The following is a 144,179-nucleotide window of genomic DNA, read 5'->3' as shown; positions in this document are numbered from 1 at the left end:
CTTAGATTATTTTTTGATGTACATATACTTATTTCTAAAATCTTATTAAACTTAATTTTATGCTTTATTTTGCTCCCCACAAACTGTATTTTATTTTCTTTGTACTTTCTCATTGCTCTTCTTGCATGTAATTCTTTCCTTTCAGGTCACCAAACAGCAATTGCCTGAGTTTCTCCATAACATCTCTATTTTGGTATCTTCTGCAGTATCTCTTAGCACTCTCACTACAGCCCAGATCAAATAAGCATATTCCACGTTCTTGGCAGGAAAGTGTTAAGCATTAGCTCCTAATAGCCCTACTCCTTTTTATCTATCCTTTAAGTTAAGTTGCCATATAGATTTGAAGTAGAAATACAAAGTCACTCAAGCCAGGATCTACTTTCCTGTATAGAGGAAAGTCAGTCTCCCAAACGTCATATCTAGAAACAAATTCCTTCCACTGACAGCTGTAGTTTATCCAAAAGGGCAGATAAATAATCCTTTGTAAAGGAGTAGTGGAGGTATCTTTTTATACATAACAGTAAGAGTAATTTTGACCAAGTTTCAAATGTTCAGATGCAAAGATAAGGGGACAGAGATAAAAGCAATCAATTATCAATACAAATGGCATGGATTGTTTACTAGCTATAGTAATGAGTACCAGGTCATAATAATGGAGCTTTGAATAAATTCAATGAGATTCTGTGAATCTTCTTGGCTAGGTATTCATGAAGATGACAAGGTCAGTTAGGACTTGAGGGAGATAATAGGGTACAAAACAAAATTGAAACACTCAGTTAGTACCCTTCCCCCCCCAACTCGTGCCAAAATCTATTGTCAGTTCCTAGGTGAACATGGATTTGTGTTTGGATCATGAACCACATACCTATATGATGTGTGTAAGCAACTGTTAAACAAGGTTTCACATTATGTGCCAGCTCCAATTATTGGGTAGTGGTTGCATAGAACGTTCCGTTATGGAGGATTCTCAGGTAGTAAGTGGTATCTGTGAGAAAATGTGCTGTAATCATCAGCAATATCTATTATGGGCATTGTGCTTGGAAGTGCTAGCTTGAGTTCTATACATGTTTCATTGTTGATATATGTCTAATTATTACTTCAATTATGTTTAGTTTTCTTCTGATAATTTTTTGGGGGGATTTCTAAATTTGTTATTATAAAATTTGCTTCTGAAAAGATTGATGTATAATAGCCATCTGGCCCCTGTATTGTTTGCCCAGTTGGAGTTATTACAAAATTGTACCCTGACAGGTTTCATAGCAGTGAACAGATATCCCACATGAACTGCGGGGAAACAGAGATGTTGATCTAAGAAAGGATAAAAATGTGCAATGCATAATTTGCCATTGTTTTCACTAGGGTAATGATGTTAGAGACATCAATTACCTTACAAAGGACTCTGTTAGTAAGGATGCTTTCAGTATAAACTAATATGAGTAACTACTGTTCACTTAAAAATCAGAAGGTTAATTATTGCTGATATGTGTTCAATAGCATAATAGTGTCAGGGCTTGAACCTCTTTAACTCTCTTGGAGTTTTTTTTTTTTTTCACGGCTATCAGATGGGTTCCACATCATCAACTCTCACCTCTACGTTAAAGTTAGGAAAAATGGGATAAGGTAAAGAATCAGTGATGTCTGCTCATTTTATCAGTAAAATAAAAGCTTTCTTTCACACATTACCTCTGACTTTCATATCTTTTTGTTTAGAAGTGTGTCATATGGCTAACCCTGGTTGCAAGGGAAGCTGGGAAAGCATATATTTAGCTTTTCTTGCCTCTATGGTGGGTGGGGCAAGGAAGAAGAAGGTTGGAGGTAAGTACTGAATTAGCCAACCAGTAGTCTCTGACACAATCCACCCCTTAGATTAGTGAGCATTCATGCATATCCTTCTTGATATATATATTAATAGAATCTACTCATCCCTCTTCCATAAGAAGTGACCCCCAATATCATTCATTTTAGAATCTAGCTTGAAGTGCATCATCTCTGAGCGATGTCCACTCCTCACTATCAGATCCAGATGTGGCTTTTCTCATCTAGTGACTATCAGCTAAAAGACAAGTTATCTGTTCCCTTCATCTAGTATACAATGGTGGTGAAGGAACAGGGTAACTACAATAACATCTCTATCTTCAAAAAGGAAAAATGGAAATTCCACACAAATTATTGATCTATAACACATATCAAATAGCAGAGACTTTGCCCAAGCAGTGGAGTAAACTTTTTATTAGACTATCTGCCTATCCTTTTCTGGGAAGATCCCTAGTATCCATCATGGCCATATCTAAAGTAGACTTTGCAGAAGACGCTCTTCCTGAGGAATGTACAACCTTCTTAGTTCATTTTTTATTTGTGAAGTTTCAAGGGCTTATAGGGTTAAATAGTCACAAGTTTTAGGTTTCTTGAGCAATAACATCCCCTCAGAAACCTAGTAACCTTGGGAGTGTTTATGCTTCTAGTTATGTCCATTTGGGGCAACTAAAGCCAAATATATGTATAGACGTAATATTTGTGAGAAATCCTATCTCCTAGGGCCTAAGTTTAGGGACTAGTCTAACGGGCAATGCCTTGTGAAGATATGAAAAAATTGGCTTGTACTGGAAAACACCATCCTAGAGAAAATCTTTGCTAAGGTATAGCTGTAGTGGTTGTTAAATATTGGAATGCTTTCATACTACTTGGTAAATGGCTGCTTCCCCACATCCCCGGTCTGTACTCTCAGATCCAGCTACTAAAAGATAAATGCTTGATATAGTATGGGGACCTTCCGGGATCCTCTTCTAGTCTTGTTGCCAACATTCATTTTGATTCCTCATTGCCTCCGCCTTACAAGGTATTAAATATTTTGTGTATCACCTCTGACTTATCCCCAGTTAGGGCAGCACAGAAGTATGTTCATTGGTATGGGGGATCCCGGGACCAAGCCAAACATTTTCTAAGGAAATGTCACATTTGGAGAATGCTAATCAAAGCCTTAAAAAGGACATCAAGTTGAAAGGGCAACTTGTAAGGACGTAATAAAAATAAAGAGAAGGTCAACAATAGGTTGGTTAGAGACAAAGCATGAATTGGTTGAAAGCAGATTCAGGAGATAATTATGCTAATGTAGACCAACCGCTGCGGCATTCCTCTCCTGTGTGTCTTGGCACAGTGCACTGCCCAGGGGCATGTCCTTAAAGCCATTGACCCATCCTGGATACAAGCCAAACAAGGAAGGGTCAGGAGCAGAAGCTCAATTAATCAGGTACCACCAGCATAAGCAGATAAGGGACCAAAGACCAGAAGGTCAACTAAGACAGGGGGGTGCAAGACCATGTCACAGATCTCAGAACACAGGCAGGTTCCAGAGTCTAGGAGGTTAGGAATTTGGCAGAAACAATGCTGGTAATAAGGGCTGAACTTGGATCCCAGGGCAGAAAGTGTTCCATTGTACTCTGTTACCGCCTGCTGAATGTGGATGAGTTGGGACCACAGATGCTGGGCATTGTCAGGAAGTCTCAAAGCCTTTTTGCAATTAAGGGCAGAACAGAGACGACAGCAAGAACTTATCTAGATTTTACTACTGAATTTTCTTTTTTTCTTTTTTATTTTTTTGTCCATTTGTTTATTTGTCATATTTCTTGAAAACATACCATTATTACTATTAATAATAACTGATATTTTTTGGAGGAGAGCTTACAACATCACAGGCACAGCTCTAAATGCTTTACATATAATAAATGTCTCATTTAACCTTCACAGCATTGATATGAGGTTGTTATTTTGGTCATCTCTATTTTATAGAGGGGATACAAGACTCTATCCACTTTCTTTACCAAACTTTCTACCAAGCTCATCCTTATCCATCCATCCATCTACACATCCATCCATCCATCCATCCATCCATTCATCCATCCATCCATCCGTCCATCCAACCATTCAACCATTTATTCATTCAACAAATTGATATGCAAATTGTTGTACTAGGTGCTAGGAATACAGTGATGGACAAGATTCAAAAGCTCACTTCTTTGAGAGTTTATAGTCTAGCAAGAGAATCAGACAGTTAAATCATCACTTGTGATAAAGTGTGACAGGTACAACAATAAAATGCAAGACACAATGTGAACTTACAGAAAGGACACTTAATGTTGTTTATCAAGGGGTAGAAAAGCTTTTGTGAATGATATTTAAAATGAAAAACAAATAGTCACTAAAAGTTCGGTAGGTAGGAGATAAATTATGTTCAAGAACTAGAAAAGCACACATTTCCTATTGGAACACAAAGTAGGAAGGACAAGAGAATGAGAGGTTAGGCAAGAAAGGAAGGCAGGATGCCAATCTATAAAGGGCATTGTAAAGGGCTTGGACTTTATCTTAATGGCACTGGGAAGACTTTGATGAGTGTTAAGTAGAAGAGTGACATGATTCATTCATTTTGCATTCCAGAAGTATCACTCTGGCTGCAGTGTGGAGGATGGATTAGATGGGACAAGACTGTAGGCAGAGTCATTTGGGATGGAGTCAGTCACAGTCTCCAGGTGAGAGATAACAGTGGCCTGAACAATGGCAGCGGCATTGGGATAGAGAAAAGTGAACGGGATGGAGAGATATCCAAAAAAGCAAGCTAGGCAGAACTTGCCACAGACCTTCCACATGGAATGTGTAATAGCGTATATATTGCTATTCTTCTGGAGTAGATATGACTTAAGATTTCATGCCATATTTTTAACATCTAATGGAATGACTGGGAGCTTATGGGAAACCTAAGGCAGACAAATGCACATTTTCATAGTTGGTAATACAGGACAGGAGAACCTCTCATTTTCATGAAATAGGCCCAATATTTATGGCAAAGGATGGGTTGTATTAGAGCGTTAGGGTGCTTAGTGTATACTTGAATTCTTTTCCTGCAATTATGAAGCCAAGTGTTAGCTCCACTGTGAGGCGTTGAAATATGGGGCTCTGTAGGGAAATTTAGGGGAGTTCTTCCTGACAGCAGTAATCAATTTTGAAAGAAGACTATAGTAAAAAACATTCTGTCTCACTACACTGAGATTCTCTTCTCCCTTTCAAGTTACTTTTTCTTTAAGGGAGGAAGGACTTGAAGCCAGATTCTAAAACAGCAAGCGACAGCAGCAACATGGAAGATCTGAACTCAGTCTGGTTGCCCATGTTAGGCTGTGACGTAAAACCAGAGAAGCCTCCTTTTTCATCCATTTCATAACTCAGAAGTACACAAATAGAAGCCCCTTTTTGGTTTTATATTGCTTCCCTATTGAATTTAACTTTTGTCCAATTGAAAAGACTCATATTTTACTGCCAGTCATCTCAGTAGCTATTCAGCGGCCCATCGAGAGCAGTTTGTTCTTGCCTGTGGAATATACTTTTATTATTGTTGTTTCATGCCATATTCTATAACCTGCTCTTATTTCTATGGTGTGGCTGGCCAAGGCCTAATCATCAATCTATCATCATTTCTGAGCTTCGACCCCTCACACCTTGTCTTGTAAAGGTTTACAACACACATTTAAATTGGCATCCAGATGAAGCCAGACATAGAAGTTCCTTCTTACCTTTACTGCATAGCTTTCTTATCATTTCCCAGAAGGGAGGCAGGGTGTTAGAGGCTCTTCGATGCACAGCAGCTTTGCTTAATCCATGGTTACAGAGTGCAGTGTTAAGGAATGGTGGAGCCGACAGAGTTCCTAGGATACCGCCATCATCTCCTGCCCAGATGATTGGAATACTGTTTTCTGATCTCTCCACCTTCCCTCCCGCCATCCTGCAACCTGCGGCCAGTGTGATTTTCTTAAACAGAACCTGATATTTTCTGCCCCTTGCTTTAGGTCCTGGGAGCTATTAGAGCCCTTCTACCTCCTACTAACTCCCCCTGGTTTACTATGGTCCATCCATCCAGTCTGATCTTTAAATTCTGTGGATTGGTTGTGCCTTTACTCCCACCCAGGACGTTTACATGCAATTCCCACTACCTGGACTAGTTATCCCATCCTCCTATCTGTTCTTCATCCTGCTATGTCTCATCAGTTTACCCTTCATTTGCTCTGGAAGCCTACTCTAATAATCTAGAAACTGGGTTTGATGCCCTCCTAGCCCCATTTCTCATAGTTTTCTTTATTTCTCTTATCATATAGCTTATCAATTCTCTTTTATAGTTGCCTGTTTGCATGTCTGTCTTCTCACATAGAATATAAGCCCCTTGAAAGTAGAGACTGCATTTTTCACCTTTAAATTATCAGTGCTTGGCACAGTGGCTACCATGTAGTAAGAGCTTGGTAAGTATTTGTTGACTCTTTAGGGTTGTAGGAAAGAAATATTCTGTTCCACAGAAGAAATCTCCCTCATTAACCAATGAAAGTACCTAATATTAATTAATTAATTAATTAATTAATGCTAACTCAATAAATACTTTCAGCAGCTATGAATATGCCAAGGACTATGTTGAGCACTGCCAATACAGAGATGAATAAGACATTTTTCTTTTCCTCAAGACATTCCAAGTCTGATTGGGGAAATAGAGAAGTAAACATATATAATATGATGTGATATATGCTGTAATAACTATATGCATACGTTGCCACGGACCATAGAAAAAGTAATACTTGAGTCTACCTGAGCATCTAAAGGTATGCCACTTAAACTGACTGTTGATAAGTTTGTAAATGAGTATCTGTCAGACAAGAGGAAAGAAGCAAATCCTGGAAGGAGGAACCAATATATGCAAAGGATCAAAACTTGACGAGAACGTTGGCATATTCAGTAAGCTGACTGGTCAGTAGACTGTCCAGTGGTGGTAACTTATGTGAACTTGTAGGGTAGAGAGGGGCTAAATCATCATATCTTTTGACACAATTAAAAAATTGGGGACTAATGATTGATTTTAAGTACGAGAGAGATGTGCTCAGAGTGATGCTTTAAAAAGATCACTCTAGCAGCAGTGTGGAAGATGGATTGGAGAAAGGTAATACTAGAGGCCAGTCAGACTTGTTGCAAAGACTTTAATTGTATTGGCGAAAAATACGACGGACCTGCTGTATGTAAGTTTCTAGCAGTATATCTGGATAGAAAGTGAAAGGGCTATAAGTGACTTAGGAGGCAGAACTTTATTGCCATGCCTTGAAATAGGCTGTCCCTTCTTCTTGGGTTATTGTTCTCTCCTTTCTTTAGCTAATTACTATTTATCTTTTATCATTCAATTCAAGGGTTACTTCTGGCAAGTTTTCTCTGACTTGCCCACCTCAGTCTGCCCTTCCTTTATGATCTCATTGAATATAGGATGTAGCCTCTGCAACATTAAATGGTAAGCAGTTCGGGAGGAAAGACAATGTCTGATGCAACCTGGCAAAAAGTTAGCAGAGTGTCTGGCACATAGTATACACTCAAGGAGTATTTACTACATAGATGAATGTATGCGTGACTAAATGACTACTCAGAAATGAGAATTTTAGGAAAAAGAGGAACTTAGTGTGACTCTTAGGTTTCTGCTTGGGCAACGAGAGAAATGGTGGGAATAATCACTAAGAGAGGGGTAAGATGGGGAGAAACAAGTTTGGAGAATAGTTTGGGGAGAGTGACAGCGATATATTTACTTGGGACAGGTTGGATTCAAGTGGCTTGTGAAAAGAACACCTGAAAGTTTTTCAGGAGAACTAAAAGTGATCTGGTGTGAGGTCAAGAGTTGTGAATCATTGATTTATAAGTAGGTGGTAATTGAAAACATGCAGTTTGGTCATGCAGGAACACTGTGTACGTTGAGAATAAAAAAGACTTAACAGAGAGACCTGAGGATCACTATCACAGTGATACTTATTAGAAGAGGTCAAGGAGACCGACAACAATGGTCAGACACTAACAAACAGAGAAGTTTGGAGAGAGTATTGCTATAGAAAACAAGAGAGAAATGAGTTCAGGAAATGGTCAACAATAGTAAGTATTTCCAAGAGGACAAGCATAATAATTGAAAATAACCAATTCATTTTTTGTAATTAGACAATTTGTAAAGTTATTTATTTTTTGTGAAGAGCAATTTTAATGGAATGTTGGGAGTGCTATCGAGTTTGTAGTGATTTGAGAAATGGAATCACTGGCGACAATGAGTATAACATATTCTTCTCAGAAGCTTAGTTGTAAAAAAAGAGAAATGGATGGGGTAGAGTATGGGGAAGAGTCAGAAGTGAGCTACACAGTTGAGGGAGCTTTTTTTCTCTTTCATGTGGAAAAAAGTAAACATGGTAAAATCTTAAGAATAAGCAGCAGTTTATGAGGGTGGCATAAATAATATAGATGGAGGAGACGTTTGTAAGAACAAGGTCCAGGAGCCCAAAATGAATGATTAGTGTCGGCTGGAAGAAAAAGTCACATCTTTCTGAGATTAGAGGGAAGAAAGGATGTGTACGTGTGTAAGTTTAAATTAAGTGGGGAACTCATTCACACCTGATATCTTCTATTGCTCTGGGAAGTAGGTAGGAGGACCATCTACAGAGGTAGGAGGACCATTTACAGAGAGTGAAGCAGATATAGGTGATAAAGAATATTCGTTGGTTGGTTTCTGTGGGAATTAAAGATAGAACTAAAGAGACTAATGAAAGAATTATTGCGTAGCTGCATGGACCTTGCTAAAATGGATGAAAGTATACCTTTAGTGTGTTAATTTGCACTGTTGCATGATTTATCCAGCATCATCCAATAGCTTGTGTCCACCTAAGATAAAGAAGGAAAGTAATTATAGTGCTCCAAGTTGGCACTAGCAGGGTGCACACATGAGTTCCTAACCTGGGGGCCGTGATACACAGTCCATGTACAACTACAGGAGTAGGTATCCTGTGGGCTCCTAAAAAGCTATGCAAATTTTGTATGTATATGTATAGACTTTTATGAGGAAAGAGTGGGTAGTTAGTTTTCATATAACTTTCAAAGTGATCTGTGATCAAAATTTTAAGATTAAAATATTAAGGGAGAAGTATAATAGTCGTGAATGAATGATCTTCAAGAGTTAATAAAAGAATGAGAATGTGATTCTTTCTCTCCGGTTACAATGTTTGTAAGGGAATTACTTACATTTTTTTATAAAAGATAATAATTTGAAAAAATACTAATAATAAGAATATATAAAGAACTCTCTACAATAAGGAAAACTCAATAATAAGGAAAAACAACCCAGTAAAAAATAGGCAAAACATCTGAACCTACAGTTCACTTGAAAAGATATATAGATGGCAAATAAACACATAAAAAGATGTTTAACAGCATTATCTCTTAGAGGCATGCAAATTCGAACCACAAAGAAATACCACTACATACTTATTAGAATGGCTCAAATTATTTTTAAAAAATTACTATAACAAATGTCAGTGATGGTGTGGAGAAACTGGAACTCTAATATATTGCTGGTGCAAATTCAAAGTGGTGCAGCCTCTTATAAAACAGTTTGGTAGTTTCTAATGAAATTAAACATATACTTAGCATACAACTCGTCCATACATCTTTTGGTATTTACCAAAGAGAAATGAAGATACACATCTATACAGAAACCTATGTGAGAATGTTTATAGTGGCTTTATTCATAATTATCAAAAACCTGAAACAACTCAAATATCCACCAGCTGGTGAATGGTTAAACAAATTGTGGTGTACCATACAATAAAATACTATAATAACTATTTTATTCAGCAATAAAAAAGGAATGAAGTACTAAAACATGGAACAAAATAGATAACTCTCAAAAACTTTGTGATAATTGAAAGAAGCCAGACTCAAAAGGCTACAGGTCTGTATAATTTCCCTTACATAACATTCTGAAAAAGGCAAAGCTAAAAGGACACACACTAGATCAGAGGTTGTCAGGGGCTGGGAGTAAGGAAGGGGGATTTTCTACAAAGGAAAACAAGGGGACGTTTTGGGGTAACAGGAATATTCTAAATTTTGATTTTTGTGTGGTTACAGGACTATATAAGTTTATCAAAATGCATAGAACTGCACACCTAAAAAGAATACATTTTATTGTTTGTAAATTATACCTTAATACATGTAGGAAAAAATAGAGCACAAAGCTTTACAAGAAAGTGCTCTTGAAGAAGCATGATGGCACGGTTGTGTAATTGGGTTTGGACTATTTTCTCCTCCGTGTCACCTTTCACATAGAATATATTCTCTTTGATCTAGCCACTTCCTCATTTACAGATGCAAAGTACAGAATCCTCCAAGGTTTTTACTAAGAGCTCTGGAAAGAGAATCTCCATGTGGTAACAGTGGGAGAAAGAATCCTACTGGCAAAATGAAAATCAGTGGAAAACATCTGGATCATTCCCTACTCACTTTTTTTTTTACCAACTTATATTCTACTAAAACTTTAAGTTGTATTAATAATGGACTCCATTTTCTGATAACATTGTACTCAAAGGCAAACTTTTGCCCCAGGGAGAGGTAATCAGTTTAGTTCTTACCATTCCTATTTCACCTTAGAGAACAATAATGGAGATGAATTTATTAGATCTTTGTCCACCAATTAAAGCATGTCTTGCTTAGAATGTATGTAAAGGAGGGGTGTTTGCTTAAAAATAATCATAGAATAGCTTTTATTTCCTGAGGTCCAAGCATAAATGGAACACAGCACTATGAAGCTTTGCCTAATCAAGTCACAGTATGAGGGAGCTGGACACTGGAGAGGAACAAACATGAGTGATGAGCAAGAGGAAGTGAATTGAGGATGGAAAAGTGCTAAGAATAAAACGATAACAACTTCTCATCATTGAATCTCTCACAATACCAAATACATATAGTAAGTGTTCTATATATATCTTTGGGTTTGAATGAATTGAATTGAATTGAGTAGAGTTGAATTGAATGGCCTCAACTCAAGAACAGAGAGAAGTCTCTGAGTCATGGCCACAGGAAGAGTAGATTTTGCTTATCATGGAAACTCAAGATTCCACCCCAAATATGTCTCTGGCACCAAAACATGACTCAAAAGATTGCCTTCTAAAAATGTTGTCCCTAGAATATTGTTGATGATAGTGATGGTGGGTGCCTCATGGACCAAAATGCTTCTTCTTATCCTCAAATATCTGCCATTTACACCAAAATGCTGCAAGGGCAGTATCTTGTTAATAGGTGACATACTCTTTAAAGAATTCCTAAATAAAATTGGTAAAAGGAAGATTGTAGTTAATTCACCTGAAATGACACATACAATAGTTTAACAATCACACCCCCGAGAAGCTACAGCCACTGTTAAATAGGATGTGACTCCTTCCAGCATAGTTCCCGATAGGAAAGTTACTCTTTCCACAAAAGAAGCAAAATGAAATGCTCTCCCACAACTGCTCTGTGCAATTACAGGACAAGAGTGCTGAGAAGAGGGGATGGAAAGGGAGAAGGAAAAAGGAGAATATAGGGAGAGATGTGGAGACAAAGCAATTGCCTGGGTAAAAAAATTGCTTGGTCAGAATTTTTCAAAATACATTGGAGAGAGAACAAACTTTAGAAATAGCATAGATAAAGAAGCAAATAGTCCAAGTGAAACTAAATTACTAAAACTTTAAAGCACTGCAGGTTGACAGAAAAATCAACTTGGATAGAACAATAGTTTGGATATAAGAAAGGGACAACCTAATACAGACTGCCAGGGAAAAGAGCAGTCCAGTTCTCACCATTGAGGAGCAGTAGAACACAGCCACAGCCAATAGAACAAAAGTCTATACTAAACTGGACTCAGAGCCAACTAGGGGTTTTCATCAATTTCTTGGAAAGGGAAAATTGGAGATTAAAATGAGAATTCCATTTTACCTGTAATTTGAGTTGGCTAAATATAATGTGTTTACATTATACATATGGTTAAACAAGTTGGAGTTTCTGTTCCATCAGAGTCATGGCAAATAAATGATAGCATGTTCAAATGAGTAATTTGAAGAATGCTCAATAAAGAAAGTGCTCTCAAAGGTATAGGGGAACCACAAGAAATAAAGAGCAGTTACCGGGAACTATTAAAGGTGGGGGAGGTACCATTACCATTTCTAGGCATAAAGGGGTAGAGAAAGAGAATAGATACTGGAACCCGAAGGAAAGAAATATGAAGTGAGGACCACTTAATAGGCCCTCTCATCTTCTGATGAGAACGTAGCCAATCACTTTGGCTTAATAGGGGGAGTGAGGAAAATAGCATGACTTCTTTCTCTTCTCTGTATCTGGTTTCTTGCCAATGCTCCCCATTGGGTGATCCCAACAGGAACCCAGAGAGATAAGAATCCACTGATGCAACTTTTATAAGTCAGCCTCCCAAGGCAAAGAGCAGAGTAGGGAAGAGTAGTGAGCAGATCTAGAGAGACAGGGAGATTACCATCAGCACAGAAAATCTGTTTGGCTTCTTGGCAGTTACACTTGTCCTTCAACCATTAAAAAACTTATGGCCCAAACAGGAGACAGAGAGTTGCTACTGTGTCATTGTTGGGGTGATATCGATTCCTTCATTCTTCTACCTGACGTTTAAAACATTAGCCACTGGTCATCATATAAAGTAGTAGAAAAAAAGAAAAAGTAAATAATCATGACATTTAGCTGCTTCAGTCCTTCTTTAGTAGCTGTTCATGAGGACTAATTTGGCAATCATCACTATCATCTCCTGCCACACATTTTAGTTTCCTCATACCTTCTTGCAGCACCTTGGCTGAGTGAGTGGTGACCTGAACCGTCATTCCCATAGTTTTGAGTCCTTAGGGATCTTATCTTTTTGGGAGAATGTGGGGAGGATATTGATTCAATTTTCCACTCATTAGTACTATTGGGCAAGGGAGTACTAAGAGGTGTCCCAGGAGACATCCTATGTTCCATATATGGTCCTCCTTGTACTCTGATACCAACAATCTGATGACAGAGGATCAATCATCCCTGCAGAACAGTGACCCTTCTCTGCCTGTTGGTGCAGCTGCATAAGAAAACTGAAATGGCTGAAGGGAAGAATCAGCTTCAATTTCAAGAGAATAAGATTAGTATCTTTTTTCAAGTGTTTCTCCTTTGGCATTAGGATCTCTAAATCCATTAAGCTTTTGCATGGTCAAAGCAGTGAATTTCATGGGTAATGGCCCATTGTTAGATTGCCCTTGCCTTAAAAAGTGTTATCTGGTTGGAGGCTGTGTTCTGAAGGATACTGTATTAGTTTCCTAGGGCTGCTGTAACAAAGTACCATAAACTGAGTAACTTCAACAACAGAAATTTATTGTCTTAGAGTACTGAAGGCCAAAAGTTCAAGATAAATATGTAAGCAGGGCCATAATCCCTTTGAAGCCTCTAGAATGGATCTGTTCTAAACCTTTCTTCTAGCTTCTGGTAGTTCATTGGCTTGTGGAAGCACAACTCCAATCTTCATATGGCATTCCATGTGTGTGAGTGTGTCTCCGTGTCCAAAATTCCCCTTTCTGTAAGGACACCAGTCATATTGCATTAAAGACCCACCTTACTCCATTGTGACCTCATTTAACTTAACTAATCAGATATGCAGTAACTCTATTTCCAAATAAGGTCACATTTTGAGGCGTTGAGGGTTGAGACTTCAGTATATGAATTTTGCAGGAACACAATTCAGCCCATAACAGGAACCATGGAAATCGATATGGCTGTTTCTCCTCCCACACAAAGTAGACAACAAAATGTACCACCTGAAGTTGTGCCCCCAGGAAGAACTACTGTCTTTCAGGAAAATGGAAGGACGCATCACAGTTCCTGCTCCATGAGGTTAGGGCACTTTAAATGACCACTTTTATTATCTTTATAAGGTCTTGAATTGAAGAATCCTGCCAGATACTATATTTAAACACCACGACTGAGTTGTCCACCAGACCAGGTAAGTAGCTCCCTATTGAATGCTGTTTAGAAGTCTTCTTTCTGTCTGTGTGTGTTCTGTGTTAAACGTGTTTCCAATGAAAGTCGAAAATCTTGCTGAAACAGTTCTTCATGGATGAAGACAGACTCAAATAAAAGGAAAACTTTGCTTTTGGTTAGGTCTAGTCTTTCTTCATTAGCATTGGTATTTTTTCTCATTGGGGATAATTCTACAAATAGTTCTTCAAAACCTTTATTCTTATGCTGCAGGTTCTATAATCATGTTTGACTTTAAATATTTTTTTTCTAAAACCAGCATATAGCCATATGTACACACACACAGACACACATACATACATATACACACACATAATGCAAATAGACATTTGCATGGTATATGATTTGAGTGGCAATAAGAGACTCTTTTTTTTTTGCTTCAGGGTCAATCTCCCTTTAGCCCACTTTGAATTCTAGAATTGTCCCTATGTACCAGGCCAAAATCCTTCCTGTTATGGTATTCTATTTAGAAATTCTTTGTTCTAATAACTTTTTTCTTTGGAGTAAGATGCTCTGGTGCAGTGAAAAGATGATAGGCTTGGGGATAAGAAATATAGACAATACCTCAAGTCCTACCCCTAATTGTCCACATAGACATGACAAACTGTATCTACTTGGTCCTCTAATACCTCATATGAAGGACAAAGATATTAGATAAAATCAGGGTTTCTGAAATTTGACTGATCAAAATAATCACATGGAGTGCTTGTCAAATGACAGTTTTCCAGACCCCACTCCAGCCTAATTACATTGAACTCTCTGGAGTAGGGACCAGTGAATTTTTCATACCCACTCTAACCCCTGCACTCAACTCCAGTTTCTTATGCACTGACAACTTGGGGAAATGGAAAATCAGGTTATTTCTAAAGCCCATTCCTGCTCCAATGATCTGTTGAAACCAAGTAAAAGCCACTGTAGCAATTAACCCATTAGCTCTCTTTATTCCTCACAGTTTTCCAGTTATCATCAAGTGGAATAGGGTTTTGAAGAATAAGGCCTAGGATGGATAACTTCTGATGAGCAGACAGTTTGGGGCAGCAGGAGGCACAGATGTCAGGTGTGGTAGGAAACTTGGATAACTTGAGGATAGAATGAGGGCCTCATGGATAAATTTGGGGATTAAAAAAAACTGTGAATGTGTATATTATCTATGAATATATATATATATACACACACACATATATATGAATCAAGAAGAAACAGACTAAGTGTGCAAATTACAGATACATTTATAGAGATTGCTAAAAATGGTAGTGTAGATCTATATTTATTGAAATGGAAAGATGCACAAGATGGATTCCTAAGTGAAAAATAGATATGTCTCATAGGTTTCATTTTTTTTAAATATTCTCTTTGCATTTGAAGATTATACATTCAAAGTATGGGTGAATTTCTCAGAATGGTGCAAGACTAGTTAATTTTTATGCTCTCTTACTTTCCTTTTTATATAAACTGAATTTTTTTTACAATGAGAATTAAATATTTTTCAATCATAAACAACCATAAACCTATTTCCATTCTGACAATAAAAGAGGGCAGGTTGCAGAGTGTGGGTGAGGACGGTGGTTGTAGCTGGACATGTGAACAAACCAAACAGAGCGGGTGTGAGGAGGAGTTGGATTAAAAGCAAGGAATCAGCCCAAGGCTGTAGAGGAAAGGGAGATGAAAGAGGCCAGGCAAGAATGGCTTAGCAGGGGGAAGCCTGCATTCTCCTAGCTTCTTATCACACTACTCTTGACACATTGGCCCAGGTCGCAGTCAGGTTGCAATCTTGCACTTTGTTCCTTCCTGGGGCTAGTAAGGAACCCATGGGTCAGTGTGGCATGGAGAATTGCTGTGCTCAGGCCATACTGGACTGTTTAAGATTTAACTCCTTTGCTGCTGATTGTCAGCCTGTAAACTTGCCTGGGGCAACTTGCTCTACAGACCAATGTATTTATTTCTGATGTGCAACTCAGGATTGCAGGGTTGACTAGCAGCGTGGAGGGAAGGCAAGGGGATGGAGGTTATTTATAGCAGAAGGTAAAAAAGGTTTCCTTTCTTTCCTTTACTACGAGTTATATTTCTCTGAAACTCTGCCCGTGTTGTGCAAAAATCAAAAGGGCAAGAGAATAAGTTCTTCAGAGCTCGTTAGAAAGTTCCAGGGCTCTGTTTTTAGAGCAAATCTGCCAGCTTCAGAGGAGGTTGCAACCACCCTCGGATTCTAAATCAGCTTGATGGCAGTGCAAATAGATGCAAATGAGGGTCAAATCAATTTCCATAATGAACAGCACAAGCAGAGCGGACGCTTCTCCACCTGACTCAAAATTACTAGAAAATCCAATGAGGGAGAGAAGGGAAACAAAGAAAGAAATGGAATGCAAACATCTTAGTGACTGGAAGACTGGTGTGCTTTGGATCTAGAGAATGAAAACTGTGAGGTCCAAGAATGATTCTGGACTTCATTCTGGAAGCTTGTCCAGGAATGGATGGATCCAGTACAGCTCTTTTGGTTGTGATCAGGCCTTTCGCCTTTTTTTGCCGTGAATCATTCTTCCTTGTTCCTAGGCTCCACTTAATACCACACCCTGGTTGCATTTTTTTTCCCTCCCTTTATAACAGCTTTGTTGAGATATAATTCACCTACCATAAAATTCACCCTTTTAAGCATACGTTTCAGTGGTGTTTAGTATATTCGCAGAGTTGTGCAACAGTCGCCACTATCTAATTTTGGAACACTTTCACCACTCCCAAAAGAAACTCCATTCTCATTAGCAGTCACTCCCCAGTCTCCCCTCCCCCAGCCTCTGGCAACCACTAATCTACTTTCTGTCTCTACGGATTTGCCTATTTTGGTGATTTCATATAAATAGAATCATACAATATGTGGCCTTTTGTGGCTAGCATCTTTCACGTGGCATAATGTTTCAAGGTTCATCTATGTTGTAGCATGTACTTCATTCCTTTTTATGGTAGGTTGGTCTTTTTAAGCAGAACCAACATGAGGGCTATAAACCTCAGTGTCTCTAAGGACTGCAGTGAGCTCCACTTATTTCATGGAAAACCACATGAATCTGGAGATAATAGTAACATGACCTAACCTTATTACTTTTCCATTATGTCTTGCCACTGCCGTTAGCTCTCCATCTCCCTGCATTTCAGAAATTAGCTTCATATCATTCAACTAATACTGGGTTGAGTGACTTACATTTATAATTAACAGGTATTTTTATGAGCCACAATGCAGAAGCATTCATTTCCAGACTATTTTGGTACTTCTGGCACAGCCTATGTCACTGCATATGGTTGACTTGCATCTATGAAAGAGACAAGAGTCGCTAGAACTATAATACATATGGGCCATTGACTGAACCATCTGAGAAATTTTTAATTGGTGTGAATATGGAATGTAATAATTTATATGGATCCATTACTTTTATATGCTTAAGTACGTGGAAGGAACTAATTGAATGGGTTTTATTTTCTGGAAGGCCTTGAATGTCTTTGGATAACCCCAAATTTCTTCATATGAAGCTATACTTCCATGCAAGTCATTATCTTTAAAATACATTTATCAAACGCCTCTTTTCTGCATGCCCATACTTTGAAGAAATGTGGTTTCCATCAGTAACCATGCTTAGCAAACCTTCTGCTTTTGACTACTCAGCCAATAGAACCTCACATTTAATCGGCAAATATACAGGCAGATGGTAGAATAAAAATTGAGGTTCTTGATGATTTCTCCGAGGAAGGGCTTAAATCTATTGGGGGACAGGGGAGTCAAATTTAACCTTAAGTTGTGTTTATGGCAGGGATTCAGCCGCGTCAGAGCAAGTTTGACAAATGAGTGGAAAGAGCATGCCAGAAATCTATTTTCTACCAAGTACTAACAAAGGAGGAGTCTCCTGGGAGAGAACTCATTTATTCGAAGGCTGATCTGGGATCCCAACATGGGATATGAGTCCTGCTGAGGTTGGTGTGGTATTCCATAGGGTACCCAAAGCTGTGAAATGGACTGAAAAATCTGGAGGAAGAATGCCATTATTTCATATTAACATAATACCACGGAGAGCTTGCCAAATTCATATGATTTTTTTTTCTAAGATAAAAGATGAGACATCAAAGAGATTTTGCTCTCATGTCAGGCCATATCTGGTTCTGTTCCCAGACACACAGGGTTCAGGTTCACTGTGCATAGAACTCGGGTGGGAAAGTTTGAGGAGTGCTAACTAGAGTGACTTTCTCTTCCAAAGGAAGAGAAAGGCAAATAAATTGGCTGTATCTGGTAATCTCTGTTATTGGGAAGGGAATAAGAGTAATAGAAGAACTCTTTCAGCCATTTAGATTTTACCCCTATCTACAATCCCAACCTCTACTTCATACACACAGTAAAAATACTATAAAATGTTGGGCCACTAGACAAAATAATTTTTGTGCCTATGTCACAAGTGTAACACAACAGATGGTGGCAAAGTGTTCTCTCCACTTTGGCACAGAACTCTGTGTTACTTTGGCACATCAAGAGCTGTTGTACTCTGGAAATACCCAGGACTCAGGTGGCAGGGTGATTTGTGGTGACAGCACCTAGAAGTGCCCATGTCCACCGTGGCAGTGCTTAGAGGGTAGAAGGGTGGTAGAGGGTCAGAATGTGGGATGACTACACCAGTGGGATTAATAAGTAAGAGTCACACAGCTTCCTGCGTGGATCTACTGTGGTCACACCCTTTCTTCACCAAAAGTCCCTATTTCCCCTTCCTATCCTCCCTATTGGTGAAGGCTGAGATGTCATGTTGACAGGCATATTGGAGATGCCCTGTGGAGATGCTCAGAATAGGTGGGTGAGATTATCAGGGACCTGGAAGTCTGCAATAGCAGGTTTGGGTGAAAGCCAGAAAAGTAATAATAATGATTGGAACCATAAAAATAATAGCTATTGAGTATACCATGTGTTAGGCTCTGTGTCAAGTGCTTTACATTCAATATCTCTTTCAGTCCTCACAATAACTCTTTGCATTAAATACATTCATTATGTCCATGATACAGTTGAGGAAACTGAAGCATCGTAAGTTAAATTTTCTTGTAAGGGATATTGTCAGAATTCAAATCCAAGTTTGTTTCTTACCCCTAGCTCAAACTCTTAACCTCTGTATCATATTACCTTTCAGGTTATTACTATAATAAGACCTCATTTTCAGACATTCATATATTGTGTCTATATGAGTATTTAGTGACAATAATATATTTCTTAGAGATGCCATTTAAAACATTTGGTTTAGATACATAAAGATACAACTATACATATGTGCCTTAATATACTGTGTTCATATAGATAAATAACTACAAAACTAAATGTGTGATCATTATAAAAGAGTAGATTAAGATGGGAATAAAGATTGGTATTGTAAAAGAAGCATTTTTACTAGCATTCAAGGTGCATTCAATGAAGAAAAGCAGGAAGGAAGAAGTGTTTACTGAACATCCTGGTACGCAGCAAGCATTAGGATAACACTGGATCCTCACATCAATCTTGTAAGATTGGTATCATTGTATTCATTCTACAGGTGAGAGAAAGGAGGCTCCAAGATATTAAGTAACTCACCTAAAATCTTAAGTTAAAATGAGATTCAAAATCATGTATGACTTTAAGCCCATCCACTGTGCCACTGAAGCCAATTTCCAACAAGATGTTAGAGAATGGAAGAAATCATTTTCTTAGTCCTCAAATATTGTTAAACATGAAAGATCTATTTGTTTAATTCTTTCAGCAAACACTTGTGGAGTACCTATTATGCTCCTGGTACTATACTAGATGTTGGGTGTTAAGTCTTAGCATTGACCGTGGGGGGAAATTTCATTGTCCAATGAAGGAGACAGAACTTATGCAGATCATTAGTTAATACGCAAGAAGTACAAGGTTCTATGGGAGAAAAGAGAGGGAGAAAGTTCATATACTTGGTAGATTTGGGAAAAAGTTTATAGAGGAGGTGACATTCTTGAGTAGGAGTTTGTCAGGCAGAGAACAAAGTGAAGGAAAGAGCAAAGACCATCCAGAATGTATAGAAAAGCTCAATTTGGTAAGGGAAGGATCATTCTTTTGAGTGGCACAAAGTCTGGTTTTGAGATAGATAGTGGAGAGAGAGAAATCTGGTCACTCGTTCTTGTGGCCTGGTTTTGAAGGATTTTTATATGCTCAGGTAGTAAATCTGGACTTTTTCCCGTGCCGGATGAGAAACCATTAAAGCTGTCACAGAAAGTGTGATCAAATTTTTGTATTAGGAAGATAACTACATAAGATGTGAGATTATATGTTGAAGTATAGAGAAAAAAGCATTAGGGAGAATTTTTAAAAGACTACATTGAAGATATCCTTGACTTCTATAACAATGCACCTGGATGGTCACCAATTCCTAGAAAGTTTTTTTTAAATAAGATGTCTGCTTTCTGTCCCACTGCCATTTTTACGGTCTTGCAGCTCATCCTCTCTTATTGGGAATGTTGCCCTAGTCTCAGCTCCCTTTTCCAAACCCCTGGTCTCCTGCAGTTTTAGTCAGGAACCACTGTGAATTCTAGACCTAGAGGATCCCCTAGCATACACGAAATCTCAATTCTTCATGTTCTATCATAATTTCATATCTTTCCCTAAGCAGAGGAAGGTATTTTTTTCAATGAAGTTGAACCTTACGGGAATGTTGAATACTTCTTCACTGGGTTGATCCAAATTGATTACAGATGGCAGATTCTGATGCCTCCACTCTTCAGGATAGGCTGTCAGGATCTGAGCTTGGGGCTCCAGGCTGGTCACCTGAGACTGCAGATATCATTGTCCATTTACCCTCATGATTCATACAAGTAGTGCCATTTTCTGTGTATACTATGATGTGAAAACATAATTGAGAGGAATTAGAAAGGCAAAATTGCTCCTGGGGGATGAGATTATAGAAAAGAACAATGCAGAGTTAGAGAAGCATACTTCATTTAACATTTCTCACACTAGACTGGAAACATTGCCAGAGATCTGAATTCTATTCTTGGTTCTCTTTATAGCTTTTTTTATGACCTAGGCCAAGTCAATTAACCTCTCCATTCCTCAGGTTGACCTAAGTAAACTTAGGATAATATATCCCTGCCTGCCTGGCTCCCAGTCATGTGAGGTTGAAAGAGTTAATGAGAGAAAGTTTAAAAAGTATTTAAAGCACTGTATATCAGAAAGTCTACAGTCTGTTGTGATAGGCAATCTATGAGTGAATGTGCTAGATAGTAGAGGTTTATGAAACCTGGATAAGAAAGATTATTGGGCACAGTTATCTCTTTTCCTTGAAAGCCCTCACCTTACAGGTCAATGAGTACCTATGTACTGGGTGATATTCAAGGTTAAAGGAAGCACATGCCTTACTATTACACTGTAAAAAATCAGTTAATTACAGGGCAACCTATTCCTAACAGCCCTGAAGGCACTGCCTGACCTTGTACCAGGCCTGTGAAAAGACCCTTCCCTACAAGGAAATACCTGGCCTTACAGTGCTATCCTATATTCAGGTATTTACAAGGGTGTCTAAAGGCAGCAGTTACGTTTCCTTTGAAAGTCACTACACCTCTATCTCTGATTTCTCACCTTTGCCCAGAAATGACAGTAGCAAATACAAGCTGGAGTTTACTTGAGCATTGCAATGACTAGACAAGGGGATGCCAGTGATGCAACAAGCACCATATTACCTCTGGTATATAGGTGAGGTTAGGTCCCAGCGTAACCTGCAGACGGAATGGGAAAACAGAGGGAGGGCCTATTTTCAATGTCACATTGAAATCACCTTGGCTACACTTTTAAAGAGTGGAGTAAAGGAATATCAACCGGCACAGGCTGATCGGTACACATGGTTTAGAGACTTATTTGTCAGTATCTGTTAAGATTAAACTTTCATGTACTCTCAGACCCAGCAATTTCACTTCTCAACCCTAATAGAAACAATCACACGTGTGTAAAGAACCATGGATATGGACAAACATTTTAGCACACTTTGTAATTAAAAAAAGGGAGAGAGGGATGCCTTAAATATGAGGAATGGCTAAATAAGCAATGGAGTATACATAATATGGAATATAATGAGACAATTTAAAAGAATGTGAGAGACATATGTCCAATCTACCAGCAAATCCTGTTTGTTTTTCCTCTGAAATATACTGTGAATCTGACCAGTTCTCACCAATTCCACGATAGGCATCCTCGCCCAAGGCACCATCCATCATGGTTCCTGTGAACTAGGACCTAGCAATAGCCTCTTTACTGACCTTCCAGCTTCCTCCATTGCCTTCTACAGTCTATTTTCCACTCAACAACCAGAGTGCTCCATTTAAAATACAAATGTGGTCATATCACTCCAATGGCTTCTCATCACACTTAGAACAACATCTAAGGTTCTCTTAGGACAACATCTGCTGGGCTATATGTGATCTGAACCCTTGCTACCTCTCCAGATCAATTTATTACCATTGTCTTTTCGCATACCTACATCACGCCACATAGTGGTGCTCAACAAAACATTGCTGATCAGTGAAAGATGAGCACTATATGCACAAAAATGGAATGATCAGCAAGACACACAGGCTATACTATGGCTAACCACACTGGCTATCAATTTAAATGCCTGGGTTCAAATCCCAGTTTCATCATACAGTTTTCAGCTGTGTGGTCTTGTGCAGGATAGTAAATTCTTTGCATCTTAAATTTCTTTTCTAAAAAATGGTTTTAATAATGTTATCTATCTCATAGTACTGTTGTGATGATTAAATAATCAATTCATGTAAAGCTCTTAGAGCCATGTCTTACTCACACTAAGTTTCAATTAACATTATTTCATAACTATTTGGAGCCCCTATGACTTTTTGTTTTTGCCTCTTTGTATTTTTACCACCTCACATGTTGTGGATGCTATTTCATATTGTGTGATCAGGAAGAACTTATGGATAAGATGATTTTAGTAGAGATCTGAAGGCAGTGAGGCTGCAGAGCATGCAGCTTTCTGGGGGAAGAATATTTAGGCAGAAGAAATAGTTGGAGGAAATGCCCTGAGGTGGGGGCACCCCTGAATGCTCTCTCTAAAACAGTACTCATGACACGTGAGGTAGTGAAAATATAAAGAGAGGGGAAATAAGACATAGGGGCTCCAAATAGTGGTGATACAATATTAATTCAGGCTTACTGTGAGTAAGATGCAGCTCTAAGTGCTTTATATATATCAATTATTTACTCTCACAGTAGTTCTATGAAGTGGGAGCATTCTTGAATGTTCCAGGTAGATCAAAAAGGCCAGAGACAAAGGAATGGAGAGGAAAAAGAGTAGGAGGAGAGTCAGAGATGTGACAAGATGGGGTGAGAGGTAAGAGAATACAGACCCTTGGGAGCTATGGTAACCACTTTGGATTATACTTGGAGTGAGCTGGGAAGCTGCTGGAAGACTTTCATTAAAGACTAACATGTTGAAAGGATCACCGGGTGGAAGCAGGGATATGTCAGTTAGGAGGGTAGTATAGCAATCTGGGTAAGAGATGATGGTGGCTTGCACATGAGTAGAGGGCATATATTTTGATGATAGAACTGGCAGATTTGGCTGAGAAATTAGAAGTAGTGTGTGAGAGAAAGAGGGGAGTCAAAGATCACACCACGGCTTCTGGCTGCGCAATAATAGAATTGGTTTGTTGCTCCCCATATTTACTGAATGATTATGGAAGAAGCAGTTTGGTAGCCTGGGACAGCAGGAGGTTCAATCAAGAATTTGGTTTTGATAGCCAATTGGAGATGTAAAATAGGCAGTTGGATATAAGAGACTCAAGTTCTGGGGAGAAGGCTGGGCCTATTGAAATCTCAACATTGGAATCTCTAGAACTCAGCTTAGTGCAAGACCTATAATGGCTCTGTTGTCACCGGCATATTTATGTTGGGGTGTGTGTGGGGGGCTCTTTCTTGTTTCTTACTCTTCTCTAAGTTTCAGTTCCCAAATTTTTCTGTTTGATCTGATTCTTACCACCTATTAAGGATCTGAAGGAAAGAAAAATGATAAGAAATTTTGGGTTTTCTTTAGTTTTCATTCAAAATGGTACTGCTTTTGGAAGAAAACAGTATAGGAGTTGGGTGACCACAGAGAGAAAGATCTTCTAAATTGAGAATTGAGCCAGCTCTGATGGCCTAGTGGTTAAAATTTGGTACTTTCACCACTACAGTGGCCCGAGGTTTGTTTCTGGGTCATGGAACCACACCACCTATCTGTTTGTTGCCATGCTGTGGCAGCAGCTCACATAAAAGAACTGGAAGGACTTACAGCTAGGATATACAACTGTGCACTGGAGCTTTGGGGAAGAACAAAAAAAAGAGGAAGATTGGCAACAGATGTTAGCTCAGGGTAAATCTTTTCCTGAAAAAAAAACACGCACAAAAAATAGCATAAACTGAGAATTAACAGTGATCAGAAATATTTGGTATGAGAAGTAAACAAGGAATGGTTCATACTGTTTTATAATGACGACCCCAGTAAAATGTGCTTAAGCCATTCTTGAATAGAAGCTACAATGCAAAAATATATTAGATAAAATAATATGAAAAGTATTAGTTCCAATATTTCAAAGATACATTAGTTACAGTAGTAATATTATTCTTCTTCACTACCATAATTCTCAATAGCTCTTCTTGTTAACTTCCATTATTTCTGAATACCAGATAGCATGTAGGGTACTTTTCTTGGTGCTTAACATACCTTATTTGATCCTTACACTTTGTTATGATATTATTGATATCTCTGTTATTCAAATGAGGGAATTGAAAACATGTAGTTATTTTAACATGAGTAGTCCTGGAACAGAAGTTCCCAAAGTTATTTCACAGAATATCAAGTACTATGAAAAGAAAATGGTGGCCCTAGAAGATGGGGAAGTGTTAGATTAAATAAACATAAGCATGCTTTTTAGCAGGACTTCTCATGTCATTAATATGCTAATATTATATTGTAAATATCTAAAAAGAGCTATTGCATGTAGCATTTCTCATTTACTTGAGTATAGAACCAATTTTTTCCCTGGAGTTTCTTACAGTTTAATACTAGGAAGAACACATTTGGGGACACATCTCTTTAGGTCAACTTAACCCTGAGTAATGATGTATGTCCATAACTCCATTTTTCTGTGGTATTTTTCCCAAAATCTTCTTTCCTGGGCCTTCTATGTCATATTGCTATCAGCATTTGATACTATCTTGTATTTCCGATTTCTCACTACGTGCTGGACTTGGATGTACATTTTGATTGATGCACAGTTGTATGTCATGCAAACATGGTTTCACTTTGAACGTGATTTCAATTTGATGGATGCCTAGGGTGTTTGTCGTATGAGTAGGGCCTGGCCACACAGGATTTTCCTTTGTCCAACTGCAGCTACAAGCCATGACAGCAATACTATGGTCATCGCTTAGGCACTGGATGCTTTGTGCCACTCTTGGTCTCTGTCAACCTATCTCTGCTCTCCTCAGCGCCTCTCAGTTTGGTCCACAGCTGTCCCCAATCATGGATTTGGCCACACTCTAATTGATTTTGCACCAACATAGACAGAGAGTGCTTACTACTCCAAATACTTCCTATATCTGCTGAGGCTTAGTATGATCCCATTGCCCTGGCAATGGAAGCTTGGAGATCCTTGCAGAGTGTGAGGCTTCTCTACCTGGCCATGGAGTCACAGGCCTTTGTTCCTACTGGGACTAGTCTTTATGTGATCAGATAACATTTGTGCCTTGGTCTCATTATTGAGTTTCCACATTACTGACCATTCAAAACTGTCAGTTCTGCTTAAGGGACCCCATTTGGCTCTTGCTGATGTCCTTGGAAATTAAATATTTAACTGTTAACTTTAGTCCATGATCTGAAGATCAGCTGTCCATGGACAGATGCCTCAGACAATGATTTGCTTAGACTTCTGGGCATCTCTCAACCAAGAATCTCTCTAGCTGTGCTTTGCCTGCTATTGCTACACTGACACATTGATGACGACAGCAGAAGCTTTCATGTTATGAATGGTGACTGTGTGCAGGCCAAGGTTTTTATAAATATTATTTTATTTAACAGCCTTATGAGATAAGTATATTTATCCTCATTTTTCAGACAAGGAAATAAACTTGCCAAAGATAATGTCCCTACCATTAGGCAGGGACAAGAGTCAAACCCAGGTTTTCATCCTGATGTCTGTGCTTGCAAGACAACACTACCTTCCCATATGCATTTAGGACACTCAATCACTATGCTTTACCTGAATTTCCTTATGTTTTCCTTAATCTAAATTTAAATAGTACTCACTACAGAAAGCAAAGTTACTTTGTATCAGACTTAATTAATTAATTCCTGTATTCATTTGCTAATTAATCAAACATTTACTGAGGGCTGAGCGTTAGACACCATGCTGGGTGAGGGCAATGAGAAATCTAAAAACCACTTAATTTCTGATGTCAAAGGGCTCCTGGTTTTAAGGAGACAGAAACATAAACAAGTATGCAGAGAGTATAAAGGCTACTATCACAAGCAGTGAGATGTTTAACACTATTAATTCTTTAACTCAGTAGAATGATCAGTAGGACAGTGCAAGCACCATTACCTTGATGTCTCTAAACCTAACGTGTCTAACAAAAAGTAGTGCACATGCTTATTATAAGTATATTCTAGTAACACCACAGCGAGGTGTTTAGCAAAATACCACTTCTCTAGATATATAGGTAATGGTGCTCCCTTTTGTGAGTCATTTAGAATTCTCTAGATGTATGAAGAATTGATGATAGCTCAGAAGTGGAAGAATCAGTTTGCTCAAAGGGATCACAGGTAGGATATCTCCTTGCAAATTATTTATGCACCAGGCTAGACCCTCCACTAGGAAACAGGAGCTAAGTGGGAAGGCCTTAGGTGTCTGCAAGGTTTGAACTAGCAAATGTTGTCAATTAATGCATTGACATTTTTCCTTGAAAGGATATAAGACATAAGTAGTTCTACATGTGGGTGCTGGAGAGGCAAGATGGCGTCCGTGGGCAACATGGCTGACAGCCAGGCTGGGAAGGGAGAACCAGAGTGACAGCTGTGCCAGACACTTTCAAGAATGTAATTAGGTTAGGAATAGGGAATTTGGGGTGTGAATGTTCTTCACCGTATTTCCTAGGATGTATAGAATCAGAAAAATATACTTGATAAGATAAACTATATAATGAACTCTATAACATGCATTGGATCTTGTTATTTTTCCATAAAGTATCTGTTCAAAATGTCAGCCTGTTTCAGCTATTCTAAGGAGAAATAAGGAGAGGGATTTGCATCTAGGTTTGGACTGGAAAGAAAGAGAAGAGCTTCTTTGCTGGGATGGAAATGTGTAAAAAAGAGGGAAAAGTCAATGGGAGAGAGATAAATTTATGGTGTGGGAGGGAAGTGGGAGAAGAGGGATTACCGAGAATGATTTCAGAACATTCATCTACACAAAAATCAAGAGTTTCAGTAAGAAATATTAGGTCCCTGGAATTCTTTGGTAGACAAAGAATAAGGAAACAAACCCTGTTTTGACTGTGCTACATCGTCAATCCTATCAGACAGTCTAGGATCCAAAGGTCTCTGAAAGAAGAGACATTGTTAACAGGGACAACGATTAAGGGTGATCATTTATTTGCTATCTGCCTTGTCAAACAGGATTATACTGGCCTTTCAGAAATCTTAGAATTCTCTTCTCTCCACCCTGCCTGCCCCTCATCCCTTTCTGACAGCTCATTATTGGCATCCTAAGAGGGTATGTTTAGCATTCTAAATCTTGACTTGGTAGGACTGTTGAAATTTGGTGGGAGAATAATACTAAGTTTTAGTTAGGAGATAAATTGGTAGTTACACCTGTTTATCAAGGATCTTTGTATTATTCTTATCATTCTGGTCATTGCTAAAAGAAAAAGGTAAATGTGTTTGATCATTTATCCATTCAAACTTCTTTATTAAGAACCAACTATAAACAAATAAGACCAGGAAGAAAACGATTTTAATATAAGAGTCCTATGTTTTGATAAGTTTAAGTGCAGGAAGCTCCAGAAGCACAGAATAGAGACAACTTACCCAATACTGGTGGTGAAGGGTGGCTTCTTAGAAAAGATGACATTGACGCGGAAGCTTAAAGAAAGACTTGACATGGGTATTAGGCACAGACCATGGGCTGTCACTGAACTAGCAAGATTTGGAGGAAACAAAGATGAGTCCCTGCTCTAAAGTAGCTTCTCTCTCTTTAAAGACACCAGCAATTCTAGAAATTAGCATAACCATGAGATAGTAAATGATTATTAGCTGTGATATGCAATAGAGATAAGTTTATAGGAGGTCAGAGGAGGGAAAAGATCTCCACGGTTATCAGTATGGCCAATTTATAAATGACTTAATTTGGACACCCACTCTAATACCTTGCCATCTGCTTTAAAAGAATTTCCTTCCATTATGTAAAACACCTGATCATGGGGTGGTGCCTATATCCATGGATGCTTTTTCTTTTAGGAAAGCCTCATGTGCACCATTTCAAGTTGAGCTCCAAAGTCAGATTACATTAGATGTTCATGCTGTTTGCCACTTGGCAATTCTAATCTATCAACAGCTGTCTGGGTAGAGCACTTTTGTGCATAGGGCCCTTGGAAGAAGTCAGAGCTAAAGAAACTCACCAGCTCCTTCAGAGACAAAAACTCACAAGGCACATATCTAACAGTCCAATCTTTATGGCTGAGCAGGAGACCCACAGAATAATTTCAGACTTTTTCTTGGCATGTGGAATCTGTTACTCCTGAAACTTGAAAATGTATGTATTTTCCCCAAATGAGATGTAATTCCGTTGAGTTAATTATCATACAATTATAGCAATGGAAAAGAAAACCCTAATCAAACGTGAACAGCTTGTCTAACTATTAACCAGGCCATGGTGAACCATTACTCAGCTCTGACTTGCATGATCCATCATAGACTTTTGGCCCTCTGTGAACTAATGCTTAAATGAGTCCACAGTCATTTAAAACTGAGATGCCTGGCCGCCTGGGATCCTGTGATTGTCTTTAAATTGTTTAGTCATTATATTTCACTGGCGTGAAGTTATGGCAACTTTCCTCCTTCCTCCCATCTTCTCTGTGTGATAGGAAGAAGTGGGCAGGACATGACATGAAAGGCATAGCTTCCAGGACTCTGACCTACAAAAGCGGTGACTCATTTTAAAACATTTCTACTTATATTCTCTTAAGCCACTAAAAAATATTAGAAATAAAATGCCTCTGGATAAGTTTCCTTTCTAGGAAGATCCAGAGTCCAAAGCATCAAATTCAGGGTATCTTTTAATATTAATCCAACTTGATCTGTCTTCAGGCCAATTCAACTATTGCCATTATTCCAGCAGTAAAATGTAAAAAGACTCAGGTGTGGCATAATAAACTTTCAGTTTCACAGTCTTAAATACAAGAGGTCAGTTTGTATTGATACAGGGGTATGAAAGTAGGGTTTGTTCTGGTTGAAAAGGGCCAGATTGTTAGAACTGGGAAGAAATTCAGGAAGCATAAAGCCAGTCAGAGGGTTTGATACCACCTTTGGGGTTAGGTAATGAGACTGTGGGTTCAGGGATTCAGTTTAGCCCCAGGCACACTAGAAGCTAGGCATAGTACCCAGTGACAGACAACTATTTGTTCATCCTGACCCGTATCACACTGGGCATGCCTTGGTATCAGCCACAGGGGCCTCCAAGCCATCAGCTGCTCTGGAAAGGCGGGAACTGGCATTCCCTGTGGGACTGTGTGGTGTCAGGTACACAGTCAACATAAAGGCTGATTGAATGTAGAGCAGATTCATCTGTCTTGGGCTTTGACAGAGTGGAGTGTTTAGAAATGGAGGCAAGTAGCTGACTTGAATTCTGCAAACACAGACTTAACTACAGCAAATGTGCTCCTCTATTGACAAAGAGATCTACATAACATTTTGGTTTTCTATTGTTTCCTTGTAACTAGGGTCTGGGCAAAGCGGGGAGGAGGGAGGTGTGGAGAAAAGACAGGGGGGAGGTGAATCCCTGCTGATGTGGTGTTGAAGCTACCACAGCAACCACCAATGGCAACCACCCTAACGGCCCTATCTGTAAACAAACAGGCTGTTCCCATGAAAATTTCAGTCTTATAAGATCAAAATCAACAATCATATTGTGTCTTCCTTTTCTCCACTCCAGCCTTCTGCTAATGAGAAGAGAAAGGCAAATATCTCGGGAATACGAATCCAGTTGGGGTGAATATTCCAGGATGCTTTGAATGTCAAGGCTTGTCTTCCAAACTTACCTTGCTTCCTGTAAGTTTTGAAAAACTGAGAATTAGCTTTGGAAGAGATCCCCAGTAGAGGTTTGCACGGAAAGAAGATGCCAGTGAGAATGAAGCATATAAAAAAGGGCCCAGACCAAGGCTAGGCTGAAGTCTAATAAGAAGGTACAGAATAGGAAATGCATTAACAATTTCTGAAGGCCTGTGGTCCCTGTAGCAAAGAAGAGGGAGAGGGAGGAAAAGGAAGGAGAAGAAAAGCAAAGAACTCCAGAAGAAAGTGAGAAAATACTGGCTAAGGGGAGCAGTCTCAGCTTGGGGAGAAGGAGTAAGAGTGCTCAAGAATTCGAGAGTTGTGGTCAAGAACATTCTACAGAAGCTCTGTGGCATCAGAGCTCAGGCTGATTTCTCTCTTCTTTATATAGAATCTATTGAAGGTGATGGATCCATTTCCTGCATGTACCTCGTGGGGAATAGAGATTTCTCCACAGGGAAATAGGTTGGCTTGGTAGAGGTCCAATAGCTACTTTCTGCTTAGGAAATGAAATGACAGCAATGTATGAGGAGTTAATGACCAAAAGGGTCATGTGAATATTTCATCTTTAACACGAAATAGGACTGGGATGGATACAGAATTGGCAGAGGCTGCGTCTCTGTGTTCTGGAGGTTCATCACCGCCTTGTTTCCAACCACTGTGACCTTGACGTTTCTTGTCTCTGAATGAAAGAGGGCCAAAGTCAGCTTATCTGGATTATGTGCCCAAAAGATGTGAGACACCATGGATTACAGGAGCTTCGGGTGACTTCTAAGCATTTTTGTGGCCATTTAATGGCAATTCTTTTCCCAATAGAACCATTGATCAGAATTGAGGAAACTATCCTGGATGATCTGCTTCTTTAGGGTGTGGGGGCCAGCCCAGTGGCATAGTGGTTAAGTTTGCACACTCTGCTTTGGCATCCTGGGGTTTGCAGGTTTGGATCTTGGGCATGGACCTATACATGGTTCATCAAGCCACGCTGTGGGGCCGTCCCACATACAAAAATGGAGGAACGTTGGCACTGATGTATCTTCCTCAAGCAAAACAAGGAAGATTGGCAACAGATGTTAGCTCAGGGCCAATCTTCCTCACCAAAAAAGAAAGAAAGAAACAAACAAACAAAAAAAGAGGGTGTGATGCCCCTATCCTAGCAGCTAAACAAGATTTTGAAGAATAGAAGAATCAGATTCTGAAAGAGAACAATAACATTCTTGGAATTATTCACACATCCAAAGCAGATTTTGGATGTTTGCTGCCCATTAGATTTCTGCAATGTTATTTTGTCACAAACTTTAGCAAAAGTTTTGCCCTCTGACATTTTGAATAAATAGTAACAGAAAGTTCTCTTTAACACAGGCAGGTAATATCTCTTCCAGTCACCATCTGTTTGCTGTATGGCTCTCAGCAGTACCATGGGGGAGTCCATCTAAATTCCTGTTTTCCAGAATGTCCCCCAGAACTCTGAATGAGGTCTGATGATTGGGTTCAACCTTTTCCTTGTCCTGAATAAGCAGTTTGTCCGCTCCTTCTTTTCTCCTCTAACAATAGATAATATTGCCACTGAATAATTCAACTGCTTCATTTAGGTTGTGTTAATTTACAAGATATAATTCTTTATATGAAAAGAGTAATAACAACAGCTACCATGTGTTGAGTACACACTGTGCCAGGCAATGTATTTTGCTTTTATATGTCCTCTTATTTAATCTTCGTGGAAACTGTGCAAGGTAATTATTTTTGTATCCATTTTACAGATGAAGAAACCTGGGATCTTTCTCTGAGATTACGCAGCTAGTAAGTGGCAGAGCAGAAATTCAAATACAAAGAGACTCTGACTCTAGAACCCACAGGCAGAACCATCAAGGTATATAGCTTCCTTAAGACAGTTGATAAAAGTCTGTGATAGCAGTTACCAAATAAATGCTTAAAGAATTGAATTGAATTCAAAATTGAATAGAAAGCCATCCCCTTTTAGATCTTATCCTCAAGATAATATGCCTCTGACATTTTATGTATCTGCCTTTTAGTCTTGCAGCCAACCTGAGAGGTGGATCCTAAAGCTGGGCAGACCTGTGTTCCCATCCTAATTCCCCCGCCTCTAGCTGTGTGGCCTTGGACTGGTTATTCAACTTTTCTGAACCTCCATTCACTCATTTATAAAATTGAGATAATATTTTTTTTATAGAGTTGCAGAAAGAATTATGTGATATAAACAATGAATGCTCAGCAAGGTGGCATAAATTAGATGTATGAAATAACCTTCCTTTTTGTAACACCCATATGTCATTATCCACTTCTTTAACTAAGCAGCTGAAAGCTTCCTTTCCTGGAGAATAAGATCAAATTCTTCACTTTTTGGTCCTTAAATCCAATTATTTCCATTTAAGCCCACAGAATCACATTATATTTATGTAATATTTCTACCTTCTCATGTGATATCTCATAAATAACGGAGAAGTCCCTAATTTTCTCTTTTTATATTTTGATTCGTGACTGGGAACTGTCAACATCTCAATAAATAACCACTATCTTCTGCAAGTGACAGAAGCTTTTTTGAAAGTTAACACACTATATTGGTTGCTGATGCCTCCTTTCTATCAATAGACTCTTGGTACTGATCAAGGGCACTAGTGCCAATTGTGGGCCATTACAGACGAATTTGGATTTCATTGAAATCTGTAGAGCAGAGCTAATGGGATATATTGTCATCCTGTAGATAGCACAAGAGCTACTGTGGTTTACTTAATTTGAAGGGACATTTCATAATTCTGGCTAAATGGGAATCACAAGTCAGATGAAATTTAGGAGAAAATTATAGTGATCTTGCTCTCTAGAAGCTTTGAAAGAATAAGTTATTCTTGCAATCGGTAATGGCCAATGATAAAGTTTCTTTAGTTCAAGAAAGAAAGCTACTATTTCAGGAGTTGAGAGTTTCTGGGGCCCAATGACAGAAATGATCAATTCTTCACAAACTATAAAGGCTTATGATTTAAAAGCATGAAAAATATTAGTGTTCAATGAAGCAGTGTGAAATTAAAATATTTTTAGAAATATTTTAGGAGGACGTAATGGGTATGCTGGAAAAATGGCTGCACTCAATGTTAGGGTTCTAACATCAAATTTAGAGGAGAAAAATATTAAAATCAGGAATTGGGTAATTATCCTGTGCCAGGAACTATGTTAAACACATTATACATTATGCCATGGAATTCTTACCACAACCTCGTAGATACTGTCTAAATTTTAAATCTGTGGTTCAGAAAGATTAAATAATTTGCCTTAATGCATATAGCTAGCACACTGAGCGATTTGGACTTGAAGTAAGGATTTGTCAGAAAAGTGTATTCTCTTCCTATAATGTAAATCTTATTGCCTGCCTCATGGCTTGTAACCCTTCAGTATCACCCTACCGCCTGTTAGCCTCATTCTGATGAGACTGGGACTTCTACTCATTCATGGAGGATATAAATTAGGCGACCTTTGGTATCATACCAGGGATCAGTATTACTCAAGAAACAGCTAGGGTAGAATCTAAGATCAGTAGAATGTGAGTGGGGGAGATATTTGAGGAGCATATTTGAATTGGGGACAGCCCATAGGTCTACTTCTGTATACGCATAGGAATCGTGCTCTGCACTCTGGTTTGCCCAGCCATCTAAATGTATGGAAAAGGAGAGATTCATGCTGAGTATGAGCTAAGGTATGGTCTCAACAACAATCAGAAGGCAATAACCATTTATTGAGCAGCTGCTGTTTGTCAGGCACTGTACTAGATGATTGAGCTCTGATCCACTTAATCTCTACAATGTTTATTTTTAGGATAAAATGAGAAAAGTTTTGAAAGCCAGCACTTAGAAACATCAAACAAGTTGTGCAGAATCACGTATCTAGAAAATGACATATCTGAGGTCTAGGTCTGTCCAGTTCCAAGGGTTACACTCGTTCTGCTCTAACCTCCTCATTGGTTAATGACCAACATTTACCTGCTGTGTGCTGGGCCTGGTGCTAGGCACAGGGAATCACGGATAAATAAGGAACAAGGCCTACTCTTAGGGTTTTTCATGTTTTGGTCAATTCTCTCCTATTAAAAAGAAAGCTTCATAGTTCCTTGAACAAGACCGAGTCTTCTGTTTCCTCCTCCTCTGTTTTGCCCTGCACAATTTAAGTAAACAGTAGGCATTCAATGATACTAAATAATTGGCTTATGCATTTCAAGATCTGCTCATCCTACCACCTCCCACTTAAAGAGGTGAATCAAGGCCATTCCACCTTGAATCATCATCCCTCAACGCTTTGGAGAATTCAAACTTTGTAATTCCCTTGCGTTAGCACAATTAGCACAATTAGCGGGATTCTCTTCCACTATCAGAAGTGTGGTTAAGAATATAATGCCAGGGCCGGCCCCGTGGCTTAGCGGTTGGGTGCTCGCGCTCCGTTGCTGGCGGCCCGGGTTCGGATCCCGGGCGCGCACCGACACACCACTTCTCCGGCTATGCTGAGGCCGCGTCCCACATACAGCAACTAGAAGGATGTGCAGCTGTGACATACAACTATCTACTGGGGCTTTGGGGGGAAAAAAATAAATAAATAAAATATTTAAAAAAAAAAAAAAAAGAATATAATGCCAAGTGGGCATGAAGAGAAGCTGGAAACACCACCGGGAAACAATATGTAATAATCTCCCAGGTCTTTTCCCTCTTGGATGTCAGTACTTTTCTCTTACTGTCAGTGTCCTCTGTGCTTTTGCCCAGATCACAGAGGAAGGCAAAAAACAAAGCCCACTAATGGAAGTTGGAGGTGATGTCATCTCATTCAGCTTCTCTCTCTTCTCTGGGCTAGGGCATGGGGTAGGAACTCATGGGCTACCAATTTGCTAGCCTAGGCAACTGGAGATTTCAATCTCATCTTAGAGCCCTTCATCACAAGAGCGTTTAGAATTCCCAGGAGATGCCACATGCCTGCAATGATGTGCCTCACAGAGAAAAGTGAAATTTCTCCAAGTCTTGCTTTTCTTTTAGGGCTTGGCAAAGCACATGGTAGGTGCTCAATAAATATATATTGCGTGGATACCAACATGATTTTTAAAAGTGAATAAAGTTGGGGAAAGGGCTCTGTTCACTGACAACCAATCGTCCACAAGGCTATAGTTTTTACTAAATTGAACAATTACTTTGACATATGGGTACAAATAAACTAACAACGCTGGTCCATTCATTTATTTATCCATTCAGCAAGCAGTATTTTACAGAGGGAATTCTATGTAAATGGTATGGCTCTAGGCCAAGAAAACACAGTGGTGGATTCATAGACACAGTCTCAGCCCTAAAAGACTTGGCAAACTAGTGAGAGAAATAGTTTAAAATAAGAGACTAGACAAATACATATACCATATTATTTTATATTAAATTACAAAAAGAAATGGCTAAGGTTCTCAACTCAAAGTAGTAAAGGATATTTGTCTCCACCAGACTTTATGCTATTTGATATCGTCTTTCTTCTCCTCATCTGTTTAATATTCTCCAACTTCTTTTGTTTTACCCTCAAAACTCCTAACACATTGTCCTACGGTTAGTAGGTGTAATAAGTACACACTACCACAAATGGCAAATATTTGTTGAGCACTTTCTATGTGTCAGTCACTATAAAGGTGCTCCATCTATGTGTCACAATGAGCTATGAACTTAATAGAATAAGAGTTAACATTTATTGGGGACTTTTTATGGGTTAGTAGTCATGTTAGTCATGTAACATTTATTCATCTAACGTTCACAACATTCTTGTGTTAGTCAGGGTTCTCCAGAGAAACAGAAACAGGATAGATAGAGATAGAGATATATAAAAGAGGAGATTTATTGTAGGGATTGGTTCACATTATTATGGAGGCTGAGAAGTCCCAGGATTTGCTATCTGCAAGCTGGAGAACCAGAAAAGCCAATGGTGTAATTCAGTTCCAAGTTGAAAGGCTTGAGAATTGCTGGGCTGATGGCTTATGTCCTGTTGTGAGTCCAAAGGCCTGAGAACCAAGAGCAGCAATGCTCAAGGGCAGGAGAAAAATGCATGTCTCAGCTCAAACAGAAAGAGGGAGTTCACCTTTCCTTCCCCTTTTTGTTCTATTCAAGCCCTCAGTGGATTGGATGATGCCCACTCACATTGGTGAAAGTGATCTTCTTTACTCAGTCTACATATTCAAATGCTAATCTCTTCTGGAGACACCCCCACAGACACACTTAATGTTTTACCAGCTCTCTGGGCTTCCCTCACCCCAGTCAAGCTGACATGTAAAATTAAACATCACAATCCCTATGAGGTATTACTATTATTATAGGTTAAATAATTTTCCCAGGTTCATGCAACTGGCACATCTGGACTCAGATATGATCCCAGCTGGTCTTACTCCATGGTGTGCACTCATAACTACTGTGCTAGTGGGTTCATAGCAACATAGTCTAAAAATACATTAGAACATATCAGAATGCATTGCATCTATAAAAGAAATTATTATTTATATTCAGTTATAAATACACATTTATAGATATGTAATAGGTATATGTGTACAGAGTCACGATATAAGATTCGTTTCTTATGTGCATCATGCTCAAGAAAGCTTCAAAAGCTCTGCTACTAAACCATAGGAACCCCTAACATCAGTGTATGGAAATCCACTCTTCATCCTGGAAGTGTCTGCTATTTGAAATGGGCTTTTGGGAGAAAGCAATACAACTTTAAAAGTAGATGCGTTGGGGCTGGGAGGTAGAGGAAACAGTGAGAGGTTGGTAAAAGGGTATAAACTCTCAGTTTTAAGATGAATGAGGTCTGAGGATCTAATGTATAACATAGTGACGATAGTTGCTAACACTATATTTTATAACTGAAGTTAGCTAAGTGAGTAGAACTTAAATGTTCTCACACACACAGTAAAGGGTAAATATGTGTGGTGAGGGATGTGTTAACTCAATGGGAGTAATCCTTTCACAATATACATGTATATCAAATCATCACATTGTACACTTTAAATATGTTACAATTTTATTTGTCGGTTATACCCAAGTAAAGCTCGAAAAAAAAAGTGGATATATTTTCTGTGGTTCATAAGTTTTCGAATTGGAGACCACTGAGTTCACCTCCCAAGGCTGTTGCCAAGGATGTTGGAGATTCTGGATGAGTCCTTTGTTTCCCCAATGAAAACGGCAATAGTCAGATTTTCTTTGATTTTCTTTGCAGGTTTATTGTGAAGATTACATGAGATATCGAATTTAAATTGCTCAACATATCACTGATGCTTATCAAACATCCCGAGTGCCTTCTCTTTCCCCAACACTCCTGCAATTCATACTCTATAGGCCTTGGACCCAGCTCAAAGAAATTCCTAAAGATTCTATGAGTTGGCTGTGAGACCCCCAGCTCTTTGGCATACATCATTTCCAACCATTTGCCTAGGCTATGATGACTGAGAAGAAGGAGGCCATCTATTCTTTTAGGGAATAAGTAATGGAGCAACCACTCAAGGTAGCCAGGAGCCAGGATCTGCACATATTACTCCCCAGGTCTTACTCAAAGAATAAGACAACGAATAGGAAAGATCTTGGGTGTAAGTGGAGCTGGGCTTCTCCAGGTCTCTTCACACCAGTAATGTTTTAGAAGGTGAAGCTGCTATGACAAGTCACATGTTGGAAGATTGATAGAGATTCGTTGAGCTAAGGGCTCTTTAAAAATTAGAAGATTGTAGAAACTCGCTCCTAGGCTACAACCCCGTGAGAACTCTGGAACCTGTATTTTTCCAGTTCTGCAAGGACTCTTGCTCTGAGATGAAAAAACAGATGCTCCTTGCAGCTGGTTTCACCTATTAGCTCTTTAATCTATCCGAGAAGAGAGCTCTGCTTCCGTAATAGCAATGTGTTCAATCTGGGTAGACGTGCAAGATGCCGGCCTGACAGCATTAAATTGCGGAGGAAATGCCAGATACCAATTCTCTTTCTTTACTTCAATGAATTTTCTCTCCTCCTTGCCCCTGCTCCAAGCTCCTACCACTCTTGCCCTCACCCCACCCCCTACCATCACCACCTTTGTAGTTGAAGATGGAGATGGAGATGTGTCTCCAACTACTTAGTTTCAATCAATCCCCAGATTTCTTTAGATATTGAAAGACTCTTTTCATGTTTTTTTCTTTAGCAGCATTTGCTTTTATTTGCCTCACTGTTCCAATAATTGGGAAATGGAATCTTCGCTGAGAAGGGGTAAGTGAATGGGACCTAATAGTTCCAATTCAGCCAGAGCTATCGGAGATGTATGAGGGTTACAACCCATGTCAGAGTGAGACACTTGCTTTTATGAAGAGCAGATATTTGAACAATTGCAGCTAAATGCAGTCGTCTTAACCCCTGTACCCATAAACAGTGATTGTCTTTAAAAGAAAAAAAATGAAAGACTCTTAGATGTGAGGTTGACTAGGTTGAATTGTATTTTCACACTGGGTTTTCAGATGTGTGTATGTATATATATATAATTTTATATATCTTATCTTTTTTTTAGTTTTCTTCCTAGTTTACTCCCAAAACTTACCATTACTAACCTTCAATCTTAACTCATTTCTTTTACTTTACATCTGCTTCCTGATGCCAGGTTAAGAAAACAAACATTCACCTTCAGCCATAGGCATCCACAGAAGCAAATACCAACTAAAACATGACCAAAAGTCAATTGAAGGAGAAATAGAACAGATTGGAATTCCTCGTGGCCCCCCTCCTGGTTTCTTTCAGGCCCCGGGCAAGTGAGCATGTGCTAATTTGCATGGTTGACTAAATGGCATGCTTAGACCCTGTATTTGCATCTCTGCTTGGGTTCAAAAGTGGGTCTCTGAGCGAGTTTCCCTTAGCTCCTCTGTTATTTCCTACTCAAAAGTTAAACCCCTTTGGGAGTGCTGCTCACCAGGGTACATCTTAGTGCAGAGAAGCAATAATTGGTTGGGACCCATTCTTCCTTTAATGTGGGGTACAGCCAGCTGGTACTGATGTGATGGGATAAGGTAGGCAGAGGAAGGGATGGGGAAGAGACGGAGATGATCTCCAAGGCAATCATACGGAAGGCGTGCAGTGATTTACCCCACTCTGCTCTTTCCAAGGGAAGAAAGTCACTATACTTAAGGGCCTTCACAGTTTTTTCTCCTCCTCCCATCTCCCCAGTCCTGAATGGAGAAGGACAGATTAAAAGCAAGCTAAACAGCCCTATGTAAACCATATGTTTCTTTGTGCCTCAGTTTCCTTGCCTATGAGATGGGAATCAGATACTTCCTTGGTCTAATACCCTGGATTATAAGAAAGGTTAGAGTGGTATTTTGAGATTATTTAAGGTCCAGGAAAGAAAAGTAAATTTTGTCTTGTGTACTGTGCTGAGAAAGCTTCTGAAGCAGATCGGAGGGTCCTTGGGAAGAATGCAGAGATCAGTCCATAATAACCGCCATGGGGATGTGGGGGCACATGTGCCTCCCTTAGTTCCTTAGATCTAGCTCCCCTCCGCCATTTCATTGATGAAGAAACTAAAACCCAGAGACTTGAAGCAACTTGTTAAGTCAGACTGTCAAAGTTAAGTGTTCTGAAAAGGTAAGGCCACTATACATTTATGCAAGTAATGAGGATTTTATTAGGGTGCTATTTTAGTCTTTGTTTGGGAGAAAATTGAGCTGAGTAAATAATACTTTGCTGAGTGTATTAGTTGGCTGGCAGGTGTCAGAAAACTAACTCTAGCAAGCTATTGCCGAGAGGGTCCATGATAACGTATACAATCACGGCAAAGTTGAACAACCCCACAAGGGCAGTGGGAGGGATCTAGCAGAGCCTCAGAAACTATGGGAATCAGGGATGTGAATGTTGTAGACCATCCTTCCAAGTCTCACAGCTCTATCTGTCTGCATGCAACTTTGTTATTCTTTTTTTCACCACATGTTATATTTCTGGGGAGGCATATGGAAAAACAAGACTCACATTTTTTGCTTTGGCCACAAGAGGGAGACTGTATCACCCTCTCTCAGCTCTGAAATTTAAAATGTCTCAGGAAAATGCAGGGATTGGTCCAGGCTGGGGAAGAAGGTGAGACTATATAAAAACATGGCAGCTTCAGGCAAGAGCACATAGATGGAGTAGGGAAGGATCGGATCTCAGAAAATGAGTTTTCCTGGGCAGAAAACTAATGTGATGGAGTCACTTAAAATACAAATTTAATCACGTAAATACAACTACAGGTCCACTCGATGCCACAGAGTTCTCTCTTACATTGTGAATTAAGAGGGATGAATCTGACGTTGCCACCATCAATCTCAGCTTTCGTACTGTGCTGAGATATATATTTTTCATAGGGTATGTCTTCTCAATCCGAGCAAACTACTTCCTCTGCTGCTCAACTGAAGAACAGAGAAAATGCTGGAGCAAAAGAGGCCTGCTTTGGACCTACTATAATGAAGATAGTGTGTAACTCACACACATGCTGCCTTCCTTTTTTTTTTCAAAGTCATGTGATTTGAATGATCATCATTTAATGATCTGACCTGAATCTCCAAAGAGGATGGGACTCTTCTGACGGTGCCGACTACAGCAGACTTTACAAAGCTGGGCTGCAAGTTCCAGGGGAGACATCTTCTTCTTCTCTTTTATTCCTGGGGTGTCACGGGCAGTGGTGTAAGTCCTCCTAGGATTGACAAGCTAATAAGTCACTTGTATTCTTCAGTACTCCTAGTAATGAAACAAACCAACTAACCAAACGCTGAATGGAAATACTAAAACCCACCCAAGACTCCTGGGTGGCTACAAGGGCAATTGAGGTGACATGAACAAAAAAGGCCCAAAGCTTCTCTGAAGGCACTTTTGATGTTTTAGCTAGGTATTACCGAGATTAGAAATACAAGGTATCATAATCACAAAGAAAGCATTTTGACCACCTCTAAAGTATAACACTTTATAAATCATGAAGTCATTGTTACTTTCCTGGAGAAAGGAGGCTTTCCAAATAAAGCAAACATCTCAGAACTTAATTATATTTTTCTCCCAGTAAATAACATTTTTTTTTTTTTGCCTACAGATATGGCTGAATGAAAATGAAAATTTTTTCATATTCATAATAGATTTTAAGTTAACGTAGATTTAACCAGGCCAAAGACCATAGAAGGGGGATAATATTTAGTTATAAATTTTTGCCAAAGATCTTGTTTCATCTTCTATTTGAAGTGGAGCTATGCACCCATAACATTGAAAGAAAACAAAACATCTACATTGTATAAAACTAGAAGCTCTTTTCTACAAGGAGATGAAAAGTACCAGTATGTTGTACAAATATTGCTCATTGAGAGGTTAACATTTAGATGGCACCTTGCATGTTCCCGACAGGATATTTACAGGGTATTTTAAAAACTCTGATGGCAATCCTGTGTGCTAGATTTTACCTACACGTTAGAGATATGAAAACTGAGATTGCATAATGTCATTTGACTTTTTCAAGGTGACGCAGATTGTAATGGCTCGGATTTGTCTGACTCTTTTAACCTATACATTTCCCCCTGCATCCCTCTGCCTGTATTTTGTTTGGGTAATGATGATTCAAGAATGAATGAAACATGTTCAGCCCCACTGGATGCTATTGTGACTTCAAGCTTCCAAGAGAGATTATTATAGTTGGGATTAAAAAAAAATCTGCTTTCAACTTCACATATTTATGAATGTGTCAATGAACACTTTAAGAATGTATCTATCAATATCAAATGTGGTTTTTAGCAGAAACCTTGAAAAAATTGCAGAATTACCCTCTGAAATATTGCTGCTATTATTTTTTAAAATTGCAAGAAAATGTTCTGCCATTTCAGACCATTTATCTCTGTTAACAAGACACTTTTTTAGTTGGATAGATAATATACACCCATCTGGTCTGCAGTTTCTTCATTTACTCTGGTAATAATAACTAAAAGCATCTCTCCATTGCTTTGGCAATGTCCAGGCCAATCTTTTGCCTTTCCTGCTGTTGATGTGGGATGCAAAAAACAGGAAGAAATTGGGATCTGGTTATAATACACAGACATGCCATTTAGAATGTTATTTGATGCTGAGGAGGGAACAGTGCCTAAGTGTTAATGAAATAAGAACTGTATTTAAAACATTCCTGGGCATTCAGGAGAGATCTAGAAAAATGCCACAGAATATTTTTGTGCTTTTAGTAGACGCCATCCCATTTTTTTTTTATCTTCTATTTCACAAAACTCTCCAATACAAGGTGTACACATTTGCAAATATGTGTGTAATTCAGATTTTTTGCCTCAGTTACGTGGGCAGATAAAAGAATTACAAAGAACTGGACCACATTTTCATTTGGCTTTAGCTGTGCTTACAGCACAATGAGAAGTGAAACATTGAGACAATTTTCTGAATAATTCAAGGCAAAGAAAAAGAATTTGCTTTAATCTCCTTGATGTTCAGTAAAGACTGTACTTCACTATCTGTCGAGTTGCTTGGTTTCTCCATTTTCTCTTCTGTATTCACAGAGTTGGCATGTTGGCATAGAGATTGCCTGGGAATTCTAGAAGGAAGTTTTTTAAATAAAGTGTAAGAAAGCATGAAGTTTGATCCTGAAACTGCAAGCTACAATTTCCTCTTTCTCTTTTGTTTCCATCTCTTCTTCTCCTTGTATTTTCTCTCTATCCCATAGTTTTCCCTTCTCATCATTATTCCTAAAGCTGCCTGACCCTCTGTTAATTGGTTTCATTGAATTCAGTCTATTAAAATACAGTTGAATTCAGAGAAATTTATGTTTTGTTTCAGTTTGACTGAATTGTTTTCTCTTTAAGGAGTTGTTTTTGCTTTGCAACAATACAGCTAAGTTGTGTGCTCATTCCAGGCCTTTCTTGGTAGGTAAACAGACCTGCCTTCTTCCTCTCACGAGCTGGTAGCAGAGTCTCTGCACCCCGGCTCCTACCCAGGCTGGAGGGGTGGGAGGTGGGGAACAAACAAGTGGTTATTTTGAAAATGATGCATAATTTTTTACATGCTGAATTCAAGAGGTTGTTAAAAAATCAAACAGGTCAACAAATTCAACTTGTAGGGGCTTTGTCATGAAGCAGTTTATTTAAGTAGATAAGGCTACTTAGTGCTATGAGTGCAAATGCCTGTAAAGGGTGTACTTTTTTTACTTATCTGAGCAGCAGTTTAAAATAATAACCACATGAAAATATATCATTCTTATTTCTCTCTCCAAAATGTTAATTTAACTCTTTTTAGATAATGAGCTAAAATATCTTTCTTTTTTTAAAAAAACCAGAGTTTTTTAAGATATAGATAACATACAATGAGCAACATACATTTAAAATGTGCAATATTATGTTTTGACATATGTATATGGCATCAGTCCTGAAATTCCAGAAAAATCTAGTTCATCCTTTCTTAAAGTTGGCTATGCTTGTTATGACAAGAAGAAGCTCTATTTATTTACATAAACTAAATTTTATGGTGAACCTAATACTAGAAAGGAGCAGATTAGAGATGATATATTAAGATGCTTTCATTTTACAGATGAGGACACTGAGGATCAAAGAAGTGAAGTCTCTTATTCAAGGTCGAAGATGATTTGTGATACAGCCCAGGCAAGTCTCTTGATTTTCAGTTCTGTAGCAGTTATATATACCCATCTGTCACCTTCACTCTTGACGGTAGGAAAAAATATATATATTTTCTATATTTATATAATATACATAGTTTATATATATGTATAGATATAAAAGGAAAAAAACTTCTCAATTTTGAGTTAAAGCTTGCTGGAATGCAAATTTTCTTACTAAATTTACTAGGAAGTAAATAAGAGAGAATCCCTCAAATCCGCCTTCAATTTGTGTGTGTGTGTGTTTTTAGAAGGATACATTCCAAAACACAAGGTCACGAGACACCCACACAGATATTGGCAGGAGCATAAAGAAAGATTTATCAGGTAGAACGTTAGCAATTTTTTTTTTTTTTTTTTTTGCTATTTAATAAACTTGTGCTGACTGAGTTAAAAATACAGAATTCCCTGTGAAGCAAACCGACACATGAACCACAGCATGCAGGCCCAGTGTTCCTAGTCATCTTTTTCATTCTTGTTCTGAGGTGTCACTGGATTCTTTGCCAGGTTTTACTGCTGACACTTCCTCTTGGGATAGGGACCCTGGGCTTGGGAGGTCACCTGAAGATTTAAAAGTCAAAATTGGGGCCTGGCCATGTTTAAACTATTAAGTAAGTTCTTTAAAAAAAAAAGCATAAAAAGGAGGAAGTAAATGTAGGCATGTTAAATATCCCCTTTCTGGCTGCAAATGAGCTGTCATGTCTGAACGTCAGGAATTTGAACAACTGGAAAACGTTATGTATATCTTTAGATGGCAATTTTCCATCTTTGACATCAAATCAGTAGGCATGAAGTCAGAGGATCAATATTTTTGAATGTTGTAAGCTATTCCTTTCTATATTGTGTTTTATAGCACACAAAATAATGTTTTTCTGTTTTTCCTTTAATTTCTGGCTTAAATCTTTATAGCAATTCCTTATAGCTAATATTGATACGATGTCAAAGCCCTGCATTTTTAAAGAAACACTGTGAATGCTTGGATATATTCAAACTAGAAAATAATGATTCAAAGTAGTTTGAGAAAGTATTTGAGGTAAGAAAAAACATATTTGGTGATATATACAAAATATGTTTTGTAATACCACTGGAGTCTGGCATCCCAAACCTCTCTGTTCCAGATCATCTTGTGAGTTTCCTGAATGCAGGGACCTTGTCTTTCTTCTTTAATGTTGTATCTATAGCACCTAGTACTTTACCTGAGTTGGGTCCTCAATGCTGTTAGTTAAGTGAATGAATAGTCAGATTAAATACTTTCTAGGCCACTCTTAGCCCAGTGGTGACTTAATTAAAAGACCAATCACGGGGCTGGCCCAGTGGCTCAAGCAGTTAAGTGCGCGCACTCCACTGCGGTGGCCTGGGGTTTGTCGGTTCGGATCCCAGGCATGCATTGACGCACCGCTTGGCAAGCCATGCTGTGGCGGCATCCCGTATAAAGTAGAGGAAGATGGGCATGGATGGCAGCCCAGGGCCAGTCTTCCTCAGGAAAAAAGAGGAGGATTGGCATTGGATGTTAGCTCAGGGTTGGTCTTCCTCACCAAAAAAAAAAAAAAAAAAAAAAAAAGACCAATCACTAGGGAGAAGGACATATTAACTCATTCTTGCCAGTGTTCTGTCTTCTCATTTGCTTATTACACAAATATTGATTGAACACCTTCTATGACCATGGAATGTTCTAGATACTGGGGTACAGCCATGCACAAGACAGACAAGATCCTACTGTCTTAAACTGGCATTTTACTGATGAAAGATGATAAAAAAATGTACAAATAATTCCAGACAGCACTAGATAAAAGTTAAAATGGAATGATGAGATGGGGAGATGGATGGGGAGTGTGAGTCAGGAGGATGGTTAGGGCAGCCTGCCTCAATATGTCACATGTGAGTTGACATCTGCAGGATGAGAAGAAGGCAGCCGTGTGAAGCTCTGTGGGGATTAGACCCCAGGCAGAGGGAACAGTAAGTGCAAAGGTTTGAGGTAGGAACAAGGTTAAAGTATTCAAGGAACAAAGGAAAGGTCCATGTAGCAGGAGTGGAGTGAGGATGGGCGGGTCTGTGAGGTCAGGCTGGACAGGAGGACGAAGAGCCAGACCGAGGCAGGCCTTGGGAGTCTGCTGCCCAATTGCTGAGGGTTCTTTCATTAAATACCAGAGCTTCTGATACTTTTTTAAAAACTCTACTTTATAAAGATAGGATTTTAAGTAAACAAATAAACAAACAATCTATTATTTTTAATGTTTCATGGGGAATTATGATGTTATGAGACGGATTAGAGAACAACAATGCCCCATACAACTAGGTGGGGAACTTAGGGCTTCTCTCAACGAGAAAGTGTTTGGTTTATAACAAGCATTGGCAAATGTTGTTAAAGAGTCAGATGGTACATATTTTAGAGTTTGAAGGCCAAGGGGCAAAATCCAGAATGTTATGTACGTTTTTACATGACTTGTGTGTGCACGTGTATGTGTTTTATAATTACAGATAACATGAAGTCTACCATTTTGACCATTTTTGAATGTACCATTCCTTACATAACTAGTTATAATGTAACCATTTAAAAATGTAAAAATCATTCCTAGCTCATGGGCCATGCAAAAACAGGCAATGGGTCAGAGTCATCCAGGGCCCATCATTTGCCAGCACCTGGTCTATGGAAACAAGAAATACTCTTTTCAAAAGAATAATTGACATTGACACACAAAAAATGACGTATTCCAAATCCAAATAACTTTTAGTTTAAACCATAATATGGAAATAAGTTAGAGGATCCTTTTTTATTGAACATAGATGCTATTGGTTTTGTATTTATCAATTTAAGAACTATTGTTTGATGAAGTTCACAGCATAAATATTGACAAATAGAGTTGATATCTGTGATGGTTAAATTTCATATGTCAGCTTGGCAAGGTTATGGTGCCCGTGGTTTGGTTTGGTGAAACACTCATCTAGATGTTGCTGTGGAGGTATTTTGCAGATGTGATTAACATCTACAATCAGAGGGAACAGCAAATAATGTGAGTAGGCCTCCTCTGATCAGTCAAAGGCCTTAAGAGCACAAACAAATTTCCTGGACAAGATGGAATTCTGCTTCAAGATGGTAACAAATTCCTGCCTGAGTTTCCAGACCTCCGGCCTGCCGTACAGATATCAGACATGCCAGCCCCTGCAGTTGTGTGAGCCAATTCCTTAAAATAAATCATATATAATACGTATATAATGAATATTATATATATATATCTCCTATTTGCTCTATTTGTCTGTTTCTCTGGAGAACCCTGGCTGATACAATGCCCTTAGTGTTTTTTTGAGTCTGAGAAGATGAAAAGTTACTGTGACTTTTGGAATAAGATCCTACTGTTTAGATTTTAGTTTCCAAGCTTTAAGCTTCATCATCAAAGACAACATAGACTTGGTCTATAGGTTGTAAAAGTCTTTGGTACTGAATTTAGAAAGCAGCCAAGAATTCGGCGAGTGACAACCTTAAGATGTTTTTCAAATCTTACCACCTGTCTTTGAAAAAGCCCTCCAGTCTATAAATAGAATGTACAATTGTTCAGCAACAGGATTCACTCTACACGCAAGTCTCTGTTTGTGTGTTTCCTCCCTTGGCCTTGTAAGAATCCAAATAAATTCTCCAAGTATAGTTTATAGGAGTTCCTACTCTCAATTAGTAGTAGAATGCCGTCAAGTGGCTGTATCTGTTACAGAGAGGACTCCTTTCCTCATTAACTCGTCGCTTCAGAGAGCTCAGTGCCTGGGGGAACTCTCGTCTTGTATCAGGGTTGCAGGCTGTGTGATTTTTTTTCCCCCAAGAACTGAGTGATTGTGCTATTGGGGAAATAGCATCGTCTGTGACAGATAACTTCTTTATTGGGGAAGATGAGTAACAGTGACTGCAGCACTGATATCATACTTAAAAACCTAAGGGGGGAGAAAGGTGATAGTGGGTATCGCCCAACACCTGTCTATAAAGCTGATGATTCATCACACCCACACAATTTTGTGGGAATAATACATTCATTGTGTCATGGCTGCCGAATCTTCCCTAGTTTAATAGCTGCTGGAGACCCATGGTGCAGAAGTTTCTGAATTAAGATGATTCAGTAGGTTCCAATTCATCCTAAATAAGAGGCTGTCTAGATAAATGAAGTTCATCAAATTGCAATGAATACCATATAACAACCTTGCTGGGACTGCATGCCCCTGGGACACGGACCGTGTCTAACTGTGTGCTCTGTAGCATCTCCTATGCTAGCACTTTGCAGACTGTGTTCAATAATAACAATATGACAGTGTGTTTGCCCTGAGTCATTTTATTTTTTATCAGCAAAGTTAATGCTTTAACTACATCAATTAAGTCACTTAAATTCAGCCAGTTAATGAAATGCCCTTATGGAATGCAGCCTTAGAATCATTTTTTAAAAGCAGCAACAAAATAAAACAAAAAAATTAGTATAAATTACATCTTATTCAATTTATTTAAAAAAAGACAATTCAGATTCAGGTTTTATTTTAATTAATGATCAATATTGATGAGGTTGCCTCAGCCATGCAGGATTCTCTTTGCCTAGTAACTTTTTTTCTAATACACTGGAGGACACCAGGCCAGTGACACAGTGTGGTGAGAGGAGCCGAATCGTTGGAAAGTTACCCTATGTGGTCGCTCTGGAATGCTTGGACACTGAGCTAGTGGGGCCAGCTTCCCCGTCCCCAACATTTTCCCCAGAGGCAAGGACTATGCTCAAGTTCACCTCTCATGGGCTGGGGCCTCCTTCCTACCGGTAGGGGAACTGCAAATTCTCATGGTGATAGAGACTCCAGGGGCAGACAGACCATGCTTATAAACAGCTGGTACCCACATCCAGACCATCTGGTGGCAGGAAGTCTGTGCATTCTCCACAGACAGGACTGCTTTCTCACACTTGCTTGTAAAAATAGGGAGTGGGAAGTGGGACATGGTCCCTTCCCTAGAGTGCAGATCCACATTGCATGCACAGCCATGTCTGGTCCTGGCCAAACTCTCTGTAGGATGAGGGGAGGATCAGGTAGACCCTTGTCTTCCCCTGTCTAGCTGATCCTTGGCTGATATAAAGTTTCCCCCCTCTCCAAAAAAGCCTACTTCTTAACCTCTATTGTGTGACATTGTGGAATTCATCATGAACTTCATTGGCAAGATGTGGCTGACCCAGATAGATGCACCTTGAACAACACACAACCTAAACTGGCTTTTTGAGCCCTCATTTCTAGGAATTGCTTCAGTCCCCATAGCCCAGCAATTTCATTTCTTTGAGATGAAATGTGCCCTTAGTGCCAGCGTGCGTCATCTCTTTGGTCTAGTGGTTTTCTACTGGGCACTGTGCTGCTTTGCCACTTAGGGCTGAGGGTAAAACTGGCCACCCAAAGCATTCCTTCTAAAAGCCTCCCTCACTGCACTTTCCCACCTATGTGGAGCACAGCTCTGCTGCAGTTTCCTCCTCAACTGGTTTCCCTGCTGTGATGGGCTGTGCAGGCTCCTTTTGTTTTGTGGTGAGACTCATGGACCCATGACCAAGACTGTGTTTTCTGTCTTGGCATGTCCAATAGGAAAATGGAATCTGGAAAAGAGAATGTATCCTTTTCAGAGCCTAGATCACAATGTTAAAATACATTTACATTTTACAAGTGTTTTTGTGTTGTGAAGAAAAAACAATGGATTAGGAATTTAAATATGAGATGTGAATCCCCTTCTATTATTTGGTAAATCACATCATCTTTCTGTCTGTCAGTTTTTAGATCGATGTAGTCTGTAGTGGGAAGCTGAGAGGGTGGAGACTTACTGCTAACCAACTTCTGGAAGGTTTGTAGAAGAAGCAAGTATGTTGCTGTATTGAGAGTACCTTGTAAAACTGAGAAGGGTTACAGTGGTATTTGTTAGTGGATGGTCTATTGGGTAGGAGAGAGAAAGAGTATTATCCCCATTACAGATACAGTGACTGAGGAGTAGAAGCTGAAGTGACTTGACCAAAGTCTTATGGCCAGTGAGTGACAGCTGGGACCAGAACTCAGAATTTCCACCTTCCGTTTCAATTCTTCTCTATACACTCCCTTTTCAATTCACTCAACGAGACTGAGGGTATGGTATGGCTCATGATTAGAAGAAAAAACAAAACCTGGAACTACTGAGATCCTCAAGTTCTGAGAATTACTCATCGATGCATTACTTCTCCCGCTGTAGGTAGCAATTAGACAAGTTCAGTTGTCTTCACTTAATCATTTGATTTTGGTGTTATCTGAGGTTAATAGAATCTTATCTCTGATGTCCCTCAGGATTTATGGGGATAAAGAATAAGGGACTCTTTCAATCCATGTTTCTGCATGGGGAGTAATACATTGTTTATGAACATTTTTTGCATGTCTGAACCTCAGATTTTTTTTGACATTAACACCTCTGTCCTTCTTATTAGGTGTTTTCGGAGACTCTGTCTAGTCTTTAAAATAGTTACAGTAGTACAAGAAACTTGGAACCTTGTGTGTGGCTCTACAAAGGGCATTTGCTTACAAAAATCACTGTCTGAAAGAGGTTGTCTCTACTGCAGGAGGTGGAGAGTCTGCCACTGAGTGGCTTTTATCTTCATTTCTGGCCCCAAGGTATCCATCCTCTGTACTTTGTAAATACCCAGTTAGATCAGTATTTTGTTGATCATGTTTTCTTTCGCCTAAGACCAGCCTGGGCCCAATATTGCTCATCCAGACAGATGGTTCTATCTGGTTTGCTTTTTCCTAGCTCTTACACCTCTTAGCATCTTCAGTCTAAAGTCATGCTGTCAAAACACAGAGCAGGAAGCTCTCTGAGGAAGGACTTTCTGTGAGTGGCAAGAGCAGGAAAGACTCAGTTCTGGCTTGTTCCTCTCTAACTTAAAGGACCAGGATCAGCTTGTATCTCATCTGGCTCAGCATGCCATATTCGTGTGGGCAATAAATCATGTGCATTACCTGAAAGGTAGGAACATGAAGGGTCCAATTCTTACCACACCCAAGTGTGACTGCCAGGAAATCAAAACCCGTTTCTTCTTTAGGGATAGCTAATAGTGTGATATTAAGCTCTTTCTTATATCAGACAAATCAGTTATGGATCTCTAACTTTCTTCTTCTACAAATGTAGCTAAGACAGGATATCAAGTGGATGGTGGTCATCAGCATTGATGCTCAAACACCATCGATTCTCTCTCTTCTCCCACTCCCGGTAGCAATCAGACAAGGTCACTTGCCTTCAGCTAATCATCTGGTCTTTGGTTACATAAAGTCAATAGAATGTAAGGAGACATGAGGTGAATGTGCTAATATAAATCTTTAGGCAGTGGTTGAGTGGGCATGGAAGACCAGATAGGAACAGGCAACGTTTTCGCCATGCAATAACCTCTAAGGAACAAGCAGGAAATAGTTATGATAGAAAGTGTGCATGAGTATTGAGAAAGGCTTTTTAGAGATTATTCAGCTTCTTAAACTGAAGAGGACAATACTCTCAATCGCTGGAAGAGCGAAGAGGCGTACAACATAGTTAGGAACCACCACAAGTTATTCACAAGATCCTCTCACCTCATGTACTTCTTGTTTTACCTAGTTTTGTGAACTAAGAATTCAGGAAGCAAAGAAGAAGCAGGGAAAGAAATAAAGATTTTTGTTGTTGTTGAGCTTCATGAGTTAAGGATAGGACTTCAAGATATTGCTGTCCGAGAGGTTGAGAATCTTTGTGCTATATACATTCGCACTGAGGCCAGGAAATAATTTGCTTTTTGGAGATCAGCATGGAACAAAGAAACACCGAAGCAAACCATGTAGACTAAGGCTAATGGACAAAAATGAGGCTCTGGTCAAAAAAAAAGCAGACACCATTGTAGACATTTCCAGCTAAGGGACTCTCTGATGCATATGGAGGTGTCAGAGACTGTAGGGCACCAATACTTTGTCGTGACTTTTTATTCATTCAGTACAAACCTCCAGACTTAGAAGGGAAGGTGCTATAGCAAAGTATTTAAAGAGGCAGGTTCAAGAGTTAAATTGTCTGGATTTGCACCCTGGTTGCTTGGCTTACTAGATGTATCAATCCACTATTGCCACAACAATGCTGAGTAACAAATTACTCCCAAACTCAGGCAAACTAGAAGTAGAATCTTTTACTCACTCAGGTATCTGTGAGACAGCTGGGGCTCAGCTGATCCAGGTGGGGCTCATCCAGTCTTGGCATCAGACCAGCAGCTCAGTTCAGGTATACTCCATTTATCTTTCATTCTTCTGAGACTGATAGGCTACTTGGGCATGTTCTTGTGATAGTGAAGACAGAAGTGCAAGAGTGCAAGTCCAACCACACGCAAGCGTATGTCACACTTTCTTTATGTCATATCTAATTACTCCACACTGACTGAAGCAAGTCACAAGACCAACTTCTAAATGAAACAGTAGTACACTCAACCCTCTATGTGGCCAAACCAAGTACCATAGCCCATCAATATCAGTGGGGCAGGGATGCACAATCTTCCAATAGATAGATGGGTTGGAAGGAAGGAGGTGAATACTTGAGAAACAATAATCAAATCTACCATACTGGCTCTGTGGCCTTGAGCATTTTGCTAAACCGGTCTTAGCCTCAGTTTACTCACCTGAAAAAGAGGAAAATAAAGCTACCCAGAACAAACGAATGTAAGAGTTAAATTGGATAATGTATTTAAAGTGTTTAGTGAAGTTCCTAGCCCATAGTAATCATCCAATAAATGTTATTTAGGTAATAGTTAATAATATAATAATATAGCTATTATCTATCTATCTATCATCATCACCATCTTTCAAAGATTATACTGTGTCATCTCCTTGCTAGACCCACACTTTGTCATTAATTTCTGAGTGTTGTAATACTCAGTTTTCTTAGTTATATGCAACAGAAATGAGTCTGTTGGATTGAATCAGAAAAAGAATTTAATGAAAGAAATATTGCAGAATTAAAGTCAGGAAATGGTCAGAAAACAGCAGGAAATTTCACTTTGAGGCCATCCATTACTCACAAGGATAGAGCTGTCACTGCCATTGAACCCTGGATGCCACCACTGTTTTGCTGTTGTTTCTGGCCTGGGGCACACGGAAGCTGAATTATCCTGCCCACTTACAATCCCCACTTGAATAGACTCCCCTGTGTTCCAGGTTTTAGCATCACTACTTCCTGGTAAAAGTCCCTAGCAGATGCGTCCTATTGGCTGGGCATAGGCTACAAGCCCATGAAAAAGGTCTGGGAAAGTGATTCTTGACTTTTGCGTTTTGACATTTCTAGCAGACATAAGTTGTCTCCCTTCAAGACCTGTTTCACAGGGAATCCTTCAAACATTGAAAAGGGTTTCAGATATGAGGCAGACCAAATTGTCAAAGGCCATCGAAACAATGGTCTCTAGTTCCCAAATACGGGTTTTGCCTCTGCATTATGACCTCTGGAAAGTTTACAAAAGGAAATCAGTGTTACCTGGTGAATAATGAACGGTCTCAACATAAAATTTCCTCCCATTTATTGTGCAGCTTTGTGTTTCTCTCCTCAGTACTCATGATAACTGTGGGTGATGTTCAGTTTTTCCTGTTTTTTCTATCAGGTGGTTTATCTTACTGAGTTCAAACAACTAATTTGGCATCATGCCTTTGAATTTCAATTTTAAGCTTTTAGCTCTACTTAGAGTGTACCAAGGTGTACATGTATATGTTAGTAGCACTTAGTAACAGAGCATATTTTCACCATGTGGAACCTGTGAGGCATTACTAATGGGAGGTGCCTAAACTGATAGGTATCTAACCGATATTGTCCATACTATTCTCGGTTGGCCACATAACAATAATTTTATGGGTCTAGTGCCCTGCAGTTATAGGTCAGCTTGATTCATCCAGAGAAGTACTCCTTTTCTGGGAGAGTAGAAAATGCATAACCTCAGATTGAATCTTGGTGCTTCAATTTGCTGTCTGTGTGTCCTTGGGAAATTTAGGTGACTTTTCTGAGCTTCAGTTTTTGTTTCCCAGGAATATACCAATTTTTACCTTGGAAGTTTCTTGCAAGCATTAAAGAAAATACATATTAACGTTGGATCACCTTTTTCTTATCCGTTCTGCTCTAACCAGGCTGGTTTTTTTCTTTTGCTTGAGCAAGACAAGTTTCTTCCTGTCTCAGCGTCTTTTTTTATGCTCTTTACCACTTATGCTTGCCACCTCTTGCCACTAACAACATCCATTTACTCATTTATGTGACAGATATTTACTGGCCTTCTCTGTGGTAGGTGCTACGGATGTATGAGTGTACAAGACAGATAAGAATGCTTTCCTTCTTAAAGCTTACAGTCTAGTTGGAAGAATAGTCTTAAATTAGCATGTTAGAGGCTGGTAAAGATTAAAGGGAAAAGTAAACCAGGGAAGGAATAGGGAGGGTTAGGGTTGGAGCTACAATTTAAATGAGATGGTCTGGTACAGAGTACTAGTTCTCTGTGTTCCCTGGTGTCTGGGAAGACTTTCCAGCCACTTGCAGTTAGATGGGGCCACTAGTTTGGGCCAATGGGTTAGTAGTAAAGTGATGTGGTCACCTCAATAGAGGGCATTTAAGAGAGGCTGTGCATTCTCCATGACCATTCTTCCTCTGCCACTGAGGCCATGGAGGCTGCCTGCCCCAGAAAATGAAATAAATAAAGATGGCAGAGTATTTATCAACCTGGCTCCCTCAGTGATTATGTATGGTACAGACCACCTGTCCCTCCAACTGTATATTTGTTGTGTTAAGCCAGTAATATTAATTCGTTAACTTGGTACTACCATATTACCTAGTTTATCCTGACTAATACAGTTGGTTAGACAAGAATTCACTGAAAAGATGACTTTTGACTTGCTAAATGAGGTGAGGGAGTAAAGTAGATATTTCATCTTCAGATGTCAGCTTAAAAATGATCCTTCCTCACGATTTGCTTAATGCTACAAAATCTTAAAATTCCACAAGTACAGGGATGCATTTGTTCTGTTTTGTTTTTAATTGAATTTCCAGCATAGTAGGACTTTAATATGTCTCTGAAAAATGAATAAATGAATGAACACATATAAAATTGAATGAATGAATCTCACAAAAAAATTGTTAGGACACAAAAAATAGTAACCATTAGTATTGTATTTAACATTTAATCTCCTTTTTTTGCCTTTCTTGTTTCTCTATATTGTCCTTCAAAAAAATGATAATAGATATTTATTTAATTAGGCTTTTTTTATTGCCAGTGTTATTAATTATAAGACATATTTGGACACAAGGGAAACAGGAGTTATATTGAAGGTGAGGGGCTACTGTATATGTCAGTTTTATGGCTATCAGGGCACAGTTGATGATAGCTAATAATGTCTAATATTTATTTACTGAAAGATGACTATAAGCCAGTAATGTACTAAACCTTCCCATGTATTAACTTATTTAATCCTCATAATGGCTCTAATGGTAGGTCACATTGTTTCCCCATTTTGTAGATAAAAAAAACAAAGCATTAGAGAGTTTGAGTAACATGCTCAAATTCCCACAGCTGGTAAGTGACAGATCCAGGACTTGAGCCCAGCTACTCTGTTCCCAGAGCTGTATCGTTAACAATTCCACCATAAAGCCTCCCTCTGGACCATCCTGCCTCTTGATGAGCTACTGGAAGTTGTAAGGTCCCCAGCAGACAGATTCATTGGTCTCAAACTTATGCTTTGCCATTCATATAACTCAACTCCTCTTAGTATGTCTGCCTCTCTCTGGGTCTATCTGCTTCTTTCACCATAAATTCATTTATTCTTCCTGTCTATAAATCTTTCTGAACTTTGCCACTTTGTTACACTCTCCTTTCTCACAAGCTCAGTGACCCTTCATGCCTTGATCCTACATCATGACTTCTCTCTGTAAATCCTTTCAGTTTCAATTCTTGTTACTGACTCTCTGATTTTTTCAGAACTCAATCAAGAGTCCATCAGACTCTTAGAAGTAACTCACATTTAGGCACCAGCCAGGTCACAATTTCTTGGGCATCTCATAGGTCACCTGTGTTGGAGCTAACAATCAATGGTGTAATCATCTGTGGCCAACGGAGTTAGGCATTATGGTAGAAACAATGCTGCATAAGGATTCCCAGAGTTAGTGCTTGATTGTAGTTATTTACTTAGAAAAGTTTATGGGCATGACAGGAATCCCAATTAGTATATGTACCGTTATTGTCTATGATGAGCTAGGCATCACACAAGACACTTAGACACGCAGAATAATATGATGCTTAAAGGTAGGCATTATCATCATGTCCATTCCAAAGAGGCAGATACTGAATCTCTAACTTACCCAAGGGTCTATGGCTAGAAAATAGCAGTGCAGATATTCAGACTCTCTTGACATTTTTACTACACTAAACCAGATGTGTCCTTCACACATGTTTATTTTATTTAAAAATCTCTGCTTCCTTCCTACCTAAAATAAATAGAGTGCTTGAAAGTTACCACTACTGTCAATATTAGAGACATATCAAATGCTGTCACTTAGCCAGAAAGCTGCTTTGGAGTAACTGTGTAATATTATACAACATGACAAGCTCTCATCCACAGTGGCAACATTAAAGCCAGGGGCCTGTGGCTTGTGCAAAACCCTAAAGCCATTAGCTGAAATCCTAGGACCAGAAGGCTGAAGAATTCACTACCGAACCCAATACAGTCTCAGCCCTGCAGAGCAGGGGCCAGTCTGCACGGGTAGGTTATTTTCATTCAAGGCAAAATGTGTGCTGACATTCAGCTTTCTGTTCTGGAGCTAGCTGGGCACGTTATCTTCTCAGTGTGGATTGGCTGAGGGAAGTGAGAAGCAAACAGCAAATTCTTGGCAGCCAAAGACAGGCAGGCAACAGAAAGGAAGGGATAAAAGCTGTCAGGGGACTGTGGAGGAGTCATTTGACTCTTGTGATGCTTTTGCCATTTTTCTTAAGTCACCAGCCTGCTGTTTGCAAGCTTGATATTTTCTTGATAAACTAAGGGTGAGAGGGAATCGTAAGGATGAAGAGACTGGAAGAGATCATCTACTTGCCTCTCTACCTTTATCCAGATTGTCACTGCCACAGCCAGGTTTTAAAGCAATCGAGATACTTCCAGGAACGAGAATGTCCAAGTTATAGAAAAACCCATTTAAATTGCATAAATGATTAAAAATCTAATTCATAATGCTACATAACTCTAAGATCCCAAGTTAGAGTAGACTTAAAGTAAGGCTTGCTAATCTACTTCCCTATGTTTGTTTTCTGTAGTGTTGCTTAGTCTGAAGGTCCGTTTTCTTTTTGTTCACAATATGACAGCCAATAGCGTCCAGGCTACATGTTTCCTGGTTCCGGAAGAGAGAATACTCCTCTCAGTAGTTCTCCTAGAAGAGCAAAGGAGATTCTCTTCCAAAAGCCCCTACCCAGATATTCTCTGGTCTCATTTGCTCCACTTGAGTCACATGCCTAGTCCCAATTCAATTAGTATGGACAAGAGGGTGGGCTTTTCTGATTAGCTTAAGTTAATTAAGAATCACCCGTGGAGCTGAAGATGAGGTTATCTCACTCAAGCTGTAGGCTAAAAGTGGAAGGAAGGGTATTTTTTCCGAAATCCTGTGCCCCACTGAGGGAGGAAATATATTCAGGGTAGCAGCAACAGATCTCATGGAGCCCTTCTCAAATCTCAGCTGGACGATTACAAGTCTCCTCACTGAGCTTCTTGCCTCTAGTCTTGTCTCCTTTGGTCCATCCTTGATACTGCTCCTGATGACAGCCAAGTGAAATTTAAGCAGCTCACATGGCATACAAAGTTCTTTATGAGCTGCTTCCTATCCACCATCTAGTTTCTTTTCTACCCCCTCTCCACAATTAACTGAGTGAAGCTCTCTAAACATTTTTTCCAACCTTCTCCATCTAACTAACTGTTCATCATTCTTCAAGGTTCAGCTCAAACATTTCCCACTAGAGGCCTTTCATGACCTTACTATTTTGGGCTAGTTTCGCCTACTCTGTGCTTTCATGGCAATCTGAGTTTACTCTCCATTGTAGAAACAACCTACTGCATTGATTTGCTTCTTTTTTCTTTCCCTTTCAAGAATGTGAACTCCCCAAAGGAAAGGTCCGTAGCTCTGTATCCTCAGGTCCTGGGACTCCACATGGCATAATGTAAGCAGTCAGTCACTTAATGCGTGTTTACTGAGTGACTGCGAATTGTTAGCAGGCTCTGCTAGGTGATGCGGCAAGAAACAACAGTGTCCATACTGGTCCATACTGGTCTATACTGTCTTACAGCCTATTCCTTAAAAGAAAAAATAAAGGAAGGAGTGTGAGGCATCTTCTGGCATCCAAGGAGGTGTATTGAAAAGAGCATGAGACTGCTATCTCTATGGGAACTCATTCTCTCTCTCTCTGAATTGCATTTTTATCACTTGTAAAATAAGGAGCACTACAATGCTTAACATTAAAAAACAACCTTAATTATATTTTCACTACATTCTACCCAATCTTTCTTCCTTTGTTTTCCTAAAAAATGGAGGGAGGAGGGAGTTGTTTTCACCCTGAGATGTTTCTAAGAATACCTGGGGCTGGGGGTGGGTGGGGGCGGGGGGGAGAGGAAGGCAGTAACCATGCCAACTCCTGTGAACATGGTTTCCATTTCTTTAAGCAGGTTAAGTGTTCAACAGTGAAAGCCCTTCCCTAGAGCACTGGTCGATTTTCTTGGGTGAGAATCGAAAAGCATATTTAATACCAACTACTGATGCCAAGGTTGAAAAAAAATTATATTATATTAAGTGGAAATTTAGTGAATTTAGTACGAGTCTAAATCTCGTCTTGTTCTTCTGCCAATGCTTTGTTTCAACTCATTGCCAAATAAACTTGCACTAATTCTTAACTAATATTTAATGTTGGAAAGCTCTTGGGACATAATTTGTACTAGTATCAATGATACATTAACCTAATTAATTAAAAACTAGCTTATAATTAAGAAAACAAATAAACAAAGGACATTTTTGTGAGGCAGTGCCCTGAATTTATTGTCATTTTTTTCTCCTTTTTTGCTCACTGGCTAATTCTCAGAATTCAATTATCTGTACTGGGTATCCCAGTCATTAGTATGAATTAACAACACTCCACTGTAATTCACTGTAATTCACCAGAGACAGAGTTTTGATAAATGGATAAAGGGTGTTAACTGAGATCTGTGGTGAAGCCAAATTGCAAGAAAGACTCGGTCCGTTTGGTAACTAGGCTTTCTTTTGGTTTCCCTATCCTGCGTTCCCTGCCATCTTATAAAATAAAAAGATAAAATAAATGAAATCCTTAAAAAAAAAGTTAAATATGAACCTAGGTTTTAATAAACTTAATATTAATAAAGAGTCTGCATGATTAGAGTAAGGGCTTCTAATCAATCCAGACAAATAAGATCACAGTCGTAATTGCATCGGCTGTTATTATTTCCTTTTCATTTACTTATATCAAATGGAAAATAAAGTCTTGAGATGTCTACAAATGGAAATTAAAATAATGGTTTTCAGTGATAATTTGATAGGAAGTAATTGGCCACCTGAAGAGAAAAACCCTCATCGTGGAAATAATTACAAATAATTGGTTACTATAAGATTGGACTATATTTGGTACACTCAGTACCATAAATACTCTTAACTAAAGATACTAACATGGAGGTTTAAGGGATGTTAGCAATCATGTAACTTGGAGACAGTAAAACAGTTTACAGACTGACTAGCCTCAGTCCAACTTTGGCCCACAGATATGATTTATTTGGCCAAGAAAATTATTTTGAAATATATTTTGATTAGCTGTTAACACTTACAGATGGAGATTTTACACAAAAATAGGGTTTATAGTTTTTCTTTTGAAAAAATTGAAATATCAGACAACACTGGGTTCTTATTGCCACAATGGCAACGATCCTGTGGAAATGGAACAGATACTAGAGCTGCCCACAGGCCCAGCTGACCCACCTCATGCAAGTAGACGCCAGCCCAGCCCTAGTAGATGTCTGAGTCTGTGACTCTGGTTCTAATTGACTCTGGTTCTAGTGACCTGTATTTATATAAAACTTTTGCATTTTATAGTACGTCCACACTTCTTAACTTGATCCTCACAATAACTTTATAGAATAAATACAGTTTATAGAAAAATAAAACTGAGGCTTTGTTTCAGTGGCTCACCCAAGGAGACAAGTCAGGAGCTGAAGAAGCCCGGACGTGAATCCAAGTCTTTTGACTTCTGGTCACCTAACCTTTCTACTGAGCCCTACTAACTCTTGTCTGAGATCAATCATGTAACTACTCATTTGAGTAACATGTGCACTCAAGTGAAGTAAACATCTTTTATTTGGAGCCTAAAGTACTAGCATTTGGCACCTTAGATGACAGAGTTTGTTTTACGTGAGAAATACTAAATGGTCAAGAAACAACATATGGTTCCAAATTCGGACCCACATATGGTTCTAAATTCAGACCCATAGGAAAATTTCTAGAAAGTTTCTTGGGATCATTTGTTTAGTTAGAAAAATAACCAATTTCAAATTTCTACTCCTAAACAGAGCCTATTAGGTTTTTCACCTGGTAGGATATATATCTTTTGATTACTACGTTCTTGACTTTCTCCAACTTATGACGTATTAATTCAAGTTGTTTTTCAGGGAGATCAGAATCTTGAACATGTTGAGTAGATAATGTTATAAGTAGAGTCTCCTATAAAGAAGAGTACGTGAAATATGACATAAATAGTATTTTGGAATCCTTAGAAACTTCTGAGAATATTCTCAGCAAACATTATTGAATAGAAGGAAACTTTGTGTTTAACCATTTACTTGTAGGTGGGTCTCCTGAAATCTTTTCAGCCTCTGGTGCTCCCATTTTTTTAGGAATTGCTTGGGCATTAGCTGTGTCATGCCTCAATAGAATTTATTTCCTGATCCAACTTCATGATTCAGAAACAACATCTCAACAACGATTTCTCCACTCTTTTATTCACTTTAGGGTCAGGCTGAATGTGCACCTCCACAGCAAAAATGGACATGAATAAGCAATTTAAAGAGAATATAGGTCGATGGCCAATAAACATATAAAAAAGTATTAAACCTTACTAGACTGAAAGAATTACGATATAAAACATGTAGTTTAAACATAATAACGATGAGATATTAATTGCCTACTAAATAGGCAAAGAATTTTAAAATTTTCATACCCATTGTACCCAAAAATTCTGGGAAACTGGTATCCTTGTACATTACTGGTATGAATGTAAATTAGTTCAACTTATCTAGAGGGAAAATAGTACTTGTATCAGAAACCTTGAAAATTTAAAAATAGTTTAAACTGGTGATATAATTACATGATTTTGAATTTATCAGTTGGAAATAATTAAGGGTGAACACAAATATTTGTTTACAAGCATGGCACTCATCACATTGTATTATATTGTTAAAATCTAATAATAATAATAATAACAATAATAAATTGGAAGCAAATTAAATTTCTAAGTATAGTGTATCTGATCAATTCTCAAATATGCATACACTTGAATTGCCGTGCAGTCAGTGATAAAATAGGAGAACATTTAAGGATATAGAAATGTGTCCCCAGCGTAAGTAAAGAAAAAAAGTTTTTGAAAAGTATTTAATGTATGATCCTATTTCTGGGATCCTTTTGTGTATACACAAACAACTAGATGTGAGAAATGTATGGAAGAATGCACTCTAAGGTGTTAACCATGCTTATCTGAGTGGTGGAAATATGGATGATTTTTCTTTCTTGTGTGTGCTTACGTATATTTTTAAAATTTGTTTCAAAGAATATATATACTTTTGCCATTAAAAATAGAATTGAACATTTTAAAAACAAGCTGGATATTATTTCTTGGCAAATTCAATAAATCCCATTTAAATGACACAGTCCCTTATTATGTTGATTCAAAAGTATCAAGGATTACTCAAATCTAAGCTTCTATCACATTTTGCTTGGACCACTGCAGTAGAGTTCTAATTTGCCATGTCATACAGTGGCTTGAAACTCTTCAATGGCTTTCCAGAGCATTCAGAATAAAATCCAAATTGTGTACACGACCCTATTAGAGCCGGTCCTTTGTCTGACTCTTTCATCTTATCTCACACTGTTCTCCTTCACTCCAATCACAATCACATTTTTTCTCCGACAAACTAAAAATCTTTCTGCCTTAGGGACATTGCACCTGCTCGTCCTCCTGCCTGGAATGTTCTCCCCCTTCTCTCCCTACTCCAGGCTCTTCACATGACTGGCTCTTTCTCACTTTCCACATCTCAGCTCAACTGTCACTTCCTGAATAAGGAGTAGTCATCTCCTGACAAAACTGCTCTGTGTCATCAGCCTGTTTACAGCCTTTAGACATCGTCTCACTACATCAACTTTTCTGGCTTAGTTATTGTTTCACAGTAGTTATTAAATACTGATTATTTCTATAACATTGGTTTATTTCCCCCAAAGTGCAAGCAGAGACCTGGTTGGTTTGTTCACTATTGCATCCCCAAGCAGGAGAAAGGTGTTTTGTGTGTTGAAATTGCTTAATAAAGAAAAGTTTGCCTCCGGGAAGAGCAGGTTTTCTGTGAAGCTACGCGTGCATAGTCTCAGAAAGAACAGAAACTGAAGGGTGGCTCCAGAGCCAACATGAGGATCTCAAGAGCTGAAGTTGGGGACATCCGCCATTTGCTCAGGAGGCAGTGTGATCAGTCATTCCTCTTCTCAGTTCCTCTCTAGTCTGTCATCTACTCTTTATGCAGCTTAGGTTCCTGACCATCTACTTTTTCTGTATATTTTCCTCTCCTCAGAACTTCTGCTGACTCATTGTTCATAATTTTGATAATACCTCACAGTTAGAGACTGTTATAAAGCAAAATGACCATAATAGCATTTTGGTACTTAGTTCATGTAACTTCAAAACACCTGTATTAACACCAGTATTAATTCCAATATTTTAATAAATCCAAGATATGATTGCTATCGACTTCCACCCAGTCCAACCCAACATAGATATAATGCAAGCCACATATATAATTATAAATTTTCTAGTAGCCACATTTAAAAAGTAAAAAGAAACATGTGGAATTGATATCAATACTATATATTATTTCAATGAATATTCCAAAATATTTTTTCAGAAGATAATCAATATAAATATTTTGAAGTATATTTTATTCTTTTATTTGTACTAAGTTTTTGAAATCCAGTATGTACACTTAGGGCAGATCTCAGTTTGGGCTAGCCACATTTCAAGTGTTCAATAGCCACATACAGCTGGAGGCTACTGTATTGAGCAATATGGTTCTATACTTTGTGTCAGATTTTGATCCATTTGAGAGAAGACTAAAGTTATTCAGGCCTTTTGGCTAGAGTAACCCCAGGGAAGACGATTGGGAAATTTGGCCCTTGTTAAGAAAAATAATAGTGTTCAAAGTGCTGGAGGGATGGAAGTGAGGAGATCCTAAGAAATGGATTTGGTCTTATGAGCATAAAGGAGCAGGGAAAAAGGTGCAACTGAGCAGTAGGGGAAGGGAGATGGTGAGGCTCTAGAGAAATAGCTAGAAATTGGGCCTGGGAGAACCTCCCCACCTTTTCCTTGTCCTCTTCTCTCCCAATCCCCTTACCTCACCCTCCTACTATTTTCCTTTCCAGATGGCACCTGCTACCACTCTAAGCTAAACCTATCAGAGCCTCCAGAAGTAACCATGAACCCAAATTGGTCCTAGTGTGTAGAAAATTATTAATAAACATATGAAAAGCTATGAAACATATGAAAACATATGCTCACCTTGGAAAGAAGAATTGAAAACATCAATAAAATACCTGGAAAGGATTTTAAACAAAGGAGGAAGATGGTTAGAACACTTTCAGAGTCCCACTTGGTTCCATTACTTTCTTTGTGTACTTCTAAAGTTTTAAATGATTCAGATTTCAGATGGTTTTTTAGTGGTGAAATAATGATATCAAGAAGAAAAAGACTAGTGTTTTGGTGTTTAAAAGTATCATGGTGCATTCAGTGTGGGCTAATAAAGCTGATATTACCACTACAAATCTCAGCCACACTGGCCTCTCCTTGTTTCAACTTTTTTTCCTCATCACTAAGGATAAATTCTCTCTGCATTTCTTCATTCACATTCTTTAATGAGAAAATTTTATTTGTCCCACTTTTTGTGTTTGGCCAAATCGCCACTTGATGGTCTGCTTTTGGATAGACGATTCTTGAGCCGGTAGTTCAATTAGCTGTGGCCAGGAGAGACAATGTGATCCCCAGGGAGCTGTGGACAGATAAGCATAGTAAATAATATTTTTTAGTATATATATGCACTGGGCAAGCTGGGGTGGGGGGTACAGCTGGCTCCCTGCTTGGTTTTCTTCAAGGCAGTCCAGAGTAGTAGAACAAAGCATGGACTAGGGAAGCAGACTTCCTGGGTCCAAATATTGATTCCATCAAGAACTAGCTTAATGTACTCAGGCAACTTACTCAGCCTCTCTGCACATCTCTCATCTATATCATAGAGATACAAATAGTATTAAACTCTTCATTGTTGTGCAGATTAACTGAGATAGTATATGAAAGTTATTTGAATAAAGCCTGGCATATAGTTAGTGCTGTATAGTATTATTTTTTTCTTCTCAAAGTATATGCAGAGCTAATCATACCCTTGGAACACTGTATTTCATCTTGTTAATCTTCATAACAGCTATGAACAATGGGTATTGTGATCCCCATTCCACCTATGAGGCAACCATGGTTAACGAAGGTTAAGCAATCAGCTTAAAACCACACAATTCGTAAGTGGCAAGGGTGGGACCTAAAACGAAGACTGACTGATTTCAAAGGCCAATTCCTCTGTTTTACTACAAGTAGTTCTATCCCAAGAAACCATATATAGTAAAAGAGCCGAGAGTCGAGAGTCGACATACTTAAGGGAATTTTGTTTCAAGGATATGTGGTCAGTTATTCCAGAAAACATCCTCAGGATCTTATTCAGTTTCCATAAGACCTCAACTCACATCCTGCGATCTATTCATTTATATGCTTAGGTTGCCAAAATGCAAGACGTACCACGGAGAACCTCTGCTCTATATGGTTGGGTCCCACTGCCATCAAGTCATCACTGATGTGTTGAAAATGTGTGTTCCAGTTTGCTTTGCAGAGAATTAACTGATGTCTCTTTGGGCCAAGATCAAGCACACTGTTCAAATAACACAGCTGTAGAACCCAATCAAAAGGACCAGGCTCCAGCCCCCCAGGGACTATAGTGATGGAAAGCCGGCAGCGTTCCAGCCCTTCTCTTTCTGCATTGTAGTCTTGAAATAGTTTGCATGACTGTGCAGCTTGACCAGAAATCTCTTGGATTTGCAAAACATTTCCTGACATGCTTTGATTTTTTAAAAAGAGGTCCAAGCTTTGAACTGTTCCGGCAAAGATAGACTTTGCTTTTGGAGCTTTGGGAAAAAACCACACCTGTGTAGAAAAGCGTGAATGTATCCCATTTAAGGGTAGAGCCATTATAAACGTTGGTGCTGTTAAATTCTGAAAATCAGGACTTGGAAGGGAATGCCTCCTCTGCTGATTGCACGGTAACCGGTGCAGCTATAATAGGCTCCAGACACTACTAGAATAGCAGATATCCGCGTGTGACTACAGAGGAATATATAAGAAAGAAAAAGACAGATGGTGTACTTAGGTGCACTTAAGTCTGATTGCATGAGTTGATAATGAATGTTTAAATATGGCACTCCCATAAAATCAGATACCTGTAGACAATACTGGAATAACTACAGACTTGCAAGGAAAAAAAAAAAGTGAAGTTGTGGATTCTAATTTTTGTTTTTGTCATTATTATGATTGTCTATTTACGTGTATGGGAATTTTCATACCTTTCTCAGAGCCTAATCATAAAACAAAAAACACAATCAGTAGCGTAGAAAACAGATTCTGAGAAATGCGAGGAAACTTAAAGATTATTTTAGAGCTAAGGAAGCTCACGGCCAGGTGAGATGGCAAAGTTCAGACAACTCTTAGTGACAGATTGAGGATGAAAAGCCTTGTCACATATCTCTTTACCCGATCATCATTCCACCACAAAGCACCATGCTTTCTCTCTAAGATGATATTAAACAATGCAAGAATCATAAACTAAACACAACCAACATTGTTCAAAGGGGGATAGTCTTCAACCCCCACAAACAACTTTGGTTTACATATTTTACTGTCCCCAAACCAGATTAAGTAGGATTTTTAAAAACCTTCATAAAAGTTAAGGCAAATATGCACCTAATTTTCCTGAGTGGCTCCAGTTTTAACATCTTTCCTATAAAACAAATAGCTATGTATCCAAATAGCTCTCCAGTTAGGCTATTAAAATTCCAAAGCATAAAAAGTCAAAGATCTTGCTTAGATCTGATACCAAATGGTGACTACGGGACCAGGCATTCTGGAGAAGGGTTCACCCTTCACGTGTGCATAGGGATGGCGAGGAGACCGAGGGAGGTAATCCTGATCTGAAGGGCACGCCCCACGTCAAAAGTAGGCATCGATCAGAAGCTGTAAGTAAATTGGACCTGGCACCTTAAGTGACTTAAATGTTTGAAGTTAAACCTTAAATCGAATCCTTATTCTTAGAGGAAGCAGGTGAGCCTCCCATCAAAGAGACTTGTAGCATAATCAAGATGAGTAATGCTGCCGACTTCTGAAAGGACTTCACCACCTGAGTAGGAAAGACAGTCCCTGGTGCAGGGAGCACTAAAAGTCCACCTGCCACTTATCACGAGCAGGAATCCGGGGTGTGAAAGAGGCACATACTTTAAAATCAGACAGTGTTGACATATATTGGAAACTCTTTGCATGGTAGTAGAAATGCTTTCCAATCACCATCTCAAAACAAGGTCCACATCAGGCTGCTAGAGATTTTGCTAGCACATAGAAGATTTTGAAAATGACTCTTCAAAATGCAAGGAAAAGGACAACTTCACATACAACTTTAAATTATTTTATGATTCTTAATTTATACATTATATAGTTATATGAATGCAATTATAATATTACTTATAAATCACACATGAATAGATATAGTTAATAAAGAAATGTGATACAAATGTCACCTCTCTATCTTCCGTAGAGTTTCTTTTTTTCAACCCATCAAAATGGCAAGATGACCATTAATTATAATTTGCAAGGGTGAGATAAATACTGTAAAACTTGTACACATTCACAACAGACTGCAACAGAGGAAGGGATGCCATAGGCATAATAGAAATTTCGAAAAATTCTGTAAGTTATAAAACATATGGAATCAGATTGATATAGAAATTATATCACAGAAAAGGGTAACTATGGAGCTAAGTGCAGTTCTTGCCAACGTGGACCAGGGGGATGCTCAGCTCAGAATCAAGGTGAAGAGAGAGCGTGTGTAGTCAGTGGGGTGATTGTGTGGGGAAGTGTTAAGTCTTGACTTAACACTTGACTTCCACTTGACTGTGGAAAGTTGGTTCTGTTATGCTCCTTCTACAGTATAACAGTGGTCCCTTGCAACATATGACTCTGAGCTAAAAAGAGGTATTCCTGATGAGGGTTCCTAGCTGTGTATCAAGCAGAGCTGGTAAGCCAATCAGGGTATGTTATGATTTTAGACCTTCATAATGGATCTGAAAGAATTAAAAAAATAATAATAAAGGACAAGGGAAAGACAGCTCCACCCAGTATTCAAAGTGTGAAAGGCACTGACGTGTTTCTCATCCAGAGTAAAGGCACGCTTTCTCTGGCAATTAGAGAGGCAGGGAGCAGACTTCATGCCTGCTCCTGATCAGTTCACTAACTATAAAGGAAGTCAGCTTGTGCATAAGTCCAGCCCACTAAATAAAGCATTCAGCCAGTTCTCTCATTCAGGGGAGAGAATAATAGAGAAAAATCACAAATAAACTCACTTTAAATGAGAAAGTTGACATAAGCTACAGGAAAAAAGTTTAGCAAATAGAATTCTAAAATTGAGATGAAATGGCTGATTTTTCTGGAAAAATATAAATGACCAAATTAATTCAAAAGGAGGGAAATAATCTTAACAGACTGAAAATCACAGAAAAAAATTGAAAAATTTTTAGTCAAGATTTCATTCTAACCCCTGACCCCTATCAAAGGCAATAAACCAAGTCAGTTTTACGTGAGAGTCATCAATATGTTATAAGCAAATAAGTCCTTTATTTACATAAAAATGATCCCAGATTTTAGGATAAAAGGCAGAGCTTCTCTCCTCATTCTATAGAGCTACCATAGTCCTTATATCCACACTAGAAAAAGGAAGATTTTTTTAAAAAGATAAAAGAAAACTACTGTCCAATCACATTTATAAATATATAGAAACAAATTCTAGATTGAAATTTAGCAAACTAGAACTCATAACTTATTAAAAGAATATTTCATAATTCAATATTATGTTACCAAAGAGTTATTTAAACAAAGGAAATGTCCATTATATAATAAGTTATAACCATTCTACCCCGGTAAGCTCTATAAATACCACTATTTTCTATGTTTGTCATTATATAAAGAAGTTTAAGACACCATACTTTAACCCAAAATGCTTTTACATAATCATATATAGAGCATAATTTCATTTATGTTAAAAAAAATCTATATTTGGCATGTGAATGTGTGTGCATGTGTGAGTGTGTTTAAAAATAGATAAGAAAACATCCGGAAGGATAAATACCAGTATAATAACAGTGGTTACTCTAAGGAGGGTCATTCTATTTTTGCTAAATATTATATCTCCTGCACATAGCATAGTATTGTCACATAGAAGGTTCTCTATTTGTTAAATCAGTGAATTAAATAAATCGAGTTGGGGAGAAATAAAACTTTAACTTTTTACCAAGATATCTATATTGTTTAAATATTTTTAAATGAACATGTATTTAATTGTATTAAAATGATATGTTAAAACTATATATGTGTATACACATCAACACACACATACAAACATATATTATTTCCCAATAGTCATTCACTAACAAATATTTGTTGAGAAAGTATTATGTACCAGGCACTGTTCTAGATGTTTGGTATTGATCAGCGAACAAAACCAACAAAATGGATTTCAAATCCAATTATTTATTTATTATAATTATGATTATTTAATCATTTATTAATCCACTGAAGAGATTGATCACTTAATCTATTTAAGGTACCGTGTGAGGAGAAATCTATTGAATCCTGTAAAAATAAAAGATCTCTTACTTATATTTTCTCATATGTATATAAGGGAAATTCACAGAAATCAGCTAGGAAAGTGAGTTATTATTGACATAAATTAGAAAAATGCCAAATTTTCTAACAAAGGGAAAATGGATCAAAGAACATTGAGTTTGAAATGAGGATGATCCAATTGTAAATGCTGTATTGTATGTGAGTGTACTTCTGAAGTGCAGGATTTAATGCCCTGAAAAGGGTACAGGAGGCTGTGCTAACATGCTGCCAGGAGGCTTCTTAGAAGCTTGGACAAAGTTAAGATGCACATTAAGTGAAGTAGAAATGCTATCACTTTCACGGCACACCATGGAAAAAGAGCTCAAAAAGCTCCAAGAAGTGGGCATGTTAGAGTGGATATAAGCCTGGAAAAGCTGCTGGGAGATTACGTTCTGTGGGAGAACCCAGAGAACATTTTGTTTACCAAATTAGTAAAGAGTTGACTGAGGAGGAGGGTATCAGCATCACTGAGAAACTCAGTGATCGTTTACCTCTGAGGGATAAGCTTGATATTGGAAGATGTTGTTACACAATTGACCCCTGACAGCATTGGGAGTAATAGGGTCTCAAATAAAAGAGGCCAGGTAGCAGTGCTTAATTCTCAGAAGCCAAGGGGGTTAATTTTCATAGTGAACAGACGTGTCAGAGTGGCAGCCAGCAGGACCTGACCTATAGAGAGCTATGAAGATTGTAAATAGAATAATAGCCAAGAACATATTGCGTGGTCTTTACTAACAAAAGAAATCAAGATTGGATGATCAGGAGACTGAGGATAGCCACCCAACAAAAGTCATGACTTTTTGCCCAGCTTTTAGATAGAAGCCAATTTTAACATCTGGATTATATTGACTGAAGGAGAGGTCAGATCATCAGGAGAAAAGAACCTAGAAAACTATGGCAAATATAGAGTAATGTTTCGCCAATACTTTCCAAAAGGATCTTCAGCCATTGACAACAGGGGAAGGGGAAAATCCAAATATTTCAAGAATAGAGGATCCAAGCTAAAATTGAAACCCGGGGATCCAGATTTCCTGGCTTTCCTGGTGAAGTTGAAGTATGTGGCAGCCAAGTAATGAATGGTGACCTGGCTCAGGTCTGGCTCATAGTGTGTCCAGTGGCTCCAAGTCCCTGGTCATTTCCCAGTCCCTGAAGGTATAATTGCAATACACATACTCAGCAGTTAATGCTCTGTATTGGTTCCTTTTCTTGTGGAATAAGAGCTATTTTAGTGAGGACAGCCAACTGAAGCCTCTGAGACTGAACCTGTCTCTCTTGCAGATAGCTGCAGGAAAAAAAAAAATCAGGAAAATGGCAGAAATTAGTGTCACCTAAAGACCTAAAGAATATGGGGTAGTGCATCCTAGCACATCTCCATCTAATCCACCAGTTTATACCTCATTAAAGTAGGATGAACTCGAAGATAATAGTAGGTTAGTGCCAACTCAATTGAGTAGTATCCCAATTGCAGATATAGTACCAGATGTGGTATATTTCCTAGAACAGATAAAAATAGCCTCAAGTGTGTGGTATTCAGCCATTGATCTGGTGAATGATTTTTACTTTCTCCCCACTCCTATCAAAAAGGTGGATCAAAAACAGTTTACGTTCACATAAAAGAGATAACAACACGTATTTACAGTCTTGCCACAAAGCTATGTGAAAAGCCTCCTGCATTCTGTCAAAATATAGACTGAAGAAAGCTGGACTGTCTTGACACACCTCAGAACATCACACTTGTCCATTATATAATGACATCATGCTAATTGATATGAATGAGCAAGAAGTGGCCAGTATATCAGAAGCTTCAGTAAGACACATGCCCTCAAGAAAATAGGAGATAACATGATGAAGATTCAGGAGACTGATGTCTCAGTGGATGTTTTAGGATTCCAGTGGTCTGGAACATGCAGGACTCATCTTTCAAACTAAATGACCGATAATTACATTTTCCTACCTGTGATGAAGGAAGCACAATATCTCACAGGTATGTTCAGTTTCCGGAGACAGCCAGTACCACACTTGAGGCTATTGCTCCTATCCATATCATGAATGACCCAAAAGGCGACATATTGAGGTGGGACCCAGGGCACAAAAGGTCTCTGTAACAGGTTTGGGTTCCGTGCAAGTGGCCCTGCCACTGGATCATACAACCTGGCTAACTCTGTGTCATAAATGGTATTAGTGCTGGTAAAAGACACTGTGGAGTTTATGGCAAGGTTCAGGGATGAGGATTTGGCTCATTCCAACCAGTAAACCACCCAGACCAGCCAAAATAGAGCAAAATTTAGAATGGGTAGTAGAGGAAAGAAATAATGATGTACTTCAGAGTCACTCAATAGCTTTTTTGAAAAAAAAATTTTTTTTGAATGTTAGAATCTTTCTGAATTTTAGTTTGCTTTCCAAGAAAATTGTATTAATTTTGAAACACAGTGCTAATGGAAAGAACACAATTTAGGGTCATAAACGTCAGACAGAATTCTGCATTCTCGAGGATTCAAGCTAACCTCTATGTCATGTTGTGCACTCAACTATATTTTGCAAGCAATCACATTATTTCATTTAAGCCTCAGTGAGTGACTGGGCATAGATACAATGATCCCAAAGGAGCAAATGTGGAATCCAAAGTTTCAGGAAGTTAAGTAAGCAGACAAATTCACAGAGTTGATATCATTTAAATGCTGATTCTTTTGTTCATATAGTTGTTCAACTTCCTTTCCTGCTGAGAATCCATTCTTGATGACTGGAGAATAAATTGTAGTCATCAATTCCCCATGTATATATTTGGGTTTGTATATTTCAAGCTCCACTAGAAATCACAGAAAAATAATTGCTTTATATTCATCTTTTTATTAACCAGAACTCATAGGCTCTGCTTCCTGATTGGTTTTTGGTAATTATGTATAAGGGGTTACTTTCATCAACAATAACAGCAGCAACAACAATAATAATCAAACTAAATGTTTTGAGTGTATTTTGTATACAAGGGACTATTCTAAGGAATTTTCACGTATAATTCATCTAATCCTCAAAATATCTGTCAGAATCAGGTACAAATATCATATCTATTTAATATTTGGGAAAATTGAAAACAGAGAGCTTAGAAAACCTTATTTGAATTCATACATCTAGAATGTGTTAGAAATAGGTTTTGAACTCATACTGTCCAGCTACTTGGACCATACTCACAACCACATGCCATACTGCAGAAATGACTGTCAAACTGTGTAAAATCTACATCTGGGCCAGCTCCGAATAAACCCTCAGTTCTCTTCAAGTGGTTGTATTTGGGCTACCAACTATTGGAAGACAAGGATTTGAAATGTTGTATATGGTGATTATGAAAAGAGCTTTCTACTTGACAATGAAACTAGAGTTTACTTTCTCTGCTTTTCAAATGGTATTGCCAACTTAGAGTCATGGGATCGGTATTATGTAGAAAAAAGGTCAAGAAATTTGCACCTTACGTCCAGTTTTGCCATCAATGGCTGTGGAACCACAAGCAAGTCATTTAACCTTATGTGACCAAGTTTTCTCCTGTGTAAATAGTTATCAATATTACTACTTCTCAGAACTGTTTTAATGATTAAATGAGCTAATGTTTCTAAAGCACTTAGTATAGTGTCCCTGTCCCTTACAACAAACAAACAAACAAGCAAACATAAAAAACAGGAGTGTTCTCAGGTTGTTGGTATATATATAATATAAATCTAATCTTAAATGACCAAAGACATCCATTGGGATTTCTGGCCTCAATAACATTTTAAACATCTCTGGGGCAGTTGTAATAGTCAGAAATATACATAAGGATTTAAATGTGGCGAGGGATTCCACTGTCTGCTTTTTATAATCCTATAGGGTTTCCCAGAATAACTTTTTTCCTTTTAATTCTATGGTGAATTAAACACCAAACTTTTTTTCATTCATTTCTTTCATGATTTTCATTTGGAGAAACACCAATCAGCTCCTCTCAGCACATGCAAATTTTGAAAGGGAGCTCCCAGGAGGACAATTCGAGTTGGGTATCAGAGGCGACCCATGTCTGAGCAATCAGAGAATCACATTCCGCTGGCTGGGGTGATTGGTCCAGGGATGGACATATGGACCAAGTCGGGCCAATCTGAGCCAATGGGACTCATTCTGGACTTCTCTTAAAACTATTGAGAAAGAAACACGCTGTTTCTACTGACGTTGCTGAGGGGATAGTATAAAAATATAACCTTGAGCTGCTGGCAGCCATCTTGCTATCATGAATGAAGACTGCCTGACAGTGGAACCAGCACAGAGGAAAGCATAGTTAAGAGAAGGATAAAGATTGAGTCCTGAGGATACCATTGATCTCTTGTGGATCCATCTGTGTCTTAAGCCAGGATATGACCAAAATTTTCAGTTACCAGGGCCAACAAATTATCATTTTTTTCCTAAACTAGTAAAACTGGTACTATATCATTTGCTACTAAATAATACAAAGATAGTTATTCTCTTGACTTCCAAGTGTCGGAACTGCCAAATGCATTTGAAATGCTCAGCACCACTGGCAACAAATATTCCAAGCCTTTTAGACTACTCAGCTATGCTTTTTATGCCTGTTTCAGTTGAGTGCTTGCTCTCAAGATCTGACCAGTGAGCGGCTTTGCCCAACTTCTGGTCTTGCCACTTTGTCTTTCCCTTAAGAATCTGCATATAGCATTTGAGCTCTTTATAACAAAATGGCAAGACTGTTTTGCATAAACACACTTGACTTCTTCCAACTCATTCCCAAATGAGTCCTCTCCATCAGTGCATAGAGATGCCCATGGCATATGGCTCCAGCTACACTATTACATTCACTCCCTACAGAGAGTCTCTGGGTCAGCTCCGGGAGACAGTAATTACTCCTTACATGGAAGTAGCTGTTTATCACTCAGGGGCTTTTGTAATTGATGTTTCTTACACCAGTGTTTCTTTCTTTTTAGAGATGCCTCAGAGTGCCACAGACTAACTTCTTTAGGTAACATTTGCTTTTTTGTTTATTTCATTTTTTAAGCAAATATCATCTTATGATGAATTTGGTCCATTATTACAAAGACCCTGAATTCATGTCAGGCTCATCACCTTAATAATGATAGATAAACTCGTAAAAAGAGTATTGAGCATTTTGAAGAAAAGAACTATGTATAATTATTTACAATTATGACATTATCTCCTGAAATTGCAAAGTAGCTCTTCCATATGAACATCAAAAAAATCCATATTGCGGGCAAAGCACTTACTTTCTTGGGCTTTGAAGACTCACCTTTTCATTTTTTAGGCAAAGTACCATGTTATCTCAAAGTATTAACACAAGGAAATATCATTGTTCCTACCTCTTTAGAATACTGCATTTAACATTCTACAGACTTGACGCACATAATAACCGTGCAAGCTGAAATTACCAGGGCAGCTTCTTAGTTGGTCTAATACGAGTGTAGAAGAGGAAGTGTTAAGCATGTGCTCATCTGATAGAGGACCTTATTTGAAGAACATTATGTCTAAATTGGAGAGAGCAGAGGGCAACAGAAATGATAAATGGAATAGAAGGGATTACTGAACGTATGAGAAGAGATTAAGAAAAATGGGGTTGTTTAGTCTTGAACGAAGATGAGTCTGAGGTGAAGCGATTGAGGAATTTGAGCTAGCTAAGGGCCACAATGCAATTAAGTTGGATCCATTTGAAGGTGTACCTTTAAGCAGAAATGTATGAAATGCGAATTAAAGGGCTCTTATTTTACAGAAAGTGTAGTGATAAGCAAAGAAAGGACTTGTAAGTACTAAGGCTGAAATAAAACTGTATTTTCATACTTAAGAAAATATTTGTACCGGTTAATTGAAGACTCACAAAAGCAAAGGAGAAAGACAATGGAAATAAGAATCCAAGGTCTTGGCATGTATTTTTACAGGCAAAAACACTTCTATTTATTATTTTCTACTTATATTATATTGCAGTCAAGATATTGGGGTTGAATTCTAACTTATTCACATGCTATCTAGTTGATTCTGTGCCTTGGTTTCCTCATCTATTAAAGAGATGGCAGAGTTAATATTTGCAGTATTTTATTAGATATTAAATAACTAAATAAAATTTGAAAATCTACTATTTAAAGTATAAAATGTTTATTATATATGTATATTCAAGCCTTCTTCCCATTGAAAATGTGGCCAAGCATAGTTTTGAGAAAGAATATATATTGTAGAAAACACTTTGTAAAGAATTCAAATAATTTATTTGTCCTCTCTATCTTATTCCAAAACAACCTGAGGTAGCAACCAAAAATACATAAAATAAACTAAAATATTCAAAGTAGATGCAAAGGGGTAAAAAAAAGTCAGGAACACAAAATGTAGTGAGGAATAAGGCTGAATCGTATAGCATGTGAACTTAATATGGATAGACTACAAACTTTTCTCTAAGATTTCTCTCAACCAAATGTAAAAAACAAACCAACCCCCTAGAGTTACACAACATAGTAAATTCAGAGTAAAAACAGACCAACTGATATGACAAAGAACAACTATTCTTGACACTATAGCCAAGGAAGTATGTTTTCTGAGTGCTCTTTGAGAGAGAACACTACCACCATAATAGACAAGTTCCTCAACAACATGTCTAACAATACACACCATAATGCTTCTCATAGGACTAATGATTTTAGTGCTCCGCAATGTAAACTGTTGGCATAAAATCAAAGCAGAATTCAGTAAATGCAATTCCAATGGATATTGTGTAAATTGGTCAAAATAACCAGTTCTTTTGTGAACTCATAAATAATAAATTTTATTCATTCATTCATTCAGTCATTCTGTTAATTCACATTGAGTATCTACCATTTGCCAACATTAAGTTAAATCTTTAATATATTCAGAAATAAAGCATAGTCCCTTAGTCACTTCTACTTCTGGATTTAACGGAATAGCTGGAATTAGGCTAACCCTCTCCCCAGAACCAACCATAAAATATGGATAAAATACAAACAAATAAACAGTTATTTGAAGATATAGAGAACAACCAAGGCAATCAGGATTTGAGAGACAAGATTTTGGAGAGATATTTCTAAGAGGCTGAAAAGCTAAATGAAAAACTAAGCAGTTTTGTAGAGCTTAGGAGACAAAAATAAAGTTCAGGGCAATGAACGAAGAGAAGCTGAGGTAAATAGTTCAAGTTTTCTTGAGAGCTTGAAAGAGCTATGCTCTGGGAGTAAGGGCAAATGATAATAAAGTGTCCTTGACTGATTAAGGTGATATGATCATATTCTAGTTCTTGGCCAGAAGAAAAATAAATCGTTTAAAAGATAACATCATCAGAATCTTTAAAATTGTTCATATGCAATACCTAACATTGAATTAAATAAATGCCATAAAAAACCAAATGACCAAAACCAGGAGAAGAAACACATAAAATAGAAAAAAGACCTTGGGTGAAACAGTTATTAGAATTATACAACAGAAACCTTAAGATAACCAAGTCCAATGTGTTAAAAATAGATAGAAAGAAGGATAATATTTATATTAAACTTAAATATATGAGAAGAAATCAAATGGAAATCTTAGTACTAAAAAAGAAAACAGTAGATATTACTAGATCAATAGGTTCTTTTAACAGAAGATTAAACACAATAGAAGATAGGATTAGAGAATGGGAAGACATAACAGTAGGAAATATTGTAGAAGCATGGAGAAGAAAATGCAAAATAGGAAAAAGAGCATACACACATCTAGAATACAATAAAGATATCTAATATACTTGTAACTTGACTCCCACAGTAGGGGAGAGAATGGGACAAAAATATTTTTCGACAGATACTGACATTTTTCAAAACGAACATGAGATATTAAGCCACAGATTTAAAGAGCTTAGAGCAACCAAAACAGGACAAATATAAAGAAATCTATATCTAAGCACATCATGGTAAAACTGTTAAAAATCGAGGACAAACAGAAAACCTGAAAGCTAGAGAACAAAAAACACATTATTTTCAAAGGATGAGCTATAGAGATAAGAAATATAGCTGACTTTAAACAGAAATAATGAAGCCAGAAGATAATGTAATGACTTTTAAACTGCTGAAAGAAAACAATTGCCAATCTAGAATTCAATTGCCACCAGAAATGTGCCTCAAAACTGAAGAGGAGGTGCTGGCCCACTGGCATGTGGTTAAGTTCACACACTCTGCTTCAGCAGCCCAGGGTTTGTGGATTCGGATCCTGCATGTGGACCTACACACTGCTCATCAAGCCATGCTATGGCAGCATCCCATATAGAAAATAGAGGAAGATTGGTACAAATGTTAGCTCAGGGACAATCTTCCTCACCAAAAAAAAGAAAAAAAAGATGAAGGTGAAATAAAGACATTTCAAATTGTATTAGCATTCTACTGCTGTCATAGCAAATTATCACAAATTTGGTGGCATAAACAATATGAATATATCACCATCTTACAGTTCTATAGATCAGAAGTCCAACATCAATCTTACTATACTATAATCAAAGTGTTGGCAAGGATGAATTTCTTTCCACTGACTCTAGAGGAAAATCCATTTCCTTTCCTTTTCAAGCTTCTAGAGGCCACCTATATTTCTCAGTCTGTGACACTTTTGCTCCATCTTCAAAATCAGCAATGGTGGGCCAAATCTTTTTCAAGCCCTCCATTTGGTTCCCTGAAGTTGGGAAAAGTTCTCCACTTCTAAAGATGCATATGATTAGACTGGACCCTCTGCATCATCTAGGATAATCTCCTTATCTCAAGATATATAACCTTAGCCACATTTGCAAGTTCCTTTTGTCATGACAAGTAACATCGTAACATATTCACAGGTTCTGAGGCTTAGGGTGTGAACATATTTGGTGGCCATTACTCTGTCTCCCACACAGCCAAACAAAAAGTTTGAAAATTTGTTGCCAGCAGACCTTCACTAAAATAAGTACTAAAGGGAGTTTTTTGGAAGAGGGAATGTGATTCTAATAATAAGCACGATAATGCAAGAAGAAGCAAAATCATCAAAAAGGATAAATACATGGATAAGCATAATTGTTTAAAATGATAATAACATCTTGAGGAATTTAAATGTGTATAGAGTCCGGTGATGTGTTGCAGCAAGCTTGCACTGGCTCGTAAGAACGTACTGCGAAATTTTCAGTAATTCTGAAAATTGGTTGTTAAAAATTAAATTGTATAACATTCAATAAAATAAATAATAGTAAAAACAAATATAATAAATACTCAAAGCTCATCACTTCCTAATTTTACCACATTTTATTTTATCTATGCTGCTGAGATTATTTATGTCTATTGTATGTGTATGATGGAAATACTACATAATGGTGTACTGAGACACATCTCTTTCTAACCCATATTCCGTGACATCACATTGTTACTTGAAGATGGCTGTCATGGAAATATTTACTCCATGAAAATTAGTGAATACTACAAATCAGAGGTTGATTTATTGTTTTGTTGATTGTCTAGAAAGTGACAAAAATGTTAATTACACAGATTAACTATTATACAATTTAGCAAAAGCTTTGTTCATGTCGATGTGTAAACTCTGACATTTGTTTTCATTGTCTCATTTTCATCATGCATGTTAATATAACTAAGATATAAACCCATTCATATCATTACTATACTTATTCATCAAATTCAACCATAGTTTGACTAAGAATACAAGAGTTTGAAAAAATTCAATGTAAGCATTTTGTGAGAATCAATTGGCTCTATGGAATTTATGGTAGAGATAACAGTATATTTTATTTTTATTTGTAAACTTAATACTGCACAGTCTTTTTATCAGGAAAAACATAATGAATTCATATACACATATATACATACATTTTCCCCAGATAACTGGTTGTTAAACATTTACCAGTACATACTGAAATAGGCCCAAAGGTGGAGTTAAAGTTTTATTACTTGCATTGTCTGAGAGACCTTAAAAATTATTAATTTAAAGTCAAGAATGCAAGTTGTAATTTCTAGGGTGGCCACTTAAAGAATAATAAATAACAACCTAATAGAATGGAAGAAGATAACCACAATAGACACTCCTATCCAGAAAGAGTAAGATATTTCACCCATTTTCCATTTAATTTAATTACTGATACATTTGGACTTAAAAGGATCATCTCATTATTTGTTATTTTTTATTTAGTTCATCTAATTTTATTCCTTTTTGTCTTTTCATTTTCTCTGTGTGGTTAGACTCAACAAAATTGTTAATGTTTCTATATATAGATTTGTAGCCTGACTTTTCACTACATGTTATATTGCATGCCATTAAATATTCTTTGAAACCTCATTTTTAATGGCTACATAAAAATCTCATTATATGTACTATTATTTATCTTCTCCTTCATTGGTTGATATTTGCTTTTTTATGAGCTATTATGAATATTGCTTTGAGGAACATTTTTTCCCACACATTTCTTTGGCAAATCTCTGATTATTCCCTAGGGTAGATTCCTAGGAATAGAATAAAAAGGTATGAATGGTTTTAAGCACTTCATACATATTGCTAATTGACTTTCAGAAAGGTTGTGCTAATTTACACTTCCTCTATTAGTTAAAGGATGTTCCTTTCTCACTACAATTTCTTGAACATTGAATATTATTATTAAAAATATCTTGGCCAGTTTTTAAAATTGAAAATACATATCCCATTACCATTTTGATTTGCATTTCTTTGATTATCATTAAAACTAAGTAGTTTTGCAGGTTTATTGACCATTTATATATCTTCTATAAATTGTTAGCTCATGTCTTTGCCTTAATTTCCAAATGCCTTCTTCCTTTTTAAAATATTCATGATGAGCAATTTATTCATGGAATTACATATAATAATATTAATCAATCCATTAAATATTTAGTGATAATTCCTAGCTTTTAGACCTGGGAGGAATACAAAAATATATGACATAAATAACACCATAAGGAGTACACAAGGTTAGTGATAGCTGTCGATTCTTCTGATAACCTAACTCAATTCCTAGTAGAGTATGTGACTGATAGCCAAATGCATATCATAGACAATAAATATGCATGTTAGGAAATGCTAGTAATTGGCAAGTCTTTTTGATAAAGTTGGCATATGCATCGAGCCTTGAAGAAAGAATAGCATGTAGATTGACAGAAGTAAGCTAAAAACGAATGGAATAAAGACAGAATATGTGTGTGAGTGAGTATAAAAAGTGGGATTTGGGGGCTAGTGCTTTTAGCAGGTGAATTGATGCCAACATTAATTGAGATAGTTGGTTGCATTAGACACAGATTTGATCTAGCATCTAATAGTTGGTATTCCCTTTCCAATCAACACTTATTTCAAGGTCCACTATTTTTGGTGAAAAACAACAATGATAACAAGGAAGAGAATGATGACGACAACAACAAGAGGGCAATTGTACCCACCAGAGGGGGAACCTTCTGCAAGTCATTTTAGTGTCAGCACTAAATAAGGAAGGCTGAGGAAGACTCTTCCTAGAACAGACACCACACACAATAAGACGCTCTAGAAACACATAAATCAAGTAAATGATTGGATGTACCTCTCCCCACTATAGAGAGAAAAGACAAAAGAGTCTTTAACTTAGGATTTTTACAGACTTCTCTTGGCATCATATTTTTTTAGATTACTTGACCAATTTAAACATTTTCCTCCCAACATTTCCTATTTCCTTTAAAACAGCCAACAAAATAATTATAAGCATTCAAATTATAAACAGAATAATTTTCAAAAGCAAATCATTTTGGAGCATCCTCTTACTTGATACCGGACTTGCCCTTCTGCTGTAAATAGCAAGAAAAATGGTCAAAATATCTGAAGCAGTGGAAAACAGGCGGTGTAGGACAAAGGGGAAAACAAATGATGTGAGCTCTATGATTACCTGAGATTTCTATGTGGAGGTGTTTTCTGGACTGTAGTACAGGGACGGGGCATCTAGCATCCAGCTAGCAGAGCACTGTAGTCTCACTAAATGGAGAAGACAGTATCAGAGGACCTGTTGAAAGTACTAAGTCAAAAGATCTCACTTCTCTCTAAACACCCACTAATGGTTTCCCACTTCAGGAAAAATTAACATCTATTAGGCACTAAATACTTCACTCCCCACCATTACCTCTGTCCCTGTTTCCTTCTCCCTGGTCACTCATCTTGAAGTGCCCCGAGTTTCTGAATCTCCAAGGTTCTCCTCAAACAAACCAGTCTCTTTTTTTTTACCATTTTGTTTTCCTATAACTTTCTCCCTAAACCCTCCCATCCACCTCCTTGCCGCCATATTCACATCGATTTTTTCCTTACTTCATTTGGTCTCCATTCAGTTCTCATTTGTACGGACAGACACTCCATGGCCAGCATACATAACATACTTCCCCCAGCTCATCATTCTCTGACGTACCCTTCACCTCTTGTTATGTATCTTCATAAAATTTATCACCTCAGGACATACTATTCTTTTGTTTGTTCATTGAGTGTCTCTCTTTAGTAATATTTAAGCTTCATGAGTTCAGAGATTTGTCTCTTTTCTCAACTGCTCTGTGCCAAGTTCCGGTACATGGTAGGTACTCAATAAACACATATTAAACAAATGAACAGGTGAAAAGAATTCCAGGCAAGGGGAGCAGTAAGCATAGGCTTCATAGAGGGCTGGAGAGAAAGGATTTTATTTAGCGGAAGATGAAATGCCCAGAAGTATCAGCATGCACAGCAATGTGGAGTGAGGCACAAGGAAACAATTTCAAATCACTTTGGCTGCAGAGAGGGGGATCTGATTGAGAGCATCAGAAGATAAGCCAAATCAGGTGGATGAGAGCCTTGAATACCAGCTGAGCTTGTTTGTATGTTTGCTTGATTTTTTAACGTCTCTGGAAATCCACAAGAGTAACTGGCACACTGCACTGAGGACCGTTTAGCAGGAGAGTGATTTGTTTAAAGTAGTATTTCCAGAGGATGAATTGGATGTTAGAAAGAAGGAAGCAACCTGAAAGCAAGGTAGCTCCTGAGTGTTGTCTAGGTCCAGCCGGTTAACAGGGCATCATGAGCACTGGTTCATTGTCACAATAATATTGAGCTTTGGTGGTCAAAAGAAAAATCATTAAAATAGGACAGTTCCTATCTTGACTGTTGCTTGCCAAGTATCCTCTGTGGATTATCAAAGGGCTAAATAAAAAGAAGCTTGAAATATATTATTATCCTTGCAGGACACCTATTATTGGGAACAATTGATTTCTCCTCCCCAATCCCCAGTGTTGTTGCGAGCTCAATGCAGGGACCTAATAGAAACATCTGCAAAAGTGGTCCAAGTTCATTTGGCTGAGTCTCTCAAAGGAGAAAGATGTAAGTTAGTGATCTTTGTGCCTTATTAGAATTAATGGCCCTTAACATGCAGATTTTCCCTCATTTCCAACTTCATTCTCAACAATTAGTGATTCTCTCATTCATTAGTTATTTTTTAGTACCCTTTCTAAGAGACAGGCCCCATTTTACACATGGGGGAACTGAGGGCCACAGAGGTTAAGCAATTTCCCTGAAGCTCTATATTAAGTCTGGGGTAAGAAAGAATGGGGGCATGGCAATTTTTTATCTTTTTAGTCTACAACGCCAGTTGGCTCAGTTTTCTTATAAACATTGAAACTCCTATGTACACACTTGTACTAGAATATTGTACACATTATTTTCAAAAGGGACAGCAACATTTGGTGACATCTAGTTATCAATACTCAGAATTTATGTCATCTAGGATAAGGAGAAAGTGATAAAATCAGTAAGAATTAAATGATAAATGTCAACTATTTGATGCTTTTAACTTTCCAGACTTTCACAGCTATTTCTTTCTTATGATACTTACTATATCCTTTTGCGTTTAAGAAAGATAGTCATTCTTATCCCTACTTTATAAGTGGGCTAAAAAGACACAGTTTTGTTTCACTGTTTCTCAAATGTTTAGAAGCCCACATACTATGCCTTCTTCATTCATTCAATAAGATATTCATTTTTTATTTATTCACTTAGCAAATATTTGTGAGTATCAACTATGTGCCAAACATTCTGATAGGTTCTATATATACTTTGAAGAATAAAATAGACAATCCCAGGCCTTGTGGATCTCACATTTCAGTAGGGGAGACAGGAAATAAACAAGTAAAGAAATGTATGTTTGCAAATTGAATGAAGAGATAGGAGGGGATTGGATGCAATATAAAAAATGTCAGCACGTGTTCTTCTTTGTTAAGATAATCAGGGAAGGCCTCTCTGAGAAGATTATGTTGAAAGTTTAGACCAACGTGGAGATGAGAACAGCCATGCAAAGAACGGGAGAAGGCAATTCCATGTAGAGGTAGTAATGCATATGAACATCCTGAAGAAGGAAACACTTAATATGTAGGAGAAACTAAAAGAAAGCCAATGTCTCTGGAGCATAAGAATGACAGCACAAGGGGAGGCTGAAGGAGCAGGTAGGGACTATATCATTTAGATTCAGGTTATGATAAAGAGTTTGGCTTCATTCCAAGTAGCATAGGATGGCCTTTGGAGGTTTTAAGCAGATGAGTGATATGATCAGAATTATGAGTTAAGAAAGAGCATGTGTTCGAGATAGATTGAGGGTTGGGGAGGAGAGAAGAGTGAAAGCACAGAAACACCAAGAGGGAAGCTTTCACGTGGTCTATGTCAAAGGTTATGGTGGTGCTGACAGCAGAAATGAGACAGATTCAAAATACATTTTTGGAAGTAGAATGAATAATAAACCAATCCATTTCTCTGCCCAAATGGATTTGATGTTGGGTAGAGAAAAAGAAGCAATCATGGTTGACTTTCAATGTTCTGGCATCAGCAACTGATAAATGGCAGAGCCCTTCATGGCAATTGTAGGGGATCAGAATTGGCCACCTCAAAATATGTCTCTTTACCTTGATTATTTTCAAGAACAAAAGACTCTGAAAGAAATTTTGATCTCTCCCCAACTAACTGCCTAAAAGAAGTTTAAGATAAAAGTCTTGTCCCCAGGACAGGCCATCACCATAGATAACTTTGAGTATTGATAGACTTAGAGGGTCCTTGCTAATGCCCATTCTTATCAAAGTTCTGTTTACCAAACATTTGCTTTTCCATTCTGTGTAAATTGCCTTCCTCCCCTTCAAAGTCCCAAACCAATTACCCCAACATCCTCCTTTGTCTTTAGCTGAAGATGGTATTTAAGATGAGATCCTCTGCCATTGTGTTGAGTTATCCAGTTTTTCCTGGGTCTCTCCCATGTATACATGTTATAAAGCTTTGTTTGATTTTCTCCTGCTATTCTGTCTCATGTCATTTTAATTCATAGCCCAGCCAGAAGGACCCAGAGAGGGTATAGGATATGTGTTCCTCCCCTATACAATGAAAGGGGAAAATCTAGATTTTGGGAGGTAACAAGTGTTCAGTTTGAGCAGACAAGTTTGGGGATGCCTGAGAGAAATTGAAATGAATACAAGAAGTCTGCAGTTGGGTACGGATCTGGGGGTTAGAGGGGACACTACTCCTGATGATATGAATTTGAGAGTCATCTGCATAAAGACAGCATTCGAAGCCACGGGAGTGGAGGAGATCACATACTAAGAGAGTGTAAGAAAGAAAAAAGCAGTTTGAAGACTAAGGCCTGGAAAAATTTCAGAATTAGCAAGTGAGTAGAAGAGAAAGATCCTGCTAAGAAAAATCATGAAAAACTACAAGAGGCAGGAGGACAACCAGCAGCGTGTGTTTCCATGGAAGTCAGGAGGAGAGAATTTCACACACCAGTCCTTCTCATCCTGTGGCCCTCCATCCAAAACTCAGCTCCTAGTGTGTGTATCCTCTTTTCTAGAATGTCTTTTCTCATAATTCCCTTTGACTCTCATGCACCATTTTTGATGGGTTTATGATTGTGTTACAAGAACAACTATTAATATCCTTATTAAAGACTTAAAATGTACCAGCAGCTACACCACACATTTACATGTGTTTATTATCTCTTATGCCATAATCACATACTCATTAATTGAAATTGACTACTTTTTCTTTTCCTCAACTTCAATTGTAGTAGATAATAAGATGTACTTTGGGGTACTGTTCAGAAAAGAGAAATAAGCAGTCACACGTTTGGCACAATAGCTACTATGTATAAGGAGTGGAATCAATAGTAGGAAATGATTATTATTCTTTTCACTAAAATACTTAATGTACTACAATTTATAAATTTACTGTTTGCAACTCACAGTGATACATTCACAATTTACAATTATAAATTTACAATGTATACATTTATATCCCCTATAGACGGTGAGATCTTTAAGGAAGGGATTGTTTTTTATTCATCTTGAATCCCCAATACCTTGAACACCTCTGGGTGCATTTTACATGCACAAAGAGTTTTGTGAAAGTATTAGTGCCTGTTTTACATTGCAAAGGTAGAGAGTTCAAATTCTACATGCGTGTGTTAGCTGGAAATGGGGAACATCATTTTTTTTAACCATCTTTAAGTTTGGTATTAAAAATTACTATAATTTTAAAGTTGAGTAACTGGTTTTAATTACATTTTTAATGATTATATTTTGGAGAAGTGGAAAGGAGGTAGAGCAATCAAGAGCTGGTGTACTGTGCTACAGATAACTTTCTTCCAACCTGACAAGCTTGTAAGGCATACTAGGAGTCAGAGAGGAATATCCTGGTTGAAATTCCTATTCAATTTTGAGACAATGTGATACATTTCCATTAACATAAAGGGAATATAGTTTCCTTCTCTTCATGGAGAGAATGAAAACTTTAAATTCCCAGTAGATCAATTGATATAGGAAGATTTTAATAGAGCTTTACCTTGAGTAAGAAACGTGTGGCACAGCTGCTATGGTTAGGCTTAGATCAATCTTGCATATTATATTTTAAATGCATATTTTCAAATTAATGTCATTTCCATCCTGTCCATTCTTTGACTCCAGAAAAAATAAACATTACCTAGGATGAAAGTCTAAATAACCCACAGACATGGAAAACACAGAAGTCCTCAGGAAAATTTTAAACTGAAAAGATTTTTTGAATCACATCTGAAACAACTTACCATGTAACAAACATGCTCGATGTGTGAAAGATTAAACGAAAGAAGACAGCAAGAGCGCAATTGTTCCCTCCTGAATATTCTGGGTAGAATATTCCAGGAAGCTAAGAGACCATAGTTTCTGGCATGGCCATGGCTGTGAGCAGCAGGAGTGACAGGGGAGTTAAGTGGTTAGACCATCAGAGGGGTCAGTTCTTGGCAGAAGAGATGCTTGTCTTGGCCCCTGCCTTGAGCTCATTGGAACCCACTTGGATATCTTTTTACTAAAGCAGCAAACTCACAGTGTCAACTGAAAATTCTAACAGTTTATTAGTCAGTTCTGTTAGGTATGTGCCATTTAAGTCAGATATTTTGGTGGAGCTCAGGGATGATTTGAGAGCCTTGAATGGGTTAAGGTTTGGGGTGAGATTCAATCAAGGGATGTATTACACAGATGGAGTGGAGCACAGCGGTGAGGTGAGGTTGTCTGCTGTGCACTTGGTAATCATAATTATAGTAAAGAATAAAGTTTAATAATTGTAGCTTTCAGAGTATCCTTGAAATGTTTTTGAGTATCCTTAATAACTTACTGAAACTATACACACACTTGTATACTTTTCAGTTGGCAGCTGAAATTTTTCATCATGTATTTAAATACTTTCAATGATGTCATTTCCTGCAGAGTGGACATATTAACATTTTAAAATCAAACTGTTAGATCATACTTTAGATGTTTCCAATAAAATGTAAATACAATAATAATAAATACCCATCACCATTCATTTAAAATACATGAACAACTTTAAATAAAACATTTTTTTTGTTCTTCAAACTAGTATTTTTTAGTCTACTTTCTCCAAATAATTTTATCCTAATTTCATGTGTTTTATGCTTGAAAGGACTTTATTGATCACCTTAACATACTTCTCTACAATAAACCATGTATATAAATTGAGATTTAACTTTTATAATGTTTCCTGTAACCCTAAGATTGTTGAGTGTTAAAGTTATCTTCCACATTAAGTTACTATAATTGTCATAAGTACACCATTGATCAAAACAACATATTATAATTCAAATTTGATTAATAATCATTATGTATAAAAGTAATATTTCATTGGAAATTCATCTCTTAATGAGATAGATGTCTTTTTATTCTTTCATTGGCTCATATATCTATGGATGAATATTATTTATTGCTGGAATCACATATTTACTGTATGACTTCTTCTATTTTTGGTTTTTATAGATGTAAGCCCTGAGAAATCTTATTCACATAAATAAGTGGATGCGATTGGAAGGAGCAATGTCACTCAATTCTTTGATCTTTTTCAGAGATATATACCAGAATTCACATAGTCATCTAGCATCATAAATTATTTTTAATCTATTAGCTGACAACTTGATTAGGTCCTTTTCAATTTTGCTGAAAGTAAAGAACTGGAAACCACCTGACTTTCAAAAAAGATTTGTCACCAGCTAGAGTCATCCAGTTTTTCAGCATCCCCACCAATATGCGTCCCTTTGTTTGGTGTGATAGAGGTTTATACACCCCAGGGCACTTCACCAGAGGTAGATTCTTGGATTCGTGAGAGCCATGCCTTTCTTTCTTAACGTAGAAGAAAAGAGATTTGCGTGAGAGGAGGTGGAAATTAAAAATCTGCATGTCTGCAATGTTCTCAAGGAGACTAACTTTAGGAAAGAGCGTCAGAGAAACGTGGGAACTCAGAAACTCTTGGAATTTCTTCACATAGTGGCAGGGGCCCATGAGGCAGAAATACCACAGAATGAAGCCCCAGTGTAGCCTCTTACCATGCGCCTTACGTCATAACAGCCTACGTAGAATATCTTCCATTGATTACTACCCACTTTACATGTTCGTATATTAGATGGATATTAGTCACCTATGGTATATATATATATATATATATATATATATATATATACACACAACAGATATAAATGTATACAGTACATTGTAAAGGGTAGAGGTTAGTAAATACAGCAAAATAGACCAACATGTTAAAATGTCTTAGTAGAGAAAGATTATATTAGACAGTGGGGAATAGGGTGAAGAAAGTTTACAAGGATGGTAACTGATACATGTTATAGAGTTCCACATCTGGGAATTTATCTTCATAAAAATGTGCTAATATTTGCAAACAAATATTTATTGCAATATTGTTTACAATGGTGAAAAATTGAAATCAACATAAATGCGAGCTCATGATATAGTGATTTAATAAATATGGCACAATTCATCAAGAAATATTTTCCAGACATTACAATTATGCTTATAGAGATGGAATAATTTCAATAAATGTTTGTTATGTTAATTAATTTATACAAATTAGTTAATTAGTTTATGCAAAATTCCATGTCAAATACAACAAAAACTATGAGAAAAGTATGCATATTAGGGAAATACGTGAAGGTAATAATTATCTTGGATTGACGTCCATGTTTTTTTTTTCCTTTTCCTTGAAGTAGAGGAAATGCGATTATATTGAACATGCGATTATACATTTTCTCTGAAGTTCTATATTTCTTCTTTGAATGTATGTATATGTTATATACATACAGTTATCATATAGAATGTTGTCTTTTATATTTACAAAACTTGTTATAGGTAATAAATGTATATCTGTTATTAATTTTTAAAAAAGTAATACTTGCACATAGTAAAATGGTCAAACAGCTCAAAAAATTTAAAAACTTACAAAATAAAAATATTTTTTCTTTTTCTGTCCAGTTTTGTTGAGACATAATTGACATACAGCACTGTATAAGTTTTAAAGTACAGCATAATGATTTGACTTACATATATCATGAAATGATTACCACAGTAACTCAGTTAACATTCATCATTTCATTAGATACAAAAAAAAAGAAAATGAAAAAAAATTTTTTCCTTATGATGAGAACTCTTAGGATTCACTCTCTTAACAACTTTCATATGTATCATACAGCAGTGTTAACTATTGTCATCATGTTGTACATTACATCCTTAGTACTCATTTATCTTATAACTAAAGGTTAGCACCTTTTGACTACCTTCATCAATTTCCTCTACCCCCACCCCCACCTCTGGTAACCACAAATCTGATCTCTTTTTCAATGAGTTCGCTGTTGTTGTTGTTTTAGATTCCACATATAAGTAAGAACATACAGTATTTGTCTTTCTCTGTCTGACTTATTTCACTTAGTATAACGCCCTCAATGTCCATCCAACTTGTTGGAAATGGCAGGGTTTCCTCCTTTTTATGGCAGAATAATATTCATATAGATATAGATATAGGTATTTCACAACTTCTTTATCTATTCAATTGTTGATGGACACTTAGGTTTTTTCCATATCTTGGCTATTGTAAATAGTGCTGCTATGAACATGGATGTGCAGATATCTCTCTCTTCAACATAGTGTTTTCCTTTCCTTCAGATATATTCCCAGGAGTGGGATTGCTGGGTCATATGGTAGTTCTATTTTTAACTTTTTGAGGAACTTCCATACTGTTTTCCATAGTGGTTGTACCAGTTTACAATCCCATCAAGAGTGAACAAGGATTCTCCCCTCTCCATATCCTCACCAGCGTTTATATCTCGTCTTTTTGGTGCTAGCCATCCTACCATGTGGGAGGTGATATCTCACTGTGGTTTTGATTTGCATTTCTCTAATGATTAGTGAAAACTTACAAAATAAATTCAGCCTTCCAGGACATAACCACCATTGACCACTGCTTATACATACGTCTAGAAACTTACTATCATATACATGCATATGAACATATATATGCATAAATGAGAACATGGTAATCACATGCTTTTACATAAATAAATTCAGTTTTTTGGCAGAACTCATTTTCTTACAGCTGTAGAACTCATGGCGACTTGCTCCTCAAAGCCGACACTATAGTCTCTGATTTCAGAGAGGGCCTAAGCCCTCTTTTAAAGGGCTTTCCACTCTTTAAGTCAGGACTATCCAGGATGATTTCCCTTTTGATTAAATTCAACTGATTTGAGGTCTTAATTATATCTGCAAAATTCCTCTACCGTTGCCTTATAATGCAACCTACTCAGGGGGGTGAGACCCATCACTTTTGCAATGTAATGTAACTTAATCATGGGCACAACACCAGGGGGCAGAGATCACGGGGCCACCTTTGAACTCTGCTTACCATTGTCTCTATACGAGCTGCTGGGCAGAATAAGCACAGTAACTTGAAAGAGACATATGAAAGGAATCCACAGTGTTCTAACTCAAGCTGGTGTAGAGATAAATAAGTAAACATACAAATATACGCAGGATTAAATATAGGGTGATAAGTGAAAAAACAGAAGCATGTAAGGTACCATGGTATTTCAGAAGAAGGAGCCTCTAATTCTTTCTAGAAAGGGGACAATCAGAGAGTGCTTCCTAGAAGAGGGGTTTCTTGAAGAATGAATAAGATTAACACATATAGATCAGACATGCAGAGTGAGAGTAATGATTATCAGCAGATAAACAATATCTTTGACGTTTACCATTATAGCATGATATATTCATAATATTTTGATATTTTATTCATTATAGACTTTTGCATTCATTTTGATTTTTTAAAATATTGCATTAAAACATTACTTGACTACTGATTTGGGGGGGGCATCCTCTTAAATTTCACACCTGAGGCAAAAGCTTCAACCCCCTCACCCTGGTCCTGGCCCTGAGCATCAAGGAGCAGAACTATTGAGGGAACTGCAATCATTTAGGTGTTGCTGACACGTAGGGTGAGGGTGGAAGAACTGCAGGGAGGAAAACTAGAAAGATCGGCTGGAGTAAGATTGTGAAAGTCTTGTTTTGCTTTCTAAGGAAGATCTCCAAAGACTTTAAACAGGGAAGAGTTATGGTTTTAAACTGGAGAGTGAGACTGTCATTTAGAATGATTACACTGGCCAAGATGTGGAGGCTGATTTGGAGAGGTTTACTATTCTCCGTTAAAGAAGAGCAATTAGGAGGCTATTGTAGTGGTCACACGAGGTGAGTAATTATACTTATGCTACCCGTAGTATTTGGCTCACTGAAAAGTATTTTAATTTAGGGATTCACTAGCAGCAACAGAATTTCTTTTTGGAGAGCATGTTAGATGGCTTTTTTGACTCTTTAAATGGTAGGCCTTTTGTTAATGTGATTTTTTTTTTTTTATGGCAATCACATTTATGGCTGAAGCATTTCTGTAAAACTACACAGCTTATTTCACCTGAGAAATGTTTTCGATAAGATACAATGTTCTGATATGTGATGCCAGGATTGAGCCTGCGCCTATAGTTTTTATTGCATTTATTTGCAGTGATGTTAGGTTTGGAGTAAGGCAAATGAATTCTCACCATACAAAATTGAACAACCCAGCTTTATAATTGCTTCAGGATAGTCGATTGCCTATTTTGTCTCTGTTCAAAGTACCCAAAGGAAATCTTCCTAAGGCCATTGAAAATATCAGTGTCTGCAGATGGAGATCATAACTATATAGTATTGGCTGTATATTTAATATACAACTAGTGAAAACTGATTCAAGGGAGGGAGCCAGGATTACAATTGGATGCTTGATTGGAAGGGCTTATATAACCAAGAGGCCAATCTATAAAAGACTATTTTACATAGTAAAGAAGTGACACATTAAAAAAGTATTTACTGTCTTGAAAGATTCTAAATATGCACAACATAAATGCTAATGGAATCAGATAGCCCTTTAGATGTCAATGTTATTTAATATCTCTGATACCAGCCCCCATCCCACATCTCCACCTTTGGGGATTTTCTTCCTTTTAAACTACGTAACTACACCTGTCTCAGATTGCTTTCTTGTTTGTTGATATAAATTGAAGACTCCAGTAAGCTTTATTTATATATTGGTGTGTTTCTTTTTCAATTAGAAAAGTTTTAGTGTTTTAGAACATTTTTTAGTGTTTCTTGTCACTTAGAATGACCATCAGTTAACTGGACAACGTCACGATTGAATCTTGAAATTAGGGATAGAGTTCTTAATCTTAGGTTTAATCGGAAATTTGGGGAAACAAAAGGGAACCCCCAAAATCGAACCAAAAATTTTTGTGCTTCCTCGGTGCTTGCAGTATACATGGCTGAGCTAACCTGCTGTAAAGTTTTGTAAATGCTCTGAGCATGCAGGCAAAGAGGTACAGTCCCAAAAGGAAATTGCTCAAAGACTCAACCCAAGAGCAAGCAGGAGATGCTTCCGTCATTGACATCATTTCAGCAGCTCCAAAAACAGAATTTACTCCATACTTAAAATCCTACTACACGTGACACAATTTTTTATTATGTACTAGAATTTGAAAAACAAGGTTTAAAACATAAATCTTCCTAGCAGAGTTTACATTTTCTTTTTTTTTTTTGTGAGGAAGATCAGCCCTGAGCTAACATCCATGCCAATCCTCCTCTTTTTGCTGAGGAAGACCGGCTCTGAACTAACATCTATTGCCAATCCTCCTCCCCCCCCCCCTTTTTTTTTCCCCAAGGCCCCAGTAGATAGTTGTGTGACACTAGTTGCACATCCTTCTAGTTGCTGTATGTGGGATGCGGCCTCAGCATGGCTGGAGAGGCGGTGCGTCAGTGCGCGCCCGGGATCCGAACCCGGGCCGCCAGCAGCGGAGCGCGTGCACCTAGGCGCTAAGCCACGTGGCCGACACCAGAGTTTACATTTTAATTAAGTTTTTATTAAGTAAAAATTACTGATGGCTGAGCTTTTCCCAGGAGACTGCTGTGTTAAAAGTCCTGGTGTCCTAAGTTGGGGGATGACTTTTTGGAGGGGAGGTAAGGAAACAGAAACGGAGACACATCAATCACTGTCCCATTTTGCCTTTACCCATTTTACTTAACAAAAACCACCACAAAATCTAAATTTCAACTGAAAATGAAATAAGTTGATTTCCTGAAACTTCAAACAATACAAAAGTGTATAAGATAAAGTGCAATGCTTACCCCTACTGCAGATCTCCAGTTCCCTAGACCTCTCTCCAGAAGCAAACGTTCTTAGGAAAATTTTTAATATATTTTTGCAGAAATATTCTCTGAATATATAAGCATATATGCACATATAATATACTAGGATACATATATACTATGTGTATACGTGTGTGTGTGTGTGTGTGTGTGTGTGTGTGTGTTGATTCTTTTCAGTTCCCCAGATGAGAATAGACGATGCCTTACTTCTCAATGTGTCTGCAAGATCACTCTTTGTCGGCACATGCAGAGCTGCCCTCTTCCCTTTAGTACCTGTAGAGCCAGGGTTTCTCAGTCTTGGTACTATGGATATTTAGGGCCAGATAATTCTTTGTTTTGGAGGGCAGTCATGTGCCTTGTAGGATGTTTAGCAGCATCCCTGGCCTCTACCCACTAGATTCCAGTAGCACCTCCCCCATTATGAGAACCAAAAATATCTTTAGAAATTGCCAAAAGTCCCTGGGGTGCAAAACCTCCCCTGGTTGAGAAACGCTGCTTTAGAGCACTCTATTGTATAAATATGTACTCCCTTTTGATAAATATTTAGGTTGTTCTCAATTTTTGAAATCACAAAAAAATGCTGCACCAACATTCCAAATCCATCTGTCTCTGAGTAAATATATATGCCTATCTGTAGGATAAATTCCTAGATGAATTCTCATGTCAAAGAGGATGTGTATTTTACATTTGTATGGAATTGCCAAATTGTCCTTCTTTTATACCTATTTTGCCTTAGAATTGCTCTGTCAGAATCTCTTGCTGATCTCTGGGTGGGGAAGTGGTTGCTCAATAAATGTTTAAATCGTGTATTCAAAAGCTCTAAAGATGATGACAGCAGCAGTCATCAAATGCATTGACCAAGGCTATCCTGGAGGAGAAGATGATGTGTCAAATGTTTAGATTTCAAGGCAAGGGGAGAGTGGGAGAGGCGGAAAGGCAGCAAAGTAGGAGGAGATGAGAAAGCAAACGTATTGCACGTCCTCTCTGTCCAGGTGCTGTGACATGCACTTTACATATGCTACCGCCAGCGTGTTAGGAATTATCATTATGGCCCCTGGAGGGACTGGCTTGGGTGTCTGGGTATGAACCCAAATCAGGTGGGCAGGCTTAAGGACCAAACACTGCCAACATCAGTGCAGGTGCTGTTTGCCTTGTGCAAAAGTAAAAGCCGCCTCCTCAACAGCCTGAAGATAGACTCAGTTTTAGAGCAGGCATATTTCATTGAAATCGCCCATTCCTCCAGCCCCCCCGAGGGTCATGTGATAGATGCTTGTGTTATATTTTAGTCATAAAGTCACAAACTGGTGGCTAAAAGATTGGATTGGCCCACAGACATGGTTTGCTTGGCTCCTACAGTGTCATAAAAAATTGAGCCAACATTAAAAATCAAGGGATGTTATACAAAATCTCCAGTTCTGGTTTCTCTTTTAAAAGGATGAAGATCTCTAGCAGTGGGCAGACATCCCACCTGGCAACTGGCATGAACTGAGTGAGTAGCAGATGGTCCTTAAGACAGAGCATATGCTCTCCAATTTATCCTAGTCCCCACCACTCCCTATTGCCTACTTAATATAAAGGTGTAGGTTCAGTTTCTATTGAAACAGTAGCCCTGCTGTTTATCTTCCAATTGAGAAGCTTCTTGCTATAAATATTCTCTTAACAAAGGGGAAAGGAAAGTTAGAAGGGAACCACACATGACTGGGAAAATAGAAGAGAAGATAAGCCTAGCTCAGTGGTTCTCAAACCTGTCTCATATTAGAATCACCTGAAAGGTCTTTTTAAAATGATGAATGCCTGAATCTCACCTCCTTGCCTTCGTTGATTTGAGAAGGATCCCAGGCATCAGTAGTTTTTAAATGTCCCTAAGGGGAACTAATGTAGAGAAAAGATTGACACATCTAAATCCTGATCTAGGTCACTGTGTGTATAACCTTTCATGTGTAACTATTTCAGATTTGGATTCCTTACCCCAAGCCAACCACTTTAACCATACTGCTTATACAATTGTCACTTAAGTCTAGTTTACCCCAGCAAATTGTATATTCAGAGCAAAGCACACTGCAGGACATAATAGACACTAAATAAATTCTATTAGTTTCTTACCTTGAGTCTAGGTCTTGTTCCTCTTTTCTCCCACTTCATCTGACTCACCCGGTCCGTCTTATCTTCAACATACCACATCTATTTCTTTTTACTGTGCTCATTTCTTCCTTTCATTAATGACTTTAGTTTTCAAATGAAGCAAGTGGGTCTCAGAAAGCTCAATCAACTTAGTAAAGATCATCCTCCCAGTGGGGGGTGGAACTGAGACTCAAATCAAATCTTCCTGATTGCAAAAATCCATGCTTTTTCCACCACACCAATTTGTTCCACAGTTTCATTACCTTTCTTCTTATTTTTGAAAGTCCTTTGACTGGAGATAAAGCCGTTTGTTTCACAATGAGAAGGAGCTTGGGGGAAACTGCCTGTAGAAGGGGTAAAGTAATGAAATAAAACCATATTGATGTATAAATGACTAAATGCAGATCATTTCATGAGAATGGATTGGACTTAAATATTACAACATTCCTTTTGGCTGGTTATAGGAGTTTTACATGCTTATTGGAAAAAAATTTGGAAAATAGATAAAAATAGAAGGAAGATATTTACTAGAGAATTACCATTCTCGAAAACCACTCTTAATATTTTGATATGGTTTCTTCTACTTTTTTTTCCTTATCCATTTATCTCAAACTTGAGATACAATTTTCTCTCCCAATTCATCACCTAGTATTATATACTGACTATTTCACTGATTCATTGAAAATTCTTTAAAAGATTTCTAATGGTTGCAAAACATCTTGTTGTGAAGAACCACTATAATTTATTTAACCAGTTTTAGCATAGGATGCTAGAGATAAATTTTGAAAGATGTGGGAGTATTTTACAAACGGACAAGGGAACACAAGGGCTTGTGTGCCAGCTCTACATCAACATTCGCTGGCCTGGTTTGCTTCCCAAGAACCACAGCTGTAGCTGCTCTGTGCTCATGGTTGACTATTTGATTTGGATTTGAACTGAATCTTTGGAGAGTTTAGATTATGTCAGTATTTCAAGGGAGGAAAAATCAAACTTAGAATAGAGAAAAAAAGGAGGAAACAGAGTAAAAAGGGATTACTTTATTAAGTTGGAAAAGCATAGGTGCTTTTCTTTACCTTTGAAAACAACTACAAGAGGGCAGTCAGCACTTTTTAACAGGGCACACATTGAGAGAGAGAAGATGAATCAGGCATTTGAATATCTTACTTCTTGAGCTAACACTATCACTAATTAATTATGAGATTTTAAACTTTAACCTTTAACATTGGACATGTATACTGTGCAAAACACTAGACGTAGGGATATAATGATGGGCAAAAGAGACGCACTATTCATCTTCTGGCTGATCTGGAAGATGAAATAACAATATTTTGTAACTCTACTTTCTCATTTATAAAATAAAAGAATCTCTATAGCTCCTTTCAGTGACACAGTATTATTTTCTTACATCATTCACTCATTTAGGAAACATTTATTAAATGACATTTATTAAATAACTACTATGTTGCATTCCCTTTGCTAGTTGTTACTGATGCGAAGTTACTTGCTCTTAAGGAACTCACAGTACAGTGAGAGTAGGTAAGCAAAACGTAATTTACAAGAAGTGCAATGGCTTGTCATTGTGGAAGTATGCGCTGGGTGATTAGGGTCACGTAGTGGAAGCATCTGTTTTTCTCAGAGGGAATGGGAAGTGTGGGACAGTGGAGAAGTGGAGAAGACAGTGAGTTGTCATAACACAGGAACAAAAGCTTTCCATGCGGAGAATCTGGGAAGGGGCGTGTAGCATATACAGCAGCACAGGAGCGGGAGAAGATATTATGTATTCAGGAAATGATTGGAATATAAGCTATATTTATTAATTTATCCATTCTACAAACATTTACTGCACACCTAGAGTGCTAGGCATTGCATTGAGCCCTGGGAAAGAAATGGTGGTCAACAGAAATGTGGGGCCTTACTTCAGAGGGCTTACAGTTTATTGGTGGAGACACACAATAGACGAATAATCACACAGATCAAAATGTAATTACGAGTAATCATAGGGCTATGAAGGAAAATTTGCAGAGTTTCCCCAGTAGGCTTAAGAAGTTTAAGAATCATCTAGGTGAAAATGTGGTGGGGATGCAAGACATTCAAAAGGGGTAGAAATAATACATTCAAATGTCTCTAAAAGAAGGTTTGAAGAGGTGATTTGATGGAATTTATAGTGTCATGTGGCTAAAGCATGCAGGACAAAGGAGATTGGCCCAAGGTGAGTCTGAAGCAGACTAAGCCAAGTCAAATAACTCCAAGAGCCATCTTGGGCAGGGTTGGGCACTTACTGAGGTCTTTGATTATGTTTAACATTTACTAATGCGGTCTTTAAGCTCTAGGTTATCTGGCCTGTACCTAGTTCCCAAGTTTTTTCTTTTACTGTGTTTCTCCTCCTACGTAGACCTCTGGGATTTTCTACTAGCTCTTTCTTTTTTAGGAACTGCTCTTCCCCCATTCCCATGGTTACCATGGTAATCCCAGCCTCACCACACATGCTGGTTCCTGGTGATTGGTTTTAGGGCTCCATACCAGCCAAGGTAGGTCAATCAGGGTACCCTTGCTTCAGACCATAGTATAGGGCTCAAGGAGTTTTTCTAGTAAGTTTCTTCTTGGATCATGTTTCTTTATTTACAATTGCAAAGGAAATGTGGTAACCCACACCATGAGTTACACAGACTGCTAGTAATATCAATTTCTTTACCAACACCTTGAGCAGAGAAATAGTACAGGGCCTCCTGAGCCTTCATAGTTGTGCCTGGAGTTTGCCTGGACTATACCTGGAACAACTAGTAGTGTGGATAGGGGACAAAAATGTCCAGGAGAAAGACGCCACCTACGTTCACACCACGTTGCATATTTATAGATTAGCCTAAGGGAATGTAGACAAGATCTGTTGTTTAATCTATAAGTAACAAAGAATATATCAGGGGATATTTGGACCCAGGAGCTGAGACAGGAATACCACGGGTCAAGTCTGTACCCCAATACCCCTGGGAATAGCATTGAGGACCTCTTTGTACCAAGATCACCAATACCAAAGGCCTTGGCATTTTTCCATAAATGGGATCAGTCTAGTTCACTGCTGAACCCCAAGAAAAAAAAGAGAAATAAAATTTGTCCCTCTTCACTTACTTACCCAAAAGAGGGGGCCCATCTTAGCACTTCAAAGCAAAAGAAGACATAAAAGACTGAGGAATTTTAGTAATTCAAATAACAGTAACTTGCATTGCACATATAAAATCCCATTGATGGAGACTCTTTCCTGGGGCATTTGCAGTTCCCTGGATGGAGAGAAAGTTCTAGAAGGAAACAAAAGCTTCTTATAAACCTTGTCTAGAGAATATTTCTCCCCTATCTAAGAACGCTATGCCTTCAGACCACATGTGAGGAGGACATATGCCTGGCTATCCCAAATACAGACCAGAGAGGGGTAAGATGTCATAGCCAGACCACCTTTTCACACTCCCTAAGAAGTGAGATTTTCCATCTGTAATGCTGTCTTAAGGTTTCTACTTCTAAAAAAAGACTTTGAATTGTTACTCCATGAGTGAATGAAATGCTAATTTGGAGGGGACAATGAGGAGAGATGTTAACAAGCAGAATGTAGAAAAGCCCAAAATGAGTGTGTGGTTAATTAGGTTCAGTAAACATTGTGTTAAACATGTGCAGGACTTTTCAGAACTTTTGATAAGTTAATTTCCTTTGTGAATCTCCAAAGAGGCAAAACTATAGTCATGATTTCCAAAATTTACTTAACTAAGGAAATCTTTTATTTTTCTAAAGGAAGAATTCTTATAATAATACCACTAATACTAACTGAGAACTTAATATGTGTCAGAAACTGCAGTAATTGGTTTACACAAATTATTTAATAGTTTTGACAAGTCTAAGATGTAGGATCTTTGACTCCTTTCATTTTATAGAAAGGAAACCTAAGTCTCCGTGTATTTATAATCTTTCCCAAAACACACTGCTTGTGTATGGAAATGCTTTGATTTGAACCAAGGCAGTTGACTCCAGGACTTGTGTTGTTAACCACCCGATAATGCCACTCATATTTTCTTAGAATAGTATGAAGAAAAGCTAGCATAGAATATAGAACTCTTTAACAATGCTTGCCTTCTATGTGAATTGGTCTTTTACTACCTGGAGCTGTATTGTTTTGGAACACATTGATTTCCATAGAAACACATTGGTCTAATAGAATTTGTGACAATGAGTCACGTTTTAGATGGATCCACCAATATTTCTATAAGGAAACATATTAAATATTTTATTTTTTAAAGACAACATCATAAAAAACCTTAGCTGTGCTTGCCTGTTGTCCCTCACCCTGAGGTGGATGAGTTTGTAATTAGTTCCTTTTGAAAATGAATCTTCAGGGACTATACACATCCTTACTGCAGTACAAAATCAAGGTACACTTGAATTCTTCCTAGGATCTCCATCTCTTTTAGAACACAATCTAGTTGGAACAAGCCTTATCCTGAGGTTCAGGGACTCTAGGTTTTATCGGAATAAAAGCACATTAGAATCTCCAAAAAAGCCTCTCATTGACATTTTCCTGATTCTATATTAAAATCCCTACTTTATTGATAGCTACAAGCTGTCTGACTCAATTGGCACGTAGTACTGGCAGACTCAGGTGCTGTTGGTGATAACGCGTGGGGTTTGTTGTTTCATATGTCTGCCCCGTGTGATGTTTTTAATTGTACGGCACTCTAACTGTTGGTGTAACTCATCCTAAGCTCTGAGGAAGGTAGGGGGAGAGATTTTGGGGAAGAGGATCATCTCGAGAATATCCTTGATGCATAACACGCTGAGGAAGATATAATGAATTGAGGTTAGGATTTCTCTTCATTCCTTTGCTATGCTGCACTCCAGTTTTGATATTGGCAAAATCATGAAAAGTAGATGCAATTCTGTTAAACTATAAGGAAAAGTTAATTTACCACTACATTGCCAGGTGAGGAAAGAGGCCTAATTTCAGTCAGATCCCCTCTGATGACAGCAATATTAGATTTGGCATCCATACACACAGCAGGGACATCTGTACTTTCCATTATGATGCTAGACTTGTGTGAAAGTAGATATGTAGTTGGATGAGTTGTTTCTGGACACCTCTCACCCAAACTTCCAAAATATATTAACATCTAAGAAAACCTTTTGATTTATAGACAGCCTTATACTTTACAAAGCATTTTTATGTATTATGCCTTCATTTAATCTTCACACCACTCTACGATGGTTTTATTATTTCCCTACTTTGTGGATGAGGGAATAGGCTCAGAGAAGTTAAGTGACCTGCCCTGAGTCACACAGTTAATAAACAGACAAACTAGACTTCAGAGTTAGGTCCCTGTCTGGTGCTCTTTATACTACATCTCCCGTTAACCCTCCAAACCCACCAACATTGAGAGAAGCACAAAACAAGGAAGCATAACCTAAACCAATAGAGATTCCATTTTGACTATTAAATTAGCAAATGTATTTTTCAAATTATAACATTCAGATTCGAAGATATGAGATTTGCTATTCTCACACCTGCCCAGTGGATTGGAAATCAAATCAGGTTTGCATGTAGCAAAGTTTGAAAAGTTTCAGATCTTTTTATCTAATAATTCTACTACAAGTAACCCACATTTAAGTTAAAATGGAAAAAAAATTTTAGGTACCAAGATGTTTGCTGCAATTTATTCTTAATTATGATACAAAGTAAAAATTTCCCAAAGAGTATAGTGACTTAATGGTAGACAATATTATGCAACCATTAAAATAATGTTTACAAGATGCTTTTAACAATATGGTAAATTCTTGTTATGAAGATGAAAAGAAAAGCGTAATATACAAGTATGTATATTTGGGAAATATGTATACAAAGGAAATAGAAGGAAATAATTGGAATCTTATCAATAATTGGAATGCTGGAATTGTGAGTGATAATGTGCTCTTTCTGCTTCTAAGCATTGTGAAGGTTTTCCAAAATGGCCATTTTATTCTTCATAATTTAAAACAGAATTATTTTAAAAGGTTAAAAAATGTATTTTTTCCAACCAGATTAAAGCATTTGATGCACTAATGTGATATTTTGGCTAGTGCTTTTTTTTCCCCAAATCAGGGAACTGGGTTGTGTCCAATATGTGGGTTATGCTAGCCCATCTCTCAGGTCTTTTCTGTACCCGTTTCCTATGACTGTTGGACCAGAATGGCCATCTACCATATTTTGGCTAACTACATTCAATTTTTCCTTCCTAAGAGCACCCTGATGTCTCTTTGGGGCAATTCCTCAATGTGTATAGTCTGGGTATGAGGTGGGGCTGCCTTTCCATTCTTTCTCCTCCGCTACGATATGCACACACTGAGGTTTTGAATCTTGACCTAGTGGCTCTGGAGCATAGTGTTAAGTGGAGAGCATTTAATTTCCAGCTGGCCAGATATTTCCTGCTATGAAGTGACTGCCGTGTTTCCTCCTAATACTTTGGAGCTCTTTTGACGCCTGTTCATTTGTAAGCCTAGTTCTTCAGACTTTCATCAGTTCTGCGACTTCCTTCCTATCTTTCCAGTAAATGCCCTTTCATTGAATTTATCCAGAATCAACTTCCATTGATATCAATCCGGAACTCTGACTAATATACACAGTGACAACAATCTACATTCTGAGAGTTGGCAAATACTTTCCTTCAGGTTCATAAAAGTTAGCAAGGAAGCATTTTCAGTATCCAAATAAAATTAAAAGTAAAGACTAACTGTTGTAACATAACATCTCACCCAGAAAGACCTAGTAAAAACACTACAGGCCACAATATATCTATTGAAAATTTTAAGAGTGTTTTAATGTCATAAACACATTTTAGCTTCCAGTATGATCTGAGAATTAATTCTCATAGTAGCAACAAGTGGGTGGACTCAGAGAGATCAAATGTCATTTTCCAGTTTGAAGCAGAAGACTGCAGTACATTGCAGGATCTTTCATTATCTTGTGCTCCGGAATTTTCACAGCATCTTAGACACAGGATTGTTTTTGTTTTTTTTTTTAGTTGTTACTCTGGCTGCTCTTCAAGACGTTTTGTTGAGAAGGACATAGCCTTTGGCCAGTTGAAGCTACTCTCAGTGTTCTGAAGATAACCTGCTAATGCCCCAATTCCTTTGTAATTAAAATCTTTCTGAAGTGGTACATTGGATTTGTAATAACTCTCATGACGGCAGAGACAAGCAGAAGAACCAAGTCATCAGCCTGTTTTCTATAGTCTTTTACTTAATAAAATTCCCCACATAGACACTTGGATCCCTAAAGCAGCTTTAACTCAATGAGGCAAGTGTTCTCTTATAGGGTCCAGAAATGAAAGCAGCTTTTAAAATAGGAAGCTGACATAATTGGCTTTGAGTTCTGTCCTAAAGAGATATTTTGTCAGCTTTGGCTCTATTTACTTAGCTCATGGGTTAACCAGGATAACAACCTTGACTTGCAAATATATTTCTTCAAAAGAATACAAAGAAAGCCACCATCCTTTCAAAAACAGCAGTGGGGCAGGAGACTCCTGGTTGTGACTGGGCAAGGGGCCTGGAGTTTGCTTTTCCCTGTATTGATCAGGATCCCATCTCCTCTCTGCATCCCCACTCCCCTCTCAGCTTACCTGGAGTGAGAAGAGTGGGAGCTGCTGCCAGGTCTCCTGAAGAGGTTATAGCAGGAGGATGACACAGCAGTTTAAGGACTCCAGAGAGCCTCTGCTTTCTTTTTAGAGCCCCTTCTACTGCCACTTAAAGTTTGGTCTAGTCCCAGGGGTAAAACGTCTCTTCCTTGTTTCTTCCCAGCCATGCCAATTCTCTGCTCCAAACCCTAGACAGTCGTCTCACCCTCATATCAGCTGAGACTTCCTTACTGCACTTCAGTGGTCATAGTGTGAATCCAACCTGCCTTTCTCCATCTTCCTTTGCCCTCAGCTGACAGTGACTGTTTCAGCAGATAATTCTCTTTCCTGCCTTGGTTCCTCTGCGTTCTGCCTTGGAGATACCCCTTTGCTTGGGAGACCCTTCTGGTTCAACTCAACACTAAAGTAACACCTCCCTATCAATTCTTAGTTTTTTCTGTTCTTACTATGGACCAGGTATTATAAGCACTAGAATACAATGTGGTCCCTGTCTTCAGAGTTTACTGTCTAGTAGAGATACAGAAAATTAATTACAGTGTGTAAGATGAATGGTGGGGGTGAATATGTGTGCTATGGGGATAATGCAGGGCCTTAACCTACATTGCTGTCATTGGGGATGTCCTCCTTGATAAAATAAGAGCTAAATGAGCAGGAAGATTAAGTAGGAGTCAGTTAAGTGACGTAGGTGAGTTTAACGAGTTCTATCATACCAATATCATTAATCATTAACATTGTGGTAACTTTTCTTCTAATCTTTGGTGTGTTGAGGGGAGAGAGGATGAGGAAATAATGTACAGATGAGCTAGATTTTGTATTTTTTCAAATTATTTACCATATATACGATTTTGAATACTGCTTTTTTCACTTATTGTACTATAGGTTTTGTTTCACTCCATTAAAGCTTTCAAAAACATCATTTTATTGGCTCATTTAGTCTTTCTACGTGAGTCCCTCCTGGTTTCTCTCACTCTTGTGGTCACACAGTAATCTCTCTTGTTCATGCCCCCAGATCAGACTTGCTTTCTTAGCACTCACTTGGAATTGATAATATTGGTCTCATTTGTCAACCCCATCATTTGTGTGACTTTAGAGTGGACCAGTGCCCCCCAGTGGTTAGATGGAACGTGTCTAAACACAGAGTATTCCAGACATCATCTTTCACTGCATTTGGGACTCCCTTCCGCATGTGGTCGGTAAGTAGTCCTGACTAATCTGTCAATTGATGTTCCTTTATAACATAAACGAGAATCAAAAGCTAACACACCTTGGCTGAATCTACTCTGAACCTTCTTTGACTCCTGTCGTTGGGCAACATCTAAGTACCTCACACAGCGAGTTATTGATTTTGCCAGTCAACATTTGTCCTGGAAATTTCCCTTTAATCAGGATTAGGGTAAGGGTTAGGACATCATGTGCCAGGTATTGATATGCTTCCCATCTTGCCGAAATAATTAATTCATTAGCAGCTACTCTACCAATCTATGCATGGAAGTTACTATTATCATATCTGTATTCCCTACTGTCATTATCATTACACCATTGTCAACATTATCATTATTATCAATATCATTCACAGTATGTTTCTTATATGCCTGTCATTGTGCTTAATGCATTGCTCATATTATTGTATTGAAATTTCAAAATAACCACCTGAGTTTACTTGCATTACTACTTATAAGAATTTAATTAAAAAAAAAGAAAAACAGCTCGTAAATGGCTAGGTTAATGATTGAGCCAGATTTATCTGATTCCAGAGTGTGTGATCTCAGGAGAGAAGGAATATGAGAACCTATGTGTGTGTGTGTGTATGTGTTTGAGAGACAGAGAGAAAGGAGAGAGGAGGGAATTAGGAGAAGTAGAGATAGACTAGAGAAAATTTTCACTTTAGGAAGACTTGAAATAGCTCATTAGATTTTATGTTTCTTATTTGAAAAAGGACATCAGGCAGAAGACCAGTGCTTGTGTTGGTGCTGAGAACCCAAAGTTTTCTATGGAAGAGATGCCACACATTTGCTGTCACGGATTCTATTTCCCCACAAGTATTACTGTTATACTGGTTACTCAATCTTTTCTGTCCTAAGTGCAGGTCTTTCTGATCTTTTTTGCTTCCAGACTCATTTAGTCCTGGAGTCAAAAAGAAGTCCAAGCTGATGTTTTTTAGGCTTAGATCAGTGATAATATGGCCAATTTGCCAATGGGCTTCTTGAAGATATATTCACATACATTTATATCTGTTTACTTTTTTGTTTCTCTTCTTTATCTTTCCCCCTCTATCCTGACACCAAATGTAGCACAGAAAACATACAGATGTTTTGTAATCATGTATTTTATTTTCTATGTATTATAATGTTTTGGCATCTTAAAAAACTATTCTGGGGGCTGGCCTGGTGGCGTAGTGGTTAAGTTCGTGTGCTCTGCTTCAGCAGCCTGAAGTTCACAGGTTCGGATCCTGGGCGTGGACCTGCACACTGCTCATCAAGCCATGCTGTGGTGGTGTCCCACATACAAAATAGAGGAAGATGGGCACAGATGTTAGCTCAGGACTAATCTTCCTCAAGCAAAAAGAGGAAGATTGGCAACAGATGTTAGCTCAAGGCCAGTCTTCCTCACCAAACCAAACCAAACAAAACAAAAAACCCCCCAGCTTTTCTGGCTGGGGAGAGACTGTCCTTCTAGCCAATTCTTAGAGATAGCAAAAGGCCCAGCCTGGAGCATGTCCTGATATGCAAACTAACCAGTCCAGAACCATACCTTCTCTATTTGACACTTACACCCCAGGAGACATTATTCCTCTGCCTTAATTATCCCAGGTCCAGGTGCAAGGCAACTAGAGACCACATTTATAGCCCAAAGCCAGCCAGAATTATTCAAACTAGCCAATCCCCAACTGTTTACCCTGCCCTGACTTTTATTTCCTGTGGAAACCCCAATAAAGACTCTGATCTAAACCTATCCCTTATTCCTGCTTCTGCTTCCTGACCAAAACCTGGTGCTTCTCCTATGGCCCTGTGTGGTAAGTCATGCCTCAATTCTAAGGGAACTGCCAGTAACACAAAACCTTTCTTTCAATGCATTGACTTTTCCGTGTCATCACTCAGTCACCTTTAAAAATTACGATCTGGCCACAGAACATGTTTAAGGTATGACATTTGTGGCAGAGAGATTTGAAGGGACCCCCCATGATCTCCACCTCCTGGTGTGCATGTCCTGTACAATTCATCCCCTTGAGTGTGAGCAAGACATGTGACTTGCTTCTATCCAGTGGAATATGGAGAAAGCAATGGGATGTCACTTCTGTGATTATATTACATCGTATAAGATTTTGTCTTGCTAGCAGACTTGTTCTTGAGACTCCTCTTGCTGGCTTGATGAAATGAGGGCCATGTTGGGGAAGGCTTTGTGGCGAGAAACTGCAGGCAACCTCCAGGAGTTGAGGGATACCTCCAGCTGACAGCCAGCAAGAAGCTGGGGCCCTCTGTCTTACAACCTCAAAGAAACAAATTCTGAGAACAACCTGAGTGAGCTTGGAAATGGATTCCTTCTCATTCAAGCCTGCAGATGAGAATTCAGCCTGCTTGACACACCTTGATTGTAGTCTTGTGAGACCCTAAGCAGAAGACTCAGCTAAGCTATTCCCAAACTCCCACAGAAACTATGAGATAATGCATGTGTGTTTGTTTGAGCTGCTAAATTTGTTATGTAGCAATAGATAACTGATACAGCATTTGAGAGCAATCACCAGTATACACCCAGCACCTAGTCCAGTGCCTGGCACATAGTAGGTGCTCAGCAAATATTTGGCCTAAGGATTAAATTGAATAATATAAGTGGAACATAGTAAAAAAAAAAAAAGAAAGAAAGAAAGGGGGCTATTGGGGATGCTTATCTTTTCTGGCTGTGGCCCATGAGTTCCCCCTCCCTCCAGCCCTTCTTTCCCCATCACCCACCCACCTACATAGACTTCAAGCGCACACTCTGCCTCACCAACTGCGTTTAATGGACACTCAGCCCTGGGGCTCTGCGCGTCTGGAAAGAGATGGGGGAGTATCACTCAGAGCAGAGACCCTCCAGCAGGAGCCATGGCCAGTAATGCCACATAGCCCTGAGGATGCACGCGGGGGCCCCTGGACCTCTTTAGCTAGTTCTCTAGCTTCCTTTCCTTTCCTTCCACTGATCTATTCCAGCAGAAGTCACCAGTGACCTCCATACCACCAGTATAACGGATCCTTTTGTTCTTGTATTACAGGCCCTCTCAGTGACGTTTCCACCTATACCTTTTGAAACTCTACTTCAGTGTTGAACCAGAAGCACAAATCAGAATCACTATGAAACTTTTTCAAAATACACATGCCCAGGCCCCTCCTAAGAAGTACCAAGTCAGATCTGAGAGGCTGGAAGTAGAACCTGAGCATGTGTATTTTATGAAGGCAACACAATTGATTCCAGTGGACATTCTTCGAAAGAAATTACTATCTCATCCCTTCTAGGATACCATGCTCTCCTCAAAGGATAGTGTTCTCCAAGCTTCCATTTCTGGCTCACTACCTTATTTCCTTCCACATGCTTTCATTGGTCAATATAATCTACCTTTGCAATTTTATAACTATCTGCATGCTGATGACTTCTAAGTTCTCTATCTTCACCGTTAAGACACTTACACTTGACAACTTACTGAAAATATTCAGTTGAATGTTCCATAGCCTCCTCTAATTAAGCATGTTGAGAGCTGAACTCACCATTCCACTCCTCAGTCTGCTCTCTCCCTGTATTCTCTTGACAAGTGAATGGCATCCCCCTTCCTTCAGACGCTCAAGTCAGAAAACTGGGAAATCAGTTTAAGATTTAAACCCTTTGCATGACCCCTTATCATCTACTGAGTGATTCTAAATTCCTTAGTCTCCCCAAGACCTCCCTGAACCATATTCAACTGACTACGGTAGCTTTAATTTCTGCCCTCATCTCACAGTTGATGTTCTTATACCGCTCAACTTCTAAAAGTTAACCGTAATTTACCATTCTGTTTCTTTATTGATTTTTCCCCACTGTAAAAGACTGCCCATGTTTATTCCCCTAACTCTCATCTCATGTGTATATCATAGTCTGTCCTTTTCTGAATTTTTAGAGCTCTTCTTTTATTACTACAACGTTTTATGCATACATCTTCCATTAGTTCTTATAATATTAATTCACATATTTATACGACTGCCTTCTTCTATTGGACAATAAATGCCTTGAGGGCAGAGCCTGTGTCCAATTTCCTTTTTGTTCTCTCAGGGCCATGAAGTGTGCTTGGGATATAGAAAGTGCTCAAGTGGACTGAGCTTTTGTTGAACTGACTAATAGCATGTAGATGTGCAGTAGTATTTCTGGCATGCTTAGCTCCTATAAAACCTTGAAACTTAGAATATTGCATGGAGAATTTGGAGAGACAGAGGTAAGGAGGAAGCATACCATGGGAATCATGCTCCTACCTGCCACAGTGGATGGCTTTGCTGGAATCACTGTGGGTGTATTCTTCTTGAGACTACCTCTGAGGGTTTGGTCAAAGCAGATAATTACCGGTTTTCAAATTCTTTCTTTCATTTTCAAGCGCAAACCTCATTCAAGTTTCTTCAGTTATTTTTGTCATATTTTCAGAGAGTCTTGCTACTACCTTCAAATAAATCAACCTCATGGGAATGGGGCAGTTTGGGGTAGGGGGAGGTACGTGTGAGGGAAATTGAAGAAGAGAAAAACCAGATAAAGACAAATGCATGCAGTCACACATTATGAATCTGCAGTTATGTTCCTATGTAGCTACAACTTGCTTCCTCTTACTTTGCTTCTCTGATCAGTGCACTGGAGTGATTTATAAGAAAAGTGAGTGGTACCAGGTGTGATTGGGGTTAAGCTAGGCATTGCAACAGGTCTTTTAATGGTTGTTGACTGGAACACAACAAGGCCTAAATTTGCCCTTTTCCCTTATCTTTAAAGCAGGTTGAATTTACAGATAATTAGAGGGTATCTTGGTTGTTTTCCTAGCTCGTGGAAGACTGTGCTGCACAAACACAGAAAGCCAGGAACAATAATATTCGTGCTCACTCTCCTTGCTTTTTTCTCAGTCCTGAAACACAGCTAAGGCTCAGGCTTTGGGAACTTTGGAGCTAAATCCAGCATCAGCTCTGGAATGAAAGTTACTCCCAATGAGTTTTGGAAAAGAAAGAAACACACCTTTCAGGCCACTATTCATGGGATAAAAATTAAATCATGGGTTGACAATGAAAACAAAACAAAAGCAGTAAGGTAGAGCAAAAATAGACTCTATATCTTATTTCTGAAATGTTTTAAAATTTGGGCTTAATGGAAATCTGTGTTTGTAGATAAATGCTACATGCAATTGATTCAGGCAGATGTATGCAGTGTGGACAGATGTGTCGAAGGATGGCAGATGTGTTTGATGAAGCCAGATGTGTAAAAGCGGTGAGGTGCATATGTATCTTTAGCCAAGGACTTGGAATGAAGAGGTAGAAGGTGAAAGTAAACATACATATAAATCTGGATGGTGACAAAGGTGACACCAACATTTCGACATAGTTATCCTATGAGTGTTAAACCATACAACGCACAAGTAGGGGATAAAAGAGAAATGTATAAAATCACTTAACGAGAGTAGTTCTTGGGCCTAACAATATTACAATGCTGCCAAATTAGTAATACTAACCACTGCCTTTTTATGTTTTTATTGTAAAACCTTAGATTCCTCTTCTATGCCTCTCTACTAATATTAGCTGTAAATTTTTAATTCTTTGTTAAGCTTAACTTTTATTTTAAAAAATAACATTTTATAACTATTTACAAAATTAAAAATTTAATTTTCAATAACATAATACTTATATATTCTCATATTAAATCAGAAAATAATAACAAGAATAACAGGAGAAAAACCTGTTTGGACCATGTTTTCATTCTAGTCTGTGTCTTTGTTCTCTCTTTGCTAACGTGAAGATCTGATAAATTTTTCACACACAGTAAGTAATTCAGGGAGGAAGAGGAGAAGGTAATTTATATGTACAAGCCCACGAATGAGTCACATTCAACTTCTCTTGCCACTTCCAAACCCACTTCTTGCATTGGGAATTAGAGGGAAGGAACAGCAGAGAAAATTGACCATTTAGAGCCATAGAAAACCAGGAATAACACTTTACAAAATAATAATGTAAGAGTTTACAAACTAATGAGTAGTAAACCCACTTCTTGCCCCCTTGCTTTCATATTTCCCCAGTGATGACAACCATGATACAGGCTGCCCTCGGAGAATACCCAGGAGAAGCTGCAGGGAGTTTCTAACTTAAGACAACGTCTGACAAAGAGAATTCCTTTTCTTACATAGGGTGATATAAAAGTGCACATAAATAAAGATATATTTTATTTGAATTGAGCATTGCAATTCATCAGCATACAGTGTTTGTTGTTATACTAGTAGCAGTTGTCTTAAAATATGAAGTTTTCATTATCATTCTAGCTTTTATATTTCTTCAAAATAAAAGTTCCAGAACAAAACAATTTGGCTTTCAGAAGTGGCGTGTAGGGGCTTAGCAGAGGGAATAGAGGATATACATTGATGATTTTCAACCGTGGCTTCATGTTAGACGAATCTGTGGAGCTGTTTACAAGAGCCAATGTGGTAAGGCTTGAGTCCTACCTCCAGAGACACACTGGGTGGGGCTTCAGCACAAGCATCTTTTCAAAGTTCCCCAGAGTTTCCAGTGTGCAGCCTGGTTGACAAACCCTGGGAGAGATAACCAAGAAGACAGAGATATGATGTACTGCTAATATTGCCGAAGAAAGTAGTTTCCTGTGGCAAAATGGACTTAACGGGGAGTGAGTTTAAGTTTATTGACTATTCAAATCTGTCACCTTATGCTTCCTTGCTCTGGTTCTGTGCTAACTGAGCACACTTTTGGTTATAACATGGCTTCTCATATTGGTCTAAGTACTGAGTAAGTTCAGGCTGATCATGTTAACACTGGAGTTATGGTTATGAGATGCTTATATGTCTCATTACGTATGAATCAATTAAATGGCTTCTTAAATTAGATTTTAGTCTCTTCTAAGATTGATCAGTACAACTAGTTTCCCAAAGACTGATTGGTTCTGCTACCCTGAAAACTTTGAGTTTTAAGGCTATAGGCCAGATAAAACCATAGGAATTCCCCTGAAGCATTGCACCATATGACTGAGGCCTTTTGTCTTTCTTTTGGAGATGTCCTTTGGAAACACTGTTACTAATTCTGTGAGCTAAATGTTATCTTGGTAGACACAACAATTTAGGACAACTCTTTTTAGAACTTGACTAATTTTGTTAATTTTTGGAAAGAACTGCTGGACCAGAAATGATTTCAAACATACAGCCATGTGCTGCCTAACAATGTTGCAGTCAACGATGGACTGTATATACAACGGTGGTCACATAAGATTAGTACCATATAGCCTAGATGTGTAGCAGGCTATACCATCTAGGTTTGTGTAAGTACACTCTATGATGTTCACACCACAACCAAATCACGTAATGATGCATTTCTCAGAACATATCCCTGTCATTAAGTGACACATGACTATATTCTGAAGAAACGTTTTGGGTTCAAGTCACTTTGGGCTTATATCTTAGCTTGAGTCACCATTAAAGATAAAATGAAATGGTCATAACTCTGAGCAAGTTTTGATGCTATATGATCTCACATATGTCATTTATTTTCTTTGCCCATCAGTTTTCCTTAATGCAAAATAAGAGGGTAGGGTTATATTGAAATATCTCTAGACTTCTTCTAGTTCTAAAATAATGTACACCTAAGCAACTATGGTCTTTTTTTTTTGTGAGGAAGATCGACCCTGAGCTAACATCTGCCAGTCCTCCTCTTTTTTGCTGAGGAAGACTGGCCCTGGGCTAACTTCCATGCCCATCTTCCCCTACTTTATATGGGATGCCGCCACAGCGTGGCTTAACAAGCAGTGCATTGGTGCGCGCCGGGGATCTGAACCGGCGAACCCCGGGCCACCCCAGCGGAACGCGTGCACTTAACCGCTTGTACCACCGTGCCAGCCCCAACTATGGTCTTTTTTTAAAAAGCCTTTTCATTTTATAACAGTTTTAGGTTTATAAAAAAATAAAGATGATAGAACAAAGAGTTCACATATTGTTAGCATATTAGTATGGTACATTTGTCAAAATTAATGAACAAATATTGATGTTGTTATTAATTAAACTCAATATTTTATTCAGATTTCCTTAGTTTTTACCTAATATTCTTTTTCTGTTCCAGGATCCCATCCAAGATACCACATTACCTTAACTTAGGCTCCTCTTGGCTATGACCCTTTCTCAGATTTTCCTTGTTTTTGATGACCATGGTAGTTTAGAGAAGTACTAGTCAGGTATTTTGTAGAATGGTCCTCAATTTTGTCTGATGTTTTTCTCATGATTGGGCTAACAGGTTTTGGGGGAAAACCACAGGATCAAAGAGACATTTCCAATACATCATATCAAGGGTACGTTCTATCAACATGGCATCACTATTACTGTTGACCTTGATCACCTTGCTAAAGTAAGGTTTCTCAGGTTTCTCCACTGTACAGTTACTCTTCTCTGCCCCTTTCCATACCGTCTGTCTTCTTGAAAAGGAAGTCACTATGGGCAGCCCACACTTAAGAAGTGGGGAGCTATGCTCCACCTCCTGGAGGGTGGAGTGATGATATATATTATTTGAAATTCTCCTGCAAGGGAGATTTGCCTCTTCTCCCCCATTTATTTATCATTTATTTGTGTCAGTTTGGACTCATGGATATTTACTTTATACATGAAGTTATAAACTAATATTACTTTATTTATTTTGCTGTGCAAATTGTTTCATCTTTGTCTACTGGGCGCTCTTTCAGTGGGCTCCTGGGTCTCTTTCACGTCTCCATTATTCATCATTGTGTGTGTGTGTGTGTGTGTGTGTGTGTGAGTGTGTTTAGTGTCAGTCACTACCATATGCTCCAGGCCCATCTTGTGTATTTCCCACCGCAGTGTTAGAATTTCTCTAAGAAATCCTCTAATTTCTCTAAGAAATAACATTTCTCTAAGGTTTCATTTATTGGAGAATGGTATTAGAAACCAAGATCTGTAAAATAAATAAGTCATGAGGATGTCATGTACAGCATAGGAAATATAGTGAATAACATTGTAATAACTTTATATGGGACAGATGGTAACCAAACATATCATGATGATCATTTTGTAATATATAAAAATATTGAATCACTATATTGTACACCTGAAACTATCAAAATATTGTATGACAATTATACTTCAATTAAAAAAAAGGGAAACCAGGATCTGGGTTCTAGATTATCCCTTGCTGTTACTTCTAGGCATGCTCAGCTAACAGACTGAGGAAATGTATGTTTGTGTACATTAACCTGTATATATACACATATCTATAAATATTTCTATGCGTAACCATCTGTATCTATATTAAGCTAAACATAAATTCATACTGATGTCTCCGACTCTAATCCCTTACAATATAGATCATTCTAGTCTTTTGTACTTGCTTACCTATAACCTCCGACTCCAACAGTGAGAAACCTGGCTCCCACCATATGCCATCTATTCATTTAATTGTTTGATTACAGTATACATGTACAGTGGTATCATACCCCCATGGGAAAGAGCATTAACTAGAGTACACTGCTTATGTATAATTTCTTTTGCCTTTAGACTTACAGACTCTGCTCTTTTCTAAAGGTACTTGGATTAGCACTTTTTCCCTTTACCCCATCAGTGAGGTTATTTCTACATTTGTAATACAATTAGATGCTTAGATTGTTTTGTCACATTCTGCATGCCATCCTAGGATCCTTCAGCCTCCTAAATGATTTTTTAAAAATCAGCAAGCATTCGGGCTGGCCGGTGGCTTAGCGGTTATGTGCGGGTGCTCCCCTACTGGCGGCCCCGGTTCAGATCCTGGGCGTGCACCCACACACCGCTTCTCTGGTCATGCTGAGGCTGCTTCCCACGTACAGCAACTAGAAGGATGTGCAACCACGACATACAACTATCTACTGGGGCTTTGGGGGGGAATAAAAAAGGAGGAGGATTGGCAATAGATGTTAGCTCAGAGCCAGACTTCCTCAGCAAAAAGAGGAGGATTAGCATGGATGTTAGCTCAGGGCTGATCTTCCTCACACACACACAAAAAAAATAAAAATCAGCATACATTCAAGTTTACACTTTGTGGTGTAAAGACTATAGTGTATTTTAATCTCTATTTTTGTGAGCTATTACTTGTACTTCAATGATTCATCAGTAAATAAAATCATGTACATAAACACCTTTGATATATGGTCTGATGATTTTTGAGAGCAAGACTTTCTAGAAATGCAGTCTGGAAAATTATATCTACATAATTTTTCCCCTTCACTTTTGTTGCTGTCACAGTTCTATTGTCAGAGTTCTTGGTTGCATGTAATAAAACAGTGGTTTAAGCAAATGGCTGCTCAATGAGACTTGGCAAAAAACAAAAGAAAAACTTTTGGAAATGGAATCATCAACATTAGAAGCTCAGACTCTTTTCTTTCTTTAACTCTTTTTGTTTTTAAATTAATGAAATGTTTCTAACATATTTATAAGTGGAAAGAAAAGTATAATAATCCCCATGTACCAATTATAGTGATTTGACAATTATCCGAATTTTGCTTCAAATTTGCTTCATTGATCTCTTTCCTTTTTAAAACTTTTTCTCATGTATTTTGAAACAAATATCAGATAACCAGAACAAGTTAACATCACACCTAACAAAATTAATTATAATTTCTTAATATCATCTAATAGTCTTTAGTCAGATTTCTTCAATTTTCTATAAAATATTTTTAAGTTGGTTTGTCTGAATTATGAGATAAACAAGGTACCATTACATTTGTTTGTTGCAACTCTTAATTTTTAAAATCTAGTCTATATCCGTCTCACTTTGGTTTTCATGCCACTGACTTGATGCAGCAACTGGATCGATTGTCATGAGGAGTGAAATACATGACGCATTTGTCTGTTTACTTCTTTTTGTGTCATTTAACTTGTCTCTTTTATTTCCTGGGTAGGAATAAATGGAAGTTAGCTCTGGAAACTTGGTTAGATTCAAACTCAACTTTTTGAGGAAAGCACTTCATGGTTAGTATGCTTTACTTCATATTGCATTACACTGGGAGGCTAGCAATGTCTGATTGTCCCTACCTTTAGTGGTGCTAAGATTGATCAGTGGGTTCAGATGATAGTAATTTGATCCCTACCATGTATTTCTCATTAATTTTTCATTTAATCATCTCATCCATTGGTGATTATCGCCTGAATCAGAGATTTCACTGGACATTGCAAAATGTTGATTTTTGAACTTTGTCATTCTTCCTATGTGTACTAACGGTAATTCTTGATTAAAGAATTTCCCCACCTCATCTATGACTTTTTGGTTACCTTGCATTACATGGTCTACAAAAATGTATGTATTTCATTTATTTTACTATTTTTAATTCAATTGTAAAATTTGTTTTTTTAACACTATTTTATGCTTTTCAATGAATTACATACATTATTCTTTTTGGTGCTCATAATGAAGAAGCCCCTTCATTTTGCCCCTGTGTTATTTTGATATAACTCATGAGTCTCTGTTAGTTTCCTTGTTTTGGGCACAAAACATCCTCATTGCTCCATCCTCATCTTTTTAAGGAGCCCTTGTTCCTTTCAGGGGGAATAATATTTAGGAACCAAAATCTAAGTGACAGGCTCATTGCTTTTGAGTTACCATTGTCTTCAGTTTTTTCATTGGATAGGTCTATAAAATACATATTTTTGAACAGCATACACTGTGATTATATACTGATGTTTTCAATTCAGATTTACTGTTATAGGATTTTTACTTCTTTAAATGTATTCTCTCATTTCTTTTCTCTTACTCTGACGAGGTTGATTTCTAGTAACTTTAATAATTTATTTATTTGCATTATTTTATAATATAAATAAAATAATTTCAAAATAACAGCATCAACATTGCTGCAAACAATTAGATTACTAAATGTACTTTGAGACTTCCTTTCAGTTTTTATTCTCCTTCGAGTATTGTCTATTAAGGATGAACAGTCAAAATATTGTGTTTTAACATCACTTTAATTCACATCTCTATGATTATGTCATCAACTTGATACACGGGTACATTCATTTCAGTCTGTCTACAAATCTTAGCTATTGCTTTTTAAATTTAATTTCATTTTGGAGTATGTAAACACTTGCAAGTATATAAGAGTTTATGAGACTATATTCAGAAAAATCTAATTTCTCTTCCAAAAATACCTGATTCCTTCCTGTTTTTTCTCTTCCTATCACAACCATTTTGTTAGTTTTTGGTCTATCTTTATCATATTTCTCTTTGCAAAAACCAGCATACGCATATCTCTGCCCCTTTATTACACAAGAGAATCACAATGTACATCATGTTCTAGACCTTGTTTATTTCATTGAACAGATATCATGGAGATCACTGCACATCAGTGTATAGAGACCTTCACCATTCTTTTTTTAAATGGCTGTTAGTGTTCCTTCATGTGAATGTATCATGGTTTGTTTAAGCAATCCAGATTGATAAACATTTGTCATTATAAATAATATCTCAGTGGATAACCTTATGCCTAAGTCATTTTGTATATTTGGGTTATACTTTGGAAATGATTTTTCTTGGTCCAAAAGTAAATGTGTGTATAATATCTTAATCATTGCCAAGTTAGTCCCATAGAGGTGGAATTATCACATTCCCACGACCAATAGAGGAAAATGCCTCTTTTCTCTCAGGATTGCCAACCAAGTAAGCTGTTAAATGTCTGGATTTCGCCATACTGATAAGGGAGAAATAGTATTTCAGTGTAGTTTTAATATATTCAGTTATATTAATATAAGTATTTCAGTGTAGTTTTAATATATTCAGTTATATTAATATAAGTGAGGTTGATCTTTTCAAATGTTTAAGATATATTTTCTATATTTTGCCTAATTTCTTTTTTTTTTTAGTCTTTTTTTTCCCTTCACATTTTAAGACCTTATTTTCTTTTGGAGAAATTATTCTTTTATGAAAGAATAATTGAAAGAATGAAAGAATTTGAAAATATCTTTTCTAGTTTGTCCTTTGTATTTTGACTTTCATTTTAGTGGGGGATTTTTTGTCAGTGAAAATGTTTTTAAAAATATTGTTCTACAGTTAAATGTATCAAGATTGCCTTTCATTGTTTTGAGTTTTGACTTACAGTTATGAAAGTGTTTCTCATTCTGTTATTAAAGATATTCACATATTTCTTACTAAAACATTATGAGTTCAGTTCTTATATTTAAAGCTCTGATTTATTTAGATTTTATCCTTGTGTACAATGTGAAGTATGGGTGTGATTTGATCATTTTCTTAATAGCTATTTTCCACATCTTTTCCCACATTGTTATGAGTTGAATTTTGTCCCCCTAAAAAGAGATTGTGAAGTCATAACCCTCAGTACATCAGAATCTGACTTTATTTGGAAATAAGGTCTTTACAGGGGTAATCAAGTTTAAATGAGCTCATTAAGGTGGGCCTTAATCTAATATGACTGGCATCTTTATGAAAAGGAAATTTGGACACAGAGATAGACACACACAGAGGAAAGACAACACGAAGAGACACAAGGAGAAGAGGGCCACCTAAAAGCCAAGGAACACCTGAGGCTGTCAGAAATTAGGAGTAAGGCTTGAAACAGATCCTTCCCTAGAGCCTTCAGAGGAAGCATGGCCTTGCCTATACCTTGATTTCAAATGTTTGGCCTCCAGAGCTGTGAGACAATATGTTTCTATTGTTCTAAGCTACCCAATATATATTATATTATATTTACATATATATATTTTATAAAATATATATGGTATGGTCCTCTTTCTTACCATTTCTCCCTTGGATACTCAGCTCCAACCATGTTGGCCTCTTTGCTCTTCCTTGAATAGGTCAAGGTCGTTCCTGCCTTAAGGCATAGGCATTTGCTCTTCTGATTGCTGGAACTGTCTTGATATTTTTACTCAATTTAATTTTGGCGATTTCCTTAAATTGTAAGCTCCAGTGCACTTTGTTACATGGCCTTCCCTGATCACTTTGTATATAATAGCCTGTCTTCTCAGTCCTTACCTGCTTTATTTTTCTTCATACTACTTATTTATATCTGAATTTGTATTGCCTATTTGTTATTTTACTTCTTATCTCTTTCACTGAGATCTAAGCTCCCTGAGGAGAGAGACTTTGTCTCCTTCACTTCGATATCTTCTGGCTTATAACATGTATAAGGTGCTCAATAAATATCTGTTGAATGAATAAATAAAATGACAGCGTCTGTAAAATCCTTGACACATAATAGTTGTTTAATGGATGGTACCTTCCTTTCTCATTTATTCCACAGAAGTAATTTTTTTATTGTTGTAGTAACACTGAAGACATGTGTAAAACATAGCTTATTCCTTCCCTACAATCTATACCCCTGACCTCTAGTTAATAAAGACCTGAATAATCTGATTTCATCTTTTGAACTGCATGAACTGGGTGTGGTTTTTTCCTAATCCAGGCACTTCTGCACTTGACAAGAGGTCATAGCAATTTAAATGCTTCTTCCCTGTCATTATTCATGTTAATTTCTTGGGTTCTGGGTATGCTCGTGCGTCCAATTATATGTGGGATGTTTGCTTTCCAGATGCCAACAGAAAGCACATCTCTGCATTTGCTTTTCACAATCAAATCTCCAGCCTGTAACAGTGTCTCTCTTGGTGGTTATCATTTTGCCAGTCAAGACTTAATGGTGCTCTCAACTAAAACGGAAGATATTCAGGCCAGTTTGACTTCCTCATTCTTCAAATGGAAAGGTCTTGGCATCACTGATTTTCTTTAAGATTTTGCAGAGTAATAGTCTAAGATTGAGGTAGAGAATTGCCTGTCCTACTGAAAGTTGAGCAAAGTGTGCAATTTGGGAAAGTTTCTGACCCAGCTTGACATTTCTCTGAATTGTCAGTGCCCTGGCACTTAGGACCAGAGGGAGATATGGAATTTAGTCTCTGCGGTCATGGCCCTTTTGACAGACAGGACGAGAGGGTCTAATCACCAATGGGGGTGTCTAAAATGCCAAGGAGCAGGGGAAAGGGTCAAAAGACTGAGAAAGAAACTCACATTCACCAGGTATATATTGTGTACATGGCACAATGCTGGAAGCTAGGTCAGGAGCACTTAAGTAGCTTTCAGAGCAAGAAATGTCTGGCAGCTTTAACACAATGCTGGTTTAGGAACATCCCACTGCTTTACCTCTTAAGCTCTGCTATGTTCTGAATGTTTGTGTCCCTCCAAAACTCCTGAGTTGAAATCTAACCCCCAAAGTGATAGTATTAGGAGATGGGGCCTTTGGGTGGTGATTAGGTAGTGAGGGTGGACCCCTCATAAATGGGATTAGTGCACTTATAGAAGCAATCCAAAAAAACTCCCTAGCCCATCCCACCATGTGAGGTTACAGTGAGAAGACAAACATCTATGAGCCAGGAAGCCAGTCCCCACCAGACACTGAATCTGCCAGTGCCCAATCTTGGATTTCTAAGCCTCCAGAATTGTGAGAAATAAACGTTTGTTATTTATAAACTACCCAATTTGTGGTAGTCCTTTGCAAATTTTCTACATCTAGAACATCTACAGTTCTAGATGTTCTATAAACCTGAACCGGCCCAGTTTCTGTTGTAGTATCCCAAATGGATTAAGACAAGCCCTCCTTCTTGACTTTGTCTAGCGTAGTTGTTCCCAAACTTTAGACAGTCAGTATGCTACCTTTACTACTTTGGTCATATTTGAGTACCACTGTACTGTTATTTACCTTTACTTTTGTTGTAAAATCAACTTACTTTTTAAAAAATTGTATCAATTAATTATAAAAGAAAATGTTATATTGTTCCTAAAGCCATTTTCTTTAGTCATAGGGAGTAACTATTAATTAAAAATTATTGTTGTATCACCTCACATTATATCATATGTCACCAGTGGCCTGAGTCCCTACCTTACTTTGAGAAAATCTGGAATCCTTGACTTCCACTCCAGACTATTTGAATGACAGATTTGGGATCTCATTTCTTGTCTGACTTTATTATGATATGGGATCACCCAGTTGGTCTGAGTCCCAAATTGTCTCTGTCTTCTTCTATTTTCCTTCTATCTCTGCCACTGCAAAAGCAACCCCTCTGGAGGTCCATCTTCCTCTCTTCCTTCTTGAAGATCTAATTTCCCAGTCAAAGCTAGACATCTTTACATCTTCCCAACTGGCATAAGGAAGCTACAAAGAAAAAAAAAAAGTAGAAATGAAATTACTTAAAAAATGTCAACCATGAGCCAAATATAGTTCTATATGCTCTATAAACCTGAATTCATTCAATACTTTCAAACCATCCATTGTAATTCCCATTTTACAGGTAAGTGAAATGCGCTAAACAGAATGTTAGAAATTTACAAAGGTAACACATGGGTAAAGCTGAGATGTAAAGCAAGTTATATCTGACAATAAATTATCTGCTTCTTCCAGTAAAAGAAAGTCCTGAAGAAGAGAGTCCATTGGCATTTCAAAGACATGATATGCAGAGTTGATAATCCCTCTTAAACTGACAAAACCTCAATCATTTTTGTGATTCAAATAGCTACAAAATATATGTGTTTCTGAGTCAAGTTGCACTTAAGGTATGAAAAGACTGTTTTCAAAGAGCCATTTTATGTTCAAGAGCCTTATAGATAGGATCAGGCAACTCAAGGTGGCTAACTGAGAAGATCTATTTCTTGTTGCAGTCTTAAATGTGCTGAAATGATATCCAATTCATAATGCTACTATTGATATGCCCAGAGGGTAGAATCCTGTGACTACTTAATCTCATGTTCCCTCAGAGCAGAGGACTGCATAATCTTTCATTGTGTGAGGAACGATCATTCATTTGAGCATTTCTCTCTTTTTGGCTATTTACGTTATCTCATTTCTTTGCTTATATGAATAATTGTGTTATTATTAGTTTTAGAGTCCAATTTGATAAGTAAGGATGATATTTCATTTCTAAATGGATTTCTTTTATAGTTTATGAGTTTAAAAGTGAGTATTTGTGTGTATCAGACATTAATTGCTTTTTGTTTAAATTTTTAATTTACGTACATTTTGCATTTCTCTATGTGTATGGTTGCTTTTTCCTCATTTACTTGCAAGCTCCATGAGGACAGGGAACTTGTCTGTGCTGTTCACTGCTGTATTCCCAGATTCCAGAATAGTACTAGGTACAAAAATAAGCAAGATTAAATAAGAAAGGTCCCCTGTGGTTTACTTAGGAATTATGTCAATGATGTTAATAAGAACTTTCCTTAGGATGAAAAAGTTACACAGGCTAGCACAAAATCTCAATGTCAAACACACTTTGTCCTGGTCAGACAGATCATCCTGAGTTCAGGCTGCACATTTCCTAGGTGTCACATAGATCTTACCTAACAGATGTGGGCCTGAATGTCTACTTTCTTACTGTAAACTTTCAACTAAACTAAAGAGAAATATGGATGTTCAACACTCCCCCTTTGGGCCATTGAGTTTTGAATGATAAATTCTCTAAAGAAATGAGGAATGAGCAGGTGAATAAATATTTGTCTAAAAATAAGGAAAGTCCAAGTTGCAAAAAGAATTTACTGGCTCTGAAGGAAAGACAACTTAATAATGAGAAATTGCTATATAGGTCAACCCTTTACAAAAAAAAAAAGGAAAGAACATATAAATGTTTACATTGTGACGGCATTTTCCTAAACTTTTCAAATTTGAAAGTTGTACTAATAACCCAATTAAAATTCTTAAAACACACGCATGCACTCCCACCTACCCACAGGCCCTATACACACAATAGAGTCAATAAAACTTTTGCTACCCTCAGAGAGAAAGCACTTAGCTATGACAGGCCTTTCTAGCAGCTCTTACTATGGGCCAAGCACTGTGTCCAACACGTAATGTTCAGGAGCTCAGTTAATTCTCTGAGGTAGTTAACGCTATCCCACTTGACAGATGTAAAAACTGAGACACAAAAAGGTTGCATAACCTGTTCCAAGACAGAAAGCTCCTAAGAGGCAGAAGCAGGATTTCATAACCCATGCAGTCTGGCTCAGAGTCGGAATCCCTGACTGATAAACATAATTCCGCAAGCTAAGGATTCTACTCCTTCGACATGTGTATTTCGGGTTTCTCCCCCCTTTGAAACAATAGTGTATAATTTTTAGTGGTAAATATGTCCTGGGCACCAATCTAAGTGATTTGTTATACACTAACTCATTTAGACTTCAAAACAACCTTGTAGGGAATATGCTATTATTATTGTTTCCATTTTGCAAATGAAGAAACTAGGACAAACTTAGGTCAAGTAACTTCATCTAAGTTATATGTTTGTAAGAGATAAATCCTCCTCCCTTCTTTTCCTACCCTCTTCTCCATATCTCCCTATCTCTTCCTCTTCAATCAAAATATTATATCCACAAATTGTCTTCCAACCTTTTGTTTTCGAGTTTATGTTTTCAATTGAAATGATTATCAGGCACCCACCATCTCCCACTTATTTTGCACTTATTTTTTAAAGCACAGTATGTAATTCTTGTCTTATACAAGTTGTCACAGAAAATAGAAGATGAAATGGTACACATTAATGTCTAGTTCTCCTCTCTTTCCTAAGCACATAATTCTCTTCTTTCTAGTGCTCATTAGACTTAGATGGGATCATGTGACCAGTTCTGGCCAATAGATTGTGAACAGAAGGTACACCTGTTGCTTTCAAGCTTGGCAGTGAAAAGGCCTCACACCTAGATGGTAGAGCAGCAAAATCTAAGTAGACTGGCCACTGAGTCAGTACATGGAGGACAACTCCAATAGAGAAGTGTTGGGGGCTGTAACATTTCTCATATCTCATTTATTTATATGAGAAAAAATAAGATGCTGTATTTAAAACATTGAGGTTTGAGATTTGTTTTTTTTTTAACAGTTTAGCCTCATCTATCTTGATTAATACTATAGCCAAAATTTCCAGCTAATTTAATAAAGCTCGTATAGTTTTTGTTACAAATTTGATTAAGGACATTGCAAGAAAAGGAAGTAATAGGCTCACTTTACTTATGAATGTAGATTTTAAAAATCTAATATATATTATATATTACATCATATATAAGTAAACCCAATAAGTTTTATAAAATATATTATGATCCATAAGTCAGGTTTATCCCTGGAATGTAAGGTTGGCTTAACATCAGAAAGTCTACCCATATGATGATACAACACGTTAATATAGAAGAAAAATCAAATGATTATCTGAATATATAAAGAAAGATATTTAATAGGTTTTTAACACCTATTCATGATTTAAAAATTCTCACTAAACTGAAAATTTAAGAGCACTTCCTATCTTAGTGTTCCTGATGGGAAGCAGACTCTGAGACAGATATCTTCACATGGAAAGTTTATTGAGGAGTGCTCTCATGAACAATATCTGGGGTTTGGGGAGAGTGAAGGAGCAGTTTTGGGAAGAGAAGTTGTTGAAATGTATGAAATTGTTACACAGGCCTCACCTAATCCTGTAAGGAGCATGGGAGCCAGCATAGCCATTCAGAGTTGAGCTCATTTGAAACAAAAGGATCATAATTTTATACAACCAAATCTACACATTATTAGATATAGCATGTCCCTGGGAAAGGGCCATGGCCTTGTGCAAGTAGGGTCTCTTCAGCCATGGTCAAGTATTGGAGGGACTTGGATGAGAGCTGTTGATATGCCAGCAGCTGGGAGAAAGAGAGTCCATCTTGAAAGAGAGAACGAGCAGTGCACCACAGCATTCACTACATTTGGAAAATATGTGTAACAGAAATTTAAATCTATTCTCTATAAGGCAACAAAGCCCACTATTACGGTTTATTAAAACATGGTAGAGGAGGTCCTGGGGAACGTTCTTAGAAAAGAAAAAGAAATAATAACAGATGTAGGGAATTGAAAGGAAAGATCTAAAACTATCATTATTTGTAGAAGATATGATCATCTACATAGAAGAAATAACAGAAGTAGCAAACAATTACATCAAATGAGACAGTTAAATAAGCTTATCATATATAAGATCAACTTGAAGTAATCAAAGATCAAGTTGCAGTAAACTAAAAGATTAAGTGCAATTCATATATCAACAGAAACTGTTCTGAATCCAAGAATTAACAAAGAATTCACAAGACTACTGTGGAGATTGTATTCCATCAGAGGGATGACCTAATGTTATAAATTCCCTTTGAATTACTTCATAATCTCACATTTTAGATACTCAGTAAGTATGTTCTCAAATTTATATGGAAAAATAAAAATACACACCATGTATTAGGAGAATTGAAACAGAGGAATATGCATCTAGCTGCATCTTGATTTAGTACTAAATTTCAATCATAAGGAAACGTTTCTTCAGGCAGCCACATAGAAAAATCAAGTCTGCTTTCTAGGATAAAATCTTCATATTAGCCTCAGACTTCTCAGAAATCTTAGGTAAAGGCTACAAAATTCTAAGGAAAGGAAAGAGCTAGCTAAAATTATCACACCCATCCAAGATACGCTAAAGCAGATAGGACAATAGACAGAACAAAAGACATATAAACTTGAAAAAATTCAGAGAAGATAGAAGCCATAAGCTCTCCTTTGAAAAAAATCTACTAAAAGCAAACCAAGAGGTGAATTAAAGAGCCCAGAAATGGAACAAGTATCCATAAAATCATTAAATCTATTTAAATGTAGAAATAAGACTAAGAAACTGGGAGAATTAGAGTTACAGAGCATAATATAAATTGTAGAACATTTTAAATAAGATGTGTACATCAAAAATGATAATTAAGGGAGGGATAAAGCATGAGGAAATGTGTGAGTCCATTTCATATTTGACAGCAAGGAATCATTCAACGTTGTCTACACTGAACATGTCCTTAACTACATCACGCCTCAGTTCCGTAAATATTTCGGTATTTCTGGAGAGAAGTCAAGATGGCGGCATAGGCAGACTCTGAATTCACCTGCTCCACAAATGTGGTATTAGAACTTGCAGCCAACTGTGTGGGGGCTCCCCAGACCTGATAAAGAGACTGAAGAGCCCACAACAACTACAAGCAGCTGAGCATTACAACAGCTGACCAGGAGCATAACTCGGCCTCCCTGGATGCCTACAGGGAGAGCAAACAGGCCACAACAGAAGGGCACACGTGGCCCACATAGGGGTCACCCCTGGAACATTGAGAACTGAGGTAAGCACACTGCAGGCCTCCAAAGGCATCACTTATATAAGGTCACTTATCCAAGAGCAGGACACATAGCTGACCTACCTAATACGTAGACATAAGCACAGGGAAAGAGGCAAAATGAGGAGGCAAAGGAGTACATTCCAAGTAAGGGAAGAGGACAAAACCCCATAAAAGGAACTAAGTGAAACAGAAATGAGCAACCTACCTGACAGAGAGTTCAAACAAAGAGTGTTAAGGATGCTCACTGATCTGGGGAGAAGAATAGATGAACTTAGTGAGAATGTCAACAAAGAAATGGAAGATATAAAAAAGAACCAATCAGAAATGAAGAATACAATACTGGAAATGAAAAATTCACTAGAGGGACTCAAAAGCAGAGTAGAGGTTACAAAGAACGGATCTGCGAGCTGGATGAAAGACTAGAAGAAATTACCCAAACTGAACAGGTAAAAGAGAAAAGAATTAAAAAGAGTGAGGACAGTCTCAGGGACCTCTGGGACAACATTAAGCACACTAACATCCATGTTATAGGTGTCCCAGAAGGAGAAGAGTGAGACAAAGGGGCAGAAAATCTATTTGATGAAATAATAGATGAAAACTTCCCTAACCTAAGGGAGGAAACAGACATCCAGGTACAGGAAGCACAGAAAGCACCAGACAAGATAAACCCAAAGAGGCCCACACCAAGACACATCATAATCAAAATGTCCAGAATTAAAGATAAAGAGAGAATCCTAAAAGCCGCAAGAGAAAGACAAGCTACATACAAAGGAAACCCCATAAGGCTATCAGCTGACTTCTCAGCAGAAACCTTACAGGCTAGAAGAGAGTGGCGTGACATATTTAAAGTGCTAAAAGGAAAAAACTTACAGCCGAGAATACTCTATCCAGCAAGGTTATCATTCAAAATGGAAGGAGAGATCAAAAATTTCCCAGACAAGCAAAAATTAAAGGAGTTTGTCAAGAAGAAACCAGTGCTACAAGAAATGTTAAAGGGACTGATTTAAGGGAAAAAAAGAAGACTGCAAATAGGAAAAACTATCTATTTCCATGATAAGAGGGTAATGGATACAAATGCACAAAAAAAGAGGTTAGATATGATTTCAAAAACATAAAATGAGGGAGGAGGGGAGTTAAAGAGTAGAGCTTTGAGACAGAGGTCAAACTAAAGAGACCATCAATTCTATATAGAAGGAGAAAGGAACAGAGAAGGACTACTAAAACACTGAGAAAAAAAAAAGTTAAAAAATGGCAGTAAGTACATACTTATCAATAGCTACTTTAAATGTCAATGGACTAAATGCTCCAATTAAAAGGCATAGGGTGGCTGATTGGATAAAGCAACAAGACCCATACATATGCTGCATACAAGAGACACACTTCAGACCTAAAGACACTCACAAACTGAAAGTGAAGGGGTGGAAAAAGATACTCCACACAAATGGCAATGAAAAGAAAGCTGAGGTAGCAGTTCTCATATCAGACAAAATGGACTTTCAAACAAAAACTGTAAAAAGAGACAAAGAAGGGCATTACATAATGATCAAGGGAACAATCCAACAAGAGCATATAACACTTGTAAATATCTATGCACCCAATGTAGGCGGACCTAAATATATAAAGCAATTATTAACAGACATAAAAAGAGAAATAGACAGTAACACAACAATACCAGGGGACTTTAACACTCCACTTACATCAATGGATAGATCATCCAAACAGAAGATCTATAAGGAAATATTGGTCTTAAATGACACACTAGAACAGATGGACCTAGTAAATATATACAGAGCATTCCATCCAAAAACCGAAGAATACATATTCTTTGCAAATGCACATGGAACATTCTCCAGGATTGATCACATATTAGGCCACAAAACAAGTCTCCATAAATTTAAGAAGATTGAAATTATACCAAACCTCTTTTCTGACCACAACGGTATGAAACTAGAAATCAACTATAGGAAGAAAATCAGAAAAGCCACAAATACATGGAGATTAAACAAAATGCTACTGAACAACGACTGAGTCAATGAAGAAATCAAAGAAGAAATCAAAAAATACCTGGAGACATATGAAAATGAAAATACGACATGCCAGAATGTATGGGATACAGCAAAAGCGGTTCTAAGAGGGAAGTTTATAGCAATACAGGCCTATCTCAACAAACAAGAAAAATCTCAAATAAACAATCTAACAATGCACCTAAAGGAACTGGAAAAAGAAGAACAAACAAAGCCCAAAATCAGTAGAAGAAGGGAAATAATAAAAATCAGAGCAGAAATAAATGAAATAGAGACCAAAAAAAAAATAGAAAAAATTAATAAAACCAAGAGCCGGTTCTTTGAAAAGATCAACAAAATTGACAAACCTTTAACTAGACTCACCAAGAAAAAAAGAGAGAAGGTACAAATAAGTAAAATCAGAAATGAAAGAGGAGAAATTGCAACTGACACCTCAGAAATACAAAAGATTATAAGAGAATACTATGAAAAGCTATACGCCAACCAATTCGACAATCTGGAAGAAATGGATAAATTCTTAGAATCATACAACCTTCCAAAACTGGATCAAGAAGAAGTAGAGAATTTGAATAGACCAATCACCAGTAAGGAGATCGAAACAGTAATCACAAACCTCCCCAAAAATAAAAGTCCAGGACCAGACGGCTTCCCTGGTGAATTCTACCAAACATTCAAAGAAGACTTAATACCTACCCTTCTCAAACTCTTCCAAAAAATTGAGGAGGGGGGGAAGCTCCCTAACTCATTCTACGAAGCTGATATTACCCTGATACCAAAACCAGACAAGAACAACAGAAAAAAAGAAAATTACAGGCCAATATCACTGATGAACATCGATGCAAAAATCCTCAACAAAATACTAGCAAATCGCATACAACAATATGTTAAAAAGATTATACACCATGATCAAGTGGGATTTATTCCAGGTATGCAGGGATGGTCCAACATTCACAAATCAATCAATGTAATACACCACATTAATAAAATGAAAATCACATGATCATTTCAATAGATGCAGAGAAAGCATTTGACAAGATACAGCATCCATTTATGATAAAAACTCTGAATAAAATGGGTATAGAAGGAAAGTACCTCAACATAATAAAGGCCATATATGACAAACCCACAGCTAATATCATCCTCAATGGTGAAAAACTGAAAGCTATCCCTCTAAAAACAGGAACCAGACAAGGATGCCCACTGTCACCACTCCTATTTAACATAGTACTGGAAGTCCTAGCCAGAGCAATCAGGCAAGAGAAAGAAATAAAAGGGATCCAATTTGGAAACGAAGAAGTGAAACTGTCACTATTTGCAGATGACATGATTTTATATATAGAAAACCCTAAAGAATCCACCAGAAAACTTTTAGAAGTAATAAACGAATACGGTAAAGTTGCAGGATACAAAATCAACATACAAAAATCAGTTGCATTCCTAAACACTAACAACGAAGTAGCAGAAAGAGAAATTAAGAATACAATACCATTTACAATTGCAACAAAAAGAATAAAATATCTAGGAATAAACTTAACCTAAGAGGTGAAAGACCTGTCCACTGAAAACTAATAAAACATTGCTGAAAGAAATTGAAGAAGACACAAAGAAATGGAAAGATATTCCGTGCTCTTGGATTGGAAGAATTAACATAGTTAAGATGTCCATACATCCTAAAGCCATCTATAGATTCAATGCAATTCCTATCAAAGTTCCAAGAACATTTTTCACAGAAATAGAACAAAGAATCCTAAAATTTATATGGAACAACGAAAGACCCTGAATAGCTAAAGGAATCCTGAGAAAAAAGAACAAAGCTAGAGGTATCACACTCCCTGATTTCAAAATATACTACAAAGCTACAGTAACCAAAACAGCATGGTACTGGCACAAAAACGGACACACAGATCAATGGAACAGATTCGAAAGCCCAGAAATAAACCCACACATCTATGGACAGCTAATCTTTGACAAAGGAGCCAAGAACATACAATGGAGAAAAGAAAGTCTCTTCAACAAATGGTGTTGGGAAAACTGGACAGCCACATGCAAAAAAATGAAAGTAGACCCTTACCTTACACCATACACAAAAATTAACTCCAAATGGATTAAAGACTTGAATGTAAGACCTGAAACTATGAAACTTCTAGAAGAAAACATCAGCAGTACGCTCTTCGACATCAGTCTTAGCAACATATTTTCAAGCACCACATCTTACCGGGCAAGAGAAACAGTAGAAAAAATAAACAAATGGGACTACATCAAACTGAAAAGCTTCTGCACAGCAAAGGAAACCATCAACAAAACAAAAAGACAATCTAACAATTGGGAGAAGATATTTGCAAACCAAACATCGGATAAGGGGTTAATCTCCAAAATATATAAAGAACTCATGCATCTCAACAACAAAAAAACTACCAACCCAATAAAAAAATGGGCAAAAGACCTGAACAGACATTTCTCCAAAAAAGATACACAGATGGCCAACAGACACATGAAAAGATGTTCAAAATCATTAACTATCAGGGAAATGCAAATCAAAACTACAATGAGATATCACCTCATGCCCGTCAGAATGGCTATAATTAACAAGACAGGAAACAATCTGTGTTGGAGAGGATGTGGAGAGAAGAGAACTCTCACACACTGCTGGTGGGAGTGTAAATTGGTGCAGCCACTATGGAAAACAGTATGGAGATTCCTCAAAAAATTTAGGATAGAACAACCATATGATCCAGCTATTCCACTGCTGGGTATTTATCCAAAGAACTTGAAAACACCAATGTGTAAAGATACATGCACCCCTGTGTTCATTGCAGTGTTATTCACAATAGCCAAGACTTGGAAGCAACCTAAGCGCCCATGAAGTGACGAATGGATAAAGAAGATGTGGTATATATACACAATGGACTACTACTCAGCCATAAGCAACGATGAAATCCAGCCATTTTTGATAACATGGATGGACATTGAGGGTACAATGCAAAGTGAAATAAGTCAGAGGGAGAAGGTCAAATACCGTATGATTTCCCTCATTAAGTAGTAGATAATAACAACAACAAACAAACACATAGAGACAGAAATTGGATTGGTGGTTACCAGAGGGGAAGGGGGGAGGGAGGAAGGCGAAAGGGATAATTCGGTAGATGTGTGTGGTAATGGGTTGTAGTTAGTATTTGGGTGGTGAACATGATGTAATCTATGCAGAAATAGAAGTATAATGATGTACACCTGAAATTTATACAATGTTATAAACCAATGTTATTGCAATAAACAAAAAATTTAAAAAAAAGTCTTTTTGATATTTCTTTCCTTAAACCCAAAGGAATTCAAAGGGTTCAATATTGCATAATTTAAAAAACAAACAAAAAACCTTTTAAGTAAAATGCATTAATTTCTTTAGATTGACCACATTTTCTTTAACATTCTTTAAATTCAGGTAACATTAAATTAAGTCCTTTTAAATTTAATACTATCATATTAGCATGTCTCGAGGTATATATATCTATGTATCTATCTACCTCTACTATTTCCTGCTAAACAGATTAAAAAATATGAGTTCTTGTATGCATACAGATCTCATCAAATACTGATTATTTCCAGGAAGTAAGATTATTTGGGGTAATTTGTTGTTTTATTAATAATATGCAGATGTATTACTTAAACAGTAAAAATATTATGCTTAAAGAGATAAGTAAAATAAATCAAATGAAGTAAAAATAATCAAATGAAAACCTATAAATAAGAAATTAGGAAATTATGTTAATAAGAAAATTAAGTAAGGAGACTGGTTACAAAATTAAATATAAATTCAACAGATTATTTACATATCAAATAGTAGCCAACTAGGAAACATAATAAAGAAAAATTGTATTTCCAAGAATAACAAAAATCATAAAGACTCTGGGACAAACAATAAAATATGCAAAATTTATATGAAGAAAACCAAAAATTCTACTGAGGAACATAAATGATGATTCCAACGAATGGAGAGACATGCATTATTCTTGGGTAGGATGGCTTAATATTGTAAAGATGTCAATTTTTTCCTAGTTAATTTATGAATCCAAAGCAATCACAGCTGAAATCTTAATAAATCATTAAAACAAAATTGAGAATTCAGATACCAACTTAAATATTTGTTGAAATTTAGTTTATGATGTAGAAGACATTTTACATCAGTGGGGAAAATAAAATTTAATTAAAATTTTCAGAGGAAAATCAGGCTAAACATCTAAAACATTGAATTTGTAAGTAATTCCTTATAATAAAATGCATTCCAGAAAAATCAAATATTTAAATAAAAAATGATATTATAAAATATTAAGATGAAAACATGGGTTTCATGGTTTATCATCTTGGTGCATAGAAGACATTTCTAAACATGACATGAAACCTAAAAGCCATAAAAACAAGGTGACAAATTTGAATCCATAACATTGTAAAATTTTGGTGTGGCAAAACAAAACTGAACAAAGCAAAATACCCAGTGTTGGTAAGGCTGTGTGGAAATGGGCAACCTTATGCATTTTGGGGAGGAGCTTAAATTGGTACCAATTTTAGGAAGTGAGTTTGCCAATTGTGCTAAGATTTTAAATGTTCCTTCTCTTTTATCCAGTAATTCTACTTAGTTTATACAACCGATATTTATTGAAGATCTAATATGTATGTGGCATTGTAGTCAGTTCTGTCAAAAACAGGTGAATATAACAAAGACGGTCCCTGCCTTCTTGTATTCAAAATGTTTTTTTAAGGAATGAGGCATATTTTTTCATGATAGTAACAAAGCTTAAGCTTTAGAGTCCCTCATTTGCATGACCCCTTTCCAAGGCCTTAGTTATTTTTTGTGCTTAAATTTGAAATTTATTTCTTAAAGATGGCATTTTTAGGCCCCCCAAACCTAATTCTGGTCCTGCTTAGAGTAAATTTATAAAGATGTACACATGATTTTTCTTTATCACAGTTATATTTGTGGTTAAAAAAAGAAAGTATAGGGGCCAGCTTGGTGGCAAAGCGATTAAGTTCGTGCGCTCCACTTCAGTGGCCCAGGGTTCACTGGTTCAGATCCCAGATGGGGACTGATGCACCACTTCTCAAGCCATGCTGTGGCGGTGTCCCAGATAAAGTAGAGGGAGATGGGCATGGATGTTAGCCCAGGGCCAATCTTCCTCAGCAAAAAGAGGAGGTTGGCAACAGATGTTAGCTCAGGGCTAATCTTCCTCACACACCCCCCGAAAAAGTATAACCTGAATATAATAGTAATAAAAATAATATCAAATACTTGTATAGTTCTTACTATGTAGTAAGCACTTTTTAAAGCTCTGTACACTTATTAACTCAGTTTATCCTTAAAGTAACATGATAGTAATATTAATTGTCCCCATTACATGGATGAGAAAACTAAGCCACAGAGAGTTTAAACACAATCTAAGTGCTTATCAAAAGGCAGTGCACTAAATGAATCATGGCATAACCATCAAAATAATCTTATGGAATCGACATGATAAAATAAATTTCTATTAATTGACACGGAAATACATCCACTACATTGTAAATGAAAAAGTAGATTCAATATAGGATTGACTGTATGATTCATTTATGTAAAGAATTCTCTATATTTATTTATATCTCTATTTCTATGTTTCCCTTTTGTCAGATCCATATCTAATCTATATTTATAGGCTATCATTTGTATAGAGAGACACCTGGGAGAATGTTCTTCAAAATGGTGACAGTTTATTTCTGGGTCAATAAAATTTGGAGTGATTTTAAAATTTTTTCTTATTCATAATTTTATGCAGTGCTTGAATTTTTGACTGTTAATATATTTTTCTCATTGAGAAAATACATACCAAGATAGGGATAAAGATATGTTATAAGACATCATATATATTTTGCATGTATGTATAATCTAATTAATGTTCATGTATAGTGTGGAATAATATACAGCATAGAGTTAGTAATATCTACATAATAGGATTGTAGGAAACTTTAAAAATATTTTCTTTTTTATCTGATTTTTCAATTTTTCCTCAGTGCGCATACTATTCTCATGTAATAAGCAGTAACAATGACCTTTAAACACATTCAAAACAAAAATGTCAGCCATATATATCCCAAGTATTAAGTAATCCTTTTTGATCTGCAAACTCATTGAATGTATATTTTATATACGTTCCTTCAAACATAGCTTTAATAATTGCTTCTGTTATCACGTGTGCTTCTAAAAAACCAAGTATCTCACCTCTCTCTCTCTGCTCTTCACCCTTACCATTAGTGTCTGCATCTTGGAGGTTTTCTTCTTCATTCTGCATTTCTTCTGTAGATTCTAGGGTTTAAACTCATTATCAGTAATTCTATAGTGTTAATTCTGATCTTTATTGCTTTTAATGCAGATTTCTATTCTTTCATTTTTAATCTCCTTATAATCTTTCTTTATCATGTCAAACTCCTGTTTTTATTTTTACCTGCCTCTCAGCCAACTCGCCTCTTATCTCAACTTATTTTCATTTAATCTCATCTTTCATCTCTTTCTTCAGAGACAGTAGTTTTCATTTCTATTAAGATAACGAAACAGACAATTTCTGCAATTTCTGTTTCCTTTAATGACTCTTTAAACTGTTCTTTTTCTGTACCTTGATTGCTCTTTCCTCCTTTTATTGTGCACAATATTTTCAAGGGAACCATTTATTTTTCTGTTATCGGTGTTGTCATCCTTAAACAAAGGAGTATCTATGGATGGTTGATGGTGAACTGTATCATTCCCTTCCACTCAGCCCTAGATGACTGTTAAAATCCTCTTTTCAGATCTTAAGCAAAAAGGTTGGTTGATATCCGTGGCTCAAGGCCACATTTATGAGGTCCAACAGTCATTTATCTAACTGTGATGTTGGTTTTAGGAGGGACTTCCCATTCTTGAGGTATTGACTTGCTGTGAGGAGGCAGTATACTGTAGTAATTAGGATATTAGTTAGATACATTAAATGGTGCCTTCGAATTATGGGTCTTCCAATTATTAGAAGAGTCTTGAACCTCTTCAAGACCCACTTTACCCTATCTGTGAAATGGATACTATAAAAGCACATACCTCATTGTGTCTCATGAGGATTGATACTGATTGTCAAACATATATTGGACTGAAGTTCTTCAAACATACTAACTCACAGAATCCTCCTGACTATTTTTATTCTCATTTTGTAGGTGGAGAAATGGAGGCAGCAACATGTTAAGTAATTTGCCCAAGGTTACATAGCTTGTAAAGTGTAGAACTGGGATTAGAATCCAGTCAACCAGATTTCCAGTGAGTGCTCTGTATTTAGCATCTGATAAATGTTTGCTACTATTATCACTAGGAGGAAAATTCATTTATGGATGATTGAAAGTAGTGAGTAGTTCTTTCCTTTCCTGAAACAATAAAGGCAAAACTCAGTGTTCCACTTACATGGTTTTTTCCTCTTCCTTTTATATTCCAAGACGAAAATTTGCCATAGCTTAACTCTTCTGCCTCAGGGTGTGTAGAATTCCTGAAATTATAATCCCTGAAAATATTCAGAAGAAGTCCAAATTGGGGAATCTGGTATGGGATATATGTGTGTGCATGTGTGTGTGATGTCTGTGTGTGTTTGTGTAGTGTATAATACTTTCATCTGATTATATATACATATATATATCTATACATACATATACCACATACCACATCACACACACAACTACTTTAGAATATGTGTTCCATGTTCTGTTTCATAGAGCTGTGGCTATACAATCTATCTGTGGTTAGCAGTTGCCACCGATTCTGCTTTTCCGGGCCAAGGCATAGGCAAGTGCATTGATGTGTCTCTGCATTGTCCTTCACGTTGGCAATTTTGATCTTCTGCAAGTGACAAGATATGTGTTAATGTCACCTGACAATTGTGTTTCTCTTTTCCACTCCATGAATATTATAATTAGAGGAAATTCCTCTAAGATTTTGGCGGTAGATTAGTTGTCAATCTCAGTTTCTTAGTTTATTATGCACTCTCATCTCTTTCCATGTTGTCCTGGATATTCTATGATGAAAATCACAAAGTCTGAGATGGGAAATGCTCTTCAATCACCTTTTTTTTTTTTTTTTAATTTTATTTATTTATTAATTTTTTTCCCCCAAAGCCCCAGTAGATAGTTGTATGTCATAGCTGCACATCCTTCTAGTTGCTGTACGTGGGACGCGGCCTCCGCATGACTGGAGAAGCGGTGCATCGGTGCGCGGCTGGGATCCGAACCCCGGGCCGCCAGCAGCGGAGTGCGCGCACTTAACCTCTAAGCCACAGGGCCGGCCCTTCAATCACTTTTTTAAGCTGCTGTCCTCAATTCCACCTCTACTTTGTAACTGCACACACATATACACACACACATACAGCTGGAAGATTTGAACGTATGTTAACGCCAATGGCAATATAACAACAAAGAGAGTAATGTTAACATTATATGAGAGGAAAAAAAATAAGAGTAAAGTTTCCTTGAGAATGCTTGCTCTGTGCCCCTTACTCTGTGTTGGCGGGAGTGTCTAAGTCAAAACAGATATAGATGCAGATAGATCTGTGGGTCAGAAGGTTCAAAAATTTCAGCAAATTCCCCTCAATTGCCAGAATTGTCAGCAAAGAAGTAAAATATGAAGCCATTTACAGAGACTGAGAGAGGTAAGGTTGGGCTTGAGCTAGTAGAGACCTGGCAAATGTTTGCAAATCTACTATTTGAAATGGAGAAGAGCCATTGTTTCATTAGGATAAAGATCTGTCGGGTGTGGTGTATCAAAGACAAAAATAGCGGTGGCTTAAACAAGCAAGAAGCATATATCCCCTTCATGTAACAATCTTAGCATAAGCAACATGGACTTATTTAGTGGCCCCAGTCTTGGGGAAGTAAACTCTTTCTGTTTGGCTGCACTGTGTTTTGCCCTCACCTACATCATCCAGGATTACTTCCCACCATGTCCACATTTCAAGCAACAGGTGGGAGGATGAAAGGCTGGAGAGCTCATCTGCTGACTTTAAGGCCACTCATAGGAAGTTGAACACATAACTTGCATTCACATTTCCTTATAGAAAGCTCAGCATGGTCACACCCAGCTGCAAAGGAAGCTGGGAAGTATAGTCTTCAGCTGGGCAGCCATATGCACAATTAAAACTTAGTAGTTCCCTTACTAAAGTAGGAAGGCAAGGATGGAAATTGGAGGAAACAACATTCTATGACGTAGTCAATAGGGACCATATGTTTATGGGTCCCAGCAAAGTTGTGGAGTGAACCAAGTTTGCTTTTGAAAGTCTTCCTCTTTCCATTTGCTCTCACTTCCAATGTTTTCCCGATGTTCCCCAAATGCTTAATGACTTTTCCTGCTAAGTGGGGCAGGGAAATTAATATCTATCCCAGCTTCTCATCTATTCTATACTTTCAGGTGGTCAACTGATCTTTCCTTGGACATTTCCAGAGTGAGAATTTAGGACTTCCTTGGATTGTTGGACAGTTCTAATTTTTAGAATTTTCCTTTTTCAATTAATTTGATGATGCTGTTATAAATAAAGATATGGCAGATAAAGTCCATCACATATTTAACAGTCACTCTGCCTTTCTTCCCTGCTAACAAACTCCAGTTTGCTTAGGTAATATGTGGGGATCTTTTGATTACAAGAAATTTAGGCTCTTACCCCAGAATACATCATGATTGATGCAATCCAGTCATCATCATATCTTTTCCCCCTTGGCCACTCATGTTGCTCAGTTCTGAGACAACAGGAGAAATCAGGAAACTGGTGACTGCAGATTTTCCTTCACAAATTAAAAAAAATGTATGATTATACTGGCAATATTGGTTAATGCATACAGATTGTTTTTAAAATTATGGAGAAACCAGACAGAATCAGCTAACAGCTTAGCTAGACTAGTTGGATACCACATACATTGATGCTATACAATTAACAATTTTAATTGACTGCAGCAATCAGAATTGGAATCTGGAACTCAGCTAGAGACCAAGGAATTGAAGAGTCAGTACCTGGGGTCAAGACACACACTGACCTAGCTGCATTCAAGGGAGGAATTCTAGACCTAGAAGCACAGTGGTCCTGGAGAAAGTGGAGAGGGGTAAGAGGTCCAGGCAGTTAACGCCCAGGAAATATGAAAGAGACAGGTAGAGAAATAAGAGTACATCCAGTAGAGAAACCAGTAAGTAGACAGCTCCTGCTGGGTGACTCGCAAAGAGGCTAAAAGACTTAAGCCACTGGGTTTGTGAAATTCAAAAGTGGGATTCTTGTCTTGAAGAGTCCTCCTTAGTCCTATAACTAAATAAACATAGCAAGAGCAACCAACCAGTGAAGCTGAGGCAGCAGTATACTAGAGAGAACATAAGGAAGGAATTTAGATACAGAACTATTGGGGAGCATGGTTTTTGGAACTCAAATGCTAAGAAAGGATGTGATGTATTTGAACTAAGATATAGAGGCAGAACTTTTTGAGGTTTACATTTCTATATTGGGAAATACTGACATAGAGTCATCATTCCTGTGCTCTGCCTTACTCTTCACCTCCTCTCATTTATTCCAATGCTACCTGTTTTTTGATCTTTGACTTAATTTCTTTATTTTGCCTTTGCTGCCATTTTCTAGGTTCAGGCTCACACTGGACTCTCAGCACTCCCTAAACACTTTGCCTCTAATATGCTTTGGCTATTTGGTTTTTTGGCCTATTTGTTTGTTTTTTGGCCCCCTGCAATTTAGTTCCCAGCCTGGACATAGTTCTGTGAAGCTGGTACCTTGGCCTGGTTATCCTCAGCCCCAGTCTGGGTGTGATTTGATAAAGGGTCAGGCAGATTGTTGTTATTAAGTGTTGTTGACCTAGCTTTGTCACCTTCCCCAGATTGGGGATAGTGTATCAAGAATCAGTTTCAGAGATAGGAGAAACTCTTTTCTGTTGAAAGAAGCTCCTTGCTTGGGTGATGGAAACAATCATGTAAAGACCGGTTACTAGCCAGTGTTAGAACAAATGGCCTTCTAAGGACTCTGGTGACATGATAAGAAGTAGTGGTGGCTTTGTTGAGATTCTCACCCTGGGTTGGACATTTTTAGCAATAGAGAGAGTGGAATGTTTTCTTTCCTTGATTATATTAGTTGAGACAATAGCAGAGGCCTGATACTCTACTTGGCATCTAGTCGTATCATCCTGTCTTGTTCTACTTGTCAAACAAGTTTGAAACTGTCACCAGCATCCTGACCAATTCACCCTACCTTGTTTTTCTCGGCCCTAGACATCTGGAGAGTTGAGACCCTGCCATCAGATCTCAAATTTTCGTTCCCTCTAAGTCCCAGCAATGCATGTCCCTGGTTGAAAGGAAAAGATATTGGATATATGATCATCCCATCTCTGAACTCCCAATTCTCAGTCACATTTCATTTTCTCCAAAAATGATTAGGTGCCCTGCTAGAGATGGCCTTTGTGCTCTGACTTGGACTTTCTACTCTGTTATGTGGCTTAACTCCCTCATCCTTTCTCTGTGTCCCCTTTGACATCAGTTATTCCTGTTCTCTTTCCTAGTATTCTCAATTCCTTTTTCATTCTCTCTGTCTCTCATCCTCTGTCCCTCCTTTGTATGCACTTCCATTCTCTAAAACTCCTTATATATCCTATATGGCAATTTTTCCCCAGTAGTAGCAGGAAAGAAACAGATAAGCTATTGTAAGCTTTCTTTCCAAGATTCGTAACTACCTTTCAACAAAAAAAATGTATAGATTGCTAAGCACTCTCCCAGGTCCTGGTGATAAAGTGATCAAAAACACAATTCCTATTCCCAGAGGAGCCCACAGTCTTATGCAAAAAAACATAGAGATGCATAAACAAATAATTTAAATATAGTGGTGTAAATACTATAGGAGAGATATGCATAAAAACTGTAATAACATTAATGACGGGGCAATATGTTCTGTCTGTAGAGTAAGAGAAAGCTATAGACTGAATCCAACAATTAAATGCTTTTTCCCCCTATACGCTCAAGGAACTTATTAAAAATTGCAGAATGCTAGAGATAAGAGTATTCCTGTTTTATCTGTGAGGGAATAGATCTCGAGAGGCTGAGTGACTTGCCCCAAATCGCTGAGCACGTTATGACAATGCTGGGATCTTATGTGTTACTCAGGAAAATTAACACCAGCTGCTACAATAGACAAAGCCTCACAATCACAGTGGCTTAATACAACAAAAGGGTCTCCTTCCTCCTTCACCCAAAACTGATGTGGGCTAGGTAGTCTTCATTCATCTTGTGAGTAGGCTATTTGCAACATATGGGCTCCAAAACTGTTCTAGCAAGGGAAGAGAGTGGTGAAGAAGACATACTGGCAGTTAATTGCCTTGGCCTTGAAGTGAAAGATGTCATTTTCACAGTTCATTGGCATACACAAGCTTTATTGCCCAATATGAGAAATGTATAACAATGTATGAAATTTATTGGGTCCAAACTATCTTGCCACACCTGACCTAACCTTGAGAATCCTGCTTCTACTACCAATGGATATTCTTCAGTGCATGCTGGTTGTGGTCATGAAGCACAAGGTATATGTTTAAGAGAGTTGGATAAAGGGATGGATGGATGGATGGACGGACGGACGGATGGATGGATGGATGGATAGTCGGATGGATAAATGTGAGATACAGTACCTTCTACCTCAATGATCATGATTATTTCAGCTGATCTTCTTAGCTAGGCTGGTGTGTATTTTCTACCCTACTTTTCTTATGAGTTGACTCGGATGCTTTTTAGGTGAAGGGCATGACCATCCTTTTGTCCAACAGAATTCAAGAGAATTTTGATAGTGCAGCATGGGAATCATTGTGTTAATCATTTTGTGACTAGTACTGCAGAATAAAATGCCTGGCATAGTAAATAATAGCATTAGAGTTGTCTTTGAAAGAAAAGGTCAATATTATACCTGCTTGCTGATAGGAGAGATTAATATACTCTTGCTATTATTAATAATAGTAATTAGTCTCTATTGCTTTAGCTGATCCTTAGGTCCCATTTATAGGAACAGCTAATGTTCTTCCTGAGCATGACTTGGCATATTTTAGCACGTCATTGCAAGCATTGAAAATCAGTGCCAGGATCTTCTTATCATTTTATTAGCTTTTTGGCACTTGGACTTTGTATCTGTATTGGGCTTACTTTTCCACCACTGAAACAGTTAGGGATTTTTATATGAAAAGCAGAAGACCTTTTCTTAATAGTATTTCCTATTGGGGAGCGTAACTACAGATCTTTGTATATTTTGCACCATTTAGCACAGCCACTGTTGCAAATTAGGAGGACAGGAATCCTTGTCAGGACAATTAACACATGCAGCAGAATACTCTTCTTAGCCATGGGGGGAGAAACAAGCTTAAATTGAGGTTGTCATACAGGGAAACCTTTTCCGTATTGAGAGCAGAGACAGGAGAGAGGAAAATGGAACACTGAGTGATTAGTGACCAGATGATCGACCTCTTTTCTGTTATAATTTCTCTATCAAGATCACCTCTGAGTACTGTGCAAAGGGTTTGCAGAGATGTAAAAATACGCCAGGACAGACCATCATTGCTTAAAGGCTAAACATACGGAGTGTAATTTTAGACGTTCCCTCATTCAAATGAATTCCTCTCCATGTTCTTTCCTCTGCCTCGAATTTTCACTAATATTTCCAATTTTGGATTAAGGTACCAGAGGCCTCTGTTAAAATGAACCAGTGTTACCTAGCAGGGGTAAATCACTTACTTTCTCATTAATGTCTTACTGTGAATAACTAAAATGACGTTTCTTCCCTTAGTTAAGCCTTAAGAAATAATAGTGGTATGTTTAAAATCTTAAAATTTATAGCATGCTAGAGTTTACAACTGAGTTATTCACCCATTTGTTTCCTGTAATAATCTTGTGAGGTAAGATTGGCAGAGGGGAGGGTTATCCTCATTTTCCAGATGGAGAATCTGAGGCTCTGACCTGCGAATCAACTGCCAGTTCGAGGACATGCTGAAGGACTGGATTACGGAATGAGCAAGTCATGAGGAGGGAGGAGGAGGAAATGAAGACAACGTATGGGAGGGTCAGTTCTCGTTGAACCAGTAGGGAGCATAGTAAACAGCTGAGGTGTGTGTGAGGGCTGGAGGGTCTTGAAGGGGTTTTGGTTAGAGAGAAGGCTACTGACAATAGTTGCATGATTTGCCTTTTCTTGAGTGTCTATTACCTATTAAGCACCAGACTAGACTTTTCCATACACTGTGTCATTTCATCTTCTCTAGAATCCTGCACGGTGGATTATATTTCATATTTACAGATAAGGAAACAAGGGTTTAGAAAAATTTAAAGTCTTGCTCAAGGTTATCCAACTAAAAGCGGCAAAATATTTTCCTATTCCTAAGCCCCACATTCTTTCACAGCCACACACTACCGTGCAAGAAAGCAAACAAAGGAAAGGTGAGAGCAGGGCCTTGAAAACAAATTTCCCTTGCTTCATGTCTGTCTCAGGCTTGGCTTCTCTGCCCTTCACCTTTCCATTAACTCTGTAATCCTGCAAAGAACAGAAATTGGGTCACACCTTGACCAAAGGGAGGGTTTAAAAATTTCTACCTGGATACTCTTTTTCAGCTTTCAAACTGTCTCGTTCTCCCTTTAGATTCATTGGGTAGAACACTTCACATATTTATTTCAGTAATTTTTCTATTGAGGATTTTTTTTTTTTTTTTACAAGAAGGCTGTTTTTTCCTCCCTTATTGAGAAATATGGTTGCTATGTATTTCCCTCCTCTGTCAAAAATTACCCCCCATTACCTTTAGGTGCAATGCAACCTCTCAGAAGTTTCCGGCCAGATTTTTTTCTCAAGCAAGCAGTCTTTAAGGGCAAAGAGTCAGTGATATAATGGAAGACAGGCAGTTTGACTTTCCCTTAGCATTTGTTACCACAGTTGCTGTAAACCAGAATTACTCTCTCCTTGATTGAAAGGTGGCCACCTCTTGGGTGAAATGTGGCAGCTGCTTAACAGTGTACGTTAATAAAACATGATTGCCTAAGAAGCAGTGAGTAATGACGAGCTGATGCATTTAATTGACAAGGTAGACAGAGGCTTGGTGGGCTCAGAGGTATTTTTTTGAGTTTTCATCTCCCTATTGAAAGACCTTGAGCAGGTTGCTTAATTTATCCATTACTCAGTCTCCTCATCTGTAAAATGGGGATAATAACACTTACCTAGCTCACAGGGGCATTGTCAGAATTAATTAATTAATTAATTCAAGCAAAGTCCTTTGGAATCCCTGGATGAATGGTGCTATGCAATTGCAAATGATTAGTATCCTTATTATTCTGACACTTACCCATAAGCCCCATTGATCAAACATAGCTCTAGCTGAACTGGGCAGAGCGATGTGTTCTGCGACTGCATTAGATGGCAGTTTGCCCTGAAGATAAAGTCTGTCACACACAACGTCTCCCCAGAGCAAGCTTAAGCTGGTAGCAATATTGATGTAGGTGATCTGCCTGCCAGGATGCACAGAGGCGATTTAACTAGAGCTAATTATGGCCGGCAATAATGCCAGAGCCAAGAACTCACCTCTGATTGGGATGGGATGTTCAAAGAAACTATTTCTGAACCAGGTAATCAGGTAGAATTTTCTGCACTGTTGGTATGGACAGCATTCTGAAGGGTGTCAGGACCCCTCAAATTTCAGAGGAAGGAGACTTGCCATACTTTCCTAGAGGGAAGAGAACCAGACAGAATTCTTATCCTTGAAAACTGCCCTTTGTGACGTGCATCATTTATTTATTTTGGCCATTGTTTTGGTTGTTGCACAAATATTGTATGCTTGTTCTTAAGATGGGAATGAAGGGATGGAGAGAATGGTCAAGCAAGACAGGTAAGATGGAGCCTGAATCTCTTCTCACGGGAGCTTTCGATTTAAGAGAGAGCAAGATAGAAACGTACAAACAAAATATGGAGTAGAGGAAGTGGAACTTTGCGGAAGCTGAGAGACAATGCTGAGAGTAGGGGCTTCCATGTGGTGTGGTCGAGGTCATTGACTATAACATCATAAGTTACCACACTCTATGATGCATCAGTGCAAATATCCTCTTTGCATGAGTACCACCCTAGTGCACATTAGTATCATTTTTCCACTTGACTACTTTGATTTCCTTCTGGCTGGGGTCCCTATATCAACCCTTGCTCTCCTGTAATCTATTCAACACACACCAGATTACTCAGAGCAAGCTACTCTTCTGCTTAAGTCTTTCAAGTCTTCCTTCCCCATTGCACTTAGAATCAAATTCAACTCTTGCCATTCCTTCCTGGTCTTTTGCCCATCTTTAATCTTATTCAAAATCCACCTATTAGCTAAGCTCCAGCCATGCTAGTTTTCTTTCATTTCCCTGAAAGCCAAGCCTTTTCCCTCCCCAGGGACTTTGCATGTGTCCCTCCTGCCTAGAATATTTTTCTCTAGGTGACTTCCACTGGCTAGACCCCAATCCTCAAAAAGTTTTAATTTAAATGTCACATATTCAGAAGGCCCTATCTAAATCATCATTTCCCCCTCTCTTGCCAATATCCTGTGTGTTGTTCCCCTTCCTGGTTTTTATTAAAATCTGTAATTTATTCATTCACTTGCTTATTCACTCATTCGTTCACTGACTTGTTGACTGGTTCTGTCCCCTACAGAAGGTACCTGTCAGAGAGAAGGAACTAGCCCTCACCCCTTACTTACCAGTGGCCAGTACAATACCTGACACAAACAAATATAACATTTCTTAATGCTGTTGAATAACAACTACCTTTATTAAGCACCTACTGTATGTCATGCACTATGTTACACACTTTATATACAAATCTCATTTTTTCCCTGCAACAACCTTGAGAGGCTGGTGTCAGTTAGCT

Source organism: Diceros bicornis, chromosome 8 (genome assembly GCF_020826845.1).
Source record: "Diceros bicornis minor isolate mBicDic1 chromosome 8, mDicBic1.mat.cur, whole genome shotgun sequence".
Lineage (NCBI taxonomy): Eukaryota > Metazoa > Chordata > Mammalia > Perissodactyla > Rhinocerotidae > Diceros > Diceros bicornis.
This window is presented reverse-complemented; position numbering follows the sequence as displayed.